At 57.5% G+C, this 139539-nt stretch overlaps 4 protein-coding genes across 20 annotated transcripts in view; 1 reads left to right on the plus strand and 3 right to left on the minus strand.

Annotated features, from left to right (window-relative positions):
- LOC116867830 (aquaporin-12-like) overlaps positions 1-2422 on the minus strand; it is a 6084-nt gene extending 3662 nt beyond the window's left edge. The window contains exon 1 of the mRNA XM_032857690.1: positions 1816-2422. Within this exon, the coding sequence (XP_032713581.1) occupies positions 1816-2422 (607 nt within the window). The remainder of the gene's footprint in view (positions 1-1815) is intronic.
- A 9780-nt stretch (positions 2423-12202) lies between these two features.
- On the minus strand, positions 12203-100524 carry KIF1A (kinesin family member 1A). 16 transcript variants are annotated; one of them, XM_032857674.1, is made up of 51 exons: positions 100433-100524; positions 78891-79055; positions 71370-71446; positions 70631-70810; positions 69910-69975; positions 69153-69331; positions 68453-68564; positions 66938-67015; positions 66184-66249; positions 65644-65661; positions 60171-60246; positions 58630-58708; positions 57757-57899; positions 57301-57327; positions 55885-56096; positions 54861-54940; positions 54474-54549; positions 52473-52552; positions 52065-52171; positions 51172-51255; positions 50469-50649; positions 50317-50389; positions 50051-50144; positions 48921-49069; positions 48404-48582; positions 46737-46874; positions 45889-46161; positions 39356-39474; positions 37095-37180; positions 36130-36268; positions 35769-35940; positions 35597-35687; positions 34132-34250; positions 33124-33179; positions 32882-32990; positions 32586-32652; positions 32409-32493; positions 29842-29947; positions 27382-27408; positions 21764-21787; positions 20387-20501; positions 19319-19452; positions 18288-18349; positions 17817-17962; positions 17351-17551; positions 16804-16881; positions 15936-16060; positions 14941-15093; positions 14183-14375; positions 13160-13278; positions 12203-12856 (listed from the first exon to the last, which is right to left on the minus strand). In XM_032857674.1, exons 2-51 carry the CDS (start codon positions 78994-78996, stop codon positions 12814-12816), a joined length of 5502 nt encoding a protein of 1833 aa, XP_032713565.1. In that variant the 5' UTR covers positions 78997-79055; positions 100433-100524; the 3' UTR covers positions 12203-12813. The 16 variants fall into 16 exon arrangements, with proteins under 16 accessions (XP_032713565.1, XP_032713570.1, XP_032713564.1 ...); XM_032857679.1 differs by lacking the exon at positions 100433-100524 and adding an exon at positions 99413-99535 and having other exon boundaries at positions 55885-56018; XM_032857673.1 differs by lacking the exon at positions 100433-100524 and adding an exon at positions 99413-99535.
- Positions 100525-122566: 22042 nt separating this feature from the next.
- On the plus strand, positions 122567-132172 carry AGXT (alanine--glyoxylate and serine--pyruvate aminotransferase). Its single transcript, XM_032857692.1, has 11 exons — positions 122567-122797; positions 122895-123087; positions 124291-124355; positions 124962-125062; positions 126298-126368; positions 127659-127743; positions 128655-128750; positions 129377-129446; positions 130770-130865; positions 131437-131565; positions 132008-132172. Exons 1-11 carry the CDS (start codon positions 122567-122569, stop codon positions 132113-132115), a joined length of 1245 nt encoding a protein of 414 aa, XP_032713583.1. The 3' UTR covers positions 132116-132172.
- Positions 132173-138698: 6526 nt separating this feature from the next.
- The window catches only part of MAB21L4 (mab-21 like 4), an 8316-nt gene continuing 7475 nt past the window's right edge, over positions 138699-139539 (minus strand). For both annotated transcript variants that reach the window (XM_032857694.1, XM_032857693.1), the window contains exon 5: positions 138699-139211. In XM_032857694.1, the coding sequence (XP_032713585.1) occupies positions 139119-139211 (93 nt within the window). In that variant the 3' untranslated portion in view covers positions 138699-139118. The remainder of the gene's footprint in view (positions 139212-139539) is intronic.

Raw genomic sequence — 139539 nt, forward strand, 5'->3', positions numbered from 1 at the left:
CCACTTTCCCCGCTACCCGCCTGTGGGAGGTTGTCCTTGAGAGAAAGGGGGACAGAGACAGAGATGGAGAGAGAGAGACAGAGATGGTAAGATGGGGAGACAGACAAGGGCAGAGACGGAGCAACAGCAGTGAAGGGCTGAGCCCAGAGAGGAAGCAAGAGAAGGGAGGAGGGATGGGGAGGACAAGGAGACATGGAGAGAGCACGAGCATCCCTTCACCCTGGACCGGGTATACCACTGTCAAGGAGCAGCGGCCTCAAGTGGGCCATGTAGGGCCTAAAGCTGGTGGTAGAGACCAGGATCTGGGAGCGGCGTCCTGGATGGCTGCGGGGCTGAATCAGGAGCTTCCCGTGTCTCCCCAGGGCTGGAGCCCAGGCAGTCTGGACACAGAGCCTTGCTGGCAAGTCTCTGCTCACCTGTGCCTCAGTTTCCTCACCTGTACGTGGGCTCTAGCGGTACCTTCCTGGGCACACAGTGTCTGTCCTGTGCCAGAATGTGGATAATGTCTCAGGAAGTCAGCCCTCAGTGCTGGTTTCTTCCCTACTGGGTCTAGCCTGCCCCAAATGCACACGTGGGCTTCCAGTTGTAGCCCTAGGCCTGAGCAAGCGTGAGGCACCCACTGAGTGACCTGCAGCACGTCCCACAGCACACCCTTCCCAGGGAGCCCATTCCCAGCCTCCTGTCCCTCCCAGCACACCAGTCCTCTGGGGTGGAGAAGGCATCCATGCGTGGAGAGCCCTCCTAGTAGAGCAGATCCCACAGACAGAACTATGGTGGAGTCCCTTGGGGATTTAACAACAGCCCCAACCTGACACCTTAAGTTCTGGCCCAGCTCCATCCCCATGTCCAGGGATAGCTGCGACGTGAGGTCAGCAGCCTGGACATCCTGCAGCTGAGCTCAGCTCTCCGCTTCTCCAGTGAGGTGGGAAGGACAGGTGGTGTCCATGGTGGCTGAACAACCCCAGGAGAGCTTGGTCCAGAGGCCGAGGACCCAGGCATAGGCATGGAGAATGGGAGGATCAGAGGATGGGAAGATGGGAGGATGGGGGGGATGGGAAGAGGATGGGAGGAGGAGAGGAGGATGGGAGGAAGATGGGAGGAGGATGAGAGGATGAATGGGAAGATGGAAGGATGGGAGGAGGATGGGAGGATGGGAAGAGGATGGGAGGAGGATGGGAGGATGGGAGGAAGATGGGAGGATGGGGAATGATGGGAGGAGATTGGAAGGATGGAAGGATGGGGGAGGATGGGAGGATGGGGGGAGGATGGGAGAGAATGGGAGGAGGATAGGAGGATGGGAGGATGGGAGGAGGATAGGAAGAGGATGGGGTATGATGGGAGGATGGATGGGGATGGGAGGATGGGGGGATGATGGGAGGATGCTGCCTTCTCTGGAGACATTTGGAGCCACTTGGGAAGGGATGGAGAGGGGAGGAAGAAACAGCAGGACCTGGGACTCTTGGAAAGGGCAGCAGAGGACTCCAGAGCTTCCAGACCAGAAGGTGGGCTGGGCCTTAAAGAAATGGCATGGGCAACCCACCTGCCCCGGCTGCAGACCTCCTGACATGGACAGGAACATTTCGGAGCATGGAGCAGCGCAGCTGGGAAGGAAGGCGCTGACCAGGGCTGAGGGTCCCACCCTAGTGCACTATGTCCAGTCCTACTGACCCCCATTCTGCCACCACCAAGTTCCCAGAAGAGGGCTGTCCACTGTCCCTGGGGGCCAGCGGTCCCCCTCAGCTGCCGCCTCTGTCCTGGGTGTCCAGACAGATGCAAAAGCTCTGACATGTCCCAGGAAGCGCAGCCAGGTCCTACCTGTGTAGGCCATGAAGGTGACCAGCAGGGCCGTGAGGGGTACCCTGTAGACAGGCAGAGTGTTCCGGAAGCGGAGGAGGCTCAGGTGGAAGAAGAAGGCACAGGCGCCTTCCACCAGCATGCCATGGGGCACGGATGTGCGCAGTGCTGAGCTGCAGTGTGCATCCATGAGGCTCTGGAGGACATGCAGGTCGCTGAGCTCCCAGGCCCAGTAGCGCCGGGTCAGCACACGGGCCACCTGCATGCCCAGCCCCTGGGCCACCAGCGCCAGCAGCGTGCAGGGCACAGAGGCCTCGGCCAGGAGCAGTTCCTGCAGGGACACGGTGGGGTTGGCTGCTGCCCCATCGCAGGTTGCCCCGTGCGCCAGCAGGAGCAGGAAGAGCAACGTCAGCAGCAGGTCGGGGCCGAAGCCCCCCGCCCAGGGGCCCAGCTCCACCAATACCCGCATCTCCAGGCAGCAGGCCCCCAGCTGGGCAGCCCCCACCACCTCCCGGGCGAAGCTGGCGTAGGTGCCCTCCGGGAGCAGAGCCTTGGACAGCCTCCTGGCTGCCTGGCAGAGGGCGAAGGTGGCGAAGAAGAAGGAGAGGGACACGTTCAGACCGGCCATTGGCCTGGGGGCTCCCTGAGGAGCAGGACCCAGCAGGACGCCTGAGCTGACGTGGCAGGGCCCGGCCCAGCCCCAGCCCCAAGGACAGGGGAGCTGTGGGAGACGCCACCTGGGCGGACAGCCCTGCGAATGCCGCACCTGTGCCCCTACCTCCTGCCACACCTGTTGCTGGCCTGGGAGCCGAACCGGGAACTTCCACAGCAGATGCCCCGTCGCCAGGCGTCCTCCCTGGGGCAAGAGACACACCAGGCCCCTGCCTGCCCAGCTGCAGGGACTGGACACGGGCCAGAACTTCAAAGCCACCACTGGAGCTCCATGACTCAGCCCCTGGGGCTCTTGGCTCCTGGGATGCAGCTGGACAGCTCCCCGCACCTGCGCTCTGTCCCCCACAACCCCCCCCCCAAGGCAGGTGAGGATCTCCGGCTCTGCCGTGTTGTGGGCAGCTGTCTGCTGGGCCGGGCCTTCCCATTCGAGGGAGGGAGGGAGCCCTGGGTGCTCCGGCCTGGCTGTTGGGGACGCCTCGGGGAGCTGAACCTGCAGAGGCGGCCCCACCACACCACACACGTTAGTTTTTCTGACTGGCAATAGAGACAAATAAAAATGCATCTCTAAGTGAACAGCTCAGGTGTCTCCTGACAGACGCACAAATGCGTTGGCCTTGGAAAAAAAGACCCGTTCCCAGTTCCCTCCGTGAGCAGTGATTCCCTGTGCACAGACCTCCTGGGGACACCCTGTGGGGCATGGCTCTTGAGGGCAGAGACACCGTCAGAGACTGTCCCCAACACTGACCAGGCTTCAGGGACACAAGCCTAGGGGTCGTGGTCTCAGGGCCTGGAGGTCTGTGGCACACCACAGTGACTGCAGTCTGCTCAGGGAAGAGCAGACATCAAGCAGCTACACTGGGTCGTCAAGGGCAGCCAAGCCCTGGTGGAGGGGTCATATGGGCCCAGGGAAATGGCTGAAGACAGCACAGAGGTCACTCCGGGAAAGGGTGTGGGGGGGGGATCTTGCAAGGGGAAGGGGCTGCCAGGCTGGGGAGGGCCTTGTGCCCTGAGCCCCATCCCCCAGGACTGGGAGGAGAGAGGGAAAGAGGCTGGGAGAGGTGTGGCACTGCCAGGGGAGGGAAGAGAAGGGAAGGGAGCAGAGGGGAGGGGAGGGGAGAGAGCCGCTGGGTGCAGCACCGCCAAGGGCCACAGGGGGCCAGCCTGAGGCGGTGGGCGAAGTGAGGTGCTGAGATAGCTGTTGGGGACAGTTGCCTCATCCCTCTCCCCCGTGTCCCAATGCCTGAGGCCTACAGTTGGCCGGGTAGAGCCATTGGATGTAGGCTCTGAACACAGTGGCTGGGCTCTGCATGGCAAAGACCCCACTGTCTAGACACCACCAGGGGTATAGGAGACACCTCTGCCCCTCCTACCTTCACCTGTGCCACCGGGAGGACCCCCCACGGCCGGCAGCAGACCCTGACTTCTGCCCTGCACCCCTTCCCCATCTTATTGTCCACCCTGCCCCTCAGGAGAAGGTGGGAGCACCCATCAAAGTCCTCTGCCTTTCCTTCCAAGGAGTCAGCTGAACACAGCTGCTGGAGAAGGTGCAGAGTAGGACGTCACAAAGAGGAGGGGTTCCTGTGAGCGCCTGACCCCTGAGGGGGCCTGACAGCTGGGGGACTGTGGCAAAAGTCCCGGCCGTGCCCCAGTGGTCCTATCATCTGCAGCCTTGCAGGATGGCCTTGCAGGATGGCCCAGCAGGCCCCTGTGATGCGAGCAGTGCTCCTGCTCTGGACCCCAGGCCACTGGGAGCGGGCTGGGCACGTTTACAAGGAAGCCTAAGGGGAGATCCATCTTTTCCAGGAGAACCATCTTTCACCTCCCCTGTCCCTCTGCCTCCCTGATTGTCCCTTGGTTTGTACTGTTCCAGCCCCCAGGGATCTCCCTCCGCTTTGTGCAGGTGGGAGACTGAGGTGCAGGAGAGAGGGTCCGAAGCATGATCTCAAGGTCCAGAATGTTCCCAGAGGTGGGGAAGGTGTCTGGGCCCTGGGGGACAAGGGCGAGTTTAACCCCAAGAGAAAATCCACCTGCTGCTCCTCCTGGAAGGCAGATAACCATCCAGACTCCGGCCCAGCGGTGGGGGGGCTGGGGATGGGGTGGGGGATGTAGGGGGCGGGAGATCCATCCCACCCTCCTCCACAACCTTGGCCCTCTCAGAGGTAGGGGCAAGCCATGGAGACCCGGAGTCTGGAAGCAGAGAAGCGGGGGCTCCCTCAGAGAGCACACAGTCACCCCCTTCCACTCCCCCGCAGGTGGGGCCCAGCCCAGTGAGAACACAGGGATGTGGTTTCAGACACAACAACTGTGTCTCCGCGAACACGCGAGCCTCCCAGCTAGAGTGCGGCAGTGCCTCATGCTGGGTGATCAAGGGAACTGATTTCATAATTCCATGTACTTTGTAACTTTCAATGAAAACTTAGATAAAGCGGGTCCTAGGAGCGCCCTTCCGTGCCGTGCAACAGAGGGACAGAGCCAGAAAACTGAGGCCATTGCGGAGAGGGACAGTCCACACCCAGGCCTCCTGCTGAGCCCACCGCTGGCCGGGGCACCCACTCCTTGGATATCTGTTGTCACGGCGTTCTCACAGGCCGTCGCATGCCTTGGTCACACTGCTGAGTCTGGCGGCCCCGTGTGGGCCTGTGGGCTGCGCTCGTTCCTTCTAACTGCTGGATGGAGGTCCATTTTGTGGAAAAACCGTAGCTCGTCCATCCACTTTCCTGGTGACCAACTTCAGGTGTTCTTGGTTTCTGCCTACCATGAAGCAAGCTGTCGAGAGCACTTTCACACAAGTCTTCACAGACACACGGCCAGAGTGCTCGGGCCAAGGGCAGGGGATGGCTTAGCTCCCCAAGGTGGCGGTGGCCCAGGACCCCAGGGTGGAGGTGTGGGTAACACACAGTATCTTCAGCAGTTGGGCCGTGAAGCCTGAAGCACGGCTTCTGCCCAATGCTCATTTCTCCCTGTGGCCCCCGGCTGCATCTCCCCAACGGCTACTGAATATGGCCACATTCTGCTCCTCTGTATTTTATTCCAACTTTTTCTGATTGAATTCTAATGATTTTTCACATATTCCGTATATACTCTGGATAAAGCCCCTTGTCCTGTAATTGTTTCACATGTATTTTCATCCAATTCCATTTTCTTTTTTTTTTTTAAGATTTTATTTATTTGAGAGAGAGAGCAAGAGTGAGGGGGGAGGGGCTAAGGGGAAGGGGAGGGGCTCAGGGGGAGGTGCGAGGCAGGCTCCCTGCTAAGCAGGGAGCCCGATGTGGGGTTTGATCCCAGGACCCCGGGATCATGACCTGAGCCAAAGGCAGAGGCTTCACCGACTGAGCCCCACCAGGCGCCTTTCAATTCCGTTTTCTTAATGATTGATGTCTTTTGAGAAGTACTTCTAGAAGTTTTACAGTCCATGTTTCACAGTTAGGTCTAAAGTCTATTTTGACTTAAATTCTTAACTTCTGTGAAAGTATAAGATGGCTTTGTTTGTTTTTTGCACTTAGGCGCCCCATGGCTCCGGCCCGTTGTTACAAAGATGGTCCTCCTCCCATGGAGCTGCCATTGCTCCTTTGTCAACACCGGCTGACTCTGTCTGCGCGGCTCTATTCCACTCTATCAATCTGTCTGTTCTTTCACCAAAACCGTGCTGTCCTGATTTTTGAGAGCTTATCTAAGACTTGTAGTCAGGTAATAGGAGTCCTGCTACGTTGTTCTTAGGTACGGGGCAGGCTATTCCGAGTCTTTTTTTTTTTTTTTGCCTTTTCCTATCAATTTTAGGATCAGTTGGTCAATATCTGAATAGTTCTCTGGGATTTTGATTGGGAATGCATTGAGTCTATGGCTCCAATTGGGAAAAGTTCACATCTTAGCTATCCTGAGACTTCCAGTCCAGAAACACAGAATGCTCCCCATTTATTTAGGTCGTCTTTGATGCCTTGTGTCAGAATTTTGTAGTGTCCTACGTACAGATTCTGTGTGCTTTCTGTTTGAGCTCTACCGCCTATGTGCTCAAATGCACATGCTCTCTCTCTTTGTCAGTACCACTGTAACGCTGTGTGTGGTTTTTTTTTTTTGAGATTTTATTTATTTATTTGACAGATAGAGAGGTCACAAGTAGGCAGAGAGGCAGGCAGAGAGAGAGAGGAAGAAGCAGGCTCCCCGCCAAGCAGAAAGCCTGATGCGGGGCTCGATCCCAGCACCCTGAGATCATGACCTGAGCCAAAGGCAGAGGATTAACCCTCTGAGACCCCGAGGCGCCCCTACTGGTTTTTTTTTTTTTAAATTTTGAATTTCAATTGTTCATTGCTGGTTAATAGGAAAGCAAGTGACTTTCGTGTACTGTCTCTGAGTCCTGTGACCTTGCTATGAACTCTGCTTAGTTCCAGGAGTTTTGGGGCCAATTCTTTAGGATTTTCTTCAGATGATCTTGTCATCTGCAAAAAAAGACCGTTTTCTCTCTTCCTTCCCCATCTGCGTGCCCCTTCTTCTCTTGTCTTATTGCACCTCGAATTTCTAGGATGGTGTCGAATAGGATTGGTGAGAGGACCTCCTTGCCCTGCTCAGTCAAAGAGGTGAAACCTCCAGTTTGTCACCAGTAAGTATGACTGACATCAGCTGTACGATTTTGACAGATATTCTTTACCTAGTTGAGGAAGCTCCCTTCTATTCCTAGCCTGACCCCTGTCCCCCAAGACTTTGTCATGGAGAAAGCTCTGTGCATATTCTAAAAGGACTACTCTTCTGTTCCTCCTGATAGAGACACGAGGGGATTTTTCTTCTCTCCTCAGGGAGAACTTCGTGGGATCCTTCCGATAAAAACCACAGGAATGTGAGGGGCCCCTAAGCCCGAGCCCCAGGAGTTCCTCACCTCCAGCTGGGCCACACTCGGCCTCCAGCAATGCAGAGTCAATGCCGCCATCCCAGTGTTCCCACACACCCTGGACCCAGCGGCTTCTGCACCCACAAGCAGCTCTCAGATGGGGCTGTCTGCTCTCCTTGCTCTCGATTCTGGGTGACGTTCAGCCCGGTGACCTCAGTTCTCTGATGGGTGTGAGAAAACTTTTCTTCTGGTTTTATTCAGCTTTTCCCGTTAGGATGAGGCATGGTAGCTGCTAAGATCTCTACAGTCTGAGTTGATGACCTAATGTTTTCGACATTTAGGAACATCAGAATCTATAAGGAGACTCTTGGATGTCTCTTCCTCAGATTCCCTTTACTCTTATCCTGCAGTTTATTTGTTGAAGAACTGAGGTCATTTTCACATGAATTTTACCACGTTCTGGATGTTTTGAGGCAAATTTATGCTCAAAGACAGATCCCTGTCTTTGCCAATAATTTATTTAACACAGGACCACTGTGGGAATTATAATTTAGAGTGATGGTAGTTTCCAAGCCAATAGCACACAGAATAATGTCTCCTGATGAACCAATAAGTAACATTCTCCAGACAAGTTGATTGATCACACGGTTGTCCCAGGCAGAGGGGAGAGGACAGAATGAAATCCAACTGAGTTGAGAGCTACCTTCCCGCGGATGGGTTCTCGGAAGAGGCGGCTTAGCCAGAGAGAGTGGATGTCCACGCAGGCATGAAGCCCAGGTCCCCTGTGGCGAGCACACTATAAGGGAATGCCGGTGTCAGGAAGGAAGGAAGGAAGAAGCTCCGTCTTGGGTGTTGCCACCACTGCCGCCAGTTGCCTCACCGTGCAGGACTGTGCCCCGGTCTCGGGAGAGCACTTTAGATCAGCAAAGATGGCCTCGCCAGACCGAAGGCTCGCGGCCGGTCCTCACAAGCTCTGATATTTGCAGTTTAAACGCCCACCTGCGGTTGCCCCTCTTCCCTATGTGCCCACCCGGATTTGCGACTGACCGTCTGCAACGTGAACACCTTCACCCCGAGATCAGAACAACCTTGCCAGGGTCGCACTCAAGGGGCCCTGGGGTCCTCACAAATGCCCCCCACACCCTGGATCTTGGTGCTCGATCGCAGCCCCCTGGGGTCCTCCTCGGCTCATCCAGAAACCCGATCGTCAACTGTTCTCGTTCATTTGCCCTGTACTGTGTGGCCCCATGACGAGGTAGACATTGTCCAAATACCTTGGATTTCCAGCCAGCAGTTCTTGGTGGAACATTTCTCTATCGAAACACCACTGTTGTCTCTCCTGACTGAAGCAGGATGTTTGGTCCATTTCCAGTTGGCATCGCTAAGGACCAATTTGCACAGAAGTCTCTTATCCGAGTATTTATGTTTTTCTTGTCCAACTGCTCTTTGTGCCCTTACTTTTCATTTCTTCTGATTGATCACGTATGTTTTTATCGTCCCATTGGTCTTTTCTACGGCCTTATTGGTTAAAAGTGTAGTTAGCCGTGGGCATTACATTTTGTCAGCTGCTTGTTCTATATCCACAGAGAGAATGATTTTTTGTTTAATATGATGACTCACTGGATTCATTTTTTGAACCAACCTTGCCTTCTCAGGACAAACTCCGCTTGGTCATGACAGTATTATCCTTTTTATGCATCATTAGCTTCCATTTAGTGAAAGATTTGAAAATACTTATTTTCTATGTGGATGTAGCCTAATGGTCTGTAGTTTCATCTCCTTGTAATACCTTCGTCTGGTTCAGGTAGGGGGTAATGCTGACCACATGGAAAGCTTGGGGCTGCCCGGCACGCCCAAGGGTGCGTGAGTGACGTGTGTGGGTGTGGCCAGTGACCAAGGGACACAGGTGGGCTCTCTCACGATAAACATCATCTTGTCCCTCACACCCCTTGGGCTCTCGGCAACCCCCCACCCTGCCTCCCCACCGTGAGCAGTGGGTGCTGTCTCTGGGCAATGCTGGACATCTGGCCCCAGCGGCCATTTCCAGCCCCATCCAACAGACTTCACACACAAATAAAGCCACTGTGGAGGCCCGCAGGTCTGGTGTTGCATAAGGAGCCACATTTATTTCTTAATTGGACAGAATCTTAAGTGCACACACACAGTACAGGAGCCTAGAGCCTAACACTCGGGTTTAGGACGTCAGGGAACTAGAGTCGTTACATCGGGATGGTGGCTACAGCGCGGGGGCCCAGGGTGTGCCACAACCACATATGTACAAGCTACGGGAAGCTGAGGGGACGGCTAGCGGCAGGAAGCGCAGGCCCACAGGAAGCCACAGCCTCTGCTGATCCCGGGGATAAGAGGAGGGCGCCTTCTGGAGTCCTGCGCGGGAGGGAGCTGACAGAGGACCAGCAGCTTGACCCCGCTCTCACCTGGACCGGCTGCATTCAGGAACTCACCCCGAGTGTTCGCTACACCTGCCCCTCAGGGAGGGCCCCTCACTGCAGCCCCCCGGGGACCGGGAGCATGTGTGTGTGTGTGTGCGATGGGTGAATGGGACACGGGCACTGAAGGAGTGATGACTTGGAACAAACTCAGGAGCCTCTCAGCTACCTCCCGGGGACTGGCCTGGACACAATGGAGCCCAGCGCCCCCCCTTCCTGGGCTCACCCTCCCCTGGAGGAGGCAGAGAGCTTCTCTCGGGGAGGATGGCTGTCCCTCAAACCAAAATGAGTGGCATCAAGCGGTAAAACAAAAAACCTCCCAGAGACGTGGCTTTCTGGATTTTTCGTTTCTCCCCACTTAGTGGGAAATTGTCAGGTCTGACCTTCCTCTCTGCACCCACAATGGGCAGACCCTCAGGGGCCCCCAGATCAGCCCCCCGGGGTCACAGAGGTGAAGCCTACATCCCAGTTTGCTAAATGCTTGGCTCCCTAATGTGACATGTGGGTAGCTTCTGGCAAGGGCAACGTGAAGAGACCAGCTTTTCTGCCTCGGATTTCTCTCCCCAGCACTCCGAGGGTCTGGCTGTGACAACAGGGCCAGGGCTCCCAGCAACTACCAAGGGGCATCAGGCCAAAATTAAACAGTCCTTGAAGAACCTCCATGGCTGTGGAGGCTCCCGAATTTAGGGTGGTTCCCAGAAACCCTCGCGCAGGCCCCCTTCCTTCAGCCCGCCCCACGAGGCAGGTGCTCTGCAGGTTGGCTGGCCTCAGACACCTGCGTCCTGGGCGCGAGCGCCTCAGACCCTCCAAGGCCACAGCTGCAGGCTGGCTGACCTGAGTGGGCTGTAGCCAGGGCCCAGCACCTCTAGGCTCCCTGCGGGCACGCGGGGCTCCTGGGAACCAGCTCACCTTAGCACAGCTCCTGCCCTCTGTGGTCCTCCTCCCTGCCCTCCAGGCCCTCGTAAAAGCCAAAAAAGTGCTGCTCTGGACCATGCCGCACCCCTGCTCTCTGCGTCCCAGCCTGGGAACATCTGGTTTCTGGATGACGTGTGATTTCAGTCTGAGATGGGAGCACTCATCCGGGGCCTCCAAGGAAGGCTACAGAGCCCTGTGCCTTGCAGATGTGGCCTCCCAAGGACGCGCGTCTTAGTGAAGTAGCTACTACTCCAGGGGTGCCTCCTAAGCACTGGTGGTGGGGGGGAGCAGAGAGCAAAAGGGGCCACTGAGGCACTGCCTGGGGCTGGGGGTGGAGAAGGCACGCTGGCCTCTCTGCTTCTGGTCGGGCTGGGGCGGCTGGGGTGGCTGGCGGGCCACACCCCACTGCCAGTGGCCGCTCAGGTCAGGTGCCCACCAACCTAGTCCCACGTCCGAGGCAGCGCTGAAGGGGCCTGAATAACTTTCCCCAAGGAGCGCCCCCGACTGGAACCTTCTCACCCGGTGTGGGAGCCGACCCCACACATCCCTGTTGGAACGCAGCTATACACCCTCCCAGCCTCGGTGCACAGAATGTACACTGGGTCTACATGTCACATGGGAGTCTATCGGGGATGGCCCGGGCTGGATGGGGCAGGCTTTGGAACCCCTGACCAGGTGTGACACGGTAATCCAAACTGGGTGAAGATGTGAGGGGTCTGTGAGCCACGCCCCGCAGGGCCTGTAAAGACAGCAGAGAACAGTGTGGACAGACTGGCCGGCTGCGAACTTGGGCCCGGAACCCCTTGAACTCTGAATAAAACCTGCTTTCAGGGGGCCATGGCAAGGACAGGGGTTTTGTGGTTTGGTTGCTGTTTTTCCTTGAGTTGGAAGGAGGCCAACTGGGTGTGGGAACAGGTCATTGAAGACCCCCGGGCCCTGTGGTCTCTTTGACGTGTTTCTGGTCTGGGTGTGATGCCTGACCAGACTCTCAGCCTGGGGCTGACCCTTGCCCTGTGGGGGCTGGGCCTCGGGTGTAGTGTCTGCACAGAGAAGGAAGTAGATCTTGGAACAAGAGCACCCAACAGCACAAGGACAGCCCCTGGGTGCAGGACAGGAGCACCTCCCTGAGGACAGTGGCCGGCCGGCTGCCCTCACCTGACCCCGGGACTCTCAGAAACTCTTCTCTTGGGGTAAGGGGGGAGGTCACACACTTTCTTCCCAGGAACGACCTGGAGCTCACCCGATTTCTCACCGCAGCTGCAGAAGCGGCACCTGAACCCCTCGCTGCCCGGACCACCTTGAACCCCAGCCACCTGCACCCCAGCGGCCAGGACACACGACGCCAGCTGCAGTCCTGGCCGGGAGAGCCCCACAGGCCAGGGGCCTGTCTGCCCGGTCTCCCTCTGCTCCACATGCTCCCAGGGAGAAGCTGTATCTCCGAGGCCGTTGTCCCAGTGATAGGATGCCACCTCCTGCTGGAAGACTGCACACCCCCCTCCGCGCAGCTCAGGGGGCAGGCACCAAATCCCCTGACACTCACACTCCCCCCACCCGGAATGAAGGCCTGCCCTCCCATGCGACTGGGGAGAAGCCCCCGCTCGGGCCTGGCCAGGCGTGCCCCATGGTGCCAACCAGGAGGCGCCTGGCCTGTGCGGACACCCGTTCACCATGGCCTTCCCTATGAGCCCTGGGGGATGTGAGTGGGAGCAAGCGGGGGACAGGGTCCATCTGAATCCTACAGGTCTATGTGAAGGCATTAGAAATAAATACTTATAAATAGAACACAGTCTTATAGTTAATTTCTGAGTGGACCGTTTCAATGTCACTAACTAATGTATATTAATTATAAGTCTGTCTATGCTTAAAAAAATATTAGAACGGCAGCGATGCCCCTGTGGCTTGTGCCCTCTGCCTTTCCAGCACCTCCCAGCTCTTCCCACCCAGGGCACGCTTGGAAAGACCAAAGAACAAACACGGCCTCTGCTGGGAGCAGGACAGGTCGTATGGTGCAGGTCCCCGGGCCAGAGGTGGCGCTCATGGGGCCCGATGCTGTCCCCAAGAGGGAACTCGCTGGTTGGCTGGTAGGGGCAGGCTGGGCGCGGTGACATGATGGGTGGTGATGAGGGCTGGGGGGGCCGGCCTGTGGCTGTCCGGGAGGGCTCCAGCTCACACCCTCATCTGGGCAGACCGCCTTCTGGAGAGCTTGGACCTGTGGGAGGGTGGGGAGACATGCCACGGTCGGGATGCCATCTTCCACGTAGCTGACATCCCCTCTGCTTCCCCTCACCCGCAGACCAGCTCCTGTCCCTGGGACTCAGCCCCCTGCCTTCTGGAAGGGTGGGGTGTAGGGGAGCGGGGCTCCCCTGAGCCCGTGTGTTGTGTTTCCAGCCACACAAGGACGGCCCCCCAGTACAGCACTTTACCAGCAGCAACAGCCAAACAACCATTAAGGTCCTCAAAACCTGCTCCCACGCCCAAGGAGCAGGGCAGGCACTGCCGAGAGAGCCCATACCGTATGGTGCCGGCCAGGAGAGGGTTGAAGGCATACAGCCAGTCGTGCATGTCCTTGTCACTGTTGGCCTGCAGCAGGATGCCGCGGTGCTCCGTGCACACAGCGAACGTGTTGGGCGTCTGCGAAGGCAGGAGGCCGTGAAAAGGCGCAAGGCCTCCCCACCATCCCGGTCAGCATGCAGGGTCGTGCTCCCCGGGGCCCGGCTGGAGCAGCTCGGGGGGGTGCAGGACACGGGAGAGAAGACCCCCAGGAGAGAGCTGGGAAGGCTGTCCCACTCTCTGTGGCCTGCACAGCCCATTTGGACGCAGACAGGTGTGGCCTCCTAACAGAAGGGTCTGCGGTCAGGACACCCTGTCTCTCGCACGCCCCAGGGCAACTTTGCCACTGCTCTGTGCCCCCCGAAGACAAGTTTACCCCCACAAACGAGGTTCCTTCCCCTTGACATGGCTCAGCTGCTGGGCCTGGCCTCCTCTGCTAAAGGCTGAGCTGTTGTGGTGGGGGACAGTGTGGGGAGGCAGGCTGAGATTGTGTCCCCAAAGCCCACCAGAGGGAATCAAAGATCAGCCAGCGGGCACTGAGGCTGCCAGCGGAAGGGGTTGAGGTCCCCGGCACACACATCCAGCGCCACTGCTGACTCGGAGAGGAGAAAAGCCAGGGGACAGGAAGGCCGGACTCCCAGGCCCACTACATGACCTACCCCATGGGGCTGGGTGGCCCCAGGAGAAGGGGACTGGGTATTGACTTCTCCTGAATGGGAGTGGATCAATGCCTGCTCCCCCGCCCCTACAGGACCACAGCCCATCACGGCTGGTTGTCATGGGATGAGGAGCCCCACGGGTGGGCAGAGGGGACCCCCAACCTGAGAGGCAGAGGGATGCTGTGCGAGACAGAACACTAGGGCCATGGTCTGGCAGCTAGCCGGAATAGGGCCCACCGGGAACTAGGCCCAGCCCCCTCCCGAGCCCTGCTGGAGGCTTGCAGCCTCGACCTGCCAGGACTCCCATCCCGTCTCCCGGGCCGCACCTTGAGCATGGCCTGCTGGTCCTCGCTGTACTCCACCTGGGCAGTGGACAGGTTGAGCACGAACCTCTCCACGGAGTCCTTGTCGCTGTTGTATAGGTAGGCATAGGGACGTCGTACGACCACAAAGCGCTTGGCCCAACCTGCCGTGTGCGGCTCCAGGAAGTGCAGGTAGCCCTTCTTCGACACGATGGGGCTGCAGGGCAGGGACAGCTGCTGGCTCCTGCGCTCCTGGCCCAGGGGGCGGGGTGTCTCTACGTGGGCACCCAACCCACCACCAGGCCCCTGGCAGTACTGGCCACTGGGAAGGTCAGACAGGGGCCCCCAAGAACGGCCAGGGCGGAAGTGCTGGGAGATGCCTGGCAGAACCCCAACCTGGGAGGTCGGAGACCAGAACCACCAGTTCTGAGCTTCAGTTTCCCCATCTGTACAACAGAGAAAGTGAAATAGAGCGGACACTGCCCCAAGCAGTCATTCCCTGTCACGTGAGCGTGAGCCATAGAGTGTGGCCTTCTTGGAGCTGCACAGGTGTCAGACTAGTGACGCACAGATGCACAGAAACTGCAGTTCTGCAGGGGCACCCATCGGGTCCCCTGCCCCGGGCCTGGCCCTGGTCCAGCCTCCTCTCTGTGCTGTCTGCTCTTTCTCTGCCACTGCCCAAGGTCAGGGTGCCCAGCCTGTCTCCCTCGCATGGAGCTGTGGGGACAAAGCTGGCTGGGTGGGGCCTCAGAAGCACCCCCGTTTGGGGGCCCCCCACATACCTGACCCGGATCTCCTGGATGTCAGGAACCAGCAGGCGCTGGGGCTCCTTGTCTACCTCTGTTGCCCGAGCTGGGGAGGGAAGCTTCTTCGAATCTGCCTCTGGCACAGGCTCGGGTTCTGGGCTGGCCGGCCGGGAGCAGGGCTGAGGGGTCCTGGAAAACAAAGCCAAGCCTCTGCCTTCCTGCAAGGAGATGCCCTGGCCAGGCCGGGCCACCATCTTGGCCCGGGCTTCCTCCCACCCCCTGCATCGCCCCCTCAGGATGCTGTGGGTACCTCTCAAGATCTGTCCACCCAGACACGCCCACAGCTGGGGCTAGAAGGCCTAGGCCACCCGATTCCAGGGCTGCGCCAGGGTGCCCTGCCCCTGTCCCATGGCACCTTCTGTCCCCCACTCTCATGAAAGCAGCCCCTCTCCCCAGATGGCCTGCGGAGCCCAGGCTGTCATGTCTTCAGGGGCCCTCCGCACTGGGGCCTGCCAGGTCCAAAAAGCCTGACCCACGGCCAGGAAGGCCCATCTCCGGGGAGGCCCAGAGGGCTTGGATGAAATGTGGACACCTTGAGGGATATAAAATGTAAGGGCTCAGGTGTGGGCGGTGCTAGCATGGCTGGGGGGGCGGGAGAGATGGCCGGGCATTGCAGCCACTGCCACAGGGATCACCTATCCTACTGAGTATTGTGTGAGCCCATCCCCCTGAAAACAGTTTTTGGTTTTGTGCCATTTGATCCATTCCCGGCATTAATCCCCATGACACTGGAAATCAGTGCTTCAGCAGAAAACGTCCTCGGGAGAGTCAGATGACTGGAGAGCAGCTAGGGGCCGTGCCGGCCAGGGCGCAGGGTGGACCCCTTCCCCCACCCCCACCCTGACCAGCTGTGTGCGGCCCTCCCGGGTCACTGTTGCCCCACCCCGTCCCCATACTCTGCACCAGAGCGGCAGCCACACCGTCCTTGGCGGGTTTGTGGCGCTGCCAACTTCTTCAGGGTCCGCACTCACCTTAGCTCTGCGGCTCCATACCGCCCTTCAACCAGAGAGGGGCAGGTGGAGGAGGGCGTGAGCGTGGCCGCGCCCAGAGGTGACATGGATGGGTCCCGGAGCAGGGTGACAGACATCTCGGAGAGCTGTGGAGGAGAGCGAGCCTTTCGTGGGGCAGACGGGGGGTGGATGCCCCCGCAGTGGCAAATTCCTGCACCTCGGCTCATGTTTTACCTCCATTTAGGGCACCCCTCACTCCAATGGCAGGCCAGACCCCCTTCCCAGCCTCCCTCGAAACTCTCCCAGACCCATGAGGCCCTGGCCTGCCCTTCCCCGGGCTGTGGGCTCTGTCTGGCCTCAGGAGGGACTTGTAACAGCTGCACTCCAAGGAGGGATCAGGGACCACAGCGGGGTCAGAGAAGGCTCTGCCAACGTGCAGTCTTGGAGCCCCGACTGTAGGATGGGCAATCCAGGAGCCTCAGGGAGAGGCCCTTCCAGGCAGAAGGTGAGGCTAGTGCAAAACAGGAAGGCCAGGCTGCAAGGGGGCTGTGCATAGTGGGCTCTGTGCCAGGGTGGGCGAGGCGGCATGAGTGGCCCTCTGGTAGGGGAAAACAGCTCCAGGGCTGGGGCCCGAGCACCCAGGACAGAGGCAGCTGAGGGCCAGGCTGGAGGCAGCAGGGAGGGTCCTGGGTGGGCCTAACCCTGGTTCGCCCTGAAGGCCCCAGAGCTCCACGGACCCCACACACAGACCAGACCAGGCCCTTGGCTAGGAAGTGCTCCTTTGGGCTGTGAGAGTATGTTTCTAAGAAAACCCTTATTTCCTTCTCTGGACAGGGGTGAGAACTGCTCTTGGAGACGAAAGCCCTGTGGACAGCCCCTTGCTGCCTACCTTGCTCTCACTGGCGCTGACGCAGACGTGGCTATGGGTGTACTCTCTGTTGAACGTGTGCGTGAGGAGGCGTAAACACTGTAATGAGAGCAAATGTCCAGTTGGGGGTGGTGCCCCGGACCTGGCTCGACCGCAGTACGGCCCCTGGATGTGGAGGACTGGCTAAAGGCCTGGACACAGCGGCTACAGCCTCCAAGGTGATGGGTGAGCCAGGGAAGCCTCTGGGAGCAGGCCCCGAACCCAGGGCAAAGATGGGGGAGCAGCATTGCCCAGCCTAAGAGGTCTTCCCAGTGGTCCATCAAGCTGCCCAAAGAGCCAGCTCTGGAGAGAGGGGATGAGCTCCCCATCAGCACAGGTATTCAAGGAAGCAGATCATTGTTTGGGGGAAGAAGCTGTAAAAGGCTGCCAAATTCCAACATATGTGGAGTGAGGGGCAGGCAAAGGGCCTCTATGGACCCTCCTTGTCCCAGCTCCTGCCCTAATAGGACAAGGCTGAGTCCCCAGAGCCCTGCAGGGACCACAGTCAGGGCAGTGCTGCCTGAGCTACCTTGACGGCCAGCTCCCGCTGCCTCTCGTTGGGAGCCTCCACAGGGGACGGCCGGCCCTCAGCAGAGAGTGGGGAGGAGGGGCTGGATGAGCCGTGGGACCCAGAGTCCTCACTGGAGGCAGGGGATGGCGCCTCGGGGCCAGGCCGCTGGGTGGTCTCCAGCTTCTCCCGCAGCAGCAGGTAATGCCTGGTCTTCTCCACCTGCAGAAGGCGGGACATGGCTCAGCCGCTGCACCCCAGGGTCATGTGGACCCGAGAGCCCATCCACTGTCTCCCCACGGGCTGTGCTGCTGATGGGACTCGGCCCAGCCACCCGGCCACCCTCCGTCAGGCATCCGCGTCCCCCACGTCTGTGCTCACAGTGAGTGGAGGGACAGTCCACCCCTGCCGCAGCACCCTCCCAGCACCCTGCTTTCCACATGCACCTGTGGCCTGGGCTGTCCGTGCCCACGGCACACGAGCTCACCTCCTGCAGCAGGCTCAGCTTCTCCAGCTCCCATTGGTGGTCCAGGATGAGGCTGTCGCTCCGGGGCCGCCAGCCCGCCAGGTTCTCCTCGCCCCGGACATAGGCCACAGATGTATCCAGCACTCGCCTTCGCCGCCGCTGCATCCCTAGAAAGGGGACCCTGGGCTGGCCACGTTCCCGCCCTGGCTCCAGGCCTTGGGCTTAGGGTGGGGATTTATCCACAGAGGGAGTCTGGTACCCCTGGGAGCGCCCTGCTCACAGAAGTCATCCAGCCCCCAGTGCTGCCTCTACCCTCACTGTCCTCTGGCCTCTTGGGACAACCCCGTAAGTTCAAATGTGAGCACTTGAGTCTCAAAAAGGAGGGCCCCCCAAAATGGCAGTTTAGCTGAGGTGACCTGAGTGACCCCAGAGAACCCCGCTCCCTGCCAAAGTGCCTCCACCCCCGTCAGAGAGAGCAGGGCAGAGGCCTACCTGGGCTGCCTGCATCGGCCACGTGGCACAGGCTGAGCTCATAGACGCCCGTCACGCGGTTGCTGCAGGGAGCAGAGAGAGGACGTGTGGACACCAGGCCCAGCAAGGGCCTGTCCAATGCACACTGGGGACAAGTCCAACTGCATGCCCTGCTGGGTGGCCTTGCATGGGGTCCCTGGACTGCAGCCCATATGGACTGGTTTGTTGGGGAGTCTGCATCCCAGACCCCTCCAGGCCCCATTTTGCTGAGTGCACACTGCCAACCTTGTCGTGGAGGCAGGCCCAGCCGGCAGGCAGTATCCCATCCCCTCTGGGTGACCCCCGGATGCCTGGGTCATAGCCAGCCTGAGGCCACTAAGTCCTGAACCCCACACTCCACCCTCCTGTCTATGCCCCAGGTGTCCTGCACACTGGGGCCCATAAGACAGCGTGGGAAGGAGGTGAGCACAGGAGGCCTAGCACCTGTGGCAGTCTCCGCTTCTGGGACAAAGCCCCCTCCTCACTGCCTTGACCTTCCTGTCCATCACCCCCATACCCCAGGGATGCAAGGACTGGTCAGAGGGCCAGAGGGGATGGCTGGTCCCGGGCCTGACATTCTACTCCCTTGGGTGCTGCCAGCCTCCAGGAGGCAAGAGGTTCTGTCCAGAGTGCACTTTTCCCAACCCAGCCCCCCATCCTGCTGGCATGATCCCCGAGGTCCCTGGGGAGGAGGTCTCCCAGCCATGGGGGTGGAGTTGGGCCCCAGGACCACCCACGAGAGGGTCCCAGGGCAGGGGAACGGTTAGGAGAGTGACTGGTCTACCTTTTCATCTGGGATGGTTTGCAGCAGGCCAGTCATTTGAGCCTCTGCCGGGCACACCCAGCCGCTCCCCATGCAAAGTCCACACAGCAGCACCCCAGCCCCCGCCACCCCCACTATAGGCTCGTCTCTCCCAGCCACTCCCCATGCAGCCCCCCACCACCCCCACTGCAGGCTCGCCTCTCCCAGCTGCTCCCTGTGCAACCCCCCATCACTTCCACCGAAGGCTCACCTCTCCGAGGCCCGCAGGCTCCCACTGCCAAACAGGTTGCGGATGGAGCGTGAAGCAGGCAGCTTGGCATCCCGAGAGTAGAAGACCATGCAGAAGTCCTTGGTGATGACCGCTGGCTGGGTGCAATTCTCCATCTGCCATGGGGCACAGGGCAGGGGCTCAGGCACAGGAGCATCCCCACAGGACCCAGGCACCAGACCCCCTCTAACCATCTTTGGGGGGGCGCACAAGCCACTGGTCGGCAGCCTCAGACCTCCATGGTCCCCTGGCATGGCGCCAGACCCAGGCGGGAGGTCTCTGCTCCCCCCAGCTGATTCCTGGGAGAAAGCCAGGATCCCACCTCCCTGGGCTGCAGGTGGCTGGGTGTTGGTGCCAGGGACCCTGAGGATCCTAGACACAGGCCCCAGCCGCCTGGCCATGGGATCAGGCAACACACTCCCAAAAAGCCTGTGAGGGTCGAAGCAGATCCCAGCTCCGCACCCACGTTCTCCTCTCCGTGACTTCCCTGGGTGCCGACAGGCTGCGTCTCATACAGCTGGCTCTTCTGTTTTCCCAAAGCTCAACAGCACCCCGACAAAGCCCGTGTGCACCGGGGCCTTGCTGGGCAAGAACGGCAGCATCTCCCCAACAAACCAGCATCCCAAGAGGCAGGCAAGTGGGTCCCCATATCATAGCTGGAGTTTCAGGCCCAGAGGGGAGGGGGTGCCTTTACCTCCCTGAGCCTCCTTATTCCTCAATAGTGCCCCCACCTGGCAATATCCCTGCTCTCGGCCTCTCCCCCGCCCTACCACCTCTGTGCTTCACAGGGAGGGTGCAGCCCAAGACTCTGGGGGCGCCCGTTTCCAGCCCACATGGAGCCTGGAAGGAGCCATCCTACAGCCCCAGGGCAAAGCCGCACCCTGCAGTGAGTGGGAGGCAACGTGGAAAGTAAGGGAATGGAACAAGGACTTGACAAGTCCTCGGAGAAGACATAGGGGCATCTGGGCTTGTCCAGGGCCACTGAGCACCCTCCCTGCCCCTTGGCGAGCAGCTCCGGCTGGGGGGACGGCAGCTTCAGGAATCTCTCACCTCGATGTAAGCTGAGACAGTCATGTAGATCTTCTCTCGGTACGGGGTGACCCGGTTGAGCAGGAGAGAGTTGTGCATGGAGCTGTCCCACGCAGCCTCGAACTGGTAGAAGGTCCTGGAAGGAAGCGGAGACAAGGTAAAACATGGCGGCCCACAGGCTGGGCTCATGGGCTGGGGACATGCAGATGGACAGACACAGACAGAGACGTGAGGGCTGCCACAGGGAGAGCAGCCCGGGCGGTGCGGAGAACAGGCTCCTCCTTACTCGGGCTGGAGGGGTTTTCCCCTGTGCATGGATGGGCGGGGCAGCTCACTGCGCTGGCCCTAAGGCAGGAATGGGAGTGGGGGCCAGAGAGGGCTGAGAAGGAAGGGAGGGAGGGAGGCACGTGGGCTGGGACATGGCAACAAAGGGGAAGAGAGGGAGGGAGAAGAGGGGAGGTGGAGGCAGACAGAGGGCTGAGAGATGGGGAGAGGGCAGAATGGGGACCGCCCCCTCCTGCCCTGTCTGAGTAAGGAGGGATCAACCTGCCCGGGTTGGCCAAAACCCTGTGGCCCACCTCCTCCCCTTGGGGGAGGATGCTTGGAGTGGAAGCCGGGGTGGCCCATGGCAGATGGCATCACCACACACCCCCCCACAGCCAGGCTCCTCTCCATTTAGCACTGAGCAGGCAGTGGGCTCTTCCCCCATCCCCATCTCTAACCCCAGAAGAAAGTGAGCAGAGCAGACGCCCGTGGCCCAGAATGCCCTCTGAGGGCAGCATAAGTGGTCCCTAGGAGGCCAGGATGTTAGTCTTCAGTGTCTCCACTCCGGAGCAGGCTGTCCTTGTCAACCGACCGATGGCAGAGCTCCTAGACTCCTATTTAGGCAGGGTGCCCACCTGAGGATCCTCTGTGAGGCAGGGAATTTGCCTCAGTCCAGAGTGTGGCCACTCTGCGAGCCCCGGCCAGCACCACTCAGCACCCAGCCATGCCCCGTTTCCATCCAAGCATCCTCAAAGACACAGGTGAGATACACTTCAGCACAGACTGCGGACAGACAGCGGCACACGCCCCAGCGCAGCCAGACCCCCCCTGGAGAGGCTGGCCCGGCCTGGGAGTACAGACGGCCACCAGGAGGGGCAAGGCCGTGCCAGCGTGCATCCTGTGCCTGCGGCCTCCTGGCTCTCCAGGGCACACTCCAGGGACAGGGGGCAAAGCAGCAGGATGGGGCAGGGCCGCTGTCACACACATACACACACGTCACCAAGGACAACGATCCAGAGGAAGGGCCGTGAGGACAGCGGGGTGACCAGACTGGCGGAGACCGCGGGGAGAAAGGAAATTGAAAAGCAGAAGAGGACAGACCAAGCGAGTGCGGAAGAGAAAAGTGAGCTGTACCTAGTGTCATTTCCGAATGAAATGCTAAAGGTGGAGGCAGCCAGGACACACACGTACACACAGAAGAGATGGACACGTCAGAACGAGCCCCGTCACGTGGCCGGGTACAAGCTAACCCACAGCGAGCGGGGGAGTGCGCCATATCCGCCAGCTGCCCAGGCGGCTCACGGGGCAGCGTCTGGGGCCCTCTCCGACCCCCAGTCCCCGCGTCTGCAGCCAGACCTTTGAGTCTGTGCCCAGCAGGACCAGGCGGGTACCCATGGACCCGTGACCGACCCCTAGAGGGACGCCTCCGTCCCAGGGGCCCCCAAGCACCCTAGTCCCTGTGGGCCAGACCCTCAGGGAGAGCCAGAGGTCCAATGCAGCCCAGACCGGACAAATGCCGTGGCACAGCTGTGTGACCTCTGGCTATCACCAGACACCTCTGTACCCTGCTTCCTGGACCAGCCACTGGCAGTCACCATCCCTGCCTCATGGAGATGTCCTGTGGGTTGAAGGAGCTCATCCGAGGTGCTGAGGGCAGGGCCCAGATTATTCTTACTAATTCTTGTTACTAGTCCTCGCCTCCAAGAGGCCCTGACCACACGCGGGGAGAGGCCAGCCTGAGGGCCCCCTACCCAGGGCGGCCAGCCAGCCCCAAACCCTCACTGCCGTCCCCTCTGTCCACCTTCCTCAATGTCATTAAAGGATGCTGCTCGTTTCTGACCCACTGCCGGTGCTCTGGGGACCAGCAGGGCTCTCCTACATTAATGTGCACTCTCTATTTGTCCTTCAGGAAGAACTGGCCCTCCCAGGTCAGGCTCCTACACAGACCCCAAGAGCTGGACCCCCATCTCGTCAGGAGCCCCTCACCCTTGGGTGGGTCACACCAACGGAACTGGAGCCAGCCCAATGAGGGCGGCCAAAACCCTAGGGCCTGGCAGCAGCCCTCACCCCAGGACCAGATGGACTCTGCCACAACTGGCCGGGGCCATAGGAGAAACGAGTGCACCTCCACATGAGGCTCACTCACAGAGGCCCCTCAGAGATGCTCTTGGCCAAGAGGCCCTCAGTCAAGTTGGGATGTGGCTCTTGCTGAGACCCAAAACCTCGCTGAAAACCCGAACCTCTGGGTCTTGTGTGTTGATGTGGGGACGAGCAATGGGTGGGGGTCCCCTTGGGCCCATGTACACAGCTGAAGAGGGCGCCTTCCTCTACACCGTTCCCCAGGGGCCAAGATGGCTGGGGTCTGACCTGGCACAGCCATGACGCTGCCCACAGGCTGTTCTCAAAGCCCTGGTCAGCCTTCAACCCCAGGCAGCCCTCCTGTAGACGGGCCCCTGGCCTACAGCCGGCCATGCATCCGCACAGTCAAGGGGGTCAGATCCTGGAGCCCCAGACAGGAAGGGTTGTCAGCAGCACTCGCGAGCCCCCGGGGCCTCTGCAGAGGGAGGTCTCACCGGACACCAGCAGGAATGCTTGGGGCGGAGAGGGGTGGCTGAGAGCCAGCTTGCCTGCGTGGGACCTTCACAGCCCTGGAGGGTGTGAGGCTGTGGGACACAGTACAGGACCAGGGATTGCTGTCCCCCATCACCGAGACAGCCAGACGGAGTCAGGGCTACTACACCAGGACCCCCACTCGGGAGTCTCGGGACTTCTCTGGGCATCAAGTCACCCCAGGAAGGGAGCACCCCTCCCTCCACCCCCACTGGACACCCAGCCAGTCCCACAGATACACTTTCAGGAGAAACGTGCCAGTCAGACGAGGGGTCCCTGGGTCAGAAGCACTGCGGATTCCCAGACCCCACCCCAGCCCCACTGATGTGGGAACACGGGGGCAGGGTCGCCTCGTGAGCAGAGCGCCTGGGCTCACTCTGGCACCTCACCACAGTCTTGGCCCACCCTGCCGACCCTTCGGATCCAGATCCATGTCAGGCCGGGACCCGAATGTCCCTGACCCAGGGAGGCCCTGCCCACAGCTCCCAGGCCTGAGCCCTTCTCCAGGACACCCAGCAGCAGGCAGGGCTCCGCTTCCCCATGGGCAGAGCCCTAGGAGTTCCCGCAGGACCCTTATTCTGGAAGGAGAATGCCCACTTGCACAACTCTTTCTGTGGTGGACTGCAGGGTGCAGGACGGAGGCTCCCCTCCTCCAAGTCCCCGGCAGAAGCTGCCAGCCAATATCTCCCTCTGACCAGCAGAGGTGGGTTGGGAGGGGGTCTGTGTTGATGCCCCCAGCCACAGGGCTTGGGACAGCGGGGGGCCAGAAACAGGACCACCCCCAACTCAGGTCCAGGACTTAGAATTCAATCCTCAAACAAGTGAGGACCCACAGGGGGAAACCTGAAAACACGTTACAAAGTTCTGTTGACAAAGAATATGTCACAGGCTGTGAGATGTTTTTTCCGTGCTGATTCTTGCCCAGCAAGCTTCAGTGGCCGTCCCGGCCACCACAACAGTGGTGGGTGTTTCATGTCCGCTTGGAGGGTGACATGGGAGCCCCCCGCGTTGGCCTGGCCTGCTCTAACGGACTGTGTGCCCGCCGTATCCCCGCGGAGCTCAGGTGGGGCAGCAGCTGCCTGGGGCAGGCAGAGGGTCATCCCCCGCCTCACCCACCCAACGGCGGCACCTGGTCGCTCCTCACGGATGCCAGCTGAAACACAGTCCATTGATGCACCTTCCGACAACTGTGTGGTGACTCGTACCCAGCACTTGGGACGAGCATCACAGCCTTGGTGGGTTAACGGGCAGGCAAGGGGGGCATGCTGACGCGAACAGGTTTGTGGAGAATCTGAAAATTAAACCCTGTGCTCAGTAGGACCCCACAGCTAAGAGCAGGGGAATGGGATTCTGTTGTGCCCACCGCAGCCCTGTGCACGGCTTAGCGGCCTCATGCACTGTGCAGCTGGAGAGTCCTCAGACCCGAAGGGAATGGAGAAGTAAGAGGATTGAGGGACTGAGGAGGTGAGGAGGTGAAGGGGTGAGGGGGTGAGGGAAGGAGGGGGTGAGAAGCAAAGGGGTGAGGGAATGAAGGGGGTAGGGGATGAAGCAGTGAAGTGGTGAAAGGGTGGGGGTGAGGGGATAAAGGAATGAGGGGATGGAGGTGAGAGGTGGAAGAATGAAGGGACTGAGGGGATGAGGGAGTGAGGGGCTGGAGGGGTGAGGGATAAGGGGTTAATGGGTGAGGGAATGAAAGGGGTAGGGGATGAAGGGGTGAAGGGGTGGGGATGGGGTTAGGGGACGAGGGGATGAGGGAATGAAATGTGAGTTCTGAGGGGATGAGGGAAGGAAGGGGTGAGATGAGTGGTTAGGGGTGAGGGGATAAGGGGGAAAAGGGGATGAGGGGTGAAGGGATAAAGGGATGGGGTGCAGGGATGAGGGGTGAAGAGGAGGGATGTGGGATGAGGAGATCTGGGGATAAAAGGGTGAGGGGTCAGGAGGTGTGGGAATGAAGGGGTGAGGGGTAAGTGGCTAGGTAAGAGGATGAGCGGGTGAGGGGATGAGGGTGAGGAGCTGGGGTGAGGGGCTAAGGGGGTAAGGGATGAGGGGATAAGGGGCAGAATGACCACATGACCCACATTTACACAGTTCTGTGGAAGCCTCCCAGCTAACAGATTTTCGTCACCTCATTTCTGCCACAGCAACTTCAAGCAGGGGTTAAATTATCCCCTTTCTGAGGGGGGAAGGAAAACGAGGTTCCAGAAGCTTCTGCCACCTGTCCACACTCACACAGACAGTCAAGGGCACTGCCAGCCAAGGGCACAGCCAGGCTGCCCCAGTCCACACATCTAGGGCGAGACCCTCCCTGGACCACACCCCACTGTCCACTCATTCTCAGGACCGCCCCCACAGTGGCTCCTGCCCCACAGGGCTGGGCCCCGTGAAGGAGGCAGGGGCTCTGACCCCCATTGCCCCTCGTGCCCTGGGCCTCCTCTTTCAGGCCAAGCCCACTGGGGCCGATGAGCCCTCATCTGGAACTGGGGGTCTGGACTCTCTGCTCAGGTGTAGGGGTGAGGGCCTCATGAAGTTGGGGGGCTGAAAAGGAAAATCAGTGCCCATTCCTTCCTTGGTACCTCCTCCTGGCCGTGCAGTATTGTCCCCACTTTACCCAGGAGCTTCCTGGAGGCATAAGTTGCAGGTGTGCAGTTGGGGGGTCAAGGACCAGTGAGCACCCCTCTATCCTACAGAACCGGCTGTGCAAATGCAAACTGGAACAGAACATGCACATCCCCCCGCCCCCCGCGCCAAGCAATCACACTGAGGGGATTGGAACCTTCTACTCATCAAGGAAACAGCTCTTGACGTGGGTCCTGTCCAGCAGATGCGTCCAAGCAAGGGGCTCCGGGCCCAGAGCTTTCTGAGAGCAGGACGACGGCCTTGGCCGGCCCGGGTCCCTACCAGGCACCCTCCCTGCTCTGGGCCTGCACGTCTGTGCCCCCTGTTCAGAAGCAGCCACCGCCACACGTGTTCCCTTGACAGGGACCCCAGGGAGGGCGAGCAACAGCCTCTGGAAACACAGAGTGTCCACAAACTGTGTCCACCACACAGATACACGTGTGCGCATGCTTTCGGGATCACACCAGCAGGAGCCACAGCCCGTGGGGCCCAGGGCCCGTTCACAGTGACCCTCACAGCCGTGACTCAGACAGGCCTGTGGTGCCCCCCACCCCACCCTGGGGCTCCTCCCACAGAAGGAACAGGCACCACCCCCCCAGGCAGCTGAAAGGCTCACACATTTGCTAAAAGCCTTCTGAATGCTCATTCATCTTTCAAAACAGCTGACCTGCAGGACCACCCCCACAGCACTCTGACCACCATCTACCGGACCCAGAAGGACATGACCTTGACCCTCTGTTCAGAATAGACTCAAGTCTCACGGACGGTCTTGATTAGGGACTTTGAGGCTGTCTGCCCCTGGGGCCTCACTGATCCTTGCACCCAGTGGGCCTGCTCAGGGACCTCACTCAGGTCGGGGAGGCAGCCCCCTGCCCAGGAGCCCTGCCTCGGGGGTTTTGGACAGAGACCGGATGGGCCCTTCACAACTTACTTTACTGCCCACCCTCTGCCATCTGGGGTGTGTGGCAGCCAAGGCCAAGAGCGCAGCTGGAGCCCCCAGCCCGGCCAGGTGAGGGGCTGATGCTCAGGGCTGGAAGGTGTGGAGCGTGGAGGTCCCTGGCAGGGCTGGTTCTCGTCTACCCTCCCGTCCTGGGCCCACCACAGCCCCTCTCTCTCCCTCTTTTCTCTTTCACCTTACAAGGGGTGGGGCTGGTGCTGGCCAGCCTGCATGCGGGGAGGCGCCTGCTCCGGCTCCGGTGGGGGCGGGGTCAGCATGGGGCGGGCAAGGCTGGGGGCAGGAGCAGGAGGCCGGCCAGGGTCTCCGGAGGGGCAGGAAACTACTGAAGCAGCCAAAATCAAGAGGACGGGCAGAAGGAACTCAGCCAAGAGGGAGGGGTGGGGTGAGGAGAGGAAGCAACAAAGAAAATCAAAAGAGGATTCCAAGGAAATAAAACTAAAGAAGATGGAGAAACAGGAGGGAAAGGGGAGCAAGTGTAAAAGAAATCCAAAAAGCTGAAAATAAATGTCAGGGTGTGGGGCTGGGGAAGGAAAGAGGCCAAAATAAAACCAAGGGGCACAAATGATACCTAGGCATGTCCGAATCAAGAAACTGCCTGCAAAACACAAACAATTACAGGTTAGTGAGGCTGGCGGGGCAGGGCAGCAGGGCAGCGGGGCGGTGGGGCAGGGCTGCAGGGCGGCGGGATGGCAGGGCAGCGGGACAGCGGCAGCAAGGGGAGGGGCAGCGCAGAGAGAAGCTGTCTGTGGTGACAGGCCCAGTCTGAGCTGGGGAGGCCACGAAGCACAGGGCCTTGGAGCGGGAGGAGGCTGAGGCCGTGGCAAAGCGGGTTGATAGCTCGCACCCCTCAACCCAAGCCTCAGGGGTCTCTGAGCCTCAGCGCCTTTCGGGGGAGAAGGGTCCACTCAAGTGGCCCATTACAGGGCTCCGAGGACATCAGCCAGGGTCCAGGAAGAGAAAAGTCCCAGGGTAGGGGAACCTGCCGGCTTGGCCCACCAAGCCTCCGAATGGCATCTGCCTGGGGCCCCCAGGTGGGGACGGTTCCCAAGACTTTCCTGAAGGAAGGCTGGGGGGTTGGAGCGGTCCTGGGGCCGTACCATCATGGGCAGGAGCCAAGCCTGAGGCCAAAGCAGCTCTGGGCAAGGTCTATCGTCCCAGCCCACAGATGGGCCTTCCTCTACATTTGACCCAGGGCAGCCCTGACCTCAGACACAGGGCCGACTGGCCCCAGAGCTGCCTGTCAGCCAGCCTCACTTCCCACGGCCCCCAGGAAGCAGAACCAAAGCTCCGTCAGTAATGGGGCCTCGGGCCTCTAGGATCAGGGCTGGACCTGCTTAGTAAGGTCCTGAGGTCCAGCCGGGAGCCAGAGCCCCCTTAACTACCGGAACTCAGCCTAGAGCTGAGGTCCCCAAGGGCCTCCCCAGCAGCTGACAGAGGGAAGCCTCAGAGACACGGTCCTCCATGTAGGGAGACCACCCGGGGCAGGAGGCTTGGAAGGAAAATACTTAACCCTGCCCTCTTGTGTTTTGCTCCCCACTCCCTTTCTGCCCCAAGAATCTAGAAGTTGCTGGGCCAAAGGAAGGGTCTGAGGCAGAGGGAATGCTGAGCTCACTCAGCAGGCAGAGCCCTCCAGGGCTGCCCTCCGCTCTGGGGTCCCTGCTCCCACATCCCTGCAGGGATTGCATTCTCGTGGTCAGAGGAGCCCCCGAGCCGGCTTGCCCAACGGTGCCTCCCAGCTTCCCACTCTGTCAGGCGGGACCCCCAACCCGTTCATCATAGTGACACCTCCCAGCGTTCTGCACCCCAGGACAAGAGTGCAGGTGATCCCTCGGGAAGGTTTCTGGGCAGGGCTGGAACCAGAGTCACAGCTGCCCCTCTGGGAGTCTCTGACTGCTGGCCCCCCCAGTTGCCTGCACGGGGGATGCTTCCCTTACAGCACACTCCCCAGGGTGTCCACAACAAAGCCAGGTTCCACTGGGGCTCAGGAGTCAGAAGGGCAGGACCTGACACCCCAGGACATTTACCCTCATGGGTCCTAGCGTTCCTGGCAAGTGGAGGATCCCCGGTCCCCTCCAAGCACTCCCAGCCCTCAAAGACATTTTTTCCTGTACACACTGCCACAGGAACCAGTGAAGACAGCCAGAGCGCAAGCTCCCGGGGTCAGCTCTCAGCGTCTGCCTGCAGGCCAGGTCTGCCCATGGGAGAGCCGTCTGGGATGCTGGAATATTCTCGTCATTTCCCCAAGCCCCTGGAGAGCAGCATCTCAGACACAGCCAAGCCCACATCCCCACCAAGAGGACAGGTCTCGACAGCTACGAGCTACCCACCCCCGTCAGTCCCCAGATGCCACCCCTCACACCCCCCAGCCAAGCCCAACAAGGCTGGTGTTTTGGGGGTGAAGGAGGGCATCCCAGGGGTGCTGGCACACCCCACCTGCCCCCCTCACATACAGGGGGAGCTGGGGCTGCCCCGGCTGCCAGGTCTTGGCCATTAACTGCAAGCTGGGAAAGGAGCAGCCCAGTGACAAGGAGCAGGTGCCAAGCCGTGCCCAGAGGCCGAACCACTGACCTGTGCACCCTGGAATGGCCACCGGAACCCCCAGCCCGAGGCCCAGACCACCCACAGCAGCATGGCTGGGGATGTTCGGGGCTACTTGATGCCCAGCAACCCCGGTGTCCCCCCTCACCCCCCTAAACTCCTGAGAACAGAACCCAGCTCCGCCATCCTCAACACCCACTGCCCTCCGCCAGGTGACCAAATGAACAGTCTGGACGAATGTGTGAGCTGTGATGGGACAACGTGCAGACACACACACCAAGGGACTCGGAGGCCCGGCCTCCCCTCCCAGCACCGTTCTGCGGGTATCAGAAAGGAAGGCCTGAAAGTTCTGTGGCCGGACAGGCCCAAGACCTCACATAGCCCGGTCCACTGCAGTTGTGGCGGGCTGAGGACACACCCCGGGTCCTGACCTGGACCCTGTCTCCAGGGAGCTGGGAACAGAATCCACTGTTGCCCCGAGGGCACTCACCGGTCATCCTGGGCCGGGTGGATGTAATCAGAGGACAGGATGTTGAGAGACAAGATGTTGGGGTCGATCAGGGATTCATCAGTTTCTGGTGTGTTTCGGATTCGACCTACAGGAAAGGCCACAGTACAGTCACCTCCCAGGAGGACAGGCGGGTGCTGGGTCCCTGCCTGGACCGGCACTCCGGAACCTTGCGGCCACATCAGGGAACCGACGCCCCGTGGGCCCACAGGAGCACCAGACAGCGTGGCCACGGCAGCGTCTCTGCCAATCCCGGGCGCCGGCACTCAGCGTACCATCCTACCCTCCCTCCTCCCACAATCTCAGTTTCTAGTTTATCAACCATAAATAACTCTCAATGTCGGTCTCTCTCGCACCCAACTGATAGGTTCTAACCACTCAGCCTAGAATACACAGTCCCTTGTTAGGAAAGGAAATCTTAGCAAGAAGAAGAAAAATGTTCCTTCTTCTCTTTATACTAGAAGGAAGGGAGAATGAAGGAGGGAAGGAAGGAAGAGGAAAGGAAGGGAAGGAGAGAATGAAGGAAAGAGGGAAGGAATAGAAGGAAGGAAGGGAGAGAGGGAGGGAGGGGAGGAAGGAAACGAGGGAAGGAAGGAAGGAAGGGAAGGAGGGAAGGATGAATGGATGGACAGACAGAAGGAAGGGAGGGAAGGAGGGAGGGATAAATGGATGGATGGAAGGAAAGGAGAGGAGAGGAGAGGAGAGGAGAGGAGAGGAGAGGAAAGGAAAGGAAAGGAAAGGAAAGGAAAGGAAAGGAAAGGAAAGGAAAGGGGGGAAGGAAGGACCATCTGGGTTGTTAATCTCTCTGCAGGGCACACTTCCTGCTGAGCCCCCTAAGACGCCCCCTGGGATGGGGATCCTGTCTGGGGAAGGCGCCACAATGGCTGTGAGTCAAGAATCCTGCTGGCGGCTTTGTGAGTCATTTCTTGCCCCAGTAGTGTTAGATACCAGAACACTCCGCTTCTTCAGGGAAGAAACAGACACTGAATTTTCTCCATTAAGCCATGCAGGAAGACTGGCTTTCTGTCTCCCGTACACATGGGTGAGGCGGAGCCCAGGCCCTGGCCAGGAGTCTGTGGCCATGTATGCTGGAGTTGCTTGCCCCACCTCCTGGAATCTTCTTGCAGCATTTGGGTTCTGGGAGGAGGCAGGTGTGGGGTCCCCCAAAAGTGCTCCCAGGGTGTGACCCCCATAGTGGGAGGTGGAGTGCCCCGTGGCTTGACTGGAGCCAAAATCTCATTCCAGGGCTGGCCCCCGACCTCCTCGGCCCCTAGGGCACGACGTCAGCAGCTCTCTGCCCATTTGTGTGGTCAGGCACCCCGCTGGCAAGCGTGATGCCTGGGGGCCCCTGTTGGGCAGAGACGCCCCTTCCCAGGTCTATCTTGTTTAGGAGGCCCAGAGAGACAGTGCCCAGAGCCCTTAACCCAGAGTGGGGCCTTGGTGTTCACAGTTATCTCCCCTCCTCTCAGCAGCACCCCTCCTCTGCCCACACATGGGGCGAGCCCTCCCGTCTGCACGAGGTCTGGGCGCCGGCGGGGTACGTGCTGCATCTCATTCTTTAGGTTGATTCCCTAAACTTGCCCTAAACATCTCAGAGGAGGATTTGCTAGCTCTCTCCAGCCTTTTAGGATTTGTGTGAACACAGATACCAATGGCTAAAATAAAAGCATTTGTCTTGGGCCCCCAGAAGCTCACAGTCCTGCACCTTGGGGCCCAGCTTCTGGCTGTGGCAGTGGCATCCCTGCGACCGCGCCCTCAGCCCCCCATGAGACCCAGGACAGCACCCTCCAGCGGCAGCCCTCCTGACCACAGTTCTCCCCGCACCAGGAAGGGGCTTCCGGAGGGACCCATCAGCTCCAGGGGAGGGGAAGGACGGATAATCGTCTGAGCCCTTGAAGGGAAACTGGAAAACAAACTCTTCATAGCTTGGCAAAAGAAACTTGAAGGAAAATGTCCGAGGTCCATGGCGACCACTATGAGTTGAACTGTGTGTCCTCTCTCTGTGTGTCCCCCACCACCACCACAAAGGATGCATCGTGCTGACCCCCAGGACCTGAGAATGTGACTTTATTTGGAGCCAAGGTCTTGGTGGATGTACTTAGCTGAGCTGTGGTCACACTGGAGGGGGTGGGCCCTGATCCAGGTCCTCCCAAGAAGAGGTCACCTGACGGGCCCCTAAGCCAAGGAGGGCCAGGCAGTCCCCACACACCGCTGACAGCAGGAAGAGGCGAGGACCGGCGCTCCCCTACAGGCTTCAGAGGGTGAGTGCCCTCAGCCTCATGCCTGCAGGTCTGTGGGAGGGCCCAGCTCTGCCATCCGCACCAGCATGGCTGATAGCAGGGGACTCCACAGAAATGGGGCAGCATCACCCTGGCCCGAGCTTTCCTCTCCAGGGGAGGGACTGAGGCACAGAGAGGTTCAGCGACTTGGCCAAAGTCACACAGCCTCGGGGCAGAGCTGTGGTTAGAGCTCAGGCATTTGGCCTGGACAAGGGTCTTCCTGCCAACCCAGCCCCAGCCCCTAAGGCAGCCCACACCCATCTCACTCACCCACGACCAGCTCTCGAACTTCCTTCCAGCGGATGTGGCTGCCTGTCTCATGCAGCAGGGTCACAGTAATCCGTCTCTGGATGCCCTGCCCAGCGCCAGGAGAGAGGACATGTTCAGATGGCCTGGGGCCCCCACGGCGGGGAGCACAGGTGGGCAGGGGCAGGGAGCACCTCGCACCTGGTGAAGCAGGAAGGTCCCCATGCATGGCATCCCGCCACGGTGGTCCACGACTGCAGGAATGTAACTGCAAAAAAGAGATGCGTGAGGCAAACCCCCCACCCCCCACACTCCCCAACACATACCTGTGCGCCCAGAGGAGATGAAGGGTGGGAACAGGAAAAGCGCTCCCGCCTCTGGCCAAGAGGAGGCAGTCCAGTCCAGGGAGGACAGAGTCAGCCAGGCAAGGACAGCCATGCACACCAGCCCGAGGCTATGGCCCGGGCAGCCTGGCCATAGCCGGTGAGGGTACTCACTCGCCATTGGCCTCCAGCTCGCAGATCTCGAAGTAGACAAGGAGGTCGTACTTGCAGTGACAGGGCCCAGGGCAGGGCCGCGCCAGCGTGCTGAGCTTGGTGGCAGGCACTGGGGGGTGACAGGAGAGAGGCACCACGGGTGGAAAACCCGGCCTGCCACATCCCGGCGAGGTGTGGGGACACATCAGGGCAGCACGAGCCCCTCGCTCCCCCAGGGGTGGACGCAGGAGAGCCCCGGGTACCTGGCTTGGACAGCGGCATGACCCTTGGGAAGTGGCGGCGCGAGGGCCTCAGGGGGCTGTGGAGAGAGAGGCGCCGGGGTGAGGCAGCTGCGGGCAGGTCTCCAGGCCCCCAAGCCAGAGCTGGAGCCAAGGGCAGGAGCAGCAGCAGGAGCTCACAGCGCTGCCTGATCCAGGCCCCCGTCTGCCTCCCAGGTCCCAGGAAAGGCCAGGCTCAGGCCTTCACCAACCTGGATGCGGGAGGAGGCCCATGGGGACCCCAGACCAAGCCCGTGAGAACTGGGTGAGATCGGACTCTGGTTCTCCATCCAGGGCTTCCAGGACAGAGCCTCCCTCAGCACCCCAAGGACAGATGAGCCTTGTGGGGCCAGATGCCTGGGAACCAGCACCCCTCATGGCCTTTCTCTTTCTCCAACACTCTGGACCCCCTGCTTAGCTCCGGGTCCCGCAGGACAGCAGAGAGCACAATGGGAGTGGCAAGAGGCTCCCCTAGCCCCAGAAGCCTGTCTGCAGTTCTCCCCTCACCAGGTTGGGGGTGGGAACAGCAGAAGGGACACCTGGCCCACCCACAGAGCCCAGGGGAGGTCACAGGAGATGAGGGAGATGGAAGGATGTTCCCTCATGCTGTCTGGGGTCCAATGACTCCAGGAGCTTGGAATAGCTAGGCCCGGGGTGGCTTTCTCTGCAGGTGACAGGAGCGGTCTGCCTCATGCGCCTCCCTGGCCATTCCCCCACCCAGCCCCTGCTTTCCTGGCCCCAGTACACAGCCCCCAGCCACGAGAGCAAGGTCTAGACAGCAGTCCTCTTTAAGAACCTCACTGCTCAGTCCTGGAGGGACATCTCTCATTTCCCCTGGATCCTGCTGACCTTGGGTGACCGGCTGCCCTGTCGATGGGGAAGGTGGGCATTGGGAGGCCTGGCTGGGTCAGGGCAGCTTCACTGGTAAGGAAGGGAGAGGGCCTGCACCCTTGAGAAGGGCCCTCCGACCCACCCCAACCTGGGGGTGCTGACCTGAGCACGTCCTTGCAGAGGGGTGGGAACGGGTGCTGCTGGTAGTGACCAAAGACCTCAAACACGATGGGCTGGCTCTTGATATACTCGATGAAGGACTTGGTCACCTCCACCGCGATCTGGCAGGTAAGGAGGGCAGGTGGGAGGGTGAGGCCATGCCACGGGGGAGGGGAAGGAGGGTGGCAGAGGTTAACAGCTCAGCCTCCCCGGAGAGCCAGACTGGAGACCCTGGCTGGGCCCGACCTCTGCCCACAAGGGGGTGATGCTCCTCCCTCGTCCTGCCAGCCCTGCCAAAGGCCAACCTCCCGAGAGTGCCCTTTCAGAACACGGAGCTCAAGAGGGGACAGAGGGCAGAGGGCACCTCTGTGGCCTGCAGGGACCCTTCCTGGGCCCTTGCCTGCTCATCGAGGGGTATGAGTTAAATTGTGTTCCCACCACTCCCCATTCCTGTGTTGCAGTTCTGACGCCCAGATCTGTATTTAGAGATAGGAGATTTGTAGAGGTAATCCCAAGTTAGAACAAGGGCACCGGGGGACCCTAAGCCAGTGTAGCTGTGTCCTCATGGAAAGAGGATATCAGGACACACAGACAGACATAAAGGCATGAACACGGGAGGACAGGGAGAAGAGGGCGTCTGCCTGCCCAGCAGAGGCCTGGCACGGAGTCTCCTTCACAGTCTCCACAGAACAACCTTATCCAGGCTTTGATCTCAGGCTTCCAGCCTCCTGCCTGGAGGGGCCGTGGCTTTGTTAAGGTTGCCCAGTAAATGGGCTCTGTTCAGGGCGCCCAGGAAATGAGCCCACCAGGTGTGCACACCTTCACGCCTGACTTTGCTTCCCTGGCTGAGAACCCGAGGCTCAGGACGGGCTGGTATGGGGGGCCCTTTCGAGTGTGGGCCCGGGACCACTCAGGCCACATACCCACAAGATGTACATGGCCAAGATGTCTGTTTCACACTCCTCGGTGGGCACACGAGGCCTCACCCCTTGAAGGCACCATTACGGCCAGGTGATCCCCAGCAGCCGGTGAGCCCTGTTCTCCGGCCTCACAGAGCGACTCCACTCGGAAGCCCCTGCTCTCCTGACTGCCAGGCTGGGGACACGTCCTGCATAAGGCTTCCCCGACCTCTCCAGACTGTGCCCAGACACCCCGGGGCCCTCTGTGTGCTCTGTCTCTCTGCTTTTTCCCCACACCAGCCAGTGCCACGCTGGGTACCCTAGACACCTCATGTTCATACCGGCCCAAGGGGCCCCCAGCCCCAGGTTTAAGCCCACTGAGGCCCCCACTGCCCAGCGACAGCACGCGCCCCCGCCTGGCACCTGAGTCCCTGTGCCCTCACACCCGGGCCCTGCCCAGCTCATGGCTGGGGTTCAGGACCGGGACAAGGTCTGACGCACAGTGACTGCCACCAGGCTCAGCTTTGGGGCGGCTGTGGTGGAGGGGAGAGGGGGCCCTCAGGACGTACGTTTTGGACATGGTAGAAGCCGAGTGGGGGGCCCCTCCCTGTGTTCTTGAGGGGCTCCGTGGAGAAGGCCTCATCGTGGCGATGGATGAAGCTGTAAAAGGAGAGGAGACACTGGCTAGGCACAGGGGCCACGGGGTGGGGACCCGCAGCCAGCACGGGGCATGGGGCTCACTTGAACTGGCAGAAGATGTCGGCGTATTCAGCAGAGATGCTGGACGCCTGCAGGACGGTCACACGGAAGGTGAAGGTGTTGCCCAGGCGCAGATGGTCCAGGGCGGCGTCCAGCGGCCCGTCCAGGGGGGCCTTCTCGGGGCTGTCCAGGAGGAGGCCTTCCGGAGACACGGCTGTTGGGGGCCGAGGGCAGAGCGAAGTGGCGGGACCTCCGCAGGGCTTAAAGCCCAGGATCAGGCGAGGAGCCCACACGGCTGCTGTCCCGGGAACGTCCTACGGCCTCCCTGGGGGACCCTGGCAGTGGGAACTGAGCCAAGAGGGGGTGGGCCCTCTGGACCATGGTGGGTGGGGTGGCCCCCTACCTGAGCAGGTGTTATTGTTGACCTCGTCGGCTGAGGGCCCAGCGTCTGCACCCTGGCCCTGACCTTCCACGATGCGCAGCTCTTCCTGGGAGGTCCCTGAGCGGGACATCCCCACCACTGGGCAGGATTCAGACTGGAACTGGGTGGGTTGGGGGCCAGAGTCAGAGGAAACCAGCTCAGGGTGAGGCCACGACAGCCCACCGAGGACCCCAGAGCCAGGCCAGGGCCTTTGCAGACCTGTGATCTAGACCCACCCCTGCCTAGTGGGTGCCCACCGCCCTCAGCCTCAGTTTGTGTGGGCTGCAGAGGGGAAGGTGGGGAATGATTCAAGTGGAGTGCTGGGCAGCCTGGTGGGGATGGGTTAGGAAAGAGGCTTAAGATGGAGAGGGTAGGAGCCTCCTGTGAGTGAAGCCCAGTCTGGGGGCACCGGGCAGGACCCTCCCCTCATCTACTCTGGGCCTGAGAGCAGAACAGGGAGCGCAGCTGGAAAACACCATCTCCTTTGAGTGAGGACCCGGCAGGGGGCAATTCCTGTCCTTTGGCACCAGAGCAGGGCCAGCCCAGGACTGTGTGGAGGGGCCCCTCTAGCTCTTGCTGCAGTGTCAGGGGAGGCCATGTCAGGGGAGGGCAAAGATGGAAACAGTGTCCAGGACAGCAAGCTGGGTCAGGGCGGGTCAGTGGGAGCATCTTGGCATGTGGTGGCCCATACAGCCAAAGGCCGGTGGGGAAAGCAGGCACAGACCCGGGGAGGCCAAGGTGAGGAGACAGATGGACCCCATGGGTCAGGACAAGTCAGACAGTAAGAGAGACCCCAAGGCCGAGGCCTGGGAAGAGAGGAACCAGGCTGAGGAGGACCCAGGGCCTGCCAGGCAGGTCCTGAGCAGTGCAGGCGTGCCCAGGCCCTCTGGGGTCAGGCAGGAAGAGGGTCGTTGGTGTTGGAAGGCCAGGCCAACCTTTGCACCTACCTTTTCAAAGTGCTGGTCATCAAAGGAGATTCTGGCCGTCCCTGACTGCCGGACACCAGAGCCATAGTCAGGGGCCTCCTCGTCAGCTGCAATGGGAACCGAGTGCATGGTCAGGGCCCTACTGGTCCCCAGGAGGGCTTGGCAAAGTCAGTCGGAGCCACCAGGCAGGGGCAAGGCACAGGAACTGGGACGGGCTCTGACCCAGGACTGGGGTCCCCCAGTGCTGCCAACCACGGTTCCAGAACACCCAGGGCGCCGTCCCGGGCACATGGCCTGCCAGCCTGTGTGCCTCTGGACCCAAGAGGGGGCTGCCTCCTCAGCACAGCTGGCGCTGACGGGGCTACAGACTCCTCATTCTCAAAACCGAGCTATGACCCCTGCCCCTCTACTGAGTCCCACCCGCCACCACCCACTGCAGACTTAGATGCTCCAGCTGAGCCCACACCACAGGGCCCTCCTCGCTTCACCCCCAGAATCACAACTGTCCCTCTGCCACCACCCATGCAGGCCCGCACTGTCCTCCATCTGGACCCTCAACAGCACCCACACACCCCTCACTCAGCTTCCATACCTGCTCCCCACATGCCCCCCATTCCCCTCCCTTCACAGAGTCCCAGATTTCCCGTTGTTTCCCACCCCTTGTCCTGCTGCCCCAGGGACACCTGGCTTCCAACCCCTCCCCAACCCCGACTCCAGCCACTCTGGCTAGACCCCACCCTGGGAGGCCTCTCGGACCCTCCAGGGGCTCCAACCTCCTCTTCTGGGGCCTTCAGGGGGGGACAAGCCCTGCTGTGCTCTTGACCCCAGCTGCCCAGGGGCCCCGGGGCTGGTCTAGGACCTGAGCACAGCAGATCTTGGCGCTCAAGGGTCCAACAAGCAGACCCTCGCAGGCCAGGTGGGACTTCTGTGAGCACTGGAGCTTTTTGAAGTTGCTGCTTGTCCGCCATAGCGTTAGACAGTGAGAGTGCCGTGCGTCCAAACAGACAGCACCGGCCCATAAAGCAGGCCGCTTGGTGGGACCGACTTCACTAAGGCTCAGCTTGGTCGCAGAAGGCTAAGAGCCAGGAGACAGAGCACCCCTAGGATTACAGGGACAGGGTTCCCTGCGAGGAATGAGGATGGCCCTGGATGTCCTGAGTATCCCTGTTTCTGTCCTCCCCCTACTCAGGGGGTCCCGGAGGTCTTGGCACGGCAGTGACATGACTAGGACACACTATGAAGAGCACCTGGAAACTGTGGGCCAGTGAGAATTTGGCAAAAGGGTCCCAAAAGTACAACCAGAGCCCCCTTTAGTGGCTGGGTCATACAGCTGGGGGTGGGTGGCACGGGGCTGCGCAGGTGGGGGGCTCATGCTCTGAGCAGCCCAGCCCCATCTTGTACTGGAGACGCTTTGCCGTCGGACTCCCCAGGGCATCCAGGCTGCTAAGGCTGTGGGGACGGGGCAGAGCAAGGCCACAGGGCGAGACCACGGGGCGGGGACCGAGGGCCCGAGGGCCACGAAGGCCATAAAGGCCATTAGAGCGTGAGCACAGGCCCTCGGGCCTGCGGCTTCTGCTCAGACAAGCATGTTCACAGCTATGTTCTGAAAGGGTCTTTCAACACATCTGTTGGGTGGGAAGCTTCCCATGGGATGCCACTTACAGGGAAGCACACCCAGGCTCAAAGGCATTCACTCTGTGGCTCGGGGTCCTGGGACCCTGCCAGGCAGAGGGGGCTCAGCAGCAGGAGGTACCTGCTTCTGCAGCCAGGGGGTTTGGTCTGCGGCCCACTGTGGAGGGTCCATGGCCTCTGGGCAGAAAAGCCAGCTCCAGAGAGGCCAAGGAGTCTGAAGGACGGACCCAGTGGGGAGCCTGGAAAGAGGCTCTGAGAGCTGCTGCTGTGGAGGTGGCAGTGGTCAGGGGTCTGCACGCCTGCGCTGGGCTCAGACACAGCAGGGAGCTAGGACAGAGCAATACTCTGCCCCACGTTGGGGCCTGGGTCCACCTAGGGCTACTCGATGGGAAACAGGGGGCCCCTGAGGTACAGTGGGCTCAGCCTGCACAGTATCAGCACCCTGCCCCTGACCCGTCAGACCCGACCCAGGAGAGTCCGAAAGGACAGAACCTGGAGTTGGGCAGCAAGAGCTGCTTCCGGAGGCCCTCCTGGGTGCCGGCAGCCTGCATGCTAGCGGGGGGGACAGGACAAACAGAGGAGGCCAGCGGCATGCTGGCCACGGTGTGGTGCCCACGGGGACCTCCCACCCAGGGCTGCCCCACACGCACCTGAGGTGGCCTGGACGGCCACGCGAAGGAAACCCTTCACCTCTCCCTTCTCACTGACGACAGCCACACGGTGTACCAGGGGCACGGGGTACAGCAAGTTGCTCAGGTACACGAAGGCCCTGGGGGAGCAGAGGCCAAGGTCAGGGCCTTCCCGGTGCGGGCTGGGAGCAGCGCTGGCGGCAGCACGGCCCGGGCTCACGACACAACACGGCGAAGCAGAGCGAGGAGCCAAGCAGCCAGGGCAACGGTCAGGCAGGGCGGGCGGGGGCTGTGCTGGGGGGGGGGGGGGGGGGGGGGGGGCAGTCCGTGGGCTGCGCAAGAGACAGGAGGAGGCACAGGGACAGAGGAGGAGGAGGGCGTGCGCGGGGCAGGCAGAGAGGAAGTGCGAGTGGGGCTGGCACAGGGCTGAGCCCGCAGGGCCATACCCGCTGTCTGAGAGCTGAGGAGGGAGGTTTCAGCCTGCTTCAAGGAGGAGGAGGACCTGGGGACCCGGCCACACCGAGCTATGACCCTCACACTGGCAATGATGCCCGCAGTCCCTCTGCCTCCCACCCCTTTCCCAGTGACCACTGGCCTCAGCACCCCACAGAGAGCTCCCATGGCAGAACAGAGGTCAATTCCTTCTCAGACCCTTCCAAAAACACAGCGGGCAGGAGCTCACAGAGTTGGCCAATGGGGCACCACCCCCACCTCTGTGCCAGGGAAGTGGGCTGAACAGAGCCCTGAGGACCCCCTAGACTGCCCAGCACTGCCCAGTGAGTCCCCATCAGCCACTCACAGAGTACCCGAGGCCCTTCCCATCCGACCGGCTCAGCTGTGCCCCCGGCGAGTGGCAGGACCGGCTGGGTAGTGGCCGTGTCACCGAGGAGTCTGCCCAGCTCCTTGAGCTAGTCCATGTGCAGAGGTCACTCGGATAGCCAAGAGGACCGTGAGAATCCTGGAATACCTGGGCCATTGGGCCAGGTGTGCAGGCTGGTGTGGAGCACAGCTCCTCCCTGGTCAGGGGCACCCTGCCCAGGGGGACTCCGGGCAGAGGACAGGCGGGCCTAGTGAGCCCAACCCTGGCAAAAACCCGCCGCTCTGCTCATCCTTCACCACAGGACCTGTCCCCAACCTGCCCTCCCATCCAAGCACAGAGTGACGGGTGGGGGCACAGCCTTCAATAGCCCTGAGCTCCCAGGAGGATCTTGGGGCGGCTGGGGGGTCCCAGGGGAGAGGTCCAGCTTGGGCAAGGATGGGAAGGATTTGGACACAGAAGGGAAGGAGGACCAGAGGTAGGGGAGGGAGGCCTACAGCCTCAGTCAGGGAGAACCAAGGAGGTACAGAAGCAAGAGCAACAGTGGGAGCGGGGGGTGAAGGGGAGGTGGGGGAGGGAAGGTCACAGTGCGCAGGCCAGGTGGGTGCTGGGAGGAGAAGGGAGAGAGATGTCACCCCACCCACTGCCCCTCTCGGCTTGCTCAGAGCTCAGACACCACCCAGGCTGAGCCACCGGCCTCACCCTACACCTGAGCTCCCAAACGACTCCCTACAGCTGTAGGCATAGGGAGGCCATTCCTCAAGGGCCCCAATTCCAGGCCCTGGTGGCCCACTCTATTGTGGGACCTCCACCCACAGGTTAGAAAGGTGGGCACCACTTGGCTCTTGTTCCACCCCAAACGTCCCCGCCGAGGGCCGGCCACACCTGTGCTTCCCCCGCGGCCCCCATGGCAGCCAGAGAAGGCTCAGGGCTCCAACCAGACTTCCACACACCCTCAGTCCTGGCCGAGCCCGCCACTCAGCAACCCCCGTCCCAGGACACCCCAGGCACTCTCTGCTCCCAGCACCCCCATCGTGTAACCCCTTAGAGCCATCTGTTTGTCTGACTCAGCAGTGGGTCTGTCTCTGCCAACGTTCCCTTACTTGCTGGGCACCCCCAGACCGAGATAAGCGCCAATGAAAGGGAAAGGCTGTGCTGCTTCAGGGGCTCAGTGTCACCCTGAGTGTCTGCGCCCGATGGCTTCCTGGAGCCCCTCTCCTCCCTGGCAAAAAGCCCTCTCCGGGAACACCCTAGAGAAGGACTGCTCCAAGGGAGCAGCAGTGTTGATGAATGACCAGCGTGGGGGCTCTGCTGCCCCTGACCACCCACCAAGACAAGGCATGGGCACAGCTGACAGAAGCCAGCGCTGGCCCCACTCACAGAGGAGCCCAAGGCCCAGGGAGCAGAAGCCCCTTGCTGCAGCAGCCTAGGCCACCCCGCTGACAGGGACTGGCCGAGGCCGGCCAGCACCCACCTTGGCACAGACATGATGGTGGCCTGCCCTCCCTGAGCCCCTGGCATCCTGGCTGAGGAATAGGCCCGGACCCTGCTCTGCCCCCTTGGGGCCCCATCTGGCCATCCACCACATTGCAGAGCTAACAGGACCGAGCAGGACAGCCCCGAGCTGCAGGCCTCGGGCCCAGAGCAGGGCCCACCATGGGACGCCCCGTGTCAGGAGGCAGGGAGGCGCTGAGGAGGCTCCCAGGGCCTCCCAGGCACAGATGGGTGCCCACCCCCATCTATAGTATGCAGAGAACTAGCAGGAGGGCCCTGAGAAGCAGGGAGACACCTCCCACTGGGGGCAGGTGAGGGCACCGTGACTGGCACGAGGGTCCTTAATCAGGACAGCCTCCTGGGCCATGCAGAGCCCCCAGCCAGGTGAGCCAGAGTCAGGCCGCCGCAGAGCCCCTGGCCCGGGCTGTCTTCCTAGAAGGCTCAGGGGCTGATACCTCAGGGGTTGGATCTGGGCATCAGGGCCCAGGGGTTATCCAGACCGCGACCCACAGCACCCCAGAGGTAACCCCTACCCCTCTCTGAGCTCACAGGTCCATGTCCACCCACTTCCTGATGCTCCTCCCCGTCCCTCCCCAAGTCCAGGCCAGAGAGACGGAGGCGGAGGGCAGGGCCCAGTCCAGGCCTGCCCTGACCCGGTTCTTTCCTTGAGACCTTGCGTCACAAAACCTGCTGTGCTCGTCCCGAATGACTCTTTCTGTCCCGTTGCCAACCGTGGGCCCAAGAACCTGCATCACTGTGCAGATCTGAGGTTCCCACAAACCAGATGGGGGCTGGGCCACTCGTGACCCCAAGGCCCAAATCGTGGATGAAAAAGCCGTGATGGAGTCCTAGCTGTTCACTGCACCCTGAACTGGCTGGGGGCTGACCCTGGGCAACAGGGCCACCCACCCTGGGCAGCAGCCTATCTACACCCGTCACTTCCCAGACACCCACTCCTCATATCCTGGTAGCGGACGCGGAGCTGCACTGACGCCCAATGCGTCTTAGTTCGGGTGCCTGCACCTTCCTCTCCCAGGTGTGTGTCAGAGCTGGTGCATGAGGGCGTTAGTGCCCCCTCTGCAGATCTGCACATCAGGCTCAAGAACAGAGAGGAAGGCGCTGGGGGCTAGGGTTTAAACCCACAGCCTGGCTGCTCTCCAGCTCCGGCGGGTGCAGTGCCCACCTGCTAATTAGGAGATCAGTTCTTTCCTGATCTTTTAGGAGTTCCTTCTGTCAGATGAGAAGGAAATTCTGAGCCCTCATGACACTGAGCACGGCAAAGCTTGAGTTCAGATCTTTACACAAGACCCATCCTGTCTGTTCTCCCAGAGGCCGGGCCTCCCAGGGCTAGGGCCTTGAGGGACCCTGTGGTGGGAAGTGGGGGATTACCCAATGAAAAAGACCCCTGTGATCCATGGCCGACCCCATTCCCCGGCTCTGAAGGTCCTAACCCAGCAATGAGTGAATGCGTGTGCACATGCTCCCCTGGGGCACACGTGTGGGCGGGGGGGGGTACACCCCCAGGAGGCAAGAGAGCATCTGGTGCCGGATGCTGGGCCCGCTCTCCTTCCTGCCCCCCTCCCCCAAATCCCCAGGATCTAATCATGAGATGGTGGTGAGCACATCACCCAGAAGGGACCTTGGGGGCCCAGCAGCCACCATCCCCAGGGCTGGCAGCCTGAAAGAACCCACAGTCCAGGCAGAGATCAGCCTGACCCACAGAAGCCAGGACATGAGGAAATGCGGCCCACAGCCCAGACGCTGGCCTCCCCTGCGCTGCCCCATAAGTGCCAGAAAGTCTGACATCAGCCTCAGCCACCAAGGGCCAGAACTGCCCAGTGCTGCCCGGAGGGCCCCTGCCAGCCAGAGCCCACCCACTGCACACAGAGGGGCTCATAGCCTCACCGGTGACAGTTCTGGCTGATTGGCCCTGTGCACAAGGCACTGAGCTGGGAGCTGAGGGACTGGCCACACCAGCCCAGGGGACATAGTGTGGACCCAAAACAGGTCAGCATTGTTCCACAGAGTCTGGAATGCTTCCCTTGGGTGGTCCCCCTCCCACTCCCCTGCCCTCCTTCCCTGCACCCTCCATCCCTGGCAGCCAGCCCCTCACCCTCCTCCCTGCAGCTCCCGGCCATCCAGCTTCTGCAAGCAGTGCTCCTGGCCAGGAGGATTATCAGTGGTGGGGGGTGGACCAGAGTCCCCAGACCCCCTTCCTCTGCCTGGGTCAGCCCATCCCACCTCCCCACTTCACCTGACACCCCAGACCACCAGAGGGAGAGGCCACTGGGGGGCTAACCCTGGCCACGGGCGAGGAGCCCAGGGTTCAGATGTGGGAGGCCCACGCCGGAGGGGGGCGCTCATCCACGGTGGGAGGGCACCTTGAAGCAGGCTGAAACCCGCCCGGAGAGAGAAGAGGCGGCAGAGCACAGAGCCAGGGCTGCGTGTGGCGGGAGGGGAGGAGGCGGGGCTAACCACGAGGCTGGTGAGGTGCAGAGACGCATGCTGGGGCCAGGAAAGCCTTTCCGAAGGGAGACAAGAGTGGGCACCCCAATTCTGCTTAAGCTTTGGCGAGAGAGCCAGCAGCTACCAGAAGGATTAAAGGGAACCAAAGATGGGGTCCTTCTCAGGGCCTGGCCTGCACAGCTGCCGCGCGGGAGAAGCCAATTCTTGCCAAACCAAAAAGATGGGGACGTTTCCAAATGAAGCCCCTCACAGACCGCCCGCCGTAGGGGGCTGGCCTCTCACTGATGACTTTCGTTTGGTTTGCTTGTTTTGTAACATCTCAGATCCACAGAGGGGGGAAAACGTTGGAAGGACCCAGCTCTTTCTGGCTGAGACTGCAGAGCCCACACCCCGTTTCTCCCGGTGCCCTCGCTCCCCTGCGTCCTGAGCCCACGCCTATCTGACAGTGGAGCGACTCCCGGGCCCACAACCCAGGGCTTTCTAGAGGCCTGCGTGGAGCTGGCCCCCGGGGCTTCAGCCCCCTGTTGGGCTCAGGGAGGCCCAGATGCGGGGCATCTCTGAGGGAGAGAGCCCACATTTGCATCCGGGAGGCCAGCATATCACTCCCACGGAAAACCGGTCAGAATAAATCTGACATACACCCGAGGGAGCCTTCTTCCTTCCAAGAGAAGTTGGGGTGGGGGGACTTTCGTTCCGGGGTCTGCACCCAAGGGCTCCCTGTGTGAACCTCCTAATCTGGGGCCAGCCTCAGCCTTCAGTTTCCAGGCCTGGTGCTCCAAGGTCAAGACCTGCAAAGGCTCCCACTGGCTTAGCCCAAGGAAACGATCTCAGACTCAGAGAAGGTCACCATTGAAACCATCTTACGCTTTTCATATGTTCCTCAAATCTAAATGTAGTTGTCCCGTGAGCCAAACATCCTACCACTGCAGCTGGGTTTCTAGAGTTTTCCTTCTCTGTTTTGCTCCCATTCCACGGTCATAAAACCATTAATGGCAGCTGCCTCTGCCCAATCTGCCAGCAAGGTCTGGGGTGCCCCGGGGCCTCTGCTCCATCTCCTGACCTTGGCTTCCCTCTTCTGTCCAGAAACTGTAACGGGCTGTCTCTGTAAAGGGCACTTCCCAAGAAGCGTGGGCCCTGTGTGCTGTGTCTCTCCAGGATAGCCTGGAGGTGAGGAGGAATGAAATGTCCTCACCTTTGGACGGAGAAAGGCTCGGGCAGAGGCAGGGTCCACTGGGCCCCAGGCTTGCGAAGTAGACCAGACCCCTGTCTGAGCGCCAGCTCTTCCTTCCTGCCCTCCAGGAAGGTCTCCTCTGGCTTCTGCTCCTTCTCCCAGAGGGTGTGGCAGGGAGAGCAAACTGGGAGCCACCCCCTCTGGGGCAACAGCAGAAGGAGACTGAGGGGAGTGAAGCCACCTCAGCGGGAGGTGCGTGCCGAGACGCAAACCCCCACTCTCCCAGATGCCCCCACGGACTCCCTCCCAGGGTTCTACAGCCTGTCTGCTGGAGGAGCTCCGCCCACTTGGAGCCGGAGGGCCGTGCTCTGGGTGCATGGCCCCTTCCGTGACTGGGACCCTAACTGTCCCCGCTGGGCATACTCCAGGATGGCCAGGAGCCCTCTCGCTCTCTCACGCACTCTGCTCGGGGAGGCCAGCCCCACGGCCTGCCTCGGCCTGGGGGTCCGGGGAGCTGCCCTGGCGGCGGTCGAATTGTGCCCGCAGCAGTGCTCCTGCGTAAAAGAGCTGGTTCCTTCCCAGCATGCCGTCCTCGACCTCACCAACCTTCCTACTAAACTGAACAGGGGGGGCCGGTCGTAAAACGGGTCCCGGCCGTCGCACAGCGCGTGCTCCGGAAAGACGTCGTCCTCCAGGTCCTCCTCCTCCTCCTCCTCCTCCTCCTCCTCCTCCTCCTCCTCCCCCACGCTCTGCTCCTCGGCAGGCTCGGTGGCGTCGGAGTCGGGGCTCGAGAAGGTGGGGGAGGGGGTGAGAGCAGCCATGCGCTCGCTCATGCATGTGTTGAGAAGAGGGTAGCTGTTGCAGCCAGAGATGACTGAACTGAGGTTAGTACGACAAGACAGAGAGAAGTTAACACCAGCTACTCGCAGGGACGGACGGGGGGCGGGGGGTGGGGGGGGCGTCTGTTCAAAACCAAACACACAAACCATCTGGAATGTTGCTTCAAAAGACAAGAGAACCAAAGTGCACCCCGTCCCCAGGCTTGGAGAGAAACCGCACATGTGGTCAGTGGAAGGCTACGGAAAGTTCTGGAAAGCACCTACTGGCATGATCCTGGCCAGGTGTGGCTGAGGTTGTGTGAGGACCGGGTGACTCACATTCACACCCGTGGACACATGCAACCTGGCAGCCATAGCCCCTGGTGGCAATGCCGAGACCCCCTCCCCTCCTGGTCTCCCAAATTACAGGGCCCACTGGCCTGTGGACAAGAATGGCTGGGGAGGTGCCTCAGACCCAGGAAGGACGAGGACAGGGGAGTCAGGGTGGAAAAGGGCCTCTTGCTGGGGTCCCCCAGCCAGGGGTCTCGGCCTTGGGAGGAGGCCCATTCCCTGCCCCCACCACCTTCTCTCTCTCTCTCTCTCTCTCTCAGCCCAGGGAGGAAAGGAGGCGCCCACCTGCCCACCAGCCGGAACCAAGGAAAGCGGTCGTAGAAGGGGTCTCCGCCAGTCACCACGTTGTCACAGTCCTCGATGACACTGGAGGGCACCTCCGCCGCCCGGTCGTACATCTCCCGCATCAGGTCCAGGCGCTGCCTGGGGGCGGGGAGGGGGTAACAGAGGTCACCATGGGTGGAGCGTGGGGCAGGCCATGCCTCCCGCTGGGCCAGCAGGCTCCGCCCAGCTCTGGCCACAGCTCGAGGCTCAGTGTGATTTGGTGACAGAGCCTCCTCACTCCTCAAACTCAGTCAACCGTGAGCAAATTCCAAGTGAGCACGCGAGGCACCACTAAATGGCCTCGACGCTGACCCAGGGACAGCGAGGCAATGTGAGTAGTCAGACCGGGCCTGGAATGGGAGGCAAGGGGACCGAGAAGGCCTGCCAAAGCCCAGGTAGGGCAGCTTGGGGTGGGGGATCATGTCGCCAGGCCCTTAGAACCCAAGGGAACGAAGGGCAGATTGGTGATCGGATATAGTCATAGAAAATATTTTTAAAATGATTATCCCCAGAAAAACCAACACACTGTAGAAGAAAGAGAATGCAGTCATTTCCCCCTAGAACTCGGGAGTGACAGGAACGTGGTGCTCGTCCTCACGCGAGTCCCAGCATGGCCCCAAGGACGGTGGGAAGGGGCCATGAGCATGGGCCCTGGCTCGCACAAGTCAGGGGAGCACATGTCCCTGCGTGTGTCCGCATGTGAACAAGCCATACCAGAGGAAGGTGTGCGAGTGTGAGTGTGGAGGGGTGCGTGTGGTTGGGTCTGGGGAGGACTGAGAGCATGGATTAATGACATCTTCTGTTCTCCGTAGCTGACGACGTCGTGATATCCCTGGGGCCTGCCAGTTGGGTCAGCCCGCGAACAACACATGGGTGAGCCAACCTGTCACACACAAACCAACCCACCCGCCCTTACCCCGCTCACACACCAGAGCAGCACCCTTGCCCGAAATCTCCCGACAGTCAGGCACATGGCAGCCTGGGCAGCCCTGTGCCCAGACCCCACCAGGATATCTCCAAGTGGCCAGTTCCCGTGGATGGCCCTGCCCGCTGAGGCCTCGCCCAACTCTGCTCCTTCTCCCTCCTGACGCCCGGAGCCCTCCCACCGGCATGGCCCCTGCCTCTGTGCAGAGCCCCCACACCCAGGGGACCACAGTAGCATCAGACTTTCCTCTGATAGCATCGACCTCTGTCTCGCTCAGTCTCTCTCCAGATCGAGTCGCACATTACGGCGAGCACATGGGGAGCATGGAGATGGGGCTGTGAAAGACGCCTCTCACAGTGACAGCTGCACCCCCCCGTCCGACCCCTCCAGGTCCCTCTGAGCCCCTCTGCTATCCTGCCTGGGATCCCTTGGGTCCTGAGGTGGAGAAGCACCCTGCTGAGCTCTTCTGAGAGCCCAGCTTGGCTCTGGAGACTCCCCACCCACCTCTCGGGGCCCGCACTGCAGCACCGTGAGCCTCATCCCCTGTTTCCTCCATGAAAGCCCACTGAACCTCACCACTGCGTCGGCAAAGGGAGAATGCAGCTTCTATAACCACACTTTTCCTTCAGATTGTAAAAGCCATTGCAGCAGGAGAAACATCCCCCTCGACATAGGAGCTCGGAGGGTGTGCCCCCCCCCACACCTGAGCTTCTCCAGCGTCCAGTAGTGGGTGGCCCCATTCTTCTGGTCCTGGACCTCCACGGCCACAATGGTGCGGGGGAAGGGGCGAGTCTCCCGGTCTTTGGCGGCCTCCGGAGGCAGCAGATCCGGTGGCAGCGGGGAGTAGAGAGTGTCCGTGAGGAGGACGAATTGGAACTGGACCTGCAGCAGAGGGGAGGATGGCGGACGTCAGCCCTTCAGTGGATGGAGGCCAGGCCCCAGAGCGCTTCCTTCCCACCTCTAGGCTGCACTGGAGCCTTCTGAACAGCAGCCGGAGAGAAAGCTGCTCCTGCTCCTCAGTGCTCCCTGAGCCTGAGGCCACACACCCGCCCGGGTCTGTCCCTGGGCCTCCCTCTCCCTGCTGTGCCCCCCCCGCCGCTCTCAGGTCCCCAGGTCAGGGGTGGGAGCTGTACCCTCCCCCAGGGGGCAGGGATGCCCAGCACTGGGTCCCCCCTGTGTGCGTGTGGCCACAGCGAGTGGGCAGTGGGGCAGGAGCCCACCTTCTTCTTGAGCTCAACACTGATGGCATTGGCCTCCTTGAGGAAGATGGCGTTGCCCCACAGCAGGTCCCGAAGTGACGTGAACTGGTACCACTTCCACTTGCGGAAAGCCCAAAGCGCCAGCTCACATTCTCTCTCAGTCCACTGGACTGTGGGGAGAGGTGTGGGCAATCGTTGCAGAAAGGCCACAACACCCTACTCTGGCCACAACCCAGGGTTCTGTGTCTGGACCCCCAGTGTCACACTGACTGTTCCCAGCGCTCAGAAAGAAGGAAACCGGTGGGAAGGTCTGCCCCAGGGAATGGCCTGAAAGGCCCAATGGGCCCCAGAGCCAGAGCACTCGGAGAGGCCGTCAAGCTCAGAGAGGGCCGTGGCAGCGCCCTTACAGACATGGGGGGCCCCTGGCAGGGGCAGGTGCCCGTGGGAGGATGGCAGGAGGGCTAACCGGGGCTCAGCCTCATGCCCTGTCCCAGCTCACATGTTTCTACCCCCCAGGCCCACAGGAGGAAGGACGCGGGGACACCGGGATGGGCCTATCTGGGCTCCCAGGCTCGGCCCCTCTTACCCAGGGCCCCTGCCCCGAGGGAAGAAGCCTCATCGGATAAATGGCTCCACACAAGGGCATGCCAAGGTCACCTCTGCACAAAGGTACTGACCAGCTGACCGCGGGCCAAGCTGGACATGAACCCCGGGTCTTTTTCTGCCCCTTCTGCCCCGCCGGTGGCCCCCCTCATGCCCACAGCGGCTGAGGTCAGCAGGTGGGCCACCAGAGTTAACGCTCAGAAAGGGGGTCCTGAGGTGAGGAGCAGCAACTGGGTCCCGGATAAGAGCACCAGCCTCGAGCCGACAGGATGGGAGAGCAGAAGCCGCACCCTGCCCGCACCACCTCCCCACCACAGGCTGTTCCCACCGAGACTGGCCTGAGTGCCAAGGCCCAGCTGCCTCCCTGCCGCAGCCCAGCCCCTGCTCCCCAATCCTGCTGCCATGGGCACCTCCCAGCGACAAGGAGGCCTCTCCTCAGGTTGGGCCAGGGGCCCCAGGGCGAAGGTGTGGAGCAGCGTGGGGGCTCCTCTTGTCCGAGACCCCTCCCCAGCCCAAGGCCCACGCCCCATCCACTGAGAGCCTCTCACCTTCATCCTCGGGCTCCTCCTCCTCCTCGTTCACCTCGGGGTAGTACCTGGAGTCCATCTGCCTCTGCAGGGCCTCCAGCTTGCTCTCGTAGTCCTGGCCACGGGAGAAGCCCTGTGGACCCACGTGGGGACCGGACCCCGTCCCCGCCCTCCCGCCTGGGCCTCCCTCTGTGGGCCCCAGGGCCTGCACCACAATGACGGCTGGCTGAGCGGGGACCCCGGCTCCCCACCCTGCCCCTGGCCCAGGGCCCAGCGGCCGCCCTCACCAGCCTCTGCTGCTCTAGCAGGTACGTGGCCTCCTCCCGCTCCCGGCGGTACTGGTCCTCTAGCTCCTGGAGTCTGCAAGAGCGGGCTGGGGTGAGCGCGTACAGGGGGATGAGCGGCAGGATGGGCACAGGGACCCTGGCCTGGGCCTCACCTCTGCTCCATCTCCTGCTTCATGTCAATGCCCTGCTTCTCTAGCAGCTCTCGCTGCGCGAAGGCCCAGTCCACTGGCTCGGCGGGCGTCTCCGCACAGGGCGTGCGCTCCCGCTCCTGCCTTGCCTGCTCAGGGTGGTTGAACCGGAACACGTGGCTCTTTCCCATGATGATGCGGTTTCCTGGGGGACAGAAGCCAGGTTGGCAATGGGGCGGGGGGCTGTGCCCTGGGGGTGGCTTCCAGGGATGGGGGCAGGGAGGAGGAGGGGATAGCGGGACACACGCGCTTCCTCCGGCTGGCCCACCCCAGGGCGCTGCCGGGAGCCACCCCAGGTCCCCACTCTGGACCCACCAGCCACCTGCCCCGTGGCCCAAGACCTCGCTGTCTCCCCAAATCCACGTCCTCTGTGCCTCCCCATACAGCAGCCAGCGATGTCTGCTAAACAGTCCTGGCACTTTTCCAGCAGACAGTCCTTTCCCTACCTGATAGGGGCCACTGCCCTGGCCATCCTGACCCCGTGCCCTGTCAGTGGACATTCCTCCACCCCCGGGGGCTGTGCTCAGGCCCCTCCTGCAGCGTGGGTTCGAGGGTCCTTCCCTGCCCACCTGCCTCCCCAGCTGCTGGAGCATGACAGGAGCCAGCCTGTGTATGCCCAGGGCCCCCTAGAATAGATGTGTTCACTAGGTCAGCAGCATAGCCATACCTGACCGCAGGATACTGGGCTCCGTGACTTTCTTGCCATTGACATAAGTGTCTGCACCCTCACAGGGCTCCAGGGTCACCACGGCTATAGGACAGACAGGGGAAGGCTAAGAGGAGGACTGTGAGGGACTGTCATTCCAGGTGGTTGTGCCCTCTCTGACCACATGCACGGCTCGGCTCACCCAACCACCCAGGTGCGGCCCCCATCAGGCCTGTCCCCTCCCTGCTAGCTGCAAAGCCCAACAGCTGGCAGACAATACCTTGTTTGGGCCCCACAGGAGGGCCGCACCTCCCACACAGACGAGGAAGGAGACGCCCGATGGAGGGGGCGTGTGTGCCCAAGTCAGAGAACCATCAGGGTCTCCAGGTGGGCATGGATGGGAGACAGTGGCTGGCCTGTCCCCAGGAGTCCCAGAGCCCCCTGGAGCTTAGAGTCCACCCACCCAGAGGAGGGCAAGCTTTGGGGACAGCATTCTGGGAGAGCCAATGTCCCCAACACTGATTAAGGCAGTGACCCTGAAGTGTCCTTGTCACAGTTGGCTGCGGGCCAGAGGCTTGTCAGGGAGCACACCTGGTGCTGGGGGAGCGTGGGGCCTGTGATGGCACAGGGACATAGCAGGGGCCTCCCCAAGAGGATCATGTCCAAGACAGGCAGTGGGGACAGAGGTGGGCAGGCCAGCTGGGTAGTGGACAGACGGCAGCTCCAAGCCCAACAGGAAAGTGGGGTCTAGAAGTAGCTCTCCACACTAGATCTAGGCTCATTCCCACAGCTTACTATCCTCCTGCCCAGGGAGACCCCCAGCCCACTCTGGGGGCAGGGAGGGGGCTTCTGGGTCTACAGCCCAGCACTCAGAGCCCCAGTTCCCTGGAGCCACTTCCCCAGGGCTGAGATACCTTCACTGCCCCCTCGGGAATCGCTCCGGAAGATGCAATGCTCCTCCTTGATGAAATGCCCACTCAGGACAATGTCCTGCCGTCTCTCTGCATCCTCACGGCCCACTCTACAGAGGAGGGGGGCGCAGTCAGCACTGGCCAGACCCAGTGCATCCAGGCAGCCACCCCCGGGCCCACCCCTGCCCCTCCACAGGGGAGCCTGGCTGGACTCTGTCGGGAAATGCCCAGGGTGCATGCGAGCAGGCCACAGGGGACGCCCCAGACACAGCCCGGCCTGGAGAGCCCCGTGGCACAGAGTGGCCCCAGCCTTGTGTCCATGCTTGTTAGGGTGGGCAGACAGTAGCGTTCCAGAAGACACCAGGTTCGGCAGCCCCTCTGTGGGGGAAGCCTGAGCCCCGCGAGCCCCACCTGGTTATCCCGTCCTTGATGTAGTACAAGAGGCACTCAGACATCAGTGGGTCCTCGTTCAAGTTGACCAGATGTGGTGTCTGGGGAGAGAGGAGCCCGGTTACCTCTCCTGGGGAGGCATGGGGGCCCAGCACTGAACACCCACCTGACCTCTCTCTCCTCGGGGGCCAGACCATCACCAGCCCGAAGTTGCCTCATGGGGACACAGTGTCCTCCTAGCCTGGCTTCCCTGAGGAGGGGCCCGGGGAGCTCAGAACCTACGTGAGAGGCACTCAGGGGGAGTTGGGAGCCCAGGGAGGTGCTGGGGGCTGTGGGGGGCCCTTGGGTCTGTAGGGTGCATGCTGGGTCCCGCAGGGACCAAGGCATCAGGCTCTGGGTCTGCTCCTCCACCCTAAAGGGAGCTATGGGACTCCATTCAAACTGAAGCACCCAGGAGCTGAGAGCCCCAGTGATCTGTGAGTCCAGAAGGATTAGGGTGCTGCTGGGGAGGGATCTGACCTGCAGGCCGAGGAGCAGAGGCTATGAAAGAAGTCCCTTCAGGCCCCCCAGCTCAGCCCCCTCCCATCCGCCAGCCCTCCAGCTCAGGCCCCCTCTCATCCATGGTGTACCCAAGATGACCAACCTGTCTGAGCACTGCCCTCAGTCACCTGCCCCTTCCTGGGCAACCCCACAGGCTTCACCCACTGGGGCCCTAGACACACTTCCTGAACTCAGGAATGCCACCCCACACCGTGTCCCAGGCCGGGGTCCTGCAACCCAGTGGAAGCTAGGACAGCTTTCTTGGCTTCCCATTGGGCACCTTAGAATAAGCAGCCTCCACACCAAGCTCCAAGTCCCCCAGTGCCCCACCACCAGTCTGCAGGACTGTGACCGTCCCCATGTTATCGGACACTGGGGACAACCATCCCAGCCACCCCTTCTCCTAAGCAACGAGAGCTGTGCTCGCCAGAGTCCCAAGAACGTCCTCTAAGGAAGAGGTATCCTCAGATGCCCCCAGGGCAGTGCCCAGACCAGGGCCAACCGACCCAAGAGGGAATACTATTGCCTCTGCCACCAACAGCAAGCCTCCAGGGTGCAGATGTCCCGAGGCCACGTGCCCCAACAGCTCTGTACACCAGCCCTGGGGTACACCCTCCAGGAAGGGGCAGGGGCTGAGAGCCCAGGAACAGTCCATCCCAAGTGAAAACTACAGGCCAATCCCCAAGGGCTATGAAGCAGCCTATCACCTGTCCCCCAGCCTGCCCCAAGTGCAGAGCCTGCCCACACGGCCCCCTACTGTCCCCGGGCCTTAGCTCCACGGCCTGGAGCTCACAGGGCAGAAGCAGCCTAAGGAGCCCAGCCCCGCACCCAGGGAGTGGCTACCGGGCTGATGAATGTATCACCCAGCACGCGCACTTCCCTCCCCACGGTGTCTCCAGCAGCACGGAGGGCACTCCACATGCCTCTGGCTTCAGGTCCTGGCAACACACAAGCCCTCTGTCCCAAACAACACCTGGGGGGAAAGCCAGCCACAACAAAGCTGCTCTAGGGCAGGCAGGCCCAGAGAGTCGAGCTACGGTCAGAGTAGGCTATCACCACCTCCTTGGAGGCTTCCCAGCTTGAAACTTGGCTCCTAAGAGGTCTAAGGGTCTGGCACTCTTTGGGGGAATGGGGGTCCTGGGTCCTAGAATTATCAAAGAGACTTTTCCCCAAATGCTCATGCTACAGCCATCTGAACTGCCAAAGGGGTTGGCTCTCGGCTCCATGTGAGGCCCCACTGACAGCACCAGGTCTGCAGAGTGAGCTGGGATGGGAGAGGAAGAGTCCTAGCTGGGACAGCCAGACCCCACTCTGGCTGAGCTCCAAGAGGGCAGTGCTGCCCACCGTCCTGGCTAGCACAGGCTCTGGCAGGTCTGCACCCTCCATCCTTCCAGCGGCACCCTCCTGGGCTGAGCGGGGGTGGGTCCCAACCCTCGCCTGTCCGAGTTAGGACCGCACACCTGAACTAGAACCAGCACTTACCTTTTTGGGAGAGAACACCCCCAGGGTACCGCCGTCCTCCCTCATGGCCACGCCCATCTCGGCCAGCAGGGCTTCCCTGAAGGTACAGTGTCTGGGTCAGCCTGAGCCTCGAGGCTGCAGGTTCCTCACTCCCAACTGACCCATCAGCTGAGCAGGAGCTGGTGAGGCTCTGGCCCTTTGGCCCAGGGGCACCCCATTGGTCCATGATCACCTGGAGAAAACTGTCACCTGACCAGGGATCAGGTCAATGGGACCATCAGCGATGGGGGCGTCAGGGGGAGTCTCTGGTGAGAGGACATGAGCCTGTGCCCCGCTGGGACACAGCCACCCCCAGGAGTAGGAGCCCAGGGCTAGGGTGCTGGAGTCCTCAGTTTCCCCACTGCCCACCTCTCCATCCGGATGGCTTCCGTGCGCCGCAGCTTCTCCTCCCATGTCTCATTGAGCTCGGCGATGATCTTCTCCGTCTCCTGGGCAGTGGGACAGAGCAGAGTGAGGCTGGGGGTCTGGGGTGGGAGCAGACAGAGGCCCGGCTGCCAGGCAAAGGTCTGCAGGGCACCGGGGCCCCAATTCCCAGGTCTGTCTAGCCAGCACAATGCCTGAAATGTCAAGGGCTGAAGGACTAATGTATCCACAGACACAAGTCTCTTTGTGGACACAGCCAGACAATAAAGAAAAAAGGCAAAATAAACCTGGAGAAAAAGAAACACATATACATGTAAGGACCCTGAGAAACATGTAGGACACTGAGACACACGTGGGGCCACAGAGAGACACACAGGACATTGAGAGACATGCGGGGACACAGAGAGACACACAGGACACTGACAGACATGTGGGACACTGAGAGACACTCAGAGACACAGAGAGACACATGGGACACTGAGACTGGTTCTGAGGCACAGATGTCCCTTGGCCACTGCCGGGACGCAGACAACAAGCACTTCCAACATCAGCCCCAGCTCCTGGCTTCCTTCCCAGCCCCACACCCCAGTGGGTCCTGCACCCCAGGGTCCCCCACACACCCGGTACCCCCCACCAAGCCACAGTCCAGCCTCTGTGTGTCTGCCTGCTAAGTCAGCCCCAGCCCCGTACAGCCCAGCACCCCGCAGTCATTTACTAAAGGAATGACAAGCCCCTTGACTAAAAGCCAGCCGGCCGCCCGCAGGGCCACAGGTGTGAGCACAGAGCACAGGGAGGGAGCACAGACGCCCCTGGGACCCATCTGCCCTTCTCAGCACATGCAGCCTCTTGGTGCTGGATGGCAGACCCACATGCGCTCTGCTCCCGCCGGCACAGCCCACTGTGCCTCCAGGCAAGCCTACCCGGCGCTGTCAGCACACCCCTTCCGGGATCCCAGGCCCCTCAGGAAGGAACACTGCCCCCTCCCCACCCCCACTGGCCACGCCCTCACCTTCAGCCTCTCGATGGCCTCCTCACTGCCCGGGGCAAACAAGATGCGCTCGTGCAGGCTGGACACGGAGGCGGCACGGCTGGACAGGGCCGAAAGCGAGGACGAGGGGCTCATGCCCACCAGGGCGTTGGTCACTGTGGAGAGATTGTCAGGGGCTGGACTCAACTCCGCCCCGCCACGGTTACGGTTATTGTTCTCAAGGTCGGACATGTCTACGGGAGGAAGGGGAGGGGAGGGCGGGCAGACATGTGGGAGGGAGAGAAAAGAAAGACCAAGTTGGGAAAAAGCCAGAGGTGGGTGAAGAGAGGCAGGAAACAGAAAGCAGCAGCAGGTGCAGCTGGGGGCCCAGCGCCGGACAAGCACATGCGGGGCTGCCGTCGCCTCCCCGCCGGAGGACCCAGCCCCCAGAGCCCTCCCAACACCCCGGCGGCAGCAGGGCACCCCCTCGAGCTCCTCTCTACCTCCCCATCCTGCCCAGACCGGTGGCCTTCCAGCAGTCTCTGCACCTCCACCAGGTCTCCTTCCCTTGGCTGTCGCTGCCCTGTGGCCCTCCTGCACCCAGGGCCCTGACACTTGGCCTCATCCTCTCTGCCATGGACGCCCCCCCCATAGCCATCACCTGCCTGGCCCGCCATGTGGCCCTGAGCTTCAGGGACCATGCTGCGCTAGCTGTCTGGCCCCACTGAGCACAGGGATTGGCCCCAAGGACACCTTGGAGGAGAGGTGCACTGTGGGACTCTGAAAGGGCCCCTGCTCCTCCACCCTGGAAAGCCTGCTCTGGCTGCCCCAGGGTTCCATGCCCCCCCAAGACCTAGGACTTGGGGTTAGGACAACCCCCCCCAGCAGAAGCAGGCACGCAGCAGAGCAGCGGCAAATGTAGGACAGCACGGGGCGCTAGGGAGAACGAAGGTGTCCTGTGCCCCTGGGTCAGGGAGGCCCCAAACCGCAGGCCCATGCCACAGGGAACCAGACCCAAGGCCAAAGGGACACAGGCTGGGAGGCCCTGGCAGCATTCTCATTTGGCACTTCCATGGGAAGGGGCTTTGTGGTATGGGGGGCCCGAGGGAGTCTGGAGCTGGGAGCCAGGGGGCAGACCTGGCCTCCTGAGGCCCCCCAGGGCTCTCCGCCCTCAGGCACTAGCTACCAGGCTGAGTTTCCCAGGCCTCTGGGAGGACAGGCTGGGCTCAGCCACTTAGGCCTCCCTGTGGCCTCGGTTTTCCATACAGACATGGGCTGAGCCAGGAGCCTAGGTGCACCAGGCAGGGTGCTCGCATCTACCAAGACACCTATTGCCCAGCCCCTGAAAGGGGGAATGGCAGAGGAGGGCTGGGCAGCTGCCTCCCCGCCGTGCTGCCCTACACCCCGCGGAGCAGGGACAGAAGCAGGGAAACAGGGAGCAGCAAGGGGGATACACACATTTGGGTCCTCCGGGCACAGTGTTGGCTACGGGGAGGGGAGGCGTGGGGGAGGGAGGAAAGACAGAGAAACAGAAGAACAGGTTTGTCTCCAGAGGGCCTGAGGCCCACCCATCACAGGCCAGGCACCAGGCTGGGAGGCAGGGGTCTTCAGCGGACACCCAGGGACCGCGGCCTCCCCAGCACCCCCAGTACGCCAACGTGGCTTCCAGGGAAACCGTCTGCGGCCTGCTTGGGCCAGCACCAGACCCAAACCATGCTGTCCACCCCGGCCGAGGCCAAAACCGCAGCCTCCCCCCGAGGTGGCTTGCCCAGGGACTCAGAGCTGGACTGGGATTCAGGTCCATGCCATGAGGGCAGCCGGACTGGCCCCAGCCAGCCAACGGGTGGCTGTCCTGAGGAGGGAGGCCACCCCGGCCTGCCTGCCCCGCCTAGGACAGGTGGCCCGGACACTCACTGTCGGTGATGTCCCCGAGACCCTGGGCGTACAGCAGGTCCCGCAGCCGCGTCACCTCGTCCTTCAGCTCACGGATCAGCTTGTTGTTCGGGTCCTCGTTGATGACGGCGTTACAGCGGATCTGTTTGGCCCGGTCGGCATACCTGGACGGCCAAGGGAGCTGTGGGCTGTGCCAACAGGCCCAAGGGGGCCCAGAGCCCTGCCCAGGGCAGAGCCACGGTGGGGAGGACCTCAGCAGCTGGGGCCCAGGGGCCGGACACAGAGCAGGTCACCCCACCTGGAGCCAGTGGGGCCATTGGCCAGAGCCCTAGAGGGGGGTCACCTAGCCCTGCCCCACATTTGGGAGGACTGAGTCACCAGGAGGAGCAGGGATGGGGGGGGTACCTCTCTGTGAGGCGGAGCCTTCACACCTGGACCTGTTCTCCCCGGAGCAGAGGGGGCAAGTCTGACAGCTGGGGGAATGTGACGACGCCCACGTGTGTGTGTGTTTTGCACTCCTAAGTGTCATCAATGTGTGCAAGTACCTACATAGGGACCCACACCCCTTCATCCTTTTACAGTTGGTGGCATGTGACCCAGTCAGCCGAGCAGCCTCCTTCAGGGCCAGCGCCCAAGCTGCCCGCCCTGCTGCCAGAGGGACCCTTGGAACACACCTTTGCGCCTTTGCTCCTTAAAGACCTGGTTTGGTACCTGGTCCTGGGCCCTCGGACCCACGGGTGGTGGGAAGGGAATGGGCCCATGAAGACCCAGCAGCCACTGGAGCCTCAAGGAGCCCCAGATGAGGTGACCCCCCAAAGTGGTGCCTCTGACTCAGAGAGAGAGGGATCCATGCCCTCCTGGAGCCAGGCCGGGTCCCTTCACTCCAGAACACACCTCAGCGTGCTCAGGGTCTCGTCGTAGTTGATGTCTGCGGGGCTCAAGGCCGCGACCATCGCCGTCCTCGAGTTCCCGCCTGTGGAAAGAAGGCCAGGTTGTGAGGGGGCCTCTCTCCCCCGTCCGCTCCTACCTTTGCAGCTGAGGAAGCCAAGGCCCAGACGGGTAAACCCTGTTCACACAGTGGACCTGGCCTGCACCACTGCAGAGGGGAGCCCAGTCATTTTTCTCCTAGAGTGTGTTTTCCTCACATTTGTGGCTACTTCACAACAGCCAGGCCCCCTCCCCATAATGAGAGGGGACTGGGGCCGACTTTACGGCATTTCCTGCAATGTCGGGAAAATTTCTTTAGAAATTTAACATTCATTTCAATTCAAGATGCAACGATTTCTTTCATTTTTATCTTCCTCGTTCGGAATATTTTTTTAAATATTTCATGTCCAAGTCCTGGCCCAGGGCGGCACGGAGCCTGGTGTCCGGTAGCGCACTGCATGAGGAAATGGACATTTCAGCTTCAGCTCTAAGGTTGATGGATCACTCGAAGGCTCAGAATATGGGGAGCCCTGGGCAGGGGCTGCGGGCTGGTCAGCAGCCAGGGCACCCCTCAGGGACGTGTGTCCTAGGAGCCATGTTCCCAGGGTGTGGCCCCCACACGAACTGCGAGGAGACAGTGTGAAGGGCTTGGGGTGCAATGCCACACCAGGTGCCAGACTGAACTACACGGGGTGTTCCCCCTGCCCTACCCTGGAGCTGGGTCTGGTTGTGGCTCTTGGCAGAAGCGTCTATCCGGTCCACGTCCCCAGTGAAGGACCACATTCCTAAGACACTCCCATCCACCCTCAGGGGGGCCCCAGGAGCCTTCAGGAGGCCTGACATGGCACCTGTCACTAGCCTGAGCAGAGATCAGCCAGGCTGGTTCTGGGGTGCTGAGTCAGCCAGCTGGGGCTCCTATACCGTGGCCACAAAGCTGAGGAAGGCTATGGGGCCCACCTGGTCTGCCTTACGCTCACCAGGTCATCCCAAGACTCAGTTTACCTTCCTGGGCGTCAGCCTCCCAATCTGTGAACATAGCCAGGGAGGACCCCCGAAGTTATTCTTGGGAGGAAAGGGATCAGTATTGGGATCCTTCAGGCTCCATATCCCTATCTGTGTCTTAGGGGCTCAGAACTCAGGGAGACAGGGTGACAGATGCCACCAACCAAAAACCCAGCAAGCAAGCAGGGCTCCCGGAATCACTGAGTCCCAGCAAGGAGTAGCACTTGGTCTGGGTGTCACAGGCTTGAAGCAGGAGCCCCAACATAGGTGTATGTGTTCTGTGGCCCTATGGGCCATCCTGCTTCCCCGCACTTGCTCTCATTAGCCCTTTGCTGGCCACCAGCCCTGGCCCTCCAGAAGGATCCCCCAGGTTTGCCTCAGCCTAGGCCCAGAAAGAGTGAGAGGCCTCCTGCTGGTCAGACACCCCTTCTTGGGAGGGAAGGCAGGACAATGGCTCAGGGCAGAAGTTAGAACCCTAGGGACAGGTGAACCCGAAGAGTCCTCACCCAGGTTTTCTCGGAGGAGCCAGGTCAGCACAGAATCTCTGTATGGAATGAAATCTGTCTTCTTCTTTTTCTTGTTCTGTGGGGGAAGAACATTCCAGGTCAATCCTGAGCCCGCTGGAGGGGAAGGGAGATGGAGAGGGCAAAGCCAAGGGTCTGTGGCATGGGTCCCCAAAGCCAAAGGCTGCTGTGGAGGGCGGGGCTAGGCCAGTCCTCAAGGCCTCTCCCCACCTGCCCCATACGGTGCTACCCCCAGCCGCCCACACTCAGGGCCAGAACCAGACTTGCTGTCCCATCCCCTCAGGTTCTCCCTAGCCCATCCCGTTGCACGTCTGGGCCACACAGGCGGACAGAGCCATTGCCTTCCCTCCACTCTGTCAGAAGAATGGACCTGAGCCCATCGCCCCCTCCTCAAGCAGCACTGTTGGTTCTGCTGACTAAAAAGAAAAGGTCCCACCTCACCTCTCTCTCTCCACATGGAACTCACCTTCCCTCCCCTGCAGTCCAGGCACAGACCCCTTCCTTAGAACCTGCTCCCCCACCCCTCCCCTCAGGATGAAGCAGCCTCTGCTGGCTGCTAGGAACCATTGCTCCTTACAGACACGACTAATGGACTGACTGAAGGAGTCCACTGATCATGGATACTCAGCTTCCAGTGTCACCTAGTTCTTGTAGACAGTTGCTTAAAAGTATTTGTTGAGCACCCACAGGGGCAGCAGACATGGCGCCTGCCCCCCAGACTCCCCACCTGGGGCGATGCACACAGGGGCTTCCATGAGGGCTGAGTCACTTCTCTGGGCAGAAGCTCTTCCATCATTGTTCCTTAGGATGATTTCCGATGGGCACTCCCTTGGCTCTCAGAGAACATAACTTGTGAAAGCTCCTGAGACACGAGGTCAGGATGGCTTCCCGAAATCCTGCGCTGGCTTCGCTGTCGGTGGGGCTTGAGTGTCCCTCTCCTCACAGCTCCTCAGGACTGATGGCCTTTTTCTCTCCATTGAGACTTGGTGGGTGAAAACTGTGCTTCTATGTGACCTTTGGATTACTTCATTCCGGAGGCTCAATCCTCTGCCACATCTGTCATAGTCCTCGTTTCCCTTCACGCGGTCCCTTCCGCGATGACCAGGAGTCACCTTCATTTCCACCGCTCTGTCCATCCACCATCAGCAGTTGTTCAGTCATGCTCCTGCCCCTCCCAGAACTAGCTGCTGCTCTCCCTTCTCCTCTGCCTTCCCAGCCTCCGTCACTTCACACCCGGATTTTTGCGACACTGACTTCCATTCTCCTGACCGCCACACCAGGCCACCCGGCTCCCCAGTCATTCTCCAGGCAACAGCCTGAGCAGCACATGCCAGATTAGATCAGACTGTGAGTTGTGCTGGAAACCCCTCCGCTGCTCCCCATCCAACCACAGTCAGTTGGTTCCTGACAACGGATCAGGCCCCTGCCCTTCTCTGGCCTCATGTTCCTCCATGCTCCCTGCTCCAGGCCCTGAGACTCAAAACCTTTCACACTCAATCCTGAGGAAGTTTCTACGCAACCCCTCCCACAGCACTTCACGCAGTTCCCACAGCACGCAGTTCCCACAGTGCCTCACATGTTCTCTCACAGTCCCTTCTTTCCTCACACGGTTCCCCACAGCACCCTACACAGTTTCAGGTCCATCACACAATTCTGCACCATTTGTCACACAATGCCTCCCACAGTTCATGACACAGTTCCTCTCTCTCGGTTCCTTATATTGTTCTTTGCATAGTTCCACCTAGATCCTCACAAAGATCTCTGAGTTCCTTGCATAGTTCCACACTATTCCTTACAGTCCCTGACACAGTCTTTCACAGTTCTTCACACATTTCCCCAAAGGGCTTCTCACAGCTCCTAACATAGATACCCGCCAAAGTCCCTCACATAATTCTGTTTTTTAAAGAGTTCCCTACACGGTCCCGAGGCAGCTCCTGACACTTCCACCCATAATCCCACAATCCCTCATGATTCCTGAAAACGTCCTCAGCACTTTCACACTATCCCCACACCATTTTGCATTCTTCCTCTCACAGTTCCACATAGTTTCTCACAATTCATATAGTTCCCAACAGTTCCTCAGTTCCTCATCTAGTTTCTCACACTTGCCCCACATTTCCTCACACAGACTTTACACAATTCCTCACACAGTTCCTCACAATTCTTCCAATTCCACAGTACTGCACAACTCTATATACAGTTCCACATGGTTTCTCAAACAGCTTTTCTCACAGTTCCTTACACGGTTCCTCATATAGTTCCTCTCAGATCCTCACATAATTCCTCTTAGTTCCTGACATAATCCTTCACACCACCCCTAACACAGTTCCATGCATACTTCCCACACAGTTCTTCAAACGGTTCTTCACACAATTCTTCTCAGTTCCTCAGTTTCCCCACAGCATTCCACATGTTTCCTTACGCAGTGCACACAGAGTTCCTCACAATTCTTCATAAAGTCTACATCTATTTCCTTACAGTTCCTCACAATTCCTCACAGTTCTCTACAGGAGTCACCTGGTGCTTTACATGGTTTTCATCTCAGATCCTCTCAGTTCCTCACTCAGCTCCCCCACACAATTTTTTCCTCTCACAGTTCCACAAAGTCCACATACAGTTCCTCACTATTCTTCACAGTTTCTCACCCAGTTCCACACACTTTCTCATAGTTCATACCGTTCTTCACAATTACCAACAGTCCACACAGTGCCACATACAGTTCCACACACATATTTTCACACAGATCCTACACAATTTTCCACACACTTTCACACAGATTCCCTCAAAGTTTCTTACACTTTTCCACACAAATCCCTGACATAGTCCATTACACAGTTCTGCATGCATTTCCCCAGAAAGTTTCTCACAGTTCCTCACATTCCTTTTCCCACTATGTGGGAAGTGTGTGTGTATAACTGTGCCAGGAACAGTGTGAAGAACTGCACTGAGACTGTGTGGGGAACTCTGTAAGTAACTGAGAAGAACTGTGTGAGGGACTGCGCACTGTCCCTCACATAGTTTTCCATATAGTTCCCTCACAACCCCCATACTTCCCCACACCATTTCACATACTTCCTCTCACAGTTCCACAGTTTCTCACAGGGTTCACATATGTTTCCTCACAATTCTCCACATAGTTCCCCACACAGTTCTACCCAGTTCCTCATACTTCGCCACAAATTTCCCCCCATCAGTCCAGAGTTCGTCACAGTTCTCCAAAAATTTCCTCAAAAGTCAGTCACACAATTCCCACACAGTCCACCCACATAGTTTCACACACTTGTTACAGTTCTGCAAAGTGCCTCACGATTCTTTACACAGAGTTCCTCTCACAATTCCTCACATAGTTTCTCCCACAGTTCCTATAATTCTTCATGGAAATCCTCAGAGTCATGCAGTTCCTCATGTATTTCCTCAAACTATTCCTCACAGTTCCTCAAACTGCTCCCCATACAGTTCCCCCACATAGTTTCTTCATAGTTTCCCACTCAGTTCCTCACAGCCACATACAGTTCACCACAGTTCCCTCATACAGTTTCACACACTTCCTCTCACAGTTCCACACAATCTTACACAGTTCCCTACACACTTCTTCACACACTTCCGCAGAAAGTTGCCTCATACTCTTTCCACACAGTTTTTTTGGTCCTCAAAGAGTTCCTCTCATTTTCTCACAGTTCTTGATACATTTCTTCGCAGTTCCTCCTAGTACCTCAGTTTGCCACACAGTTTATCTCATAGTTCCTCACAGTTCCCACAGGTTCCTCATTGAGTTCCTCATAAAATTCCACACAGTTCTCTCTATACACTTCCTCACATAATCCTTCACAATTCCTCTCATAAGTCACCAGTTTTTCATACAGTTCCACATAGAACTCCTCCAAATTCACAAAGTTCCCCGCACCGTTTCACATACTTCCTCTCCCATTTCAGTTCCATTCAGTCGTTCCTCACACATTCCACACAGTTCCTCACAATACTTGATACAATGCCAGAACTCTTGCATGGTTCCCCCTACTAGTACCTCACACTTGCCCTAGACAGTTCCCCACACAGCTCCTCACATGATCACTCACTGTTGCTCACAGGTCCACACACAGTTCCTCGAGGTTCCCCCCACACACAATTACCACATATTTTCCCACACCATTCCAAATATTCCCTATACCGCCACAGTTCCTCACAATTCTTCACATGTTTCCTGCCTAGTTCTCCACATGGTTCCATAGTTCCTCACAGTTCCCACACACAATTCCCACACCATCTCATACACTTCCTCTCACATTCCCTCAGAGTTCCTCATATAGTCTTCACATGGTTCCTCACAGTTCCCACACAGTTCCTTGGTTTCCTCACACAGTTACCTATTTAGCTCCCCATACCATTCTCCGCAGTTCCTCAGACAGTCCACACAATTACTCATAGTTCTTCATACACTTTCACATGCATTTTGTCACAGTTACAATTCTTCACAGAGTGCCATACGCAATTCTAATTTTCTGTGGTCCACAATACAGTCCTTTCCAGTTCCATGTGCATTTTACCCATTTCTCACACTTCCTCACATCCTTTACAGTCTTATGCACAGTATTTCACAGTTGCCCACGTAGTTCCTTACAATTCCTCATACAATTCCCACATTTGTCCCACACCATTTCAGATACTTCCTCTCACAGTTCCTCAGTTTTCACAGTTTCTAACACAATACTTCATAATTCCTCACACTGTTCACAATTCCACACATAATTCCCATACAGTTTCTCACAAAATCATTCACATAGTTCCTTACAAATACTCGCACTGTTCCTACAGTTAGTTCCTCTTAAGATCCTTGCTTAGTTCCTCCCATGTTTCCTCACAGTTCCTAATACATTTCCTCATACAGTTCCCCACATAGTTGGTCACACTCTTCCTCTCATTTCCTTACATAATTCCTCATGCTTCCCCACATGGTTCCTCACATTTCTTCCCACGCAATTCCTTACATAAATCAACATTTTTCCATTTCAGCTCCCCACACTGGGCTTTCCAACTACATGGCACAGCTGAGTACCCCTCTACCTGGGTGGCTCTTCCCCACTCTTCACGTCTTAGCCCTAAAGCTACCTGTCCTATAAAGCTTATGTGGCCATACTGACTAAAGGCTACCTTGTGTATAGGTCATGCTCACAGTCCATTTTTTTCCTTTGTGAGATTTATACCTATTCATAATTCTGTTTCTATGTCTATCATCTATGTCCCCCATCGTGCTGTGGCCCCTGCAAGGCTGTGTTGTTCTAACACACAGCTTCACTCAGAATTGGGTTCACTGTGTTTGTCTGCTAGGTGCACAAACAAAAGGTACTTTTACTGCCAAGACCTTCGCAGAACAACTAGGGCTAAAGGCACTCCTTGCTTCTAGCCCCAGTGCAATGGCTGAAGACTCCTCCCCCTAGAACTGAAGAAAGCAGCTTACCTTATTGGGCCCAGAGTCCTGGAAAAGAAAGATAGAATCTGAGGACCTGGAGTGAGGCTGGGGACCCAGGGTGTATGGGGAGGGAAGGACTAGTGGGCTCCAGAGAGCAAAGGAACCGGCTGGGTGAGCCAAGTCACTGTGAGAGGCTGCAAAAGGCCCATCACTCACCACCTGGCCATCACTGGCCACCCTGGTCCTGACAGGCCAAACAACAGAGCAATCTCTCAGGCTGCTGTCACCCAGCAGCTCTTCCCTCACCCCAAACTATTTAAGAAAAAGGTTGGGGCCTTGTAAGAATTTTCCTTCTCTGGACAAAAGCCTAGGTGTCTTGGTGAATGGCCAGTACTGGTGGGGAAATTTTGACACCATCTGTAGCCTAGGGACACAGACCCTTCACATCTCCGAGATTTCCCTTGAACCCCAGGCACCCTGATAGAGATAGCACTTGGCACAGGTATGACAAGCATCTTTCCAGAATGAAGGACAGGGAGCCATAACCCATCCCATCCATCTAGTTCTAGAAACCCAAAGCTAGCTCACCATTTCAGCCAGAGCAGAGATCACCTTCCCCAGCGTGGTCAAGGACTTATTGATGTTGGCTCCCTCCTGTGTGGGGAGAAGACAGTCAGGATATCAGGAAGCCTCAGGACCCTCTCGCTCCAGAGTGATCCCCTGGGGCCTCATGCCATGAGACAAGGGGCTAAGGCTGCCAAGCCCTGACTGTTCATCCGGGACTCCTTGGAGCATGGGGGGCTCTGGCAAGAAGCCAGGCAGAGGCTCACCCTGGCCAGGGGAGTACACTTGCCCAGCTTCTTCCAGGCTTCCTGGGGGTCCTCGTAACATCTCACACGAGCCCTGGGGCCCAGCTGGTACAATTTCCAGAGACTCTTCCCACCCACTGGGTAATGTGGCACCAAAGTGAGGCTGGAACATGAAGGCTCTCCTTCCGGACACCAAAGACGTCTTTGATAAGAGACTCTTTGCCTCACAGCCTGTGTTCTGGAGCAAAAGCCACACACCGGTGCCCAAGTCACTGTGAGGACCCACGAAAGGCCCAGCTTTCCTGCTGGGGTCTCTGTCCTTGTTGGCCCTTAGCCAGTGTGCCGGGTGCAGCCCTCTGACTCCTGGCCTCCTCTCACCTCCTCCTGTGCCCCCTACTCTCCCTGCCCAGGCTCGCCCTGTGTGGGGGTGGCCCCAACCACCTCCAGCCCACCCTGGAGCAAGCCAGCCTTAAAGACACGGCCCGCCAGGTGAGCGAGGCGCAGGGTCACAGACACGCCAGTCCGGCCCCTACCTTGAGACGCGTGCCCTTGGCTCCTGTGGAGTCGGCCCGCTCACTCCCGGCCAGGTCCACCAGGCTGATCTTGCTCACCTGAAACAGCAACTGTGTCAGATGCAGGAGAGGCCGCAAGGCCACTGTGGGGACATGGCCAAGCCCTTCCCTGGGCCTGATGGTCTCTGACCCTGCACTTTCCCTCCCTTCACAGCTTGTCCGAGGCTCTGCCTGAGGTCAAAGCCCACATCCCTGAGAGGCTGTGTGCCCCTGGCCCCTAAAATGTCTGCTGCTGCTGCTGTGCTGCTCTCAGCACACAGGGCACTCTTCATCTGTCGGCACAGAATTCCCCACAGAGCTCCCCAGGGTGTCCTGTCACCTGTTTCCACAGATGGGCTCATTGTCTATGGTGGGATCTGAATCCGCTTCCAGAGCCCCAGCGGCTCAGCTGCCTCACAAGGGCACAGTTGGCTGGCCCAGTGACCAGGCGGTGGGGGGATGGAGGCGACACTGCCACGGCCTGGGCTATGCTGCCACATGGGTTCCAGAAAAACCCAGGCCCTCCCGATCCATGGCCATTGCAGATGCAGACAGGACTTGCCCAGACTTTAACAGCCAGAGACCCTCTTGGTGCCCAGAGCCCATGCTGGGTGGCAGGGGGTGGGAGGGTGTCGCAGGGGGTGGGAGGGTGTCACAGCAGGTGACCCCCAGCCCAGTCCACCCTGTTCCAGTTCCACACTCTGCCCACCCAGGCCCCACTGGGCCATCGTGACTCTCTGGGAGGAGGGTACCAGGCTGAGGTGACCCTGGCATGGCCGGGGCCTAAGTGGGGCTAACTTCTCCCAGACACCCTGCAGTCCCTGGGGTGCTGCCAGTCAGGAGGGGACTGGGATACCCCCAGGAGGAGGCCTGGACCATGGGTCAGGGGAGATGACATGGAGAAAACCTGACACCCAGAGACAGAGCCACGAAGGGACAGGAAGAAGCTGTGAGCCAGCCAGGCTGCCCCTTGGGGAGCACAGAGACCACATGTCTGGACAAAGTGTCTGTCCGGGGCCACCACACAGGCCAAGACGTGTAGGAAAGGCATCTGGAGCCACAGGCAGGGTGGCGCCGGCCAGCACAGCCTCAGCTTTGTGCCTATGGATGCCAGGGCCCCCACTCCCGCCCGTTGGTCAGGCCCCACGGTCACCCCTTGTGACAGGCGCTCATCCCACCCACGGCCCCCAGCCCTCGAGGGCTGCCAGCACCCACTGTGGTGCAGCTCTGGGGCCAGCCCTCCTGGGCCCCCTGTCCCCACCACAACTACCAGGCAGGAGGTGGACTGGGGTAGATGTTGGGTGGGGCGCAACGTCCAGATAGGCTGGCCTGGCAGGCCCAGCCACAGGCTGGTGGTGGTGAGGGCCTGGCGCCCAGGGTGGGGGACGCGGTGCGTGCCCTGTGGGTCGGCGGTTGCCCTGGCCTCCTCGTCCTGCCTGACGGGACTGACCCCTGCCCCCTGCCCAGACGGCTGCCGTCTGCCAAGGCCACACTCACTTTCTCCGTGGTGATGTTGGTCTCTGCATCGTGGCGCTTCTGGGTGAAAATGATGTTGAAGACCGCGTGGGAGCGGCTGCTGGTTTCGTTCATGTTTGTGGCTGCCACGGTCCTGGGGGGAACAGAAGCCACACAGGGTTACTTGTCATCCCGTGGTCGGGAGTGAGAGTGGCTGATGACCCAGCTGTGTCTGCTCCCCTTGGCTCCCCGGGTTGCCCTGCCTAGCCACATGCTGGCCCTGCCTCCTATGATGGCAGAGCCGGGCCCCACCCTTCGAAGGCACCCTGCGATGCCTTCCCTTTGGCCCTTCGCTGAGAGCCCCTACCCTGTGCTCTATCCGGAGAGCCATTCGCCCTGGGAGAAGGCAAGATTGGCCCTCCTGACCATGGAGCCTGACAGGGCAGCTGCCCACCGGGAGGGCCCCTGGGGAGCCACCACAGATGACACCAGTGCCCCCCAGGGAACAAACCAACCCCCCCCCCAGAGGAACAGCCCTTGCATAGGGGACGGGGTGGGGATCTGGAGACCCCCCCCCAGGCTGGCATGTGCCCTCCGTGACCTCAGGCCCCCGGGGCCCACCCCGCCAAGGCAGAGAGGGGGGAGGTCTTGGACAGACCGACAGGTGCCCCAGGGACCAGGCCTTCCACAGGGGCATGCAGCAGCAGGCATGGGGAGGACAGACCAGCCACCCAGCACGCACCTGGCCTTGTTCCCTGAGTCCATGAGGTCCTGGATGTCATTGTAAGAGGTGACGGCCAGCTTGGAGAGGTCCTCCACGTACGGCCCCAGCAGTGGGTGCTCCCTCACGCGCAGGTTGCCCTTGTTCTTGGGATTCAGGAGGTCGCGGACGCGCTCACAGTAAATCTCCATGTAGCTGACCTGCAGGGCAGAGACATTCCCTCAGGGACCCCCAGGCAGGGAGCCGGGGGTGTGGGGGCCACCAGCAGGGAACCCCCCCAAGGTGGGGATACAGGGTTGGCTGTCATCAGGGACAGGGGTAGGGGGTAGGGGGCCACCTGCTGGGTAGGGGGAGGCATGCAAAGGACCCCCAGCCCGTGTGAGTGCAGGAGCTGGGCTGTTAGCCCATCCCCTCCAGCTGGCCTCCCCCTCCTACCCACCCCCCATCCTGGGGGCCCATCCTGTGGAAACACCCCAGGGGCACTGCGGCCACAGCAGAACCAGGCTATGCAGCTCGGAGACACCTGTCCTCACACCTGGCACAGAGTGCTACTTAATCAACACTCACTGAGCAGGGGACCACCCCTCACTTCTCTGTGCCCAGCATGTCCCCGTGCTCTGAGTGGGTACCCTGAGTGGGTTGCTACATGCATGCACGAGTGACAAGCTCAGGGACCAACCAGGGGCGGGGACTTGCTTTAAACCAGAAAAGCATTGCTGTCCCTGCCTGGACCACCTCCCTCTCCATGCTGGAGTCACAGACACTCAGGGAGCCCTACCTCCACGGAGTAGGACATGTTGTCATTGGTCGTGTCATTGATTCGGGAGAACAGGTCTTCACAGAGCTGCGGGGCCGAGGACACAGTGTCAGACGATGGGGATAGTGGTGCTGTTCCTGCAGACCTGCCCCCAGGTGCTGTGGGCAGCCTGAGCTCTCCAGGCCCCTCCTGCTCCCCAGTAGTCCATCTCAAATGCACTGAGAAGGCCTGCACCCTAAGAGCAGCTGTCTTCTGCTTAAGTCCTGGAGTCCTCTCGGATGATATCCGATCCTTTCCCACTCTCTGCGTGCCGTCCTTGTGTACACAGAGTGGGCGGGGTCTCTCATGCTACAGACTACCTGGCATTCTCCCCTGCCCAGGCCAGGTCAAGCGCTAACCAGCGCAGATCCAGAGGCCTGCCCAGGGGAGCTGGTGGGGTGGGGGCCAGGGTCCCAGCAGTACCGAGGCATCTGCCTCAGCCTTACCCAAAGGCCACCCCTCATCCAGGCATCTTTCTCTGCCCAGACGACCAGGCCTCACAGCACCCTGCGCTAGGGCCTAGGGCTCTGCCCCTTGCTGCTCCGCAGTGCCCTCTGCCCTCCCGGTTTACCTTCCCTCCTGGCTCTGTCCTCCTGTGGCTACTCTCCCAGGGCACCCTGCCAGGTCCTTCCGCCTCAGTGGTGCAGATCCATCTGGTTTGCCCTTATGAGGCCCTGTGCCGCCTTCCCTAACCCCCGCGTGCCTGTGGAATGATGCCCTGCTGGTCCTTCTCCTGCTTGCCCATCATGGTGTAGGACTTGCCGGCCCCGGTCTGCCCGTAGGCGAAGATGCACACATTGTAGCCCTCGAAGGCGTGCTGCAGCATCTCCTCCCCAATGTCCCGATATACCTGCTTCTGGGAGGCGTAGTTGATGTCCTCGGGCTGGAAGACAGAAGGCCACACGGCTGTAGGAGGCCGGATGCACCCCTGCACCCCCACCCCTTGCACACTCCCTGCACAGGGGCCCCAACCCTGCCCGGCAGGGTGCACTCCCCAGGGGAGGGGCTGGAAGGCGCTGGCCAGAGGGCATTTCTGCAGAGCTAACGGGCTGTACCAGGGTCAGAGGCAGGAACAGGAGACAGAATGCTCAAAATGAAGGCGTGGCCGGCAGCCTTGGGACTGGGAGGGCGGGACGGGAGGCCCAGGAAGCCCAGGGACCAGGCTACTATGTGAAATGCTCTCCTAACAGGACTGCTTTACGCAGGCCCCAGGGGGTTACCCTAACAATGCATGTCACCACTGAGGGTGACCTTCCACACACAACTTGGGAAAGTAGCCCCCTCCCCGCCCCGCCCTGGGCCTCACACCTGTCCCTCCTTCCCCTGCAATGGCAGCCTTGTTTAGAGACACATACATCTCAGAAAGGTCAGGGGACACGTCGAGCATCCACACTGCTGCGGCACACCCCCCCACCTCCCGCGAGCCCCAGACCTGGGCTTACCGAGGTGTGTGACCAGTAGGAGTAGTCGAAGCTGAAGCTTTTGGGGGTCTCCTTGGGCTGTTTGGGGTTAATGATAGCTGCAGAGGGGGACAGGCATGGCGGTTAACCCTCTGCTGGGGGGACAGGCCATCAGCATGTGGTACATACCCCCCAGACAGGTACCCCAAGAGAGGGAGGCCTCTGGCCCCAGACAAGCCAGTCCACCAGGGGGACAGGACCAGGGCTCCAATTCCAGGCAGACAGGCCATGTGTGCCCCTTTCCTCCGTCAGGTGGACCCTGCTGCCCATACATGCCTCCTCATGGCACCCAGACGGGTTCCTTCCTGCAGACGCTGGGTCAGCAGGAGACCCCCCAGCCACCTCCATGCCTCGGTCCAGCCCTGCTCCCCACCCCACTCCTCTGCTCTGCACACACGCGTCCAAGACCCACACGGAGGCTGGAGACCATGGGCGGGGTCGAGCTCTGCTCCCTGTGTGCCCACCATTACCGCATGGATCATCCGTGCACCACGGGATTCCATCGCAGTCACACAGCTTGGCCCTCCTGCCCCATGCTGCTGGTGCCTTGCGGGCCTGCTCTCATGGGCTTCCCTGGCACCATCTTCTGCATGGTCCCCTGCCCCCGCCCCCAGTGAGTGGCACGTGATGCTGGTCAGAGGTACCACACCCAGAATGTCATTTTTTCAAGCCAGGAACGAGGCCACAAAAGCGTGGTGGTGCCATCAGCCACCAGCTGGTGCCAACCACAGAACCTGGCAGGCCCCCACCCCAGGCTGCTTTGCCTCAGGCCAGCAAGGAACCCCACTCCAGTATTTCCCATGTGCCAGAGGCACAGGCCACATGCATCTGGGGGTCAGGCAGGAGCCACCGAGGCCCCCAACCCCATCAGGCCACCCACCCACTGCCTGCTGGGCCAACATCCAAACCTGCAACTGCCCTATAGGCTGGCCTCATAGCCATTTGCTCGGCCTGAGTGCCCCACTCCCAGCACGGGCTTTGCCTGCAGCCTGTCCCCAGGGATGACTCAGTTTTGGGCCCCAGACCCCAGGTTTGAGGAGTTCTGGGAGATCACCCAGCACGTTTGGGAAGCAAGCAGATGGAGCAGGTGACTGACCGTCACAGTGCTGTCCTTGGAGCCAAGCGCAGCTCACATCCATGCTGCCTCCAGGAGCAAGGCCAAGGACAGAAAGCGGCCCTGCTTCCAATTCCTGAGGGGACCTGGGGACGCAGCCACTGGAACCCCAAGCGCAGGTAATGCCAGTGCCGTGGAAACAACAATCACAACAATCACAGCATCTCCTAACCCAAGCCCGGGCCAGGCCCCCGATGGCCCCCACCCCGTCCAGCCTGCTCCCCTTTGTCCCGTGTGACCCTTGCCCAGTTCTGGGTGCCGACCTCGCTCTGACCGTGTCCTGGTGCTGGGGAGTTTGCCATGTACCTCTCCTGGACTGCGGGCTCCCTGCGGCAGTGGCAGGGGGCTCCCAGGAACAGAGCACAGCTGTGCTCAAGGAGTACCGAGTGACCGGGGACAGCCAACAGTGAGGGACAAAGGGCAGGAGCTGGCCACAGGAGAGTCGGCCACGAGGACCATCAGGCAGAGGTCTTCTGGCACTCAAGACTGCCTGTCACCTCTCCCCATTCCCTCCTGGGGGTCCCATGGGATCTTGGGACCTTTACAGATGGGATCTGAGCTCCAAACGCAGTGAGACTGGAAGCCAGGATCCACCTGGGCCCGGCTCCTCACCTCCAAACCCTCACCAGGCACACTGGGACAGGGCCACTCCACTAGAGCAAGACCCTCCCTTCAGGGGCTTGAGTTTCTCCTTGTGTGGCACTAAGGAGGAAGGAAGGGTCCTCCTGGGGCGGCGGGGAGGGGGAGGGGGGGATAGGCAGAGCCCCTCCAGAGAGTGCACAATAGAGAGTGCACAAGGCACAGGCACCTGCCAGGGATGGAGATGTGGCTGGTGGGGGGCCCAGCTTGGACAGGGAAGGGAGGCAGGGAGGGACTGATGGGAGCCAGTGTGTGCACGTGCGAGAATGTCAGTGTGTGCACGTGTGTGTGCGAGAGTGTGTGTGCATGTGAGTGTGTGAGAGAGCATGTGTGCGCGTGTGTGTGTATGTGTGCGTGTGAGAGCATGTTGCGCATGTGTGTGCACACACAAGAGTGTGTGTGTGCATATGTGTTCATGTAAGCCCACGCATGGGCGAACTGGTTTACTAGCAGCCCACCGTGGCACACTCGCAGGACTGGGGAGACAGCCCGCTGCAGCAGACCAGAACACTACTGGGCTCTCAGGGAACAGAGTCCAACCCCTCAGCGCCAGCACAGGAGCGCTCACCTCCTCCCCTCTCCGACCCACTGGGATAGCTCCCTCTACCAGATGTGGCTCCCAGCCCCCGCCCCCCCGCCCCCCATCACTGTACCCCTTCTTAATGTTGCAAGACACTGCCTTTGTCCCTGCTAGTCTGGCTCCATCGGGCACTGATGTGTGCATTGCCTGCCTCCCCACTGGCGTGTCACCCAAGAGCACTAAGAGCCTCAGTCCTGCTGCCCTGGGGTTCCAGAGGGCAGCCTCCTAAGGCCCATGCCCAGAAAATGTTTACTGATGACCTGAAGGGGCCTCATGTCCACCCTGCTCTTCCCATGCAGCCACACATGATGACACACATCACAGAGCCTTGGTCTCCCCATCCATGCCTCGAGAACTGTCCTCATCCATGCCGGATGATGGGGACAACACACACGGCCACCACTGCGCTCTGTGAGCAGGACACCCACTGCAATTCTAAGGGAGAAGAATTCTAAGGGAGCAATTCCAGGGGAGAAGACGGCTCCAGGCTGTGTAGCCCTCCCTGGATGGGGCTGGCAGGAGAGACAGGCACCTGCCCTCTGGGCTGAGGCTGGTGCCCCAGCTCCCGGCCTCCAGGGCTCCTCTGTGGATACCGTGAACAGTCCTGCAGTGGTGCCACTGCTGAGCTCCCTTCTGTGGCCTTCCATTCCCAGGCTCACTCTATCTGGAGCCTAGAACATTCTAGAACAGTGACAGCAAATGGAGGCTTAGATGAGTTAGGCGTTTGCAACACCTGGGTCTGTGCAGAGGGCTGCTGATTGACAAAGGCCTTTGGGAGAAAGACCCCTAGAGCAGAAGAGAAGGGTCTGGAATGTTCCAGAATGGTGGTCACTGCCTGAAATCACACTGGGACCAGCTTGCCAGGATCCGGGAGGAGGGCTGGAGGCAGGAAGGCCAGGCTGAGCATGGGCCTGTGGAGCCTGGCTGGGCTGGGGGCAGGCCCTGGATGTATTGGCCCTGTGGCCTTGGTCTGTCCCCTCTGCTCCAGAGGCACTGTCCTGGGTGAGGAGTGTCCTCCCCAAATTCACATCCACTGGGAACCTCAGCATGTGACCTTCTTTGGAAATACAGTCCTGGCAGATGAGATTAGTAATGATGAGATCATGCCGATTAGGGCGGTCTGTATATAAGAAGTAGGGTCCACCAGAGACAGACAGACAGACATGCACAGGGAAAAGCCCACGTGAGGACAGAGGCCAGCCCAGGCCTGTTGCAGCTGCCACAAGCAGGAGACAGGTCAGGAGCACATTCTCTCAGAGTCTCAGAGGGAACCAAACCTATGGACACCTTGGCAAAATCACTTCTGTCTCAGTTCATCTGTCCCCGGAAACGGACTTCCCCCCGGTGCAGAGGGCCTTGGTGTCGGCTGGCCCATGGGGGACACAGAAGGCAGGAGACGCAGGCCCAGCCTTGCCTACAGGGCCTCAGCGGTGCAGGGGCAGAAAGATCCCCATCCAGAGCCTTCCTCTGTGGGACCAGAAGGACTCAGAAGATGGGAAACCCTGCCAGATGTCCCCACGTCTGCTGTCTTGCACAGTGGGAACGTGGGGAGACACACAGGACGTCTGCACCCCTCGGTAACCTCCACTGGCCTGCCAAGAGGTGGACGGAAGCGTTTGCCATGCAGTTTGCCTGGCTCACAAAACCAGCAGATTTGGCCCATTCAAGGGAAGGGTATTGTTTATTCAGGTGATAAACACAGGAGGACAAAGGATGTTTAGCAGTTAACGTTTCTAACGTGTTTGTGTCAGCACGGAGCTTTGAGCGGCCCATTCAGGGACCCGGCATCTCCTGTGAGCACCTGGATCTGAGATCCAAGAACTGTGTCAACATCCCAGGGGGTGGAGCGGGGAAGGCTGGATGGCCTCCCACCCTGACACTCACGGCCTGGCACGGGGCCCTGACAAGCCAGTGCGTGGCCAGAGCAGCCACGTGGTCCGCTCCCCGGCGTCTCCATATTGCTGAGCAAGTGCTCCCTGCTGAAAACACAAGCTGGCCCTAAGGCCTTGCATAGCCTCCACACAGAGCACCATCCCCACCCCTTCTCACGGGCCCCACCTACACTGAAAACGTGGCTGTGAGCTGCCGCCCAAACAGTTCCACGCACTCCCTCCTCAGCCTGGCTCGGGGGACCCCCCCCCCCAACTCTGCCCCAGCGTCGCCAGGAAGAAAACCCAACCTGGCCGCTGACCCCATTCCACAGATAAGCTTTCCTGCACCAAGGGATGGAGGGCATCCCTCTCCTCTGGGCTCCCCCAGCCTTCACCCACACTTCTGACATGGCTTCTAGCACTTTCTACCAGTACCATCACTGCTTTCTCCCAGATGAATACAGCTTCCCGAATGACTGTCTCAATTATCCATTCTTCTGACACTTCTTTCCTCTCTGTCTGTCTGTGTCTCTGCGTCTCTGTCTTTAGGGCCAGAGGCCAGTCAGAGCTTTCAACCCCACAGCCCATCATCTCCTCCAGCTGTCTGCTTCCCTGGCACCTGTCCCACCCTATCTGAGACCACTCCCAAGCTCCATGGGAGACGGGTCTGACTCTGATGTGTTGTTCTATATCCTGCCAGCTCCCAGGGGGTGTGGTCACCTGTGAGCCACTCCTGCCCGGACTCTCAGCTACTGTCTGAGGTGAGGGTGGTGCTGCCAGGGCCTGGTCCAGGAGGGAACAGGGGTCCCCACTGTCATTCTTGACATCTGGGATCATCTGAGAGTGACATGGCAGACCCTGTCGGCTCCTTGGGCACATGTCCTCTGCCCACCCAGGGTCACAGCTCCCAGCAAAGATCATGGTTCCTAGCCTGGGGTCACTTCTCACCAGAACTCACAGTTCCCACCAGGGGTCACAGTTCCCACCACAGGTAACAGTTCCCACCAGAGGTCATGGTTCTCACCAGGGGTCACAGTTCCCACCAGAGATCATAAATCCCATCAGAGGTCACAGTTCCCACCAGCGGGTCACAGTTCCCACAAGAGATCACAAATCCCACCAGAGGTCACAGTTCCCACCAGAGGTCATGGCTCCAACCAGGGGTCACAGTTCCCACCAGAGCTTGCAGTTCCCATAAGGAGTCGCAGTTCCCACCAGTAGTCATATTTCCCATCAGAGGTCATGGTTCTCACTAGGGGTCACAGTTCCAACCTGGGGTAATAGTTCTCACCCGAGGTCATGGTTTGTATCCAGGGGTCACTGTTCTCACCTAGGATGCCGTGGGTCCTACCCAGAGTTCAGTTTCTGTGCAGCCCTTGGCTTCCAACCTTTAGGCATGAGTCACACCCCCTGAGCACCTGCTCAGGTCATAAGGAAACCAAGCCCCTGGACTGACCCTCGGCTCATGCTGGGGAAGATGCTGGACAAGCAGCCAGCCTCGGGGAGGACAACGCGGAGACACATTCTCTATGCCAGAGGGTCCCAGTGACCCAAACCTGCTGTCTGGGGCGGCCACCCATGCATCAGCATCCTCCACAGCTTCTCCGCATGTCCACATTCTCTCCCCGCATAGCTTGAGACCACCTCCTCAATAAACCTTTGGCACCCAAATCCTCACATCAGGGTCTGCTTCCAAGGACCCAGTGGAGGCAACACCATTCCTAAGCACTGTGACAAAACCTCAAATGCACATGGCTACACTGTGCCCAGTGGCCCCTGAGTGAGATCTGAGCAGGACCTCCACAACCTGCCCACCCAGGATGAAGGAGTCTGAAAAGACCACCTCCCCGCCCCCACACCTTCCCACAGAGCCTAAGGTACCTAGAACATTCTAAAGACCCCTGAATCCTCACCCCCTAAACAGGCCTAGGGAGGCAGCTGCCCTCCTCTCTGAGTGCCTCTCCCCTTGGCCAGCCCCTCCCTAAACACCTGGAGAGCTGGTGGAGTATGGGTGTGTGGGGGGTGAGGCCTGCCATCCATCCCACAGCCTCTGGGGGAAATGACAGCCAGCACACAGTACGGCTTGTGGCCCCTGAGCCTACGGTGACAGTCGCGGTCACTGCTCGAGGGACCCCAGGGGCAAACCACTTGGCTGAGCCTGGAATTCTCGTTCTAAGTCACAGGCCTGGGGGCAAACTGTTAGTCAGCTGGAGACATAACCCAGACACTGCCTCAATTTTCATGGGACCAAAACAAGTCCCCCCAACTTCTGTGTTAGAAGCAAAGGTGGATGGGGGGCAGGAGGGTCTCCTGGGGTCCAGCCATGCTCCACTTCTTGGCCTGGGTTCTGCTTGGGTTGGAAGAATCTGTCCACTCGTCTGCATGAGGGGACAACAGGATCCACAAGTTCAAGGCCAGGGAGCAAAGGCCAGGCAGGGAGTGGGTGCTGTTTCCCTCCAGCAGCCTGTGTGCTAACGAAGCTGTCAGGGCCCACCTGCCTTCCTGAGCACCACACTGTCATTCCCTCCCTAACTCCCACCTGTTAGCATGGGGACTGCAGGCCTCCTCTCCTCAGGAATGTTTGAGACGACTTACGGTTGTAAACAAGGGAAAAGAATAGGCTTGAATGAAGTGACATATATATGTATAAGTGGGGGGCAGCTGAAGCGAGATGAGATCCAGAACCTCACGCGCTGGTGGGAAGTGGGCCCCCAATTCACGTTATCCTGAGCCTCAGAAGATGACCTTCTTTGGAAACGGGGTCTTTGGAGATGGAATTAGCTGTCACAGTGAGATCACACCAGATCAGGGTGGGTCCTACATCTGGGGACCAGCATTCTGTTCTCTTTTTGTGTTTCAAGTCGTTACTTAAATGCTACTTCGGTCACATACTGTGGAGGACTGGTTTCAGTGACCGTCCACTCTACCCACAAGGCCCAGTGCTGACAGCGAGTGTCCTCCTGAGGGCCCAGCACCCACCTAGCCCACCCGCCCTCCACCTGTGAAGGCCACCAGCCACCACAGGACACAGGCCCAGATAGCCGAACCACCTGGAGCCGCAGGAGGCAGGAAGGAGTCTGGTCTAGAAGGTCAGAGGCAGCAAGACCCTGTCAATACCTTGACTTTAGACACTGGCCTTCAGAACTGTTGTAGGAGCCACCACCCACCCCCACTGGTGGTCATCTGTTGCCACCAGCTCAGGGAATTGGTACTCCATGGTCGATGAGGGAGCCGGGGTGGGGGGGGGTGCCCAGGTCCCAGTGACGCACCACCCGTGGCCACCCATGACCAGTACTCACTGGTGGTGCTTCCGGACATCTGGATGATGCACTTGGAGTCTCGGCTCATCTCCCGGGAATTGAAGGGGCGGACGCGTACCGCCACCTTCACCGAGGCCCCGGCCATCGTGCCGGCCTTTGTGGGTCACCCTTAGCAGTGCTGGGAGCCCAAGTGAGCGTGGAGACCTTGAGAAAAAGGGAGACATGAATTAGAAACAATACCCAGAAAGGCAGAACAGTTACTTCTGGGGGCCGGCAAACTTCTCCCTTCCAAAATCCCGCTAAAGGAGGCTTGCATGTGGTGCCAATCCAGAGGGATGGGGGGCTGCGGCGGGGGTGGCTACAGATGAGAAACACCACAAATACAGCCTGGCTTAGCAAGCCTGGAAATCCAGAGCCTAACAAGAAACAAGCCAATGCACTCAGTGGGACCCAGAAAGGCTCCTGGCGCCTCCAAAAGTGGCGTCCGGGTGGGACCAAAAATGGTTGTTGGTGGAAAGCCAGCATTAAACCTCCCATGGGTTGAATTCTGTCCCCTCAAAATCCCTGTGTTGAAGTCCTAAACCCCAGGACCTCAGAATGTGACCTTATTTGGAAATGGGGTCCTTGCAGATGTGACTGGTAAAGATGAGGTCACGCAAGAGTCTGGTAAGCCCCGGAGTCAACATGGAGTCCTTACAAAAGAGAACAACTGGACAGACACACACCAGGACAGTGTCAGGTGAAGACAGAGGCAAAGATCCGGGCGATGCTTCTACAAGCCAAGGAATGGCTAAGGTGACAGCAGACAAAGCCCAGAAGGAAGCCACCCTGTCCACACCTGACCTCTGACTTTCGGCCTCCAGACTGGGAGACAATATGTCTCTCTTCTCTGGGCCACCAGTCTGTGGAATCGTGGTTCAGAGGCCCTGGCAGACTAGGGAAGACCCCCAGGGCCCCACTCTCCCCTGTGGCCATCCAGAGCCTGGACCTCCCCCACCACCTGGCAGGAGAGAGCCCTGCCCAGCCTGGGGACCCGAGGCCCAGATGAGGGTGGGCATGGAGCGCCTGCTGAAGGGACAGGATTGAGGCACCCCCAAGATGCCTAGCCCTGAGATCCCCGTGCGGAGTTCATGGCTGGGGGGACCCGCCAGGACCACACCCTCCAGCAAGAAATATAGACGCTGAAACCACCAGGAAAGGAGCAAGCAGCAAGGAACAGTGCAGGAAAGAGAAGAAAAGTATTTTCTAAATTCCTTATAATTAATATTCTCAGAGAGAAAAATTGCTATGCCCACGAATGGGTGGAGAATGCTATTTTCAAAAGGGCTGTCTAATGAATATGAGAGTTTTTGGAAATTAAAAATATGAAACCACAAACTTTGAAAGTAAACCAAAAGGTTGGAATTAAGTAATTTTCCATGAAAGGGAAGAGATAAGATTTGAGGATCAGGGAAAAGGAGCCACTGAGAGAGAACTCAAGGAAACCTCCCAGGACTACAAGTCGCGAGTCTCCAAACTCAAGCACTCACCACTCACCCGGCCGGCAGGAGAAAGTCACACACCAAGCAAACTGAGGCTAACGGGAAGATTCTGGAAGCTTCCAGAGAGAACGACAGACCACAAACAGTGGAGAATGGGAATGGCACGGGCATCTCACACAGACCCCAGAGATTATAGAGAAACACATCCAAACTGCTGAGGAGCAGTAGGGACAGTGGTGGGGGGACCGTCTTTGCTGGAGCGTGGAGAATGGTGGGGGTCTCTGCTGGGGCATTGGGGATGGCGGAGTGGGGGTCCGCTGGAGCATGGGGAATGGTGAGGGTCTCTGCTGGGGCGTGCGGGATGGCAGGGAAGGGAAGCAGCCAGAGGGACCCTGGGGAGGCCAGGGAGGGGCAGGGAGGGAGGCACGGGCACAGAGCTGCCCCGGGCTCCAAGGCAGGGCCAAGTGTCCCTGTGGGCAGGAGTATAGTAACAGGCATTGGGGGACAGTCCCATGGTGCTGGGGCAACGCAGAGCCTCCTGCCCCACCTGGCAGGCAGGCAAATATTCAGAGGAACCACAAAGCGACAGAAAAATCTTGTTTGCACCAAAGCTAGAGCTGCTGAAGACCTGATGATACATGGGTGAGTCTCCTGAGGCTGAAGCTGAGCCGCCCTATCTGGCAGGTGGCTGACAGGGAGATGAGACACAGCCCCTTACCTGGCCCCCGACCTAGTCCTTCTCCTTCTGACTCCACGCCAAGGCTCCGGGGTCACTGTGAGGCCAGCAGTTGGGATCAGCGGACAGGCACAGGTCCCAGCAGGGCCAGAGTCCAGCCTTGCCTTCCCAGGGAAGCTTCTAGGGGGTCCCAGGAACAGAACCACCTTCAAGAGTCTGTTTCCACAGAAAAATGCTGCCCAACACATCTCTGAGGCTGGGCCTCTTCAGAGCACCTGGGGCCCTGTGGTCTCCCCACCACAACGAGGAGACGTCCAGACCCTGAGGCCCAGGATGAAGAGGGTTGGGCAGCCCAGCACTGGGGGCTGTGCCAGGTGTGCTCAGCGGGAGCCACAGAAGCCCACCATCCTCTGACTTGTGCTCCTGCATCGGGCCCAGCCCACTGGCCAGGGACCTGGTGGGCACACCAACCTCCATTCCCCTGTGGGACCCTGGCCCAGCCCACTGGCCAGGGACCTGGTGGACACACCAATCTCCATCCCCCTGTGGGAACGAGCGGTGTGTGGGTTCTCACCAGCAGTGGGGACAGCAGTCATGAGACGGAGATCATCCCCCCAAAAGCCTGACCTTGACATAGGCTGGGCCTTTAAACCTGTCAAGGGTGTTTTCAAATAGAACAGGGTTCCAGAATGTCCCCCCATACCCTACATCCTGGGGCTCTCACTGGCAGCTGGATCCAGCAATAACCTGGTGCCCAGATGAGCAGGGAAGGAAATGGTTCGCTCAGCAAATCCAAACGATGGGACAGACAGTCCTAAGTAAGTGGATAGATGCTGCATTTCAGTACCCTGTCCCACAGCTCCCAACTCGGGCTGCAGCCGCCGGGGGCATTCCTGGCATCGACCTCACGTGGAGGAGGTGCAAGCCAGGGACCAGGGACCCAGTCCCGTTCCTGTCTTTGTTTCCACCGTGTGACTTAACCCCTGAGCCTTGGTTTACCCATCTGTGAAATGACAGGGTTGAGACCATTTGATGACCCCAAAGCGATTTTACCTCTCAGGGCCCGGGACCCTGAGGAAAGCCAGCAAAAGCTCCCTGTGGAATTACGGTGCTGCTCTGGCCACTCTGAAAGCCCTTTCCCACAGGCTTCCAATGGGCTGCCAGCCTGATGATGTAGCCAGCCACCCAAGGGGGCTTGGGGGCTTGCAGGACAGGGCCCCTGGGAACATGGAGGAGGACAAGCTCAGGCAGAGAGATGTGGGCCATCCAGAAATGGCCAGGAGCTCCAGAAAACAGAACTCAGCCTGACATGAAGACCAGGTGCCACCTAAAATGAACCGAGGTGCCCTTTCAGCTGTGAACCCCTATCACTAGAGGCATCCAAGGAGAGCAAAGGCTTAGGGGAGAGGGCTTGAGACTCTCAAGAGCAGAAGGATCCTGACAAAGATCCTGGGGCCTGTCTCTCTTTGCAGATGGAGGGAGTCCCACAGGGGCTGGGATCAGTGCAGACTTCAGGCTTTAAACTCCCAGGCCCCACCCAGGGTCAGGACCCCCCAGCACAGGCTAGATGTGGAGCAGAACCACCCCATGGGGCTCTCTGCTCAGCAGGGAGCCTGCTTCCTCCTCTCTCTCTGCCTGCCTTTCTGCCTACTTGTGATCTCTGTCTAATAAATAAATAAATAAATCTTAAAAAAAAAAAAAAAAAGAACCACCCCATGGGAAAGCACAGCCATCCAAAGGCCGCAGGGAGAGAGGGATGCCCCCAGAGCAGCCGGCCACTGAGGGCCTACAAGTGTAAGATGTGAGCCAAAGCCCAGGTGGGTGGGGGCAAAACTGGGGGCTGCAGTCACACCGGCTGCATGCCAGAGCCCCTGCAGCCATGGCACACACCCTTACCCACACACTGTAAGTTAAGGGTTTTTTTAACAGTATGACCCTCTCACCTCCAAATACGGCCACCCAGGAGGGGACTGGAGGGACGTGGCTCCCTGGGAATCTGCATTTCCTTAGGCAGCAAAATCTCCCCGCACTCCAGATGGAGAAAAGTATTAGGCTATTCCAGCTGGGGCGGGAAGGGCAAGAGCAAGGTCATGAATTCCTGGTGTGAATGTAAATTGAAATGAGATTTCTAGCATTTAGCAACATGCCTTCGTGTCTTCAAAAAAAAAAAAAAAGGAGGCTATATCTGTTGAGTGAGCAATGCTCAGTGCTGAAATAGGAAATAATTAGGAATAAAGAAAATATTTATGAAAGCAGATGTTCAATTCAATATTGCACAATTTTCAGTTCTCCCCAAATTTAAATATGTTAATTCAGTGCTAGTCCAGTAAGCAAAATATTCCAACAGGATTTTCAGTGGAATTATGCAAGAGTTCCAAAGAGACCAGTCAAAAATAAGAACAAAGAACATACCCTACCAGCTATCAGACTTACTATAAAGCTGTCATGACTTCCAAAGTCCAGCAATGACAGGTGAATAGAAACCAACAGAAAAGATGAAGCATGACCACACAGGCAGACAGACAGACACAACTAATGGATGATAAGGCAGCATTTCAGGTAACTGGGTGAGACTGGCATTGGAACAACTGGCTCTCCCATATTTAAAAAGAGCTAGAACCTCACCTGTGAGAGCATTACAAGAACACATGGACACTACGCTATGGCTCCAGGGTGGACAGCGGGTGAGAGCGCAGAGTATGGAAAGCAGAGCCCTTCTAGGTAGAAGGGCTGGAGACACAGCCATGCTCCCTCCCACTGTGTCTGGCTAGAGAAGCTGGGTAAAATCTCACAATGTGAATCAAAGAGCTACGGAAGCCACTCGGACTAGCAGGCCAAGATTCCAGAGATGGGGGCTGCTGGGAGAGGAGACAACATTCCAACACGCCACAGCACTTTCTCCCTAAATGCATTTGCATTCTGGGCACGGGGCAAGAGGCTGGGAATCTGGAGTCTTCCCAGGCAGGGAGCTGTTGCTGAGGGATGGAGGAACACACTGAGTTTTTGGTCAAGAGAAGCAAACTTGAGAGGTCAAAACCCTGGAGAAAGAAGTAGTGAGCTTCACTCAGCCAGTTCGCCTCTTAAGTGCAAAGGTATGAGGGTCAGGAGTTTAAAAATCCAAACAGAAATCCTCTGCAAATCAAAGAGGAGTCTTCTGCATTGTCAGGTGCTAAGGAGACAAGGATTAGCATTCAAGATCCAATGGGAGGAGGGGCTCCAGTAATCATACCAGGGCCTGATTTGAAAGCCCTGAGAGGCACAGAGTCTAAAAGCAGAACCACAGGGAGGGCAAAGCTTAGCAAAACTGCGATGCCTCCCTGACTCAGTCAACTAAGTCTTTGCCTGAATTAGGGATGACTGTCCACTCTATCCGCTTGGAAAGAAAAAGGTGAGCCATCCAGAGCCTCTTCTGTGTTACAATAGGCAAGATCTGACATTAAATCAAAAGTCACAGGGCATGAAAAAAGACAGGACTATAGGATTCAAAACAAATTGGGGGGAGAAAAAAAAACACGAAAAGAAGAAAAGAAACATATCTACACATGATCCAGATCTAGGAGTTATCAAACAAGGACTTTATAATAACCATGACATATATATTCAAAATAAAGAGAAAATAAATGGAAAAATGGAGACTTTTGCAAGATCTAAAACTATGAAAAAGAATTTCTAGTGAAAATTCTAGAACTGAAAACACAATAACTGATATTAAGAACTCAAGAAATTACACACAGCTGAAAGCAGTGTTCATGAACTGGAGGAATTAAAGAACAGGAAAAAAATGAATGGAAAATATAGAAAGTAGAGTCAGAGTAATATAGGACACAGTGAAATGGCCTAACGTGCAAGTAACTGCAAGCTAAAAGAAGAAATGGAATACTTAAGAAGATAATGACCAGGGGAGCCTGGCGGCTCAGTCATGAAGTGTCTGCCTTTGGCTCAGGTCATGATCCCAGAGTCCTGGGATCAAGCCCCACAACAGGCTCCCTGCTCAGCAGGAAGCCTGCTTCTCCCTCTCCCACTGCCCTTACTTGTGTTCCCTCTCTTGCTGTCTCCCTCTGTCAAGTAAGTAAATAAAGTTGTAAAAAAAAAAAAAAAAGAAGAAGAAGAAGAAGAAGAAGAAGAAGAAGAAGAAGAAAATGACCATTGTCTAAATTGCTAAAGTACATCAACCCACAGATTCAAGAAGTCTTGCAAACACAAAGTAGGATAAAGACAAAGAACGCTACACAAAGGCACATCATAATAAGAGTGCCAAAGAGGAAGAGTCCTAAAAGCAGCCAGAAAAGAAGAGTCGGATAACCTCTAAAGGAACAAAAATTGGACTGACAACTGACCTCTCAACAGCAATAATGGAAGCCGTAAGACAAGGTCAGGTTTCAGCATCATCAGATAAGTGGAAAAGCAATAATTTATATTAGACTTTCTAGGATACATGTTTCAACTGCTAAGGTAATCATCAAGAAAGCAGGAAAAAAATGTATAACTAACAAGTTAGTAGCAAGAACAGAAAAAAATGTATGTCATTTTATTAATCCAGTAGAAGGCAACCAAGGAGGAAGAACAGAACAACAGCAAAAAAACCTAGGTTGAATGGAAGATGAAGACTTTAAACTGCAGATAAAAACCCAATTAGTATGGCCTGAACTCTCCCGGCAAAACATCATAACCATCAAAACAGATTTTTTAAAAATTCTATTCTGTTGCCAAGAGACAACTTTTTTTAAAAAGATGTTATTTATTTGAGAGAGAGAGTGCGTTCGCACACAAGCCTGCATGGGGGGAGGGGCAGAGGGAAAGAGAGAGTCTCGAGCAGAGTCCCTGCTGAGCATAGAGCCTGACATGGGGTCCATCTCACCAAGTGGGATCATGACCTGAACCAAAATCAAGAGTAGGACACTTAACTGACTGGGCCACCCAGGCGCCTCCAGGAGACACTTTTAAATAAACAGACAGAAAGGTTGAAAATAAAAAGATAAACATTTTTGGTTTGCTTCTTCTATCAGATACTGAGAAGGGAAACTATACATCATACACATTCTTTTAAAGTGCACATAAAGGGGCACTTGTGTGGCTCAGCTGGTTACATGACTGACTCTTGATCTCAGCTCTCAGGTCTGGATCTCTAGGTTGTGAGTTCAAGCCCCATGCTGGGCTCCACTCTGGGCATGAAGCCTACTAAATAGTGAGATAGATAGATAAATTGCACATAAAGATGTACTAAAATTGGTCATACACTAGTCATAAATCAAACTCTAACAAATTTCAATTTAAAATTAAAATCCTAATGTGTATGTTCTCTGACCACAGTAGAATTGAGCTAGACATCAATACCAAAAAACAAAACAACAACAACAAAACCCTACAAAATCCCCCAACTGCATGGACATTAAGCAATAGGATTCTAAATAACCAATGGGACAAAGAAAAACATCTCATCAGACATTAGAAAATATTTTGAACTGAACGCTAATGCAGATATAACATATCAAAACTGTGGGAGGCAGCTAAAGCAGGACTCACAACCCTGCAGGGGTCAGGGGGCCTTCACATGTTTCTCGGGTAGATTCAGGCCCAGCGTCCCTCAGCAAGCTGAAGGTTCGCCAGGCTGACCCTCAGGACTCATGTTTGCCTGGAGACCAGCCCAGTGGATGTGACCCAGCAACCGAAGCTCTGCCAGAGCAGGGCTGTCTCCTGTTGACCCCTGAACCCTGGTTCAATCCAGCAGCACCAGGGGGTTGGAGAGACATGGAAAACTCAGGGAGGTGGTTGGATGTGTGCATCTGAAGAGGGGTCAGGCAAGAAAAATGAATGCATCACTTGTGAACACAAAGTCATGGCAATGGAGGAGATCAACAGGCTGGATAGAAAGGGGGAGAAGGAGATGGAGGAGTGGGAGAGAAGTCTGGAACTCTGGACAGGCCCTCTAGAATCCTGCCCTCACTGCCAGAGGCAGTGGGAGACCCAGGTCCTGAGCCTTGTGGGAACACCACAGGGCACTTCCCAATTCCCCACCAGCCTCCTCGGCATTCACCTTCCTGAATCTGCCGTCAGTTAGAATGAGGGTTCTGCTTTTCATTTTCCCAAATGCGTTGCCATGATTTCTCTGTCTTCCACCCTTCCAGAAGGGCTTAGGTCTCTTTCATTTACCTTTACCGTTATGTTAGTGCCATTTCAAGAGGAAGAAAAGATAAATGCATGAACCTCACAGACAGAACGCTGAGAAAAGATGGTCCAAAGATAAAAGTAGGTACACTTTTTATAATCCTACTTATGCAATTTCTTAAACAGGTGCCCCAAAACTGGCAGAATAAGCACATTACTTAGCAAGATAGAGCCAAAAGTATCAAATAGCACAAAACAGCTAAGAGAGCTGGAAGAGGTTGGAGATGGAGAGGAAAACCTGCTGATTTCCTAAATAAGTTTTGTACATAGATCTGACTCTTCGAAACTGTGCTCATATTTAAAGATTTTTTTAAAAAATTACCAAATGGAGGCACCTGGGTGGCTCAGTCATTAAGCGGCTACCTTTGGCTGGGGTCATGATCCTAGAGTCTTGGGATCAAGCCCCGCATCAGGCTCCCTGCTCAGCGGGAAGCCTGCTTCTCCCTTTCCCACTCACCCTGCTTGTGTTTCCTCTCTCGCTGTGTCTCAAATAAATAAAATCTTAAAAAAATAAAAATAAAAAATTACCAAATGGTTCGGGTAAATAAGTAAATAAATAAAAAGACCTTCAGTTTGCTCATTAAAATTAACATTTGTCAAACCAACAGAAAAACAGGTGAATGAGAGACCTCCACTTTTGGCAACATGGTGGACGGAACTCCCTCCCATTAGAAATCACTGAGAAACTTAGCATAAATAACAAACTTCAGAATAAAATAAGAGAATGTCTGAGGAAGGGGAGAAAAAGCAGCAGGAAGAGCTGAATCCAAGAGGCAAGCCCACCAGGGAGAAAGCTGAAGGCATATGTTGACACCAGAAACATGGTGAAGAGGATCTCACCCGCTGAATGGAGGACCGAGGCATGGCCTCAAGCACAAGGTTGGAACTTGAACCAAACCACCACAAAGAGTTCAATCCTTTAACACTAGAACCCCGGAGCATGGAAGGCTGGGAGAAAGCCATCTGTCATCAGAGGGACACAGGGGACTTACTCTGAAGGATCTCAGCCTCATGTGGTGAAAAAGCCAGTGTTTCTGAGAACTCGAGGCCACAGACCTGTCTTCATGCAGCTTTGTGTTTCAAATTTGCAATACCTGCATGATCAGTGAAACCCGAGTTTGAGAAGTCAGCTCAGAGTGTGTCTCAGCTGTTTGCAACTATAGGACATCATCACAAACACAAATACAAATCCTCCTTAGAAACAGCTTCCTCTTCTCAGATCCCCACAGATGAAGATCAGTCAACGGTGAGCTCACAATTACATATTACCCAAACACCACAGAAGCAATTCACTGTGAGCAAGAGTTGGGAAAAGGAAAAGAAAAGAGAACTAGAATTAGATCCTAATCCTGGACAATCAAGGATTTAGATACTGAAATCATCAGATACAGATCATAAAATATGCATGCCTAAAATGTTTAGAGAAATAAACAGGAATGAGAAATAATGCTGTAAAATATGGAGGGGGGAACCATGTAGAACGTTCAGAAATAAAAATGTGACCATTCAAACTTTAAAACTTAGCAGACATGTTAATCAGCAAATTAAATGAAGCTGAGCAGAGAATTAATGAACTGGAAAAACGTATGGGAAAAAATTACTCAGAATGGTCCCACAGAGACAACACGATAAAAACATAAAACCAAGATTAAGAGTCATGCACCATGAAAGAATTCACTAATTCATCATGGCAGAAATTTTAACACATTGCTCACTAATTGACAGCCCAAACAGACATAATTAACAAGGATGTAGATGGTCTAAACACAATAATCATGAACTAATGAACACATGTGCTCTCTTCTTCTTGTAAATTAGAGAAACACATTCTTTTCTAACACATATGAAATATTTATATTCTACCATTTTGTAGGTCACAAAACAACTCCTAATAAATGTCAAAGACTCTGTATCAAATGCATCTTGTAATTTGAAGATAATTAAAAATCAATAAAAGACCATTAAAAAAAACCTGTGTTTAGAAAAATTAAAAATAAACTTCTAAATAATTAATATACAAAGAAGAAATCATGATGGAGATATAAATAAACTTAGTAGTGAATGATAACGAAAAGACTACTAGCAACACTTGGGGCATTTCCATGTTCAGCCATGATGGGAGTTACAGGACCACACTTAAACTCCTCCTATAAACAATAAACTAGCAAACCTGGACAAAATGTATGAAAATAACTGTCTTTAGACACTGGACAGCAGGCCATGCAGAACTGTGATCCCTGAGAGAAGGGAAACATACAAGGGAAACCCTACAATCACTCCAAATCCGCCCAGAGGCAATTTCCAGACCTCAGGGTTTGGACGGTAGGACGCCAATAGCTCAGCAGCTCTGATGAGTTGAGGAGATGGAGGCTAGAGTTTGAATAGTTAGAGGCAGCTGGAAATTGTGGGTCAGAGTTCTGGAAGGGAAAGAGCGGCTAAGTAGCAAAGGTCAAGATATTGCATAGGAGTGCCTTGAGTCTTTGTAGAAGATGCGTCCATCCCCATGTAGTGCAGGCAAGGAAGACACAGGGATTCCCAAAGCTCGCATCAAATAAGAAGGTTATCTGTACCATAATAGTTCTCTTGATCCTCTATTCCAGACATTCAGTGGATATCCCAAAGAAATCACACTTGAGTAGTGGGCTTAACCATCCCTCTGACATCTGCTCCAGAGAAACTCTTAAAATCAGGACTTCAAGGATCAAATGAGCTCAAGTAATTTACTACCTGCCAAAACAAAGCCCAACATGCTTTCAGAGAAGAAAGCATAATTTAGACACTCCACAATGTAGAAATGTCTAGAACCCAATTAAAAAAAAATTGGGGCACCTGGGTGGCTCAGTCCATTAAGCATCTGCCTTCAGCTCAGGTCATGATCTCAGGATCCTGGGATGGAGCCCCATGTCAGGCTCCCTGCTCAGCAGAGGAGTCTGCTTTTCCCTCTCCCCCTACCCTCCCCTGCCTCGTGTGCACTCTCTCTCTCAAATAGTCTTTTTTTAAAAAATTACTACACATGCCAAGAAGCAGGAAAAGATGATCTATAACCAGGAGAAAAATTAGTCAGTCAGAACTTGAATTTTCTTACAACAGTTAAAGAAGCTGATTTAATAATTTAAGAATCTGCTTACCAAAAAAGGCAGGAGACTTTTCACAAGTGAGCCCTAATATACACTCAAAAACCCAGTTAATTCCAATCTTATACAAACTCTTTAAGAGAACAGGAAAGAGGGAGACAGGGGTAGAGAGATTATGACCTTGGCATCAAATCAGACAAAAAAATTGGAGAAATGAAGATCAGACATTGATATCACTAATGAACATAGATATAAAAGTCCAAAACATTAGCAAGAAGGCCCAACAGCAAATAAAAAGGTCAATGCAGTAGGCTTATTCTAAAAATACCAATATGGATATATACGCGATTTAACATAGGACTTCTATTAATATAATTCACCACATATCAGATTAAAGGAGAAATAGCCAAATGAGGTTCTCAATAGTTGCTGAAAAGGCATTCAATAATTCTCAAAATCTGTTTATGATAAAACTCTTGGCAATAATGAGAAATAAAAGAAATCTTTACTCTCATAACAGGTACCTACTAAAAGCCTACCCAAATATCATACTTAATCATAAAATATTAGGAACACTTTCTTTAAATTCAGAAACAAGTTTAGGATGCCTGTCATCACTTCTATTTCACATTGGAACAGTGGTGCTAGCCAGAGTGATAAGGCAGGAAAAAAAAATAACAATGACAAAATATGGGTTGGAAATGAAGAAACCCAATTTGTCATCACTTGCAGTCTATTTGCTTATCTACACAGAAATCAAGAGGATCCACAGATAAATTATTCAACTTAGTAGGAAGGTGACACACAAAGTTGCTAGACACAAACCATGTTGGAATACACGAGAGATAAATAGTTTAAAAAAATTTTAAGGTGCATTTAAAAGATAATCCAAAGCTATAGTACCTTTATCATAATAAATGTCACAACAGATGCATATAACTTTTATGAGGAAATTTTTAGCCTTCACAAATATATAGAAAACCTAAATAAATGAACTATAACCTACACATGGAAAAATTTCGATATCTTTAAAATGTTTATTTTCACTCAAATGAATAAAAAATTCAATGTATGGTCAAATGAAATCTCAACCAGATTTTTTATGAAAGTGTTGTTGAAAATTCCTTTGGAAGAGTGAGATGCTATGAATACCAATGACCCATCTGAAGAAACACAAGAGGGTAGAAGACAACGTGTCCTCCTGGAATCAAGACTTAACATAAAGGTACAGTAACTAATATGGGGTGGCCAGGACAAGGTAAGTCACCACCCGTGTAACAGAAGGGATCCCAAAAGAGACTTACACAGACACAGCCCTTCTGAGAGTGGGCAAAGGGGGCTTTGCAGGTCTGTGGGAAGGGGAAGGAGTACTGAAGCTATGTTACTGAGAAAACCGGTGATGGCCTGAATTTTGGGACCCCATATTCCTAACCCAAACCCTACCCCCAGTGGGAAGGGATTAGGAAGTGGGGGACACTGGTATATGGTCAGGCATAAATGAGCTCAGAGGGTGGGCCTCATGAATGGGATTAGTGCCCTTATAAAGGTCCCAAGAGAGCATGCTTCCTCTCTCCAATGCAGAGTTGGCTGTCTGCAACCTAGAAGTAGGCTCTTGCCAGAACCTGGCCCTGCTGACACCCTGATCTTGGACTTCCAGTCTCAGAATTATGAGAAATCACTGTCTGTTTACAAGCCACCCGGTCTACGGTATTCTGTTACAGCAACCCAGACAGATGAAGACAACTGGCTAGCCATATGGAAAAACACAAAATTAGATTCCTCCTCTATACCAAATCAAATTCCATGCATACTCAAGACCTAAATGTGAACAACAGTTTTGGAAGATAAAATAATGAAGAAAAGTGGTATCTCCATATTCTCCTTCGAGGATTCAACCCACAGAAGGTACCAAAAGGAAAAGTCCAGACATCAAGATACCATTAATAGGTGAAGAAGAGTTCACCCCCCTGGAGATGTCTGCAGCACATCTAACTGACAAGGGTTCATATGCAGAACACACAAAGAACACACAAAAATCAAACAACAACATAAAAGAACACCAAAAAAATAACCAAAAGTTATGTCGGAGGGTGAAAAGGCCCAGCCTGCAACCGTGAGACATGCAGCAAGGACAGAGAGGACAAGGGAGCCAGGCGACAGTGGTCATGCACGTGGATGAGGAAGTAACCGTCGATAAGGACCACGGGAGAGGGAGACCCGGAGCCACGAGTCAGGGCCTCCGGGGAAGGAGGGGGTTGAGCCCATTCACTAGGTGAAGATGTGCTGAGGACCTGCCGTGGGCAGGTTACAGGGGACACAGGGGACACAGGGGATGGGGCTGGCCCCTCAGTGAATACTGACCACTTCACATTTCTGCGTAAACACGGAGTGTGGGCAGGAAGCTCAAGGAAAAGCTAAACCTCTACAGACACGTGGATGGGCAAAGGCGGCCTGAGACCCAGGACTGGCCCCCTGCGCAAACCCACACCAAGCACCGCGGCTTCCCCAGTGTCCCTCACCTGGCGCCCATCTACCCCCCAGGCCAGCAGCACCGCCTGGAACGGAGCACCCACACGGCACCTCTCCCTGAAATACTGATTTTCCCTCGAGTGTTGGGGAAAAACAGAACTCATCTTTCTTAGTCTTACAAGAGATGTACATTAGAGCCCATGCCGGGCCCACCCCGGGGCCCCTGCAGGCTCGCTCTTGAGGCCCATGAAACAGAGAACATAGCCTCCTGGTGGGTCACCCCCATGGTGAAGGGCAGGGGAGAGGCCTCGCCAATGACCTCAGGCCCCTAACAATCCTTCTGGAGGCTGGGGTGGGGGTTGGCCCAGAAACAGCCCGGAGGGGGTCGGCATGATAGCAGGGCCCTCCGGGGTTTCTGGGCTTGTGGGCTCAGTGGGGCCCATGGAGGGAAGACATTCCAGGATGCAAGGCTACAGAAGATGACCCAGGTGTGAGTCTGCAGAACCACCACACGGACCCATGGGACCTCCATCCGCTCCTAGCGGCCCACCCCCACAGAGGGCATGGCCGCCACACCCCCAGGCCCGGGCTCCCCAGACACGGGAGAAGACGTGTGGTGAGAGTGAGAGCGCCAGTGTGGACACTGGCACCCCACGTCCTGGAGGAGCGGGACGGGACTACATGGACCCCGCACCCAGCCCTCCAGACCTCCCCCGCCCCGTGCTGGGCTCCACCTGGAAGCCCACTCTGACCCTGGGAAACCACGGGTGGCGTGCTCAAACCCCCAGCCCCCCGCCACAGGCATCCCCAGCAGGAAGGGGCCCTCAGGGCCTGCCACATACACCAGGAGAGTGAAAAGCCTCGAAGGTGAAGACTAGTGAACCAGCAGGGAGCTCGAAATAAACCACAGAGCAGAAGAAGAAACAAGCAAATGAACAGGAAACACCTCTAGGAACACTCAGAATGTGCTTCCAAAACAGGAAGAGGATGCTGTGAAATGGGAACAGTTAGGGGCAAGGAAGAGGGAGCTCTTAGAGATGGACACGTAAGTGCTGAAACACATGATCCCAAAAAGAACTCAAAAAGGAAGCCCAGAACTTGCCCAGAAAATAGGACATAAACAAGGAGACACGACATACGAGGGGAAAAAAACAAGACCAAGACAAGACAACCAGCGCCTAACATCAAGGAAGAAAACAGAAAGTGTAAGGGGTGGATGGCTGCTCGTAACACGTGGGCCCACAGGCCAGGACGTCGACACCGAGACGTGCCACCAGACATACCACAGACCCAGGGCGAGGACCGAGCCGAGACCCCATCCCACAGCCAAGGACTCAGCCCCATTTCCAGGAAGTCGCACAGGAAGCCAAGAAAGGAGAAGCTCTGTGTCCAAGAAACAGAGCCATCCGGCCTGGGGTTGTGGACAGCAGGGGGCAGCTGGGGGGGACACAGGTTGGAAGAGGCTCCCGGGTGTGGGTGCCAGGAAAGAGGGACTTGGCAGAAGAGAGCCCATGACGGAGAGCTGGGGAAATCAAATGTTCCAGAGGTCTGTCCTGCCTAAGGTCAGAGCTCACGCAAAGAAGAGCAGGCCCTAAGTTCTCTCCTTGGGTCTGGGTCCGGTGACCACATCCCTGCTCATCCTGTCACCCTCCGGGCATCAGGGACCTGTGGCCATGTGGCAGAGAGTGAGGACCAGGTGACACAGAGCAGCTGAGTCACCCCAGGCCCCAGTCCCACCCACGACGGCCCCTCAGAAGCCTTGTCCCCATAGACCCATAGGCCTTGGACAGTGATGGCCCCGCCCTGCCCCTTACCATCCCGGCCGATCTGATGACAGATGGGGAAGGAAACTGAGGCCCACCTGAACTCTCCTGGCAGGGCTGAGACCCAAGAGCGGGAACAGGGCTCCTGACATCCCTCCAAGTTCCTCCTGGGCACCATCAGCCTCCCTCCTAGAGGCCAAAGGCCAGACTCTAGGGAGAGGGGCCTGCAGGGGCCCGAGGGTCCTTCCCACCCCATCCCTAGCACTGCATTTCAGGACTGGCACCTGCCTCAGGACCTGCTGGGCCCTGAATGGGAGATGTGAAGACACACAGACAACCTGCACACGCCCAGGGTGGCAGCCGCTCTCTCCAGGCCCACGGGACATGAATCGCTTGGGCTAAAGCAACTGGTTTGGCTGGGCACCCACTGTGTGTGAGGCCCTGCACTGGCTGGGGTGGGCGGGGGCAGGGGGAATGGAAGGGTAGAACGGGGATTTGAAGGGGCAGGTGGGGCAGAGGATTTGGTCAAGGGGTGGAAGAGTGGGAGGGAGTGGGGGTGGGTGGAGGTGAAGGAGCAGCGGTAGGTGCCGCTGTGGGGTGGAGATGTGTGGAGTAGAGGAGTAAGGGAGCGAGCAGGCTAGAAGGTAGGGTAGGGGGCAGGTCAGGGCTAGGGGTAGAGGGTGGGCTGGGGGGGTGCGATGAGGTGAAGGGGTGGGCTGGGGGGCAGACTGGAAGTGGAGGTACAGGAGTAAGGTAGAGGAGTGAGTTGGGGTAGAGGAATGAGGCAGAGGAGTGAGGTGGGGTACAGGAGTAGGGTAGGGTGGGAGGGGGTACAGGAGTAGGGTGAGGTAGAGGAGTAGGGTAAGGGGCAGGTTGGGGGCAGGTTGAGAATGGGATAGAGGGGTGGGGTGGAGGAGTGGGGGGTAGAGCAGGGTAGAGGGCAGGTTGAGGGTTGGAGTGGGGGTTGCTGAGGCCGCAGAAAGTCTGGGGTCTAGGGAGCCTTTGCCTACAGATCTGAGAAGCCATGCGGGGGCACCACCTGCCTGGTCATAGGAGCACCCCAGGAAGTCTCCCAGTTCTGCAGCCAATAAATGTTGACTTTCTTCCCCCAGGCCACTGCCCACCAGGGCTGGAGGAACACCTTGGGGGCTGCAGGCAGCTTCAAGGTGGTGGAATCTGGGGGGTGTGGGGACTTCCTGTGGAGGTTGGGTGGAAGGCTCCAGAGAGGGAAGAGGATGAGGTGGGAACAAAGACAATGAGGGCACGTGTGTGAAGGGGGTGCACGTGGAGGTGCATGCAAGCGTGTCAGTGTGTAAAACTGTAAGAGTATGTGGGGGGTTGTGTGTGTGTGTGTGTGTGTGTGTGTGTGAGAGAGAGAGCACGTGTGTGGGTGTGTGGCTGTATGTGTAAGCTAGTTGTAAGTGCCAGAGAGGGTGAGGCTGGGTGAGTGGATATGAGCATGCGTGCGTGTGTGACAACGTGTATGAGTGTGTGCAAGACTGGAGGGGTAAGAAGAGTCTGTGAGTGTGCGTGGGGGAGTGTGTGAGACTGAGTGTAAGGGACTGCATGTGTGTGGGTGTGCCCCGGGTGACCGATGTGAGGCCGGCTGAGAAGGAAGAGCAGGAGGTCTGGGTTGGGGGCGGGGGGACTGGCTGGCCCTCCTGGCACCCCGGCATGTCCCCACCCCTTCCAAATGGGGGGGCAGCCACACGGCAGGCCAGGATTATTAGGAGATTAAACGCAGGGGGCAGAGGCTCTCCAGAGCAACAGCCCCTCCTCTCAGATGCCCAGCCACCCAGGCGGCCTGTAAATCCTGATCCATCCCAGGGATGGCATCTAGTGAGGCCTCCGGGGCTGGCAAGGGGCTCACGAGGGGCTCAGATTACAAAACCACAGAGGAAGCTGGCTGGGGGCCGGGGACATGACCACAGAGGCACACAGGAAAGGCTGGAGAGGAACCCAGAGGGGTCGGGGGCTCAGCCTCTGCTGTGCCCTCCACTCTTCCAGTATCCCCTCCACTCCCAGTGCAATGACCCCTTTGCTGAGTCCCTGAGCTGGGGGTAGCGTCCCAAGCCAGAATCCTCATGGTGTTCAGGAGTTAAACTGCAAACCTGCTCGGTCAGGTGGGGCAGTGAATCACGTGCCCACAACCCCGACCCTTACCCTCTGCCTGCTTCCCCAGCCCTGCCTGTGGGGTGAGGCCCACAGCTAACGGGACAGAACAGGGTATGGAAGAGACCCACCTGCCTGGCTCTGCCCTGGGCACCCCAGCCAAGCCAAGAGGTTTGGGGCAGGGTGTGGTCCAGCCCCAACCGAGCTGTGTGATGCTCCTGGGTGTGGATGGGGAGAGGAGGGCAGTAGAGGTGGGGGGTGGTGAGGGTCCACTCCTTTGATCTAAGAACCCTAAATGGGACAGTGCTCCAGGAAGCATTCAGGACTGGGCAGGAGGGTGAGCATGGGCTCATCCTGGGGGTCACTAGCTGCTGCATGACCCCTATCCCACAGTCTCCACCCCAGGGGTGGCTGCTCAGACCCCTCCCCACTCTTAGAAGTAGGGGTCTCAGGCATGGAGGGCTGTGTCCTGATCCTTAAAGGCCAGGGCGTGGTTCCCAAAGCTGGTAGCCCCTCCTCGGTCCCCAGTCAGGTGGTAGCAGGCCCCCATCAGAACATCCCCTCCCCCTGCCACACCCAGCTCCCCTGCCTTGGCTGGCCTATGCAAATTGAGTGAGACTAAGCAGAACCCCCCAACATAGCTTCTCCTGAAGCTATGTTGCTCCCATTAGCACCTCCTACCTATCTCTGTTCCCCCACCTCTGTGCCTCCCCCAATCCCATCTCTCCCTCCACAGAACCCACAGGAGGACCTTCTTCCTCTACTTTCAAAGGCCATCGTTAGCCTGGGTCAGCAGTGGTGACACCAGGGGGGCCTGAAGGGAGACCAGGCAGGGTGGCAGGGCCTTCTGTCCTAGGAGTCTGGATCAATTCTAGCTCTGCTCAGTCTATCTGGCTGGTGAGGCCCCTGGGGGGTGTCAGTCTGTGGGGGCATCCCAGTGTGGGGGAAGGGGGCACACAGCAGACATTCAGCAGGCCCTCTTCACAACCCCTCCCCACTGAGAATCTTGGGTTGGGGAGCCCTGACTCCAAAGCTGATTCCCATCTCTATCCCCTGGACCACACCCCACAGACGACACCACCTGTCTTCAGATCCTCCCTTAATGTGGGACAGAGTTGCTCATCTGCTCCCTATCTGGAACCCAATACCCTCCCCAGACTTCCCACCCAGATAGATAGAGGCTGACTGTCCCCCTCCACAGCCAGTCGCTTCCTTGCCACCATCAACCCTTCTTGGATCTTCTCTCCAACAGAAAGCAGACGGGCGGGCCCTAGCAGCATCCCTCACCCTCCACCGCAGACACCGCACCCCACTGCAGGGGCCACAGCTGCTCTACACCTGACCACCCTCACCCTACAGCCCCAGTAAGGCGGGTGGCCAACCACACCTGCAAAATGGCCGCCGCAGGTAGAAGAGCCCCAACCCCCCACTCTGGACCCCAGAGCTCCCCCGCAAACCTGCAGCTGCCTTCTCAGGCCGAGGCGAGGCAGACGGGCACTGCTGCCCTGGTAGAGCCCCTTCAGCCATACCGAGAGCAGGACAGGGAGGGCGGGTCGGTGGCACCGCTCTGCGGGAGCCTGCGCTCTGGGTCTTGCAGAGTCCTCCCCAGGGTTAGGACCTGGGCAGCCCTGCGCGTCAGGGACCTCTCCACACCTACTCCCGCAGCCGCAAGATCCGGTGCGATGCCCTAACAGGCCTTTAATCCCAGCAATGCGGGTACCCCTTGGAGGGGGCTGCCTTTTGGGGAGGGGGCACCAGTCTCTCAGGGGAAGTCGCTATTCCTGGGAACGAGGGCGCGCATCGGGTCCGCGCCGGGGCGACGTCGCGCCCGCGCCCAGCAGGCCCCATGACTTGGCATTCCCTCCCTCCCCTCCCCCTCGCCCCTGCGGCCCGCTGTCCTGCCCCCGCCCCCGCCGCCCACCTAGCGCCCAGCCGACTGCAGACCCTCCCTCCGCGCCTGGATGCCGCCGCCACCCTTTCCCCAACGCACAGCCAGCGCCGCTGGTTTGGGGTGGAAGGAGAGAGGGTGAGCCGCAGCCTAAAAGGGGAGTCCAGGGGTAGTCGCGGCATACTCGTCCCTGTCATCCGAGTCGGGCGGTCCCTCAGCCCCCTCCCCGCCCGCCGCCGGGCCACACCTGTTACTCGGGCGCTGGCTGCGTAGACACAGGCCTCCTCCGGGACGGCCCCTCCCAGGCCTTTCTAGAAGGGAGCTAGGGTCTCTCGGGAGGAGGACACGGCTGGGGGATGGTGAAGGGCAGTCCCGGAGGTGCGCACGAAGCTGGCCTCCCGCCGCAGCCCCCGCCCGCCCCGCCCGCCTGTTATGCTCCGGGCTCCAGCATCCGCCCTCCCCCACCCCGGGGACTCGGGCAGATGCCCCGCGCTCTCCCCCGCTCGGTCATCCGCGCGCTCTCCCCTTCTCCACTGCCCGCCGGTCTAGCTCGGTGGCCCCTCTCCAGGAAAGGACTAGAGCGCGGAAGCGAGGGAGGGGGCGTCTCGAGAGGCCACCGGCGGTGCGCACCCTCCCCGCGGCGACCCTGCCCCTCCCAGCGACAATCCCGCCACAGCAGAGGCCGCAGCGATGGGAACCTTTCCCGAGGGCCCTACCGGGACGCGAATGAAAAGGGGACACCCCTGAATTTGCCCCATTGTTCTCGGGGACGGGGGAGGGTCGGGGGAAGGGAAGGGGCCGCGCGCGCGGCGCCAGCGCCTCGATGGCGACAAGGACGCGGCTCCGGGCGTGAGCTCCCCACGCCGCGCGCAGTCGATGCAGGTGCGGGAAGCCGAGCGCAGGTGCTAGAGGCCAGGCGGGCGGCCGCCTTACCTCCCCGGCGTCACTGGCGGCCCGGCATGGGCACGGGCATGGGCGCGGGTCCCCGAGCGCGGAGCTGCTGCTGCTCCGGGTCTGAGCCTGGCGCTGTGACGGCGGCACCGCGTGACGGGCTGCGCGCCCCCGGCCCGGCCCGCCCCGCGCCCCTCCCGCCGCGCTGGTTGGCTGAGCGCTGCGCCCAGAGCCCCAGCCGCCAGCTGGTTTGTCGCGCGGGTAGAAGGACGGGCGTCGCGGCCGCCTCGGGGAGGGGGCTGGGGCCGGAGGGGGCCGGAGCCGAGCTGTGACATCACCACCGCCGACACAGCGGTTTGCTAGGTGCAGAGGGGCGAACCCACACGCGGCTCAGACGCGGCGCCCCCTCCGCCGGGCGCAGTCCCGGAGCGCCCTCGCAGGGGAGAGTGACCGGGCGGCGCTCAGCCCCGAGTCCCCCGCCCACCAGAACCTGCCACGGATCCCGCGCTGGGCCTTCCCCCACCCTGACCCCTTTCCAGTGAAATCTCCACCTGCCCGCCCACCCGAGAGGCTGGCAGCACAAATGCTTAATCGCAGAGGGACAAAGCCCCGGTGGGCTCCTTGCACCAGGGAGGGGCGCTGGGTGGGGGCAGGGAGGGACCCTGACTCTGGGTGTGACAGGTGAATTTTCAGTCGCATTTGGAGTCTCGGTCAGAGCACTAGAGGGGACCAGAGCATCGCAGATCGCTCTTCCAGCGGGGATGACATCTCTTCTGCCACCTCTCCTCCCATCGTGCCTTGGGTGTAGCCCCCATCCTCCGCCCGCCCCACTTCTGCAGGTCATCAGCCCCCACTGTCCCCACAGCCTTTCTCCCCAGCTTCACTTCCCAGAACAGAGTCACACGCTGCTCCAGGGCCACACGGGCAAACCCGGCCTTCGTCAGCCTCCCCAGGCGCTTTTTGGGCCACTGTGAATGACTGACAGACATCTCTGCTGCCTGCAACCTCCATTCGCCCTCCAGGGGTAGAAACTTTGACAAAGCCCCTGGCCAGCTCACCCACCGGAACTGCGGTGGGTGCAGTGACGTCATGCCATCGTGAAAGGGGGGCGCTGGGGTCCCTTTCCACCCCAGCTCTCTTCCTCAGTGTTCTCTGCATGCCCATGGCTCCGCCTCCCCCAGCGCCTGACACCTGCCAGGAGCTGCCCTAATCCTCATGCGCCCCAGTGAGGGAGGGGGGGTTTCACCTCGATCTGCAGCATCTGTGTGGCATATGCCCCCAAAGTAACAAGGGCATAGGCACATACCCACTCTGCAAAAGAGACCACCCTCTCACCCCGCCCCCCAAAGGCCCCCAGACAATTTCTCCCTTTCTATTTCCTTGAACTACCTACGTGAAAGAGAATTTATTGTTTTTACAAGCTTTTGGTAGAAACAATAAAACTATGGGGGGGGGTAACTTTATCATTTCCATTTTCATCATATTTATTGATCTGGTCGAGTTCTCTATTTCTGGAGTCAAATTTTACGTGTTTCTAGGAACTAATCAATTTCATCGAACTTTTAAAATTACTAGCATATATTCATTTTTCTATTAATTGCTTCTGTAATTATTTCTACTTTTTATTCCATACTTTATTTGCTTTATTTTTCCTTTTTAATATTTCCTAAGGACCAACTTTTAGTTTTGTTCATCTTCTCATCTTTCCCTTTATTTCAGTTACTCCTGCCCTTATCTATTATTTCCTTCCTTCCTGGTTCTTTGGATCTAATACGTTGCTCCATCTTGAGCTAAAAGCTTAGGCTCATTTATTTTTGAACTATTTAATTTTCTGATAGGTATATTTAAAACTGCAGAATTCCTCCTCCAGCATTGACTTACTGGGTCTCACAAATTGGGACATACAGTGTTTCATTATCATTCAGAGCTAAATATTCCTTAATGTCCCTAATGATCTCTTTTAAACTCATGGGTTACAAACCCATGCCTTCTTTAATAATGTTACTTACTTCCTAACAGCGTTTCTTGCTTGCTTGCTTGCTTGCTTTGGTATTTTTATTATAACTTGTTGTTACCAATTTCTAATTTAATCATGTTATTGTCTGAGAACAGTCTGTGTTCAGTCAGGATCCTGGCAGGAAGCAGATGGCACACTCCAATTGGGTAATTTGAGGAGTGTTTGATAAAAAGACTATTTACAAACGAGTAGGTAGGAGTAGGGAAACCACAGGACTGAGTAACACTAGGATGACACTGTGGCCTGACTAAGGGGGAGGGGGCAAGGGAGGGAGAGAGAGGGAGCAGACCCTGGAAGGAGCCAAGGCCTCAGCTGAGCCCTCATCCCGAGGGATCAGAGCAACCAGCCTCTGGGCCTCACGCTCCCTCCTTCCTGGATCTGGGAGTGCTCCCTTTGGCTGAGCCCAAAGGGCAGCTGGAAGGCAGGGGCGCCCAGTGACAGTAATGAGGTCCATTTAGAGTGGTTTCTTAGAGCATGGGGTGAAGCACAAATCGAACCTAGCAGCCCAGTCTGCTGGAATTTCGCCTCAGAAACTTATCAAGGCTTCCTTAAGTCCTAACACCTTTAGGTCCTAACACCTGGTCTCTTTCTGTGAATATTCTACATGTGCTCAAAAGCTTATATTCTGTTTGATGGGTATAGAGCTCTGTATACATTTAAGAGTTTAAGATTATTATGTTGATCAGGATTTGGAGATTTCTGCTAGGTTTTTTTCTGCCTGAGCTATTAAATTATTATTTTTAGAAATAAAATCTCCAGTTACATTTGTTGAAATCTCTCTCTCTCGTTTCCATTCTGGCAGATGCTGCGTGATATGCATTGAGACATCTCTGTAGGTATTGAAATGATTTTGATGGGTGTGCATGTTCGTTCTGTGGCCCATTTCATTAACATGCACAAGGTGTCCTTTGTGTTTGTGTTTGTTTTTTGTTTTAAATTTGAATGTCATATATTAAGATGTCTATCCAGTTTCCTTTGATTCATATTCGCCTGGTATGTCTTTCTTTTGCCAAAGTTTTATTCTAAACTTTCTGTATCTTTTTTTTTTAAGTGTTTCTCTCTCTTTTTTTTTCTTTTAAGATTTTATTTATTCATAGGACAGAGAGCAGAAAGAGGAGGGGCAGAGGGAGAAGAATAAGCAGTCTCCTGAGCAGGGAGCTGGACATGGGGCTCAATCCAAGGACCCTGGGATCATGACCTGAGCCCAAGGCTTACGCCTAACCGACTGAGGCACCCAGGCACCCCGAGCATTTTTCTTTTAAGTTACCATTGTTAGAATTTTAAAATCTAATCAGTTTATACCTCTTTTTTGGTTTCCGCCTTTTGATTGGAATTTAATGCACATACCTTTATAGTAATTACTGTTACATTGAGACTTAGTTTTGCTATCCTACTTCCATTTCTCATTGCGTACAGTGAATATCCTTCTGCTGGTTTATCCTTGTTCTTATTTTTATTCTATGGCAACTGTCCTGAATTTAACACCATTTTAATGTAACCTATGTGCCCTTTGTAGTCATATATTGTCCCTAACATTTAAGTTCTTTAGCCTGGTCACATATCCTTTACTCCCAGGCACTGATCCTGTCTAGGACTACAGTCTGAGTTATTGTGAATATACTTTTCCTTTTCTTTGGTCCTTGCTTTCATTTAAAATAATTATTACTCATTCAGGGGAACTTGGTCTTATTTTCCATCCCGCTGAAAGATTCTCTTGCATTTCTGTTGTTTAGGAAATAGAAAATATTTTAATGTGGGTTTTGGGGTGAAAAACATTCTGAGGCCTTAGATTCCTGAGAATTCCTTTATTATACTTTCCACTTGGCTGGAAACAAAATTCTAGGTACAAAGTTTATTTCCTTCCATTAAAAAAAAAAATTACTTTGTGGTCTCCTTGTATGCTGTTGAGAACTCCCATGTCCACTGGCTTCTTGTTCCATGTTCTTTCTCCCAGGATGCTTCTAGAATTTTCTAAAGGTGTGGATTTTCCTGTAAGCTTATAATCTGAGGTTGATTTTTTTTTTCATTCTGGAAAATTAACCTCCCTTGTTTTTCAAATATTTTCTCTTCTCAGTTTTAATATTTTTCTGACCTTAGGACACCTAGCATCTGCATGCTAGCCCTTCTTACCCTCTGCAAGTCTTTCTCTTTCTCTATTCTCTAACTCTCCACTGGAAGATGGTGGAAATCAGGGCCCCTCCCTCCAGCAACAAGATGGAGCTAACAACCAGATCCTTCACATCTTAGCTCTGCACCCATGCACTCCCCTATGTTCTTGCAACCCACACGAAGATTCCCTTTCTTTTGCCCTTTTTGTGGGCTCTGTCTCCATCAGCTGTACGACCCCGGGGCAAGTTCATTTACCCCCTATGTCCATCACAGTCTCCTCAGAAGGGATAAGAGCAGGACCAACCTCACACGTGAAATGCCAACAGCAGGGCTGGGCACGCGGTGAGCCCCGAACGGACCACGTGCCACAAGGGAGGGACGCCAAGAGGACTCCTGTGACAATGAGCGATTTACACTGTCAGTCACCTCCATTCCCCTGAGAGGTGTCAGCCACTGCAATGACAAATGAGAGAAAAAAAGGTAAAAATATTGGAAAGGAAGAAACAACATTATCATTATTTGCAGATAACGTGATTGTCTACCTAGAAAACTTTAGGGATGAGGGAAAAGCAGTGAGTTAGGGGCAGTAGGAAGGGGCAGTTAGGAAGCAGGAAGTTAGGGGCCCTAGGAAGCATCATCACGGAGAGGACAACAGCTTCCGTAAAGCAGACAGTAACCGGCTGGAGCCTCTTACGGAGGAGTCTGAGCACAATAACACTAAGAAACCTAAAACATCCAGAAACAACAAGAAATGTGCATGTTTCTTATTTGTAAAGAAGTCAATAGAAAAACTAAAATCCACTGAAAAGAGGTAAAGGAATGGAAAAGCACAGCATACTTTTGGAAAGGAAGAGGCAATATTGTTAAAAGCCCAGTTTTCCCTAAATTAAAAGTACACATTTGATGCCGTCTTAATTAAAATAGCACCAAAAGTTTACATGGAAAAAGCAAACATGCAAGACCAGCCAAGAAATGTGTTTAAAAGGAGACAAATGAGGAAGATTTGCCCTGTTAGACCTTAAAACATGTGATGAAACGCTAAAAATTCTAAATTCTGAAAGAAATAGATCAAAAGTTTATGGTATCATGTCAAATAATGTGGGGAAAATAGTAACAGGTATAGGCCACTGTGAGAGACACACAAAGCTACCACCTGACATGGCATCAAGAAAAATTTCTGATGGAGTAAACATTTATCTGTGAAAAAAAAAAATGAAACTTTAGGAAAGTAGAATGAAGTGTGATTGGACATATTCAGTATCTCGGTATGGAGAAATCAGGACCCGTAACCTGAAAACACTAGAGAAACCCAATGGACTGCAGAAAAACTAGGCATCTGTATAGCCCAAACATCCTAAGCAAGATTGAAACACTAACCTCATACAGAAAAAATATTTCAGAACATGGGAAGGTGGAGGGAAATTTCTATAATTATAAAAAGCCTATGAGAACTAATAGCAAAAAATGTAAGTAACCACCAGAGAAATGGCCACATACTATGAAGGGACACTTTACAGAGAAACAAGGGCTCACCAAGCAAAGGTCATCACCTTTAAAGGAATGCAGATTGAAATAGTGAGTTTTTTTGTTGACCTATCAGACCGTGCAAAATGCCAGGAGAGATCCAGTGAGACCAGGCTGTGGGGAAAAGCGCCCCTCCACGATGTGGCAATGGCCAGGGCCAAAGGCACTATTTTTCGGCAGGGCAGTTTGTCAAAATGGTTCCCCATTTAAAGTCCTCCTGTCCTTTTTAATGTGGGGCTCGAATTCACCACCCGCAGATCAAGAATTGCATGCTCTATAAACTGAGCAAGCCAGGTGCCCCAAAACTGCTCCTATCCTGGGTTCAGTAAGCCTGGGCTTGCAGTTTCTACACACAAAGATTGTCCCCCAAAGCTGGAGATAATCCAGGTGTTTCCCCATGTGTACTGGTTGAACGAACTGGGGTAAATACAGGACAGATTGTTCTGAAGCTACTAAAAATCAGTGAGTCTCAAAAGTTATGTGTGGCTATGCAAAGATAACCAGGATGTTAAATTATTTAAAAGGGGCACAGAAGCGTGTGCCTCAAATCTGCCCCCGCCTTTGTTTTCCTGAAAGGAAGCACAAAAAACTGGAGACAGTGTTTGCCAAGGCTGGGGCTGCCATTGGGGGAAGGGGGCTGGGGAGGCCTTCACTATTAAAAATTTATATATTGTTTTTCTATATGCCCACGTTGAATTTTCTAATCTTAGTTGGGTGTATTTTTTTATTTCAATGTCTCTAAAAGTGGAGATTAAGACCCATTTTCAGTTTTACTTTCTTTTTTTTACCATTCTGAATTGACAATATTAATAAATATTAGAAATAAAAAGTTTTTAGAATCCTATCTGAGCTGTAGACTTCTGTATAGACAAACAATCTGGAAAGACCCCCCCCAGGCACTCCAAATATTAGGTTTAATCATGAAATCGCTAATGTTCAGCTATTTTTGACCTACATGAAAAATGGTAATTTCAAATGGTTTAACTTAATAAAAATAACCTATGGAAAAATCTATCACTAAATTCAAAATACACAAGCCAGGCTTGCAAACGGAAAAGATCATCCCCCTAAGTGCCACGTGCCAAGAGGAAATTCAAAACTATGGTGATGGCCACAGCCAAGTCGAGCCACTCAGGATGAGCAGGGATTGTAATGTCTGGACAGCAACTTGGCAGGTGCAGAGGGGACATGGAGAATAAAGTGGGGAAGGAGGTTCCCCGTTGGCTGGGAGAGCTCTGTAGGCACCAGGATGGAAGGACCAGGTCAGGAAAGTGACTGTCCCACTGGGGTCACCCTTGTCTGAGCAAACTGGAAAGAAAACTGAGCCACAAGCCTCCTGCCCTGCGGGTCCAGGGAGTCTGGGTCAGGCCAGCACACAGCAGAAAAGCAGAGGAGGGGCGTGGGGTTCATGGGGAAAGCGGGAAACCAGGTGCTAGCCTGTGACCTGAGCTTGGGAAAGATTCTTGAAATTCCAGAAGGAGGAATAGAAAGACATTGAAAAAATATGTGAATAGATATTGGCTTAGAATTTTCCAGAAATGCAGATAGAAACGCTCAGTGGAAAATCAACATGATCCCGAATAAGAAAAATAAAACCAAAGCTGCAGAACACCAGAAATATATAATAATAATAATAATAATAATAATAATAATAAATAGAAAGCAGAGTGACAAGACAGGTGACCCGGAAAGAAGCGACATTGGACAGCTGGGGAAGTGCTGAGACAGCTGTCCTTGCCCCAAATAGGGAGACCTTGGCTACCCTTCCCCTTGGGTGGGAGTCCCGGGAGCGGGGGATGCAGGGATGTCTGAGGAGACAGGTGCAATTCAGAAGATGCTGCAAGGCCTCAAAAAAAGTCCGCGCCGGGCTGTGCAGGGACCACCGGTGATCTGCCGCCAGCGCCTGGGGGACAGGAGCCCAGCCCTGGAGCCCAGCCCCGTGCAGGCCTCGCCCAGAGGAGGAGCTCCTGGTTGCCTCAGCAACCCGGGCAGCCGGGTTCGGGCTCCGCGCTGCCGCTGGGAGGACCAGGCTGCCACAGCAACCTGGCTGAGCGGGGCGTGTCCAGCCTGCGCTGCAGAGCTGGGATCAGCGGTCCCCGTGGACCCCTGCGTACCTGCGGGCCACTGGCCTTCCTGGGGCTCTCCTGCTGCTGGGGCCCGGAGCCGCGGGGACTCTGGGCTAGACCTGCATTGCCACCGGCTTCCAGACCTGCGCTGGAAGGCCCTCAGCTGCCTCTTCCAGATAGGGAAGCTGAGGCCATGATGGGAAAGCCAGGGGAGGACTTCCTCCAAGGCCATGCAGTTGATCTCTGGGCAGGATCCACCCAGCCCAGCAGGGACCCTTTTCTCCCCAACTTTGCTCAGCTCACTCTTGCAGGTCCAGGCCCTATGGGCAGCCTCGGTAGGACAGTTTCCCAGTTCCCTGTGGCCATAGAGCTCCTCTAACTGGCGGAAGCTCCCTTGCCCACCAGCCCTCACTTTCTCCCTCCAGACTCCTGCCCAGCTGCACCACTGCAGGCCTCGCCCACTCTGTAGGTCACACTTTCTCTTTTAGCTTCTGCAGCCTTCCCTTAGCACTGAGAATTCCTACCCTCCAAAGCCCTCCTAGGATACCTCCTCCATGCAGCCTTTCTGCCTCCACCACTGGATAGAACATTCCCATCCTGAGTTCTCATCTGTTCCAACTCTTAAGAGCCTCAGGTCCTTGTGTTTAGAGTGGGGACAATGCCCTTGTTTGGGTTTGGGGAAAAGTAAAACAAAGGAGTCAACAGGCATTGTGTAAGCTGAGAACCAGGCTGTCAGGGCCCAGACTCCCCAGGCTGGGAGGCCAGCCCGTGTGCAGAGCATTCAGGGACCTCGGTAATGCTGTGGACAGGTTTCCTGCAGCTCATGGGGCTGCAGAAATGGGGTGCTGTGGGTCTGGGTGCAGTGGAGGGAGGCCCCACAGAGCCCCACGCGCTGGCTCAGGAGACTCGGTAGAGCTGGGGCCCTGGAGCTGACCACAGACTCAGGTCCTAGGGTCTGGGACTGTCGACCGGGGTGACCTGAGGGCTGCCTGACATTGGGCATGTGGGACCACAGAGGGACAGCCAGCAGAGAGCCTCAGGCCCAGCCTCCAGAGCCCTGCTCCGGATTCTCACCAGGAACCCGGGCCCTCCCAGCACCTGCATCAGAAAGCAGAACTTCCAAAGTGCTTACCTTTGAATAACTGAGCTTGGTTTACACATGCTCTCTTGCACAGGGAGGCAGTTTTCAACCCCATTTTGTGCATGAGGAAACTGAGGCTAAGAGACTTGAAAAGGCCCCAGAGGATCAGGGTACATGAAGTCAGTCTCAGTCAGAACCTTGGCTAAAAACTCACATCTAGACTCTAGGAGCTTCTCAAGGGCCAGAGCCATGGAGGGTGAGGCAGCCCCTGGCAGGGGGAAAGCAGGTTCCGGGTTCCCAGGCCAGGCTTTAATTAACGGAAGCCCTGGTTGGCAGCAGCCTCCCAGCCCCTCCCGGGAGAGCCGGCTGGGCTGGGATGAGGCTGGGGAATCTCTTCATAAGAACACACCTGCCTCTCATCAGTACCTAAAGTCACGTCACTGCTGAATCACCTAGCAGGTACGACCGATGTTCTGTTCTCCTTTATGAAGGAGTGAACGGACCTGCAGGAGAGCTGCATTGCTGGGCCTCAGACTCGGGAACCTGGAGCCGTGGGTGGCACAGAGCAGAGCAGGGTAGAGACTGGCAAGCCCCGAGCTTCTGGCCTGGGAGGCCCAGAGGGGATCTGCACTGCGTGTGGACAGCTCTGTGGGGCTCTGCTCACCGGCCGGTTGCTGACTCAGTGTCTGAATAACAGCAGCTGGCAGCTCAGCAGCTGAGCTGAGGCCAGAGCCCATTGTGGGGGGCTGGGACCACAGAGCAACAGCTTCTGGGGGCTCCTGTGATGACCCAGCCAGAAGGAAGTCATGGCTCCTTAAAAGTCAATCAGAGTCCCCACATGGAGCTCTCCTTCACCCCTGAAGACCCTGCCATGGTTTGCCCTCCTCCGCGCATCCACAAAGACCCTACAAGTTCTGGGCTGGGTCTGGGACATGTAGGGTGAGGGAACAGGAGGGACTGTCTCTGTGTCCTTAACATGCTTTTTGTTAGGTGGGGGCTAAGTCGGGACCCTCCCACTGCCCCCCTGAGCTAGAGTGAGGGTGGAAAGGAAGAAGATATAACATTCCCCAGTGACTCCTGGAGGGACTCTGGGTCAGCCTGCACATAAAGCTGGGGGAAAGCACTGGGGACTAGAGGTTGCTTGGGGTTCTGTGTGCAGAGGCCGTCCAGCACACAGCCAGCTGCTGCCCAGGACTGATGGCCGGAATCATCTTCCACAAGGACTTACATTGAAGGCAGGGGGGACATTATGCCGTGGCAATGCCTGGGAGTCTGCAGGGTGGGACCCCCTCCAGGCCTGGCTTCCCCTCCCCGGTCAGCCTCTGTCTACTCTGTCCCTGGAGGCTGGCCTCCCCTGGTCTGGGCTGGTTTCAGGCAGTGGGAGTCTCCAGCAGGAGATGAAAAGGCAGGAGGAGAGGCCGGGGTGCAGGTAGGAGCAGGTTTCCCCAGTTCCTCCCTTTTCAGAGCACCCCTGGTGGATTGCCATGCTTGTGGAGGGCTTTGGCCCCTCCACGGCCTACTCCGGTTCCAGTATGGTCCCCTCCCTGTGCCCTCCAGCACCGGCGAGGATCCTGAGTGCAGCTGACTTCTAGGCTTCAGCTGACTTCTAGGCTTCAGCCCTGCTCAAGCCTGGAGCCACCTTGAGTAGATGCCCCCCCTGGACTCTGCGATACCCCACTTCAGTGTGCTAGCGAGTTTCCTGAGGGGACCGCCACCGATGCATGCCGGCCCTTCACAACGGCCTGTGGACACTGACATTTTAATTAGGCCTCAGACCCCTCCCGCAAATACCAGTCAATCAAAGAAGAAATCGTACACACCATCTTTTCCTGAGTCCAAGGTAATAAAAAGGAAAATGAACCAGAGAAGAATAGTCCAAGGACAAAACACCAAAACACCAAGCACCTTGGAAACTAAACATGTGTTTGGTTTAAGGAGGAAGAAAAGGGGAAGCGGCGCTGTACTTGGAGATGAGGGAGACGGTCCCTATTGCCAGTGGGGGGCACGGCCACATTCCAAGAGGCAGAGGCAAGAAGCTTCGAGAAAGACTGAAAACAATGGACCTCTGTATTCGGCTTCTGAGCTCAGATAATAAGCAATAACAACAATAAACCGCAGCCTCGGGGAGTCGAAAGAAGGAGCTAAGCCCTGAAGTGATGGAACAGAAAAGAAACACGCCTCTGACAGAGAGCACAAGGATGCGTGACTTGAAAAGGAGGAGAGATAGAGCTATGGAAATAAACACGTTAAATATTTATACAAAATGTGAGGAATCTAAAAAAGTGGACAACTTTCCAAGAAAATGTGAATCGCCAAGATTTTCTCACAGGGTGCTGATAGCTGCATGGTTATGTCCTGGTGAAATCCCAGCCCCCCGTGGGCCGGGGTTGGGAAGCAGGAATTCTGATAAGCGAGCCAGTCATGAGGGCAGAAGACTTGTCTGGGGGCACAGGGGCTCCAGAAGCCACACTGGATGAGCACAGCCCATGTTGCCAGGCCAAACTCTGGAATAAGACCGTGACGAAAATGACCGGTGACAGAGTTGAAGGACAAAAAAAAAAAAAATAATAATTCAGCAGGGAAGAAAGGTTTATGACGTCAGTGAAAGATCACGGACCTGTACCCTCAATATCGAATTCTCTCTAGAGCTTCGGTCCAGGCTTCTGTGTGTTTGGCTGTTTATAAAAGAAGGTATTAACTTTGATGTTTCGGAAAATGAGGAACCAAATGTTGAAAAACTATGAAGAAGGATGACGCTGCGAAACGGTTCATGAGGATTCAGGACGGCGAGGGTGGCCTCGGCTGGGGGGCCGCACCCTGAGTCAGGCAGGGGCTCCGGGGCCAGTCCCCCGCGCCAGGACCCGTGTCTGAGCGCGCGCTGGCATCCTTCGTTTCTGCTGACTGCTCCTGAGCCACGGGGCTGGTGTAAGGACTCCCCACAGAGTTTGGGGGTTGACGGAGTCCCTCCAGATGCCCCGGGAGAAACTTCCCTCTCAGCTCCAGGGCCACATGGTCCTCTCGCAGCTCCTGCCTCTGTTGTGTGGCCTGACACACAGTCACCACGATGTCCCTGCCTTCTCTGTGTGTCTGCTCTCCTTCCATCTCCCTCCTCTGAGGACCTTGTGATGGCATGAAGGACCACCAGACAGGTGTCACCCACCAGAGGCAGTCCTGGTGACGCTGACACATACTGTAAAATCAGGGGTCACTTTCATGGCTGCACTGAGACCACCGTGAGGGGCTCTGAGGAATACCTGGGCCTGAGCCTCACCAGACGGTGATGGAGGCATCTGGCTTCCCCGCACTGATTTCTGCGGGGGGGCGGCTGCATTGGCAAAGGTGTTTGGCTTCTGTTCCACTGAAGTGTGAACAGACTTCCTTCTCCTCTGGTATCATGTGAGTGTCTCAGGTCCAGTGGCCGCCCCTGCGTGCATGTCCCACATTCATCCAACCAATGTTGTGTCGCTGGTCGTGAGGGTCGTGAGCATGGGCACGGCCAGCTGCACGCGGGCCACCAGAAGCCCCCTCCCCTGGAGGCACCCCTGTGACAGCCTGAGGCCACATCCCCGACGCACACAGTTCTCCTTTTCAGGGGTCATCCATTCTCCTTCACATGCTTATGTTGGGATCTTCCCGTCTGTGTCCCCCCTACCCAAATCTGTGTTTCTTCCCACATGATAATGTGCCTGTCATCTTCCCAAGGACTCAGGCAATCATTCGGGACCCCTTCTGCATACCAGAACCGCACGTGCATGCTCCACAGACTCTCCGGGGAGGCTCAGAGGAAAGAGGCCCCTGGGAGGGTCTTCAGTTCTGCCTCAGCCCAGGAAACACGGCACACGGAGGGCAGAATTCAGCCTCAGAGGGCAGAGGATGACATCGCAAAATTGAAACTGGCAGCAAAAGTGACTGAAATTAAATCTTTTCTTAGATCTTGGCAGGAGAGAGTCTGACCTTGGAGGAAGGAGTTTGGGGATCAATTCCTCTCTCATTGGTTATTCGAGAGGATGTGTGCGGGAGCCAGGAGCCCAGTGCAAGTCCCAGGCCAGTGCAAGTCCCAGGGACGGTGACAGTGCTGTTTGCGAAACTTCACCGGGAGCTAGAGTGAGCTGGTTGCTCTCCCCAGGGCTTTGGGCCTCCTCAAGAGGGGTCCACATGCCCCCACCCCAGGTGCGAGCGCTGGAGGGGCCGTGTGGAGGGGCACCCCAGGCAATGGGGGAGCAGAGGCAGGGGTCCAGTGGGGTGTTCAGGGACTGGGACATGGCCTGTGCCAGCCCTAACGAGCATGCTGCCTCGGATAGAGCAGCTGGGAATGGGATCCCAGTGACCTCGCAGTCTAAGCCACTGTCTGGGAGCAAGGAGAAAAAGAGGGAGAGCCCAGAACACAATGAGAAGTGACAGCTAAGGGCTCTGCATCAGCCACAAGCAGCACAAGGTCCCCATCTGCTTCCAGGAGCAGCCTCTGCCTGGCCCAGTCTCTCTCTGGGGGGCCCCACACCCTGGCCCAGCAGAACAGAACTGCCCCCCTCCTAGGGAGATACCAGCCGGGTCCCTGACGGCCAGCACCTACCTCAGAACAGCCCAAAGCTTTCTATCTGCCTTCCCACCTGGGGCCCAGGCAAAGAGGCCCACTGGTCACCACTGATGGAATCCCATGGTGGTCCGGTGGCCCGGTAGAGGTAGGTCCAGGCTGATGACCCACCTCATGCCTCATTTGCCTCATCCGTAAATGAGAATAACACCAGACTTCCCTCCAGGGGAGTCAAAGATTGGCTGAGTTAAGTTCTGTAAAGTACAAGGACAGGGTGCACCGAGGGCCCACTCGCTACCCCCTGGGCTTCCAGAATACACGGGAACCTACTTCCCACCTGGGCTCTGGGACTCAGCCCCTGCTCAGCTGGATCTGGCAGAAGAGGGTGTCCCAGGACCCCCAGCACTCCTTGTGACCTGTGCTCCCGGCCAGGTGGGGAGAACAAGCTTCCTGTTAGGGGTCCCGACATCTCCCCGATGTCTCCCTGGGCCTTGGCTGCCACCTCCTGGGCCATGTCTGGAGTCTCAGGAGCTCAGTAGCCCCACTGGCAATGGCTCCCTGGAAGTGGGTGCCCACGGAAAGGTCAGCAAAATGCTCTTAACTGCAGAGCACCCCTCCACCCACACCGGGTCTGAGGGGCAGGGGCAACCCAGAGGGATGTGCAGAAGCTCCCAGGCGCCCCCGCCAAAGCAGAGCAGAGGCAGGGGGACAAGGAGGGCCAGGAGCTGACCCTCAGGTCTTCCAGGGTGATGGAGTGAAAGTCTGAGCCTGGAGGGAGGGCTCTGTTCTGAGGAGGGGGATGTCTCCTGTTCTGGGGTGACACTTCTTGTAGTGCTTTGACCTTTTCCACCAGGAAACCACACCTGGCCTTGGGCCCCAAGCCTCACACCCTGGGGGAAGTGTCCCTGCTGCCCTGCACCCTCGGCCCCCCTCCCCTCTGCCCAGAGGCTCCAGGGACAGGAGGTCTGTGCCCGGGGCGCAGGAGAGAGACTCAGAGCAGAGGCTGGCCAGGTGGCCGGGGCAAAGAGCTGGCCTCTGTCCTTGAGCTGAGCTGCCCCTCACTCCAGGGCCTCTGGGTAATCGCCTCCCCCTGGTGGGTTCAGTTCCCTCTCTTGGGCCAGAAGACTATGGGACCCTTTAAGGATCTCATGCCCCGATTCAAATAGAATCAGCAGCCCCTTCATTCACCTGTCCCAGTTGTCCCCCTTGCCCTCAAAACTGTCCGTTCTATGACACAGTTGGAAAATAAGGGGTGACAGGTTGTCCCCACAACCCCCTCACCTCAGCATCACCGAGGGGATACCTCCTGACCCGCATGTCCAGAGCCATGCGTCAGAAAGCCCCCAGACCCACCGGGTCCCGATCCTGGGGTGAAATCTATAAAAGATGAAAACAGAACCAGGATGGAATGAAGCTGGCAGAGGTCCACAGATACCTCCAGGCCCAGGGGACAGAGGGCAGCACTGAGCTCTGAAGGAAGAATACTCCCGAGCCAAGACTTGGGTTCTTTTATCTTTCTAAAGAATTTATTTATTTATTTGAGCGAGAGAGAGAACACAAGCAGGGGGAGGATGAGAGGGAGAAGCAGACTCCCTGCTGAGTGGGGAGCCCAATGTGGGGCTTGATCCCAAGACCCTGGGATCATGACCTGAGCTAAAGGCAGACACTTGACTGACTGAGCCCCCCAGGCACCCCAAGATCTGGGTTCTTTAAGACGTCAGTGGTGCGGAAAAATAAAAGGGGGTGGGGTGGGATTCCTACACAGGTACGTACACATAGGTACACACATATGTACACGTGCACATGTATGTGCATATGAGAGGGCGGGCTTGCTCTCATCACAGACCTCATCTGCATCCAGCTCGAACAAATTACCTTTGGAGAGACATTGTCTAGACACCTTGGGCGAGCCAGTTGCGACCAAGTGATGTGTTTCAGAAAATGTCTGTTTGTTTAGATGCACTCACTCCGCAAGGTGGTGGTGAAGTGACGCAGTGTAGGATTTGCTTTAAAACTCTCCACAAGGGGCACCTGGGGGGCTCAGTCTGTCAAGGGTCTGTCTTCACCTCAGGTCATGGTTTCGGGGTCCCGGGATCAAGCCCCGCATCGGGCTCCCTGCTCAGCGGGGAGCCTGCTTCTCCCTCTCCCTCTGCCCCTCCCCCTGCTTGTGCTGTCTTTCTATCTCTCAAATAAATAAATCAATAAACTCTTAAAAAAAAACTGTCCAGCGAAATTAGATGAGTGGGAGTGGGGGCCCGGGGCCCAGGTCAAAGAGACAAAGGCGGGTGACGGTGCTCTGCCCCGGCGCCTGGGGATTTCCATCGGGACTCCCACTGAAGGTAATGTAAAGATAATCACCCTGCCCTTCCCTGTGTCCCCCTCACTGCCCCCAAGGGACCCCACAGACACGGGGCACAGGAGGTTGATGTGTCCTTGCTCATGCCCAGAGCACAGCCAAGCTCAAAATTCCTCGTGCAGCACAGTGAGTATCCAGCTACCTCCTGGGACTTCCTGCCTGCTGGCAGCCTTGTGCGAAGACCCCTATCCCCATCTCTGCCCTACCTGCAGCAAGCGGCCTGGGCGGCTTTCACCTGTAGAACAAGAAAGCTTTGTTCCGAGGGAGAAGGAGCAGCTCCCGCAGGGCCTCCATCTGGCCACTGGGGGTCACTGTTTCCCCGCGGGGCGGTGCCTGGCGGTCCCACCTTCTCTGTCAAGTCCCCAGGCCGGCCACTCCCTGGGAGGGGGCGTCCAAGCACAGGCTTTTGGAGTTGGGTGACCTCCGACCCCAGACATACCCGCTCTGAAGCTTCCCCTCCTGTGGGTCCACTGAGAAGTCTGGCCTCATACGGTTGACACAAAGAAGACACTTAAATGAAAGCATGAATTAACGAGCCAAATGTCCGCACCTCTCCCAGAATGGGACACAAATGAGGCACAGGAATGTGGGTCTGCTCACAGACTTGTTGTGCTAGGGGAAAACATTCAATTTCCTCAGTTTTATAAAGCCAACTGTGCACGCTGGCCAGGGTCCCCAGGGCCGCCCGGCTCGGTGACTCACTAGCGCCCCGCCCTCCAAACTCAGCCGAGGCTATGCTCCCTGCTGGGATTCACAACAGAGAAACAGTGCGATGCACAGGAAGGGAGAAGTGGGGGGACCAGGGGTGAGCTTCTAGCGCCCTTCCCCCTGGAGTCACACAGGCCACCAGCAGGCATGACAATGTGTGAGGTGCTATCTTCAGGGGAGCCTGTGAGAGACGCAGCACCCAGGGTTTTTATCGGGGACTAGGCATGGGGCACCCCCATCTGCTGACAATTTGGGGTACCCAGAAGGAAATGGGTGCTTAGCATGAACCAGGTTGCACAGAGGTGTGGGGGCAGCGAGGTCCTCTCATGAACGAGGGTGCAGGGAACTCTGCCGGGAACTCCTGCCGAGGGCCCCCAGGAGGGCAGTGGGGCCTGCTTGTTGACCCTTTTCTGCACAGCAGGTGACAAACAGCTCCCAATGTCAGGCAAAGCCGATGAAAAGAAATCTGCTGTAGAAACACTGTGGAAAATACTCGATTGAAGCTGCAGCTAAACCAAACACACCTGCTCCCAGGCCAAGCTGATGAAGGAGGCCATAGCTTGCTGTATATCAAAGCTCAAATGCTTTGAGGGGCGTCTGGCTGGCTCCATCGGTAGAGCATTCGACTCTTGATCTCCGTGTTATGAGTTTGAACCCAAGTTGGATGTAGAGGGACTTTAAAAAAATTAAATATTTTAAAAAAGAAATTGGAATGGAGGCCAAACTCCGAGTGTCCGGGAGCACTTAGAAGAGCACGTGATAGCCTGTGGCTCTGGCCTGTTGTGTCCTTCTGTCAGGGACCCAAGAATGGCACTGACTCTGCTCAAACACCAGTCTACACCGAGTGATTGCCGTGACCTGGGCAAACATCTGGCAAAATGGGCACAAGAAAGTGACCTCCTCCTGTTATGAAAGTGGCCTCGTGTAAATAGAGGGTTTCTAGGCATTTAATTTGTTTTAAGTTTATTTTGTTCCTTTTCAAAATTATTTACAGTGAGTGCATAAAGACCTTTATCTTAAACTCATCTGTAAAAGCATATCTCAGGAACACATGGGATTCATTTCCCCAGAACAGCAAGGCCCACTGGGTTTGGAGAGCATCCGGATAAGGGGTTCAGGGCGATCATCTGCATAGCTGCAGGGGAGGGCGAGGGCCCACACCACCACAGATAGAGCCCTGAGGCTCTGAGGGAGACAGAGCTCTGAGGGCGTCCGAGCCTGGATCAGGACCAGGGCCCAGGCCCAAGAAGAATCTGTCCATTCAGCTCCTCCAACATCGTCCACACGCAGTCTCCCTCTAGAAAATGACCGAGTTCAGGGGAATGGACATTCATGAAGCTCTCATTGAGTGTCAGATGTGGAAGGGCTGTGGGAACAGGACGAAAGTTCAGGGCCAGGGGGCCAGTCCTCACAGCTGTGAGGGGTCCGTCAGAGCCTCTTCCCATAAGCGCTGGGCTGTGTTTCTACGAGGCAGCCTGGGTCGAGGGTGCCCCAGCCTCCGCCAGCCGGGCCCGGACACAAGAGACATAGCCAAGGATCGCTTCCCCTTCTGTATGTTTGCTGACCTGAAGTGTCAAACCCTTAGGGTGTGGGAAGGGCAGGAGCCAGGAGAAGCTGTGGAAGAGATGCCTGCCTCAGGGCCAGGGACCAGGCAGCAGGTCCTGAAGTAAGAGGAGGCCGGCGAGGACTGTATGTGTTCTCAGCAGACCAGCCTGCGGTTCAGCAGGTGCCCATAAGACCCCCGAGGAACTCCCGGGCCTTAGGAAATCCCTTATGTAATGCGTGTGTGTGTTCAGCTGGTCCGGCCGGTCCCACTATGGGGCCTGGGCCAGCGTCCCCTCCCTGGGGCCTGAGTTCACCACCTCCGTGAGGACCAGCTGGACGAACCCTCGGCAGAGAGGATGAGGAGCCAGGCCCCCATCCCTCAGGAGGAGTCTTGAGACCTGGGGATGCCCGAGGGTGGCACCCTCACTTCACCACACATTTAGGATGCCACCTGCTGCTTTCAGGAAAATGGCCAGAGGGGGCTGGTGTCCCCACTGTGGAGCTGGGGGGCGGGGCAGACATGCGCATCTAGGTGCCAGAGTTCCATCAGACTTTTCCAGAAAATCTTGTGTCCAGGGTTTCTACAATCCTCCAGTTGAATTTTGGAATTAAGGCTTGTGAGGGACCCATCCAGTTCGGGCTCCAGGATGCCTGGCCTGCTTGCTCCACATACGTGAAAGCCGGCCTGAGACAGCTCTCACCATTTCTCTGTAGGGATGCAAAACGCCGCTCTCCCAGGTTTTGGGGTGTGAGAGGGTGGGGCACTTGGGTGATCCTGGCCCAGGTTGCTCCTCTGTTAAAAGCAGTATTTAAATCCAAATGTCAGTGAAAAACATCTCTCAGGAGTGAAATATGAAACTCCTTAAATGTTTCTGTTGTTGGTAAATCCAGCCAAGCCGGTCTTGCAGCTGCCCCATAGGGAGGGGCTGGGACACGGGAGTTTGGAGGGGTGTGAGGGGGCCCTTGGACGCAGTCTGGCCACAGCCCCCACATCACAGGCAGGCCGAGGTTCCGAGCTGGGACAGATGTCAGCCCGCATCCTCCCTGCTTTGCCACAACTGTCACATGATGAAAAAATAGCTTCCGGGGAGCCCCAGATGGGAAGGGGCAGAGCCCCCACGAGGCCTGAGATGCACCGAGCAGGCACCTTGGGTGGCCCAGGGACACAGAGTCACTGTCGGTGGAGCCGCTCAGTCTCATCCAGCACACACGCCATCGTGACCGAGCAGCCATGGGTCCTACGGTGTGGCCAGGGGCCAGCCTCCCCGCTGCCTGCTCGGTGCCTGGCCCACGGGGCTGCGCAGGACAGAAGCAGCTGCAACCAAAGGCCACGGTCAGCACCCGAGTGGTGTGACAGCTGCCCTGGGATGCGCTCTGAGCTGCTGCTTGCCTGGGGCCAGGCATTTCACATGCAGACCCTTGTATCCTGCACCCCAGGACTCCCTGAGCCCCCAGGGGCAGCTCAGCAGGCAGCAGGGGCACTGACGATGACAGATGATGTCAGGAACGTTTGCCCATGGCCACTAAGCACTTATCCAGGGATACCATGCTCTTCAGGGACCCTTCAGTGGGATAGGTTCTGCACAACACCCACGGGGCAGAGACCCCACCCTGCTACTTGCTTGTGGCCTGGACACCCTGAGCCGGAGCTGCATGGCACACCAGGCAGGCCAAGCAGACTGAGATGGCAATTTCTGGCCAATCCCTCCCTCCCCCACTGATCTGGGACCAGGCAGGCTGCCAGTGGAAAGGGGAGTATGAGGCCCTCTCTTGGCCTTTCCACAACAGCCTGGCTCTAGTTTTGGATTTAAAACAGAGCACCCCTGGATACCCGGAAGGAGCGGGCCACTGGCAGAGGGGCAACGGGCCTGTGCCACCCATAGATGAGCTCATCGTTTGCTGGAGCACCAAGGGGACAGACAGCCCGTACCCTGCCTTCCTGACCACTGCACTGGGGCTCGGCAGGTGTCAGGCCCATGGGCAAAGCAGTCATTTGTCCTTTTCACATCAGTTATGGAAAACTAGGAGTTAAATTTTAAAAAACCAACTGTATCATGGCAGGTGGTGGTCGAGGGGCCCACAACTGAATGGAGAAGGAAGACCCCTTGAGTCTGCGGGGAGCTGGCCCAGGAGCAAGGCGGAGGACTTCATGCCCCACCCAGAGCCCTGGCGGATGCACAGGAAGCATGGGACTGGCCTTGGCATCCAGGCTTAAACCTGCCTGGCCCACCTGCCCAGGTGGCCTTTATCTCTGGGACTCCAGAGACAGAGGTCGGGTACCTGCCCCTCCGCTGGCTGTCCTTGCAGGCTTCCTCGGCTCCCAATCGGCTCTTGGCCTGAGGAAACACCTCTCGGGATTGCAACAGCCTCCTCCCGGGTATGCGAACACAGGGCATCTTCCTGTTTGGGAACAAGGCCCACACCCCTCCCCGGCTTCCCTGGGCAGCACACGCCCACCCACCTGCCAGGACTGGACACCCAACCCTGGGCCCCGGCTTCTCCCGCCCTCCCACGTGCCGTGCCGCACATGTGGTGCTGCCTGGAGTGGGTACTGCCCTGAGGGGCAGGGGGCAGACCATAAACAGCATGACCCATGTGGCATGTGACATGATGGAAGGGCATCCAAGGAGTTCCACACAGTTGAGAGGACTTCCTAGACAGGAGGCTTGGCCATAACCCTGAGAGGAGAGCAAGCCAAGCTGAAGAAAGGGACAAGCATTCCAGGCAAAGGGAACAGCACATGCAAAGGCACAGATGCACTTGTTAGCCTGGAATGAAGGGTCCGTGTGCCTGGGGGTGGGGGGTGCAGCCCCCCAGCTGGGAGGGTTGTCACTGAAGGAAGGAGCCCAGGGCCCATGGGGCTCTAGACAAGGAGCCAGGTCGGCAGCTGAGTGAGGGGGCTGGTCCTCGGGGAGAGTGGGGCCCTGGTTTCTTGCAGGCAGGAAGTGCCCATGGTGATCAGCTCGGGTTGGAGGAAGGGTTCGCCAGGGCTGGGCCTGGCTGACTCCACACTGTGACTCCAGAGGCCTGGGGTCACACAGATGTCCCCAGATCAGCACCAGGCCCCATAGGCCATGGTAGGGCAGGACCCAAGACCGCCAGCTCTCTTAGGGGGGCTCTGCCTAGGCACCCCACACATGGGTCTCTAGCTGGGGAGATTGCCCCCCTTTGTTCCCTGGCCCCTGCAGATTCCTCTGGGTACTTCTTGCACTCCGGGCCCTGGCATGGGTCCACTTCTCCATTCTCCAGGCCCAGCTCCCGTGCCTCCCACTCCCCCTTGACCTCCTCCTGGCAGCCCCCTGAGCTTCTCCTCCCTTCCAGGCTCTCAGCTCCCTGGAGGCCATGCAAACCTGGGACTCCTCTGGCCCACCCTCCTCCCTCACCTGTTAGGCTTCTGGTTTTCTTCTTGATGACACTGCATCAGTGGGAGCAGCCGGCAGGGTCCTGGTCCTGGTCCAAAGCAAGGGCTCTGGAAGGAGGGCAGGAGGGGAGGTCGGGAGGGAAGGGAGGGAGGGAGGAAGAAAAAGAGGGAGGTTGGAGGAAGGAAGGAAGGAAGGACAGGAGGAAGGAAGGAAGGAAGGAAGGAAGGAAGGAAGGAAGGAAGGAAGGAAGGAAGGGGAAGGGAAAGAAAAGGAAGGGAAAAAAGGAGGGAAGCAAGGAAGGGAGGATGGAGAGAAGGAAGGGAGGGAAAGAGAAAGGGAAGGAGGAGGGAGGGAGGGAAGGAGGAAGGAGGAGGGAGGAGGGAAGGAAGGAAGGAAGGAAGGAAGGAAGGAAGGAAGGAAGGAAGGAAGGAAAGAAGGAAGGAAGGGGGAGAAGAGGAAGAGAAGGGGAGGAGGAAGGAGGGAGCTCCCACTAGGCCTTGTTATGCTGGGGCAGTTGAGGCTAACGGTCATGGTGTGCATGCCCTTGTTCAGCTAGAACCTCATCTTCCCTGGGGCCGGGGCTGGGCCCTGGGGCTAAGCTGGGCTGCCCTCTGCGTAGCCTGTGGGGCCTATTCCCTCTGCCTGTTTCTTCAGCCATCAGATGGACAGAGCACCACCACTTCCGCAAGGCTGTGGAGGTCCCCAGGGGCCCAGACCATGCCTGTCCAGCCCGGCTAAGGCTCTTCGGGTCCCTGCACCCCTAAGCGGCCAGACAAACCCAGACCCAGCAACAAGAGCTGAATGAAGGGATTTTGCTGAGCTGGGGATCGAGCTGTCATGTGGGAAGGTCCCATGCCAGGCCCAGGGGGAGGGTGCTGCCTCCTTGGTGACCATGAAGAATGCTACAGGAAGCCCTGATGCTCCCCTGGTTACTAAGGCCACGGGGTCAGGGCCCTAAACGCAGGAAGTCCCGTCCCTGCTCCAGCCAGGCCCCCCGAGAATGTAAGCAGGTGTTGCGCAGGGAACAGCCGGTGGGGCGCCTCCTTCTCCTGGCTGCTGGCGACACAGGCTTCTCCTCCTTTCCGGGACATGAGCAACTTCTCTGTGCCCACGTCCCTGGCTTGGCTGGGTCTGGCCCCTTTTCCTGCTTCGTGAGCTGCATTTATTCTACCCACCTGTCAGCTTAGCAAATCGGAGATGGCTCCGTAAGCAAGCATGCCCTTGGTTACGGGACTGAACACCAAACCTCAGGACCCTTGGGAAAGAAGAGGCACAGGGAATACTTATTTCTAGAAGGATGAGGAAGGAACATGTCCTCAGTGTGTGTGTGTGTGTGTGTGTGTGTGCGTGTGTGTGTGCGTGCGCGCACGCACGTGCCTATACGCACAGGGCATACGTATTTTCTAAACTGAGCCTTTCCCTTAGCTCAGCAAACTATGGCCCTTGGGCCAAATTGGGCCCACCATTTGGTCTTATAAATAAAGTTTTATTGGCACTCAGCAACCCATTGTTGTCACTTTTGCACTATCACAGCAGGACCGAGGAGCTCTGCCAAGCCAGAAATAGGTGCTCACTGGTCCTTTAAGAAAACCTTTGGGGTCCCCTGAGCCCGGCAGGATGCATTTGGCTGGGGCTGGGCACCTGACAGCTGAGAGGAGCTGGGGGAGGGTGCAGGGAGGGCAGAGGGCAATGCGCCAAGCTCTGTTTCTCATTGACTGGACTCCGGAGGCTCCTCCTCCCTAGCAAGGGTTCAACACCCCAGCTGTCAGGCCCTGACATGCGGGAAACACGTCGATAGGGGGTCAGGTCACGACAGCAAACAACAAAAGTCCAAGGCTCTAGTGGGAGCCCATCGACTGGCCTCGCCTCCAGACACAAGCTCGAGGTGCCCTGGGACATGTTCCGAGCACTGGCCAGGGCCACTGCGGCACTGGGGCCCCAGGCAGCGGGCCAGGTGCGCACCATGGCCTCCCACCAGCTTCTGGTGCACCCCCCGAAGGCCCTGCTCAAGCCCTTGTCCATCCCCAACCGGCTTCTACTGGGGCCCGGCCCTTCAAACTTGGCCCCGCGCGTGCTGGCGGCTGGGGGGCTACAGATGATCGGACACATGCACAAGGAGATGTTCCAGGTAGGCCGAACAGAGGGCAGCGGCCAGTCCCCAAGCCTCCTCCTCAGCTGGGCGAGGGAGGGGAGCAGGGCCTGACCCATGTGCCCTCTGTCCCCAGATAATGGATGAGATCAAGCAGGGCATCCAGTACGTGTTCCAGACCAAGAACCCCCTCACGCTGGCTGTCAGCGGCTCAGGGCACTGTGCCCTGGAGGCTGCCCTCTTCAACCTCCTGGAGCCGGGGGACTCCTTCTTGGTCGGGGCCAACGGCATCTGGGGGCAGCGGGCTGCGGACATCGGGGAGCGCATCGGTAACATGTGGGGCACAGGGTGCGGTGTGGGCCCTTGCTTCCCCCTTCCCCACGACCTCCAGCCTGCCTCCCAGGTGAAGCTGGCAGACCCAGCCCACCCACCCCACTGAGCCACCGTGGCCCCTCCCCAGGCGTGCCCATCCCCCTTGTGCCTCCATCTCCCTGCTGGGCCAGTGGCTGCCTTCTCCTAGCGGGCATCAGAGACTTAAGAGACTCCCACCTCCCAGGCTCCCAGAGCTTGAGGACAGCAGTTTCTGGAGCCCGCGGGGAGACGGCGCTGGGGGAAGCTACGGATTTCAGCACAAATCTGAGAGTCCCTGCAGCTCTCCCCAGCTCCCAGGCATCACCTCCACCCTGTGACAGGACAAGGTGCCAGAGGCTGAAACCCCCTCCCAGTACCAATATCTCGGAAACAACCCTCTTTCTGGAGCAGCACGGACAAGGCTTTCATTTCCCGAGTACAATGTTCTGGAGAGACAAGAGTCAAAAGCAGGAGTGTGCTGTGGGTTTAATGATTGACCTCGGTGTTTGGAACCATCTCACAGCTCCTGCATGGTCAGCTCCACACATGGCCGCACTCGGTCCTCATTAATGGACAACCCCCAGTGGCCCAAGGGTTTCCCACCTCTCACCTGGTCCCCTAAGTGCACACACTGGCTTTCAGAGGGAGGCTTCAAGGGGCAGAGGCCAGGCCCTGGTGGGCTCAGCCCCACGCTCCAGAGGCTCTGCCCACAGCCCGCACCTTGGCCTTGGGATCCCCCATGGGGTTGGGGGTCCTGGGACCTCCTCCTGCCCACCTATGGCTCTCTGGGGGTTGGCTATGTGGGGGGGGGGCACTGTGGGGGTTGCAGCGGTTTGAGAGAGGGAGCAGGGGCCTGCCTTCCCAGAGCCCCCGCTCACCCATTCCTCCTCCATTCAGTCCCCAAATATTGCTGGGAAGGCACGGGGCCCCCGGGCCTGTGCAAATGCCTGCTTGCTTCCTGGGTGAGAAGCCTGGCTGGGCTTGGGGAGGCTCACCCCAGGAAGGGGCAGTGCAGCTGGCCCCACATGCTCACACCCACCTTCCACTTCCCTCTGGCTTCTTCTTTGGGCTGGGATGGGTGGGTTCCTGCACTCACAGGGCCTGCTGGCTCAGCACAGACCCTGTCTCCAATACTGGGGGGCCAGGCATTCGCCACTCACTCTGCCCTTGCCCTCCCCCAGGAGCCCGAGTGCACCCAATGATCAAGGACCCTGGAGGCCACTACACGCTGCAGGAGGTGGAAGAGGTAGGGCCCCAGGGAGGAGAAAGGCCAGCCCACAGAGGGGGCTCAGGGCTAGGACACCAGGTCTGGTGGCAGACCCTCAGCTCTTCCCAGCACCGGGGGACCAGGACAGGAGGAGCACTCCAGTACCTGGGAGCTGGTGGAAAGGGATAGGGATGGTTCTGCCTGGCAAGGAAACTGAGTCAGGATCTTGGTCCTGTGGGCTAAAGGCAGGATATGGGGGGCAGGACATGCCCTGATGCTCAGGACGCCCCTTCAGGAAAGGTCCATCCCAACCAGCCAAGACCCTGGGGACTCAGCGGACCTCCCAGCAGCCCCAACAGGACGAGGTGGGAAGCTGGCACCATTCTTTCTTGGTCTCTGGAAGAAAGTCCTTGTCTTCCTGGACAAGCCCACTTCCCAGAGCCCAGACTCTAGCTCAGCGCAGGGAGGGACGCAGAAAGGAGACGAGGCTTGCTGCCGATGCCCAGATCTCTACCGTCCATGGGGTGGAAAGGAGAGTGTGGGGGGTGGATTCTGACCTGCCGTCCCCAGCAAAAATCTTTCTGGGCCCAGAGGGAGTCCGAGCCTGCTGGCTCTGCCCACGACAGTCACTTCTGTCCCTCACAGGGCCTGGCCCGGCACAAGCCAGTGCTGCTGTTTCTGACCCAGGGAGAGTCATCCAGCGGCGTGCTGCAGCCCCTCGACGGTTATGGGGAGCTCTGCCACAGGTGAGCCCGTCCAAGGCGCTAGGGGCAGAGCCAAACGCATGGGAGTCTGCTGGGGGCTGGGACTGCTGGCAGGTCCCTCCAGTCTGGGAGGCAGCAGGCAAGACCCAGATCCCATTCTGATCTTCTACGCCCTCTCCAGCCTCTGTCACAGGGCATAAGGCCCCTCAGGGGTCCTCTGCCCTCCAGAGAGGAGGACCCAGGTGCTCCAGGCCAGGTGTGCCCTCTGCCAGCCAGTCCCCGTGGCTGGGAAGGGCTTGAGGCGGCCTCTGCTCCCCGGGTCCCAGGAGCTGCTGGGGCTGCCCCGACCTTGTCCTGAGATCTGAGGGCCCCAGAGCGGCCTCCTACCTCCACTACCCTCCTGCAGCCTCCCCACCCCTGCTCGGGATGGGCAGGACCTAGGGTGTCGTCAGGTGGGACCAGCAGGCCCGTCCTAGAGAGTTGACCACAGGGTGCAAGAAGAGAAGCTCTACCCAGCCAGACAGGATTGCCCTGGCAGGGCTGCTATGCACCCTGGGGGAGAGGGGGCTACCTGGTACCACCCCAAGCCAGGACAGCCTGTACCCTGGGGTCTTGTCTAGTAAATCAAGCTTGGGCTATGACCCCCCAGGACATCCACCTGTCCCCTCTGCGCCCAGCGTGGGCTATGTTCTATGCCTTTGAAACTTTTATTTAAGTAATCCCTATGCCCAACATGGGACTCAAACTCATGACCCCAAGGTCAAGAGTTGCACGCTCCACCGACTGAGCTGGCCAGGCGGCCTCATGCCATTTTTTTTTTTTTTAATTCCTGAAAAAACACAGAAATGGAGGAGAGTCAAAGCTTTCAGCTGTTTCTGAACGCTGTCCTCCCTGGGTGTCCTTCCCTGGCAGAAGGAAAGCCCAGCCTCGTGTGCTCTGGTCCCCGGGCCCCGCTCAGAGCCCCAGCGGTCCGGCAGGACCACAGTTCAGTGCGGTGGCCCTCAAACACACCTGTGTGGGGGGCCCTATGTGCAGGCCAGCCGGGCCTGCCACACTCCCCGGGGTTCCCTCACGGACACCTGCTCCACCCCTCTGCTCACCCTGGTTCCCACACAGAGCTGGTCCTGGGGGTCTGGCCGTCCAGAAGGGTGCACCCTGGAGGAGGCCAAAGGCTCCTGAGCTTTCCTGCCGGCCTTCTGGGGGTTCTCAAGGCCCCTCCCAAAACCCCAGAGAGTCCGAAACGTCCCGGGCTTCACTCTGCTGCCTTGCACGCCCAGGTACAACTGCCTGCTCCTGGTCGATTCAGTGGCATCCCTGGGCGGGGCCCCCATCTACATGGACCAGCAAGGTAAGCCACGCACCTGTACCGCAGCTGCTGGGGTCCCGGAGCCTGCAGGCCCCTCTGTGCCTGCAAGCTCGCCGTCAGCCACACTGTGGGTTAGGGCCCCGGGGAAACTTCATCTCCTCCCCCTCCACCAGCTAATCAACACCCCAGTGTTTCCGCTGGGCTGTCAGGCCCCGATGTGGGGAGCAAGTGGGAGGGAGAAGCCCCTCCAGCCTCTGGAGAGGTGCACAGAGCCCCTCAGGTGTGCGTGGGAGAAGTGCCAGGGCCCCTGTCAGCCAGGCTGGGCCTCAGTTTCCCCATCGGCCGGCACCCCACCAGCCCACCATGTGTAGCCAGCACTGTTTGCAGAGAAGCCTTCCAGGCCCAGCATTTCCCCCCAGAGCAAAGTCCTGATCCACGTGGGTGGTGCCTGTCTTCCAGCTTGGTTGGCCACACTTCCCCCAAAACCATCTCCATCAGGGAGCTCCAGGCAGGTGAGGGAGAGATTTCTGGGCTGACCCTCAGATCGCTGTTCTGCAAGGAGGGGCGCAAAGAAGGGCTCAGGGAGGGGGCCCTGAGGACGCAGTGCAGGTGGCAGGGCTGTCCGGGATGCCCACACTGTGGCCCCCAGGCCAGCCAGCCCACCGTGGGAGAGAGGAAGCTCCAGCCCAGGTCCCCAGAGAAGCTGGGGTGAACCCAGGACACGCTCCGCACTTCTGCCCTAACCCTCCAGCCCGTCCTCAGCGGAGGCTGAGGACTCAGTTTCAGGCCGGCGAGCTTTAGTCATGTCGTTTGGCATGTCTGTCCGTCAGTGTCCTCTGACTCCCTGAATGTACCACAGCTCCCCCTCTCCAGGTGGCAGACCTTTGGGTTATTTCCAGCTGTGCACTTTCAAGAGTAAACCGTGGACAGTGCTGCTGTCCACGTGAGCCAGTAGCCCATATCAGCCCACAGTTGTCCCTGCCAGGCTGCGCGATGCTCAGACTCATAGCCTCTCACATAAAATTCAGTTTTCGCAGAAGTCAGAAGGCTCTTACTTTGAGATGGAGCAAGAAAACCTGTTTCCCCATCCCCTCGGCCACCCCCACATGCCCACTCACCCCTGACGCCACCTGCGTGGGCTTCTCCTCTACCCAGTCCACCGCAAACAGGTGGCCTAAAATTTAACTCCATCTCCCTGGACACAGCGTCGGGTCGCAGAGGTCAAGGGCTGAGTCCGACAAGACCGTCCACCTTGCTTCAGACGGCACCTGCAATGAGCCCGCCCTGGGTGGAGCTCGGCCCCCCAGGAGCACGCGCCCCTCCTCTCCACAGGCATTGACGTCCTGTACTCAGGCTCCCAGAAAGTCCTGAACTCGCCTCCAGGGACTTCGCTCCTCTCCTTCAGTGACAAGGCCAAGTGAGTGACCTGCCCACCTGGGGCTGGATGGGCAGTGAGGCCGTTGGCCCCTGAGGAGGGAAGGTCAGAACAAGGGAGGGAGGGGTTCCTTGGGCCATGCTCAGACACACCGCTGCTCACCACCCAGCTAGGACAGGTGCACACCCTGGACAGGTGCACTGAAGCTCTGAGCTCACAGGGCAGGGGGTAGCTGGGGCACAGTGAGAGTCACAGGTATGAGCCTAGTAGCCTCAGAAGATTCTCATCATGATGTGTGAGGATGCAGGGTTGGTGTTCTAGAAGCTCCCCAGTTTCAAGCCAAGGACTGGGGGCTCCGTGGCCATGCCTTGTGCCCTTACCCCCAGCTCAGCATCCAGGAGCTGATGCTTCATGGGGTGGGCATGGACCCACTTTGTCTGACAGCCCCAGTGTCTCCCACGTCCCCAGTGTCCAGACCCTGAGCCAGGTCGGGCAGGGACGGGGGATTGGCCCCAGAAGATGATTACCGTAGGCAGCCCTCGGCCATTTACCAGCTCAGAGACTATCTCGGATGTGGTCAGGGTTTGCACATGGGTGTGGGAAGACTGAGCTGCCTGTGGGAGGGCCATGGAGGTGGCTGGGTCCGAGTGCAAGGCTCAGAGCTGAGCTAGAGGCCCATCTGTTCACATCGATCTGGACAATTCATGTATTTAAGGCTTTGAGGCCCACTGCATTACCAGGGGGCCTGAGAGCCGAAGTCCCCAGCTGTGCCTGGCCCAGGAAGGCACGGGGTCTGGGGATGCACAGAGCCCCCCTGGGCCAGAGCACAACCACAGGGGTCCTGGGGGACCCTGCACCTCTGTCTTACTTCTGCAAAATAGGAGAGCCTGACGGGACTGCTCCCGGCGCTCCATCCGGACAGGCACGCACTCAAGCTGGTCCTTCCTTCCCAGAAATAAGATCTACAGTCGGAAGATGAAGCCCGTCTCCTTCTACCTGGACATGAAGTGGCTTGCCAACATCTGGGGCTGTGACGACCAACCCAGGATGTGAGGACCGTGGCGGGGCGCACGTCTGGTGGCCTCTCACCACCCAGCCTCTCACCAGTTGTTCACACCGGCCTCTAAGCCCAGACCCCAGCTGGAGCCCCAGAATTCACCAGGGTCAGGCCAGCGATGCCCCCGGGCCTGGGGGCTCATGTCCAGCAGCACGACCGCCATCACCCTTCCACCGGGCCCTCTCCTCTCAGAGTCCCCATGAACCTCTGGGCCCTTTGGACCTGGCCCAGCCACATCTTCCCATTCCTAGGTCTCAGTTTACCCACCACCTCTCAAAAAGAGGAGCTGAGCTAGGGGCTCCTTGTGAAGCAGCTTTGGCTACAACCTAAGATCCCTTATGACACACGTGGGGCTGAGGGGCTCCAGGAACTGTGCCCTACTCTGGGGACACTGGGGCTAAGAAAGGCCAGGTGGAGGGGGAGCACACCCTAGGCGATCTGGCCAGTGTCCTTGCTCTGAGCCTTGCTCTTTCCAGACCCAGCTGTTTCTCTAGCTCAGAGTCTGTCATGCCCAAAACTGGGCAGCAGCCCCCTGGGAAACAGGCTGGACCCATTGTCAGAGAGCCCGACTTGCCCCCCACCCAGTGACGCTGGACCAAGCCCCGTCCTGTCTTCCAGATACCATCACACCACCCCAGTCATCAGCCTGTTCAGCCTGAGAGAGAGCCTGGCCCTCATCGCGGAACAGGTGAGGGGGGCACGGGGCAGAGAGCAGTGTGGAGCAGGGGCAGGGGCGGGATCTTGGGGCAGCAGCTTCCAGGAACCCCTGTGATGAGGCCTGCTGCCCCAGGAAGGCCCCTTCTCTGGACCCCCAAGCCCTTCTGCGGGAGCAGATGGGAGGGCTTCCTGCAGAGAAGCAAGGCTTGAGTGTATGGAGAAGAGCATCGCAGGACAGTGGCTCTGAGCTGGACAGGTCGGGCTCCACGAAGGAGCACTGGGAGAGGGGCGGGAGGGCTGGCTGCGAGCAGAGGGGGCCGAGGAGGACAGAGCTCTGGGGTCAGATGCAGTGACAGGGCAGGTGTGGACCATCGTTTGCCCCCTGGGCTGCTTAGTGAGGTGCTCCATGAAGGCCCAGCCGAACGTGAGGGGATTTGAGGGACTGGAGTTGGCTGGTGGTCCTGAGTGTCAGAGGGACTGACTCCAGCAGGCTCAGCGCTGTCCTAGAGCCACTGCCAGCTCCCAGGGTGGGGCAGGGGCCGAGCAGGGACAGGCATGTGTGACCAGGGGTGGGGGGTTGGGGGTGGGTGGTGACTTTGTCCAGTGCCACGACCACACTCTCATGGCCCCGGGCATATTGGCTCTGCAGGACACAGGACAGAAGACACTGCCCCCAGCACAAAGGGCTTTCTCATCCAATATCTCCCAGGGGCCATGGCCTGCCACCAGCCCAGGGGCGGGAATGAGCACTGGAGCTGTGGCCGGCCTCACGCCGAGGTCTGCCCTTCTGGGTCTGCTCACAGAGCTGCACCCTGGGGCTGGGCGAGGAGAAGCTGAGGTGTTCTGGAAGCTGGGTCGTCCCTACACCCAGGCTAGCCAAGGGTTCTGGGGTGTATGGCTGAGAGAGGGCAAGACCCATGGACTAGGGATTGTGGGGGTCCATGTGCTGGGAAGATAGGATACAGTGGGGAGCTCGGAAGCCCCTTCCTGCTCCATGGCCACTTCCACACCCAGAGCAAGGGGCTCCCACCTCACATTGTCCAGGAGCTGCAAGGTCCGCCCACTGGCCAGGCCCCTCCCAAGTCCCCCAGACCCAGACTATGTCCACTGCCCTGAGGTGGCTCCAGCTCTGGTCACTGGGGCAGAACCAGGCCACCAGACTGGGGACTCAGGGGGTCTCAACGGGGATCGGAGTCCAGGCCAAGCGAGGGGCCCAGGAGCCCCCTATGGTCTGAAGCTGCCCCCACAACCCCCAGTCATGGATGAGAGCCAGTTTCTTCCACTCTCACCACCGAGGGAGATGTCCCCCCCACCCTCCCCGGCCTTGCCCACTGGGTACCCTCTGCCCTCCCAGGGCCTGGAGAGCAGCTGGCGGCAGCACCGGGAGGTCACTGCATACCTACACGAGCGCCTGCAGGGACTGGGTCTGCAGCTCTTCGTGAAGGATCCAGTAAGGAGGGTGGACGGCAGAGGGCAGAGGGCGGAGGGCAGAGGGGCGTGGGGGGGAAGGGAGAGCTTCTGCCCAGTCCCTGATGAATGGACACAATGTCCTGTGGTCACCTGGGCGGTCATTGTCACAGCCACAGGTCCCTGACCTCTGGATCTTAGGACACTTTGACGCCCCCGCTCTCCCTGAGATCCTCACCACTTGAAGTAGTTATGGGTGATCTTTGAGCCAGAACACGCCCATTGGCCTCCAGAGCCCTGGCAGTCCCCCAGGCAGGGGGTGGGGGGGTAGGGTAACCAGCCAGTCAGCCCAGGCTTCTTAGGAAACTGAAGCTCCTTAGCCCCAGGGAAGTTGTGACCTGTCGGAGGGAACAGACACACGGACACACCCAGCGTGCTCGGGCTGCTGGGGAGGTGGTGACCTCACTGTCCTCGGGCCCCTGCTCCCCCACTCCCTGCACATCCCCATCTCTGCCCGGCTCCCCTGGATCCTGAGACCAGGGCTGGCTGGGCCAGATCCACTGGTGCTGGCCACACGCCGTGGGGAAGGTGGCTGAGTCAGGCATATCCTGCAGGCCATCCGGCTGCCCACTGTCACCACGGTGGCTGCACCCACTGGCTACAACTGGAGAGACATCGTCAACTATGTCATGGACCATTTTGACATCGAGATCACGGGCGGCCTTGGGCCCTCACTGGGGAAGGTAAGGGGACAGCAGCTGCTTGCCACCTGCCACAGAAGCGGCCTTCCCCACCCCCCACATGGAGCACGGTGCACACCAGGCCCCAGCTGAGGCCGGCAGTCATGGGGTCCCTGGGGGGGATACGGGCAGAGGGACAGCTCCTGCCCCCTTTCACCCCAGCTCAGTGATGTCGTGGGGTGCAGCACCCCCAATCCCACCCAGAATGGCCTTCCTCTGCTGCGGGTGGACCAACCAGGCTGGAGGCCCCGGGCCTGGGTCTGGCTGTGCCCTCCAAGCAGGCGATCCTGAGTGCTCATTAACTGACCACCATCCTGGCCTCTCCTCCTGAGCTCTGCATGGCCAGAGGGCCAGGGGCTCCTTGTGTGACCAGGACAGGGGCGTCTCCACTGGAGGACCTGGTTCAGGGCCTGCCTGACATCTGCACGTCCCGCCCCTCCGACAGGTGCTTCGCATTGGCCTGCTGGGCTACAATGCCACCCGGGAGAACGTGGACCGTGTAATCCACGCCCTGCAGGAGGCCCTGAAGCACTGCCCCCAGAGCAAGATGTGACCTGGAGGCCTGTGGCCCATCCTCCCAGAGGGTGGGGATTGGGGACCCGGAGCACACAGACACATGGCCAGGCCGCAGAGGCAAGGCACACGGGAGCCCCAGACGTCCTTCTCCTCTCTAAGGGGCACCTCCCAGAAGGGGACTATGTGGGCTCAGGTCCCACAGAACCTCCCATGAGAGACACAGCCCCCAGGTCCCTGGCCCACCCAGAATACTCAATAAAGAATCACTGGGCACTGTCCTCACTGCATGGAGGGTGGGTGGCAGAGATATCTGGCAGGGAGTCACCATGGCCGCCAAAGGCTCCTTGGCTCGGGGACTGCTGGGGGACAGAGCCTTGCCTGGGGCCCCCCCCGGGGCTAGAAGACAGATGGGGGACCTGTCACTGTACACTGTGGCCCCAGATCTCACACCTGCAAAGGACAACTGCATACACGCCTCCCGAGCTGACTCGTGACTTGAGTCACACATGTTATGGCACCAACACACCCCAGGCACAGGGCCAGGATAGAAGCCAGGGGGGCTAAAGGTCACCACACATGCGTGTCGGTTGGCAGGTGCCAGAAGTCTAGGGGCCTCAGCTGGACAGCCAAGGTGGCCTCCGGCCCAGCCCCTCACCCCCTCAGCTTGGCCCTCTCTGGTCCTCTGTCCCTTAACTGCCCCCTCACTTGGGGTTTCTGCCTGTGCCTGGCTCCCTTCCTCCCCCTTTATAGGAGTCTCAGAATACACCTTGGCTCAGTCACAGCCACAGCCATACTCCAAGTCCTCACCCATCCTAAGATCCCCAGGTGGGGGGCCAGGCAGGGCCTCTCCCAGGTTGAGGCAGACACCCAGAGCCTAGTGGGCCCCGTGTCTTTGTGCAAGGCCTGGGTTGGCCTGGCTCGGCCCCCGTCACTCACACAGGTGCCCGCCGGGCACTGGGGAGAGCCTTGAGCCGACGGACGCGGCCCACCCCGGGTGCTCACGGCCACCAAGAGAGACGTGTGCAGGACCAGAGAGGGCCCAAGGGTCTGAAACCCCCAAGTCGAAGATTGGGTGGAGGGCGGCTCTTCCAGAGAGAATCGGACGGGGCCCTGTGGGCCACCTTTGTGCTGACAGCAGCCCTGTCCGGGTTGGCTCTTCCTGAGCAGACATGGGGAGGAGAACCCAGCGCAGGTCCCCCGTGCCCCCACCAGGCAGCGTCCCCTACCCCCACCTGATTAGGCCAGTCCTGCAGGTGTTTGCGTGTCGTATCCACAGAGTCACACAGCACATTCTGTCGTGTGTCTGCTACTTCTGTGTGGCACTGACAGTCACACATGCTGCTGCGGGATGCAGGGAGGCTCTTTGTCTCCCTTTTGGGGCTGTTCCATGGTCCTGGCATCTGTTTTTGCACCGCTCTGGAGCGTCCTGGGGTCGCACAGGAGGTCTGGCTCTAGCGCTAGAAGATGCCACGACGCTCCCTGGGGCTTGTGACCCTTGCCATCCCCACCGGCCGTGCCCTCGAGCCCCAGCTGCTCCATCCCCGCCAACACCTGGGGTGTCTTCTTTTCTAGCGGGGAGTGAGATTGTGTCTGATCTGGTTTTAACTTGCATTCCTCTGATGCCTCATGATGGACTGTCTTTCTGGGTGGGGACTGGCCACCTGTAGGTCTTTTCTGACTTGTCGGCCTAAGTATTTTGCTCCTTTTATTTGATTTTCATCTTTTCATTGTAAATGTATGGCCATGATTTTGTAAGTCCTGGCACTGCGGGTGATGCGTATTTTCCCCTACTCCCCAGCTTACCTAGTCATTTTCTTAATCATGTCGTCCGAAGAGCAGGTCTTTTCCCTCTGTGAGTTCCCGGTTATGTGTCTTCTCTCGTGGTCTGTGCCGTTGATAAACTGTCAGGACGCTTTTGATGATGTAGAGTTTCCAAAGATCTCTCTTGTTTTCTTCTGGAAACTTTATGGTGTCAGCTTTAGTGTTGAGGTTCAGGACACACTTTATATTAATTTTGTGCATGGGGTGGAAAGGGGGCAGTTTCGCTTTTATCCACCCCGACAGCCCGCGTTCTGGCAACGTTTCTTAAACAGGCTTTCCTGAGCCCACCTGATGGACGCGGCCCCTCGTCCTTTGATCATCCTTGCAGACGCGCTCTGGCCTCTCCTCCCCCAGGGCTCTGGCTTCATCCAGGCCCAGACGGCCGCCCACACCGCAGTTTCACAGAGTCTTGAAAGCAAGTCGTGCCAGCCTTCCGATTCTGCTCTCCCTTTCAAAGATGGCTTTTCTTATCCTAGATGCCTTGAATTTCCACATAAATTTAGAATCATCTTGTCTCTCTCTTCAGAACAGCTTGTCGGAATTTTGATAAGAATTGAAATAAATCTATGAATCAAGTTAAGGACAACAGACATCCCTCAAAATATAAATTCCTATTCATGAACGTTAATTTGGGTCTTTTAAATTATACTCAGCGATGTCTTCATGCACAGGACTTACATACCCCGCGTTACTTGTATTTCTGGGTGTTGAACAGTTCTGACCCTATCGTAAATGGCATTTTAAAAATTTTCTTTCCAGTTTTTTATTCTTAATGTATACAAGGACAATTAACTTTTCTCTCTGTTCACCTGTCTTCTAACCTGGCCAAATTCACAAAGTCTAGCAGTTTCTTTGTGGATTCCTTGGGGTTTTCTATGTAGACAAGCAATTTGTCTGTGAATATGAGTCTCACTCCTTTTCCAATCTTCATGCCTTTTATTATTATTATAATCCTGTCTCGCTGCACAGGCGAGCCTCTCTTGGCTCATGAAGGGCAGCTCAGGTCCCGTAGCTGCCAAAGGTCCTGTGGCCGGAGGCTCCTTCCCCACCATGGCCCACTATAGCCACTGCATTCTGATGAGCTGTTCCCTGCTGCAGGTTTGCACGTCAGGGTTTCAGAGACACTACGTGCTGTTCCCTTCCCCCAGGGATACCCTCAGAGCCACGCTTGTGCTGCAGCATGAGCCCATCCCCACTCCAGCCCTACTCAGAACCGACAGCCTCAAGTCACCCGCTGCGCAGACATTCCCAGTGAGGTGCGTGCGACCTACAAAGGCCAGTGGGGGCGGCCTGGCCCTGCCCTCACTCATCACAGGAGAGGAGCTTGGCCTAAAAATCCCTGCTATTCCTCCGAAGCAATGTCTTGGCATGCCCAGACCACTGAGCCTCTCCAGCCTTCAGCTCTGACACAACCCTGAGACGGTCACATTTGTCTCCCAGCCTTTGGAGTAAAAGTGTCCTACAAGGCATCAGAAGCTCTGGCCAGTCAGTGCTCCCCAGGCCTTATCAGTATGATGTCATCAATGTCGAAAGCCAGCAGGATACTATACAGGACCCGTCTGGGTGATGAAGGCCGACAAGGCCTGCATCGTGACACAGAGCAGGCGGGCCTACCTCAGCCGGGGGCAAGACCAGGATTTCACACTGTTGCCTCTTCCAGGTGAACACAAACCATCTCTAACTCCCTCCTGCGCAGGACTTGGAGGGCACATGTTCCGCAGCTCGGCCTCCAGGAGCCTGTGCCGACCCCTTCCGCACAGTCCAGACCACCCACCAGAGCACCTTGGCTACAGGCCACGTGTCGTTCACCACATTTCGAATGTATTTTATTTTTTAAAGACTATTTTTAGAGGAGTTTTGGATATATAGCAATATTGAGAGGAAGGCATCGAGATATCCCATAAATGCCCCCCTCCCATCACCAACATCCCTCAGCGGACAGTACGTGTGTTGTAACTGAGGAAACCGCATGGACACGTCACCATCACCCAAATCCATCATTCATTTTACGGCTCACTCTCCGTGTCGTGCTCTCTGCAGGTTTGGACACATGTGTAACGACACGTATCCATCTGCATGGTTTCATACCGAGTATTTTCCCTGCCCTAAAAATCCTCCATTCTTCACCTGTCCGTCCCTCCCTCCCTCTCTCCTCACCCCTGGAACCACTGATCTTCTTACTGTCTCTGTAATGTTGTCTTTCCCAGAATGCAGAATGTCGCCTTCTCAGATTGGCTTCTTCACTTGGTCATAAGCGTTTAAGTTCCTCTACGTCTTTCCATGGGTCGACTGCACATTTCTCTTTAGCACTGAGTGATATCCCGGTGTCTGGTGGGCCAGTCCGTTTATCCATTCACCCACTGAAGAACATCTTAGCTGCTTCCAAATTTGGGTGATTACTTGTTAATGTAGCTGCTGTAAACATTCATTGCAGGTTTTGAGCAAACATGAGTTTTCAGCTCTTTTGGGTAAATACCAAGGAATGCAATTGCTGGATCGCATGGTAATAGTGTGTTTAGTTTTGTGAGGAACCATTAAACTCTCTTCCAAGTGGCTGCCATTTTGCATTCCTCTGAGCAACAGACACGAGTTCCTACTATTCTGCATCCTTGCTGGCGTTTGACGTCAGCAGTGTTCCAGACTTCAGCCATTCTCATCGGCATGGAGAGGTTTCCCGTTGTCGTTTTTTTGTTTTGTTTTGTTTTGTTTTTGACAGACAGATCACAAGTAGGCAGAGGGGCAGGCAGAGAGAGACAGGAGGAGGAGGCAGGCTCCCTGCTGAGCAGAGAGCCCGATGCGGGACTCGATCCCAGGACCCTGAGATCACGACCTGAGCCGAAGGCAGAGGCTTTAACCACTGAGCCACCCAGGCACCCCCCCGTTGTTGTTTTTGTTTGCATGTCCCTGATGACATGTGACGTGGGCACTCGTTTCATGTACTTCTTCACCATCTGTGCGTCTTCCTGGGCAAGGTGTGTGGTCAGGTCTTTGGCCCATTTTTCGATCAGGTTGTTTGCTTTCTTGCTGTGTTTCAAGATTTAAAAAGAAATACATATTCTGGATAATAATCATTTGTCAGACATGCCTTTTTCAAATATTTTCTCCCACTCTGTGGCTTGTCTTACGCTCTTGACATCTTTTGCAGAGCAGGAGATTTTCATTTCAATGAAGTTCAGCTAACCAATTATTTCTCTCATGGATTGTGCCTTTGGTGTTATAACTGAAACATCATCACCACACCCAAGGTCATCTAGAGGTTCTCCTATGTTATCTTCCAGGAGTTTTATAGGTTTTTGCTTTACCTTTGTGTCTCTGATACACTTTCAGTTAATCTTTGAAAAGGGCATAAGGTCTGTGTCTAGGTTCATCATTTTGCATGTGCATGTCCGGTTGTCACAGTGACTATTTTTGCTGCACTATATTGCCATCACTCCCTTGTCAAAGATCGGTTCGTTATATTTGTAGGGTCTATGTATGGGCTCTATATTCCATTCCACTGACCCATCTGTGTGTTGTTTCTGCCAATATGGCACTGTCGTGATGCCTGTAGCCTTTAAGTCTTTCAGGAAGTCTTGAAAACGGCACCATCAGTCCTCCAACTCCGTTTTCCTCCTTCAGTATCGTGTTGGCTATTCTGAGAGAGTCTTTGGTCTCTCTCTATACCTTTAGAATCAGTTTGTCAACAGCCACTAAATAGCTAGCGGGGACTGGGATTGCATGGAATGTATAGGGCAAGTTGGGGAGAACTGACATCTTGACAATGTTGAGTCTTCCTATCCATGAACATGGAATATCCATTTGTTTACCTCTTCTTTGATTTTGTTCATCAGAGTTTTATAGTTTTCCTCACATAGATATTTTACATATTTTGCTGGATTATATCTAAGTATCTCATTTTTTATTCATCTGATTTTTGCTAAGGTTGTACTGGTGAAATAGGGCCTTTCAGGTTGATGCTAAGTCATTATTGCCCCTGGGATACAGGACGTTTTGCTAGACTATTTTAGCCATGAGAATAGAAGTGCTTTTGAAGTCTTTCTCTTGGCCTTTCCTACCACTAAGAGACATCCTGATACATACTCAGATACTGAGGAAATGATCATAGGGTGGGCCTTTTTACCCACTGTGAATCAGAGTGGACCGAGGTTCTGTGCTCTGCAAGCCCCCTCTCTAATGGCATTTTGTGTCCCCCTGTATGAATGTCAGCTCAGGCCCTGAATCCCATGGCCTTCAAAGGACCTGGCATTTCCTGTCCTCCATGTGTGGCTCTTCTGGCCCATGGCCATTGGAAGCTTTGGAGGAAGCTGGGGAAGATGCTGCTCTATGCACTTGCCATGGGAGCAAGTTCAGCAGCCTGTCTCCGGGAGACAACTCAGCAGCTGAGGAATGAATGTCACTGAGAGGCAAAGAGGGTGGAAAGTAGAAAACATAGGCTCTCACGTGAGAGCTCAGTCGGGAAGGAGCTGCAGCCTGGCTGTTACGGGCTGATGAGAGAATGTGGCGTGGGGAAATGGAGCACTGAGGACAGATGGATGGGGTGGTGTCAGATGCCCGGAGATGCCACCTTATACAGGAGAGGGGGACCACCCCCATGATGGGATTAGCACAGGTGGGTAGCAGGACCTGCAGGTGTCCCCTGTCGGCTTCAGTTCCCTTGATGAATTAGAAGGTGGGGACATTTGGGGAAGAGGGTGATCATTTATAGGAAATGGACAAAGTTGGAAACTGTCTGCCCACTAGCTTCTTTTACTTCTATGTCTCCCGGGGAAATATTCTCCATGCAGATGTACAGAAAGTGGTAGGTGCCATCCCCACTGTATCCAGTGCGTTCCTTTATTCAAGGTCAGATATACAGTATTTCGTGGCCACAAAGCAGCATGCGACATAGGTGGGCACAAGCCGTTGAGCTCCGGGTCTCATGCAGACGCCCGGTTCTGAGAGTCTAATAACATCACACAGAATAGATCAATACCCATCTGGTGAAGCACAAGGCACCTTCATCCTGGGCTCTGGGGGGTCAGGCTGCTGCTCCCGGGGGCCTGCTGCCCAGCATGCTCAGACTCCTGCCAGGCCATCCCTGGACAGGTGGTCCCTATGGACATCTCTACTACCCACCACCTGCCTCCAGGTGAAGCCAATTCTCCTCTGCAAATGGCCTGGGATCCTCCGTGGGGCCGTGGGGCCAGGCCGTGGGCAGTAAAGACCGATCAGGGGATTGCTCAGCACTCCTCGTTGTCCAGAGTCCTGGTCTTCCAGAAGATGCTCTGCATGGCCGAGATCCGGTCCTTATCCTGGATATTGAAGACCTGGAACTGCAGATGGGACGGGGCATAGTGGGGTCACGGAGCTGTCTGGGGGCCCCATCACAGGGGCCTAGACACAGTGTGGGACAACACGTGCTCCTTGACCACCAGCACTTCCTGCCTCTGGGTCTCTGCCTGTATGGTCCTCCCCAACCTGCACGGTCCTCCCCCACCCAGGGCCCTCTCCTCCAGGTGCCCTTCTTCACACACAGGTATCCTCCCCAGGTGGGCCTGACACCTGGGGAGGATACCTGGTGGAGGCCCCACCAGGTGCTTGGGGAGGGCCGAGGAGGCAACTCCCCTCTTGCTTTCATCCCTCCAGCCCCCATGGGTCCTG

This window comes from Lontra canadensis, unplaced genomic scaffold (assembly GCF_010015895.1).
Source record: "Lontra canadensis isolate GAN:19392208 unplaced genomic scaffold, GSC_riverotter_1.0 scaffold13, whole genome shotgun sequence".
Classification (NCBI taxonomy): domain Eukaryota; kingdom Metazoa; phylum Chordata; class Mammalia; order Carnivora; family Mustelidae; genus Lontra; species Lontra canadensis.

Bases quoted from the DNA above. Each gene is read 5' to 3' on its own strand.
- KIF1A (XM_032857674.1), bottom strand. From the start codon at position 78,996: ATGGCCGGGGCCTCGGTGAAGGTGGCGGTACGCGTCCGCCCCTTCAAT. The intron at 70,811-71,369 runs GTAAGCCCAGGT...TCTGTCTTCCAG, and splicing joins CCTACTGGTCACACACCTCG to CCCGAGGACATCAACTACGC. The intron at 19,453-20,386 runs GTGAGAGATTCC...GCCCCATGGCAG, and splicing joins CTGTCTCAGCTTACATCGAG to ATGGAGAATTGCACCCAGCC.
- AGXT (XM_032857692.1), top strand. From the start codon at position 122,567: ATGTTCCGAGCACTGGCCAGGGCCACTGCGGCACTGGGGCCCCAGGCA. The intron at 125,063-126,297 runs GTGAGCCCGTCC...TTGCACGCCCAG, and splicing joins TATGGGGAGCTCTGCCACAG to GTACAACTGCCTGCTCCTGG. The intron at 129,447-130,769 runs GTGAGGGGGGCA...CTGCCCTCCCAG, and splicing joins TGGCCCTCATCGCGGAACAG to GGCCTGGAGAGCAGCTGGCG.